Source organism: Perca flavescens, chromosome 18 (assembly GCF_004354835.1).
Source record: "Perca flavescens isolate YP-PL-M2 chromosome 18, PFLA_1.0, whole genome shotgun sequence".
Taxonomy (NCBI): Eukaryota; Metazoa; Chordata; class Actinopteri; order Perciformes; family Percidae; genus Perca; species Perca flavescens.
Window position 1 is genome coordinate 25,846,959 of NC_041348.1, and position 117,484 is coordinate 25,964,442.

General features: G+C 39.5%; 6 protein-coding genes across 8 annotated transcripts; 3 read left to right on the top strand and 3 right to left on the bottom strand.

The window, feature by feature from the left end:
• Window positions 1–7,506: 7,506 nt before the first annotated feature.
• Window positions 7,507–29,624, bottom strand: gnpat (glyceronephosphate O-acyltransferase). 2 transcript variants are annotated; one of them, XM_028605287.1, is made up of 17 exons: window positions 29,377–29,624; window positions 27,490–27,681; window positions 26,538–26,714; window positions 26,271–26,400; window positions 25,883–26,010; window positions 25,598–25,673; window positions 16,423–16,574; window positions 16,122–16,252; window positions 15,545–15,795; window positions 15,353–15,451; window positions 14,198–14,368; window positions 13,857–13,936; window positions 13,613–13,753; window positions 12,746–12,845; window positions 12,529–12,622; window positions 8,880–8,941; window positions 7,507–8,780 (listed from the first exon to the last, which is right to left on the bottom strand). In XM_028605287.1, the coding sequence occupies exons 1-17, from the start codon at window positions 29,398–29,400 to the stop codon at window positions 8,737–8,739; spliced, it is 2,052 nt and encodes a 683-aa protein (XP_028461088.1). In that variant the 5' UTR covers window positions 29,401–29,624; the 3' UTR covers window positions 7,507–8,736. The 2 variants fall into 2 exon arrangements, with proteins under 2 accessions (XP_028461088.1, XP_028461087.1); XM_028605286.1 differs by having other exon boundaries at window positions 14,198–14,371.
• Window positions 29,562–34,838, top strand: fsaf1 (40S small subunit processome assembly factor 1). Its single transcript, XM_028605288.1, has 9 exons — window positions 29,562–29,804; window positions 30,341–30,520; window positions 31,111–31,211; window positions 32,911–32,973; window positions 33,200–33,295; window positions 33,408–33,494; window positions 33,714–33,748; window positions 34,146–34,290; window positions 34,487–34,838. Exons 1-8 carry the CDS (start codon window positions 29,738–29,740, stop codon window positions 34,288–34,290), a joined length of 774 nt encoding a protein of 257 aa, XP_028461089.1. The 5' UTR covers window positions 29,562–29,737; the 3' UTR covers window positions 34,487–34,838.
• Window positions 34,839–39,288: 4,450 nt separating this feature from the next.
• trim67 (tripartite motif containing 67) lies at window positions 39,289–84,748 on the bottom strand. Its single transcript, XM_028606092.1, has 11 exons — window positions 83,939–84,748; window positions 65,191–65,286; window positions 61,295–61,417; window positions 56,096–56,206; window positions 52,621–52,774; window positions 47,878–48,041; window positions 47,325–47,463; window positions 45,503–45,627; window positions 44,162–44,340; window positions 40,261–40,423; window positions 39,289–39,990 (listed from the first exon to the last, which is right to left on the bottom strand). The coding sequence occupies exons 1-11, from the start codon at window positions 84,746–84,748 to the stop codon at window positions 39,943–39,945; spliced, it is 2,112 nt and encodes a 703-aa protein (XP_028461893.1). The 3' UTR covers window positions 39,289–39,942.
• A 7,433-nt stretch (window positions 84,749–92,181) lies between these two features.
• On the bottom strand, window positions 92,182–100,888 carry exoc8 (exocyst complex component 8). The gene is made up of 4 exons (XM_028605098.1): window positions 99,600–100,888; window positions 97,127–97,380; window positions 95,113–95,361; window positions 92,182–93,349 (listed from the first exon to the last, which is right to left on the bottom strand). Exons 1-4 carry the CDS (start codon window positions 100,747–100,749, stop codon window positions 92,942–92,944), a joined length of 2,061 nt encoding a protein of 686 aa, XP_028460899.1. The 5' UTR covers window positions 100,750–100,888; the 3' UTR covers window positions 92,182–92,941.
• Window positions 100,889–103,096: 2,208 nt separating this feature from the next.
• On the top strand, window positions 103,097–106,990 carry LOC114573569 (msx2-interacting protein). Of its 2 annotated transcripts, none has more exons than XM_028605840.1 (2): window positions 103,097–103,272; window positions 104,148–106,990. In XM_028605840.1, exon 2 carries the CDS (start codon window positions 104,167–104,169, stop codon window positions 106,525–106,527), a length of 2,361 nt encoding a protein of 786 aa, XP_028461641.1. In that variant the 5' UTR covers window positions 103,097–103,272; window positions 104,148–104,166; the 3' UTR covers window positions 106,528–106,990. The 2 variants fall into 2 exon arrangements, with proteins under 2 accessions (XP_028461641.1, XP_028461642.1); XM_028605841.1 differs by lacking the exon at window positions 103,097–103,272 and adding an exon at window positions 103,280–103,378.
• A 144-nt stretch (window positions 106,991–107,134) lies between these two features.
• sprtn (SprT-like N-terminal domain) lies at window positions 107,135–111,748 on the top strand. Its single transcript, XM_028605843.1, has 5 exons — window positions 107,135–107,788; window positions 108,567–108,666; window positions 109,183–109,311; window positions 109,428–109,737; window positions 110,166–111,748. The coding sequence occupies exons 1-5, from the start codon at window positions 107,457–107,459 to the stop codon at window positions 111,182–111,184; spliced, it is 1,890 nt and encodes a 629-aa protein (XP_028461644.1). The 5' UTR covers window positions 107,135–107,456; the 3' UTR covers window positions 111,185–111,748.
• Window positions 111,749–117,484: the final 5,736 nt, after the last annotated feature.

A 117,484-nucleotide genomic window follows, 5' to 3' on the forward strand; every position in this document is an offset into this window, starting at 1 on the left:
ACATACTATACTATGACTTTAATGACATGCTATACTATAACATTTTGATGACTTTTTTCAATATACTATACTATGACTTTTCATGACATACTATACTTTGACTTTTTTATGACATACTATAGTATGACTTTTTAATTGCTTTCTTATGACTATGACTTTCCTATAGTTTGACCTTTCATGGGATCAATGGTATGATCCAATAGCTCAGGCTGTTAGAATGTTGCTTGGAGACACTTGGCTCTGGGTTCAATGACTTTTTACGACATACTATACTATGACTTTTTATGACATACTATACTATGAAATGTTCATGCTTTTTTTTTATCACATACCATACTATGACTTTTTTATTACTTTATGGCATCCTATACTATGAATTTGGGTTTTTCAACATACTATGCTATGCCTTTTTTCAACATTTGATACTATGACTTTTTTATGACATACTATACTATGTCTTTTTTCAACATACTATGCTATGACTTTTTATAACATATTATGACTTTTTTCGACTATGACTTTTTTTGGCTTGTTTCGACGTGCTATCCATTGACTTTTTAATGACTTTACATTACATGTCATTTAGCTGACGCTTTTATCCAAAGCAACTTACAATTGCTATATATGTCAGAGGTCACACGCCTCTGGAGCAACTAGGGGTTAAGTGTCTTGCTCAGGGACACATTGGTTGATGTATGACTTTTTTTTAAAATACTATACTATGATTTTTTTATGGCTTTTTTTGACGTACTATCCATTGACTTTTTTATGACATACTATAGTATGACTTTTTAATTACTTTCTTATGACTATAACTTTCCTATAATTTGACCTTTCATGGGATAAATGGTGTGATATACAATATATATTGTTACCGTCTGGCTCAAGGCCGGCAACAAAAGGGAGGTCACACACAGATAGATTAACCAAAAAGTAGTTTATTTAACTAAATAGACTAATAACACAAATTAACTAAACATAAATGCAATAGTGGGGTGTGTAAATGTAGAAGACATCAGTCATGTTTGCCATGTGTGGATGAATGAATGAATGGTGTGATGTGTGTTGTAAGGTGCAACAAATCAAACAAAGAACAAAATGGTGGATGTCTTTTATGCCTTCTGTAAGCCACGCCCAGATGGCCAGGTACAGACGACCCTCCCAGCTCCACCTACCCGCCCACTCCCAGTACCTGCAGACAAAGGAACAGAACATGACAGACAGGCAGAGTGGGAAGGGTCGTCACAATATATACAGATATATATAGAGATATACAATAGCTTAGGCTGTTAGAATGTTGCTTGGAGACACTTGGCTCTGGGTTCAACTCCTGCCAGCGATAGTGAAGTTTGGTGTCGCTGTTAGGGGTAAAAGTTCCAGCAGAAGCATAGTAATGACAATTACTTTTTTATAACATACTATACTATGACTTTTTATGACTTTTATCGACATACTACACTATGACTTTTTATGATATACTATACTACGACTTTTTATGACTTTTTTCTACATACGTTTACTATGACTTTTTAATGACATACCACACAATGACTTTTTAAAAAAAAATTTCAACATACTATAGTATGACTTTTTATGACATACTATACCATGAATTTTTATTGACATAATATACTATGACTTTTTATAACATACTGTACTATGACTTTTTATGACATACTATACTGTGACTTTTTATGACTTTTTCAACACACTATACTATGACTTTTTTCGACATACTATACTATGATTTTTTTATGACTTCTTATTACATACTATACTATGATTCTTTTCAGTGTTTTTTTCTGACAAACCATACTTTGACTTTTTAAAAACTTTTCATGACATACTATGCTAGACTTTTCATGACATACTACTTTTTTATGACTTATTTCAACATACTACAGTATACAATGGCTTTTTATGACATACTATACTATGCCATTTTTATGACTTTTTATGACATACTATACTATGACTTTTTATGACAAACTATACTATGACATTGTTAAACATTTAAAATTACATTTTCTATAACATACACAAATATCCCAAAATTGACAAATATTATAAATCACCATTTTCACCTGTGATGCTTCACCTGGTGATTTATAAAGTTAAAAGTAAATCTCTAAAATAGATTTCCCTTCACTTTTTTTGCACTGTGCTGAAACAATAAACACAAACTAAACAGTGAATTACATTCACAAGTTGTTCTGCACTGTCCTCCTTATACCCTCTCCTGTAATAATGGCAAAGTCAATGATCAATTCACCCATAATTATGAAAGTTATTTTGACCCGAGAGAGCACTCACAATGTAGGGGGAGAGAGAGGAAGTTTACCCATCCTGTCATTTTAATTAGATCCAGATTTACCTTTCTCAATCTTAAAAAGCCCCACTGAGGAATGCAGAAGTTCATTTGGCTTTCAGTTTTGCTTCTGAGCCTCTGCCACAGCTTGCTAGCAGACAGGATGTTGGCTGGGAAACGCAGCTCGAGTACTGACTTTCCTACCTTATGTTTCTAAGCTTGCAGATGCTGTTGTGGATTTAAACTCCAAATATACAGTGCCGTATCAACAATACATCTCAGCTGCGTATTTTAGTGATTGATTTTATGATATTTATAATATTGTAACAACCTTTCTTGTCCTTTCAGTATCATAAGAGGCACATTTATTATTATTGATATGGTTACAGATATTGAGAAGTTTAAGAGGACTGTTAATATCATTCTAACTATTCTATCTAAGCTTCACTATAATAGAGAGCATTGTAAGCCAATACAAAATAAATCTTAATATCAGTGACTCTTTTAAAAGGTTTGTGGCAGCTTATTGTGGCTATCAGCAGAACTCTTTCCTGATTTACAAAGATCAGGATAAGCAATTTCCTCTTATGACTCACAACTCTTAAATACAGTGAATAAAAAAATAAATATCTTGAAATTAAAAGATTACACAACAATCCCAGTTGCTGTTCTTTTTCATAAATCCCTAATGCCTAAGCCCAAAATAGCCATGATTTGTATTTTTTTCTGTAATTTGAACTTGTTAAATTAGTCAAACGGAGGACAGGGTTTAGAGATTTCTCATCAGTGAAATCCACGCTTTATGCTAAGCTAAGCTTATTGCCTTCCCTGCCTTCATTGTTATCATACAGATATGAGAATGGTAGCAATCTTCTCATCTAATTCCCGGGAAGAAAAGTGAATATATGTATATCCCAAAATGTTGAACTATTAAGCCTTCTCCATTACTACACGATACATAGAAAGCAAGCATAAACACAGACAGTATCACCAGGATTCCAGTTAACAGCAAATTATTCAGAGAATATATTTCAAATATAAACAGAACAGAAAACACACCCGTCAGCTGTGTGTACTGAACCTGTGAATAAAAATATATTTGTGTACTCAAATAAACTTTGATTTACAAAGGACATTTCACTACCTACACACACACACACACACACACACACACACACACACACACACACACACACATTATTGCACACACACACACACACACACACGCACACATAAGCATACACTGTCGTGCCACTTCAATTAGATTCTATTGGATTTTATTAAATCTTCCTTGAGCTTTCACTTCACGGCAGCATCCATCAGACGATTATTATTTATCTTGCTGTCAAGAACTGGCAGCTCGTGGAGTCCCACAGAGACTGAGAGGAATAGCGTGTGTATGTGTGTGTGTGTGTGTGTGTGTTTTTTGTGTGTGTGTGTGTGTGTGTGTGTGTGTGTGTGTGTGTGTGTGTGTGTGTGTACGTTAAAGTTTAAAGTAACTGAGTTGCTCAGGAAGTGAAATCATATTCTGGCTAATTGCAGACATTAGCACAGAATATTAGATCCATGCGTGTCTGCATTATGCAAATATAGTTAAAAATGCAAATGTTTTCATTCAGCACTAATTGCTGATCTCTATAAAAGCTTATCTTTGATGTATTATAGAGTAGAAAAAGATGAATACATTTACAATATATATGGGAAATAAATGCAGGCTACTCATTCTGCATGAAATCGGTCCTATTATTAAATATCTATATTTGATTATTAACACTGATGAATCAATGTGTAAGCGGTTGTTGCTCTAGCTAATTTTAACTACTTTATATACAGTTTTGTAGTTTTCCAACCTAGGGGTCGGGCCACTCTAAAGGGTCAAAAAATAAATCTGAGGGGTCATGAGATGATGAATGGGAGAAGAAAGATGAAAAAACTAAATTCCAAACAAATTTGTATTCATATTTTGGACAACTCTCCTCCCTTCATTGACACACGACCTCACACTCTTCACTGGTACAAGCAGATCAATAATCAGAGATGACAATTGCAGCTCTCTCTACATAAAATATCCATTATGGGAAATAAAAACCATCTCATGGAAACATTTTGAGGCATCAAATTGTCCCGATGGCCGTAGCATTTCTCACCATTAGAGAGGAAGTGGTTACACTGGGGACTGAAGCGCTAAACAATGTGGGAACTGGGTGATCAGTACACCTGAGGAAAAGAAAAACAAAAGCTGAGTTTAAATCACTTTTTCATTTAATTGTGACAGGTGAGGGTATTTTAGGCTGAAAAGTGTAATTTGCTTCAAACTGCTGGGACACACAGTTGCATTATTGTTCAATGTATGGGTAATATTTCATTCCTGAGGTTTGAAAAGTTTTTTACCTGCGAGGATGTGCTCTCGGAGTACCTTTTCCTTCCCTAGCTTGTCAATAAAAAATGAGATAAGTGGTTTGAGGGGAGAATAATTGATAGCAGAGATGTTTTCATGATGAAATACTGTAGCTCAGCCGGTAGCCTTTCTATATCTGGTTTGATTGAGAAAACCGTTAAATGTGTAGTAATTGGGATCTCATGGACTCTCCTGAGGGATTCCTGCCAGGCCCTAAATTTGACGTTTGAGTGCTGCTTTCCCCTTCTGTATGTAAATGTCTCAGCCTCCAGCACAGCGCTGATAAACAGGATCTGCTGCAGCAAATGAGCTGAATCCATCAACCCACCGTTACCTAAGGTTAACTGCTGAAACATTATCCACCGGGGTCCCTTTTTCTTTCAATCAATTCCCTACATAGACCACCACAAACTCCTTCCGGGCACAACACCGTGCCAGTGTGCACTCAGTCACACCTATACACAAAAGGAAAAGAATTACACAGACCAGCTTTAAAGGAACAAAACTAAACACACTGCACTTCTGTCTCCTGCTTTTGTTTCCCAGCGGCTGCCACGGGTCACAAAGTAGTTTATTAGGGTGTTGCCCTCCTGCATGTGTGTATGTGAGTGCATGTGCCCCCTCTTCAATTCAGCTTGTCGTAATGCAGTAGATAAAGTGCTGATATGGCTATGGCTGACACTGTTATACACCAGCACCAGGGAGATGGATATGGATGGAGAGAAGGAGAAAGCAGCAGGATGGAGGAAATGGGTGTGGGGGGGGATGGATGGATGGATGGACTGGAGTGTGTATATAAGCAATTTGGTATGGCAACTTTAGATGAACCTATAATTTGTCAGAGACTGAGTGAGTGTGAAAGAATGGGCAATATGGATGGAAAGTGGTGGCTTTGCTGGCAGCAGTCTCTTACTCAGCAGCAGAGCCACAAAACATGATGAAAAATGCTGCTGTGATAGTGCGTGTGTGTGTGTGTGTGTGTGTGATTGTGTGTGTGTGTCAACAACCTGGCATAAACAAAGGGCTCAGAGAGGCAAGTCTGACACCTAGAGGTCTGTCAGATATAGTGGTTTCTCACCAGCTCTGTGAATGATGAAAATATATTATCCCGATTAATTATTTGCAGTTATGGACTGTAACTTACTACATTTACTCAAGTACAAATTCAAGCTACTTATACTTCAATTGAGTATTTCCATTTTATGCCACTTTATACTTCTACTCTACTACATCGAAGAGGCAATATTGTAATTTTTAATCGGACAGCTTTAGTTACTTTTCAGATGAGTTTTTCATCCCCTTCCTGTCCAGTGAAAATGTCTCTCCAGATGTGTTGATGTTGAATGTTTGTGATAAACTGAAGGATAAAGTGTTCCTTTATGTGTTGAGAAAATTCTCCTACTTCTAAAGCTAAATAAAGTCTTTAAAAAGCCTCTGGGATCAGCTGGAAAATGTGAAAATGTTTTTTTCTGACACCATGAAAAGTTAACGTTTTAGAGCTAGGCGGTTCTCGCGAGACAGCGACGCTACAAACATATGATCTTATAGAATATGATGCATCGCTGCAGATAAAACTACCCAACAGTATATACAGTACATGAGTTAAACACAACCTTAACCATCTACAGCAGTGAAATGCAACATACACATCAATGCAGCAGGAATATTAATCCAGATGCTGGACCAGAAAACTCAGATTTTCAGCATCAGCATGACTAAATATGATCACATCGTGTTTTAATCAATTAGGATCAAAACGTTTCTCTGAGCTGTCTGTCACATGAGGTTTGACTATCTAACAAACATTAGATGTAATAGAATGATGAAGTGAATTTTGATCAATCTGACCAACTCGACTCCAGTTCCTCTACAAAAGAGACTTGGCTGAAATATGTATTTCAAAACACTTTATTAACATGCTTTTGTATTTCATCAGCCTGTACAGTCAGTAATAAAAGGCCTCAACCAACACATACACACTTAAACGTATAAGTACACACACACACAAGTCAAATATTTAGACATTATACCGTATAAAAGCTGCTGTTGAAAAACCACAAATACACTGACACTGTAGACTTGAAACATTGAATACCTGAACACCTGGTAACAAAAGGGTATGCATGCTCTGATAAAATGCTTGTTTGACATGGCCAGAATAAACTGGTGAAATTGACATTAATCAACATTGTCCTGAAGATCTCTGTGTGTGTGTTCTACCTTTTTAGTTTGGGGTATTCAACAGTGGAACTTTAGCACCACATACAAATACTGGGAAGGCGCATCCTCTCAAATACCTAACTTCTACTGGAGACTTGCACTTTGGATGACACGCAGTGTGTGAGTTTTTATAGGCGCGTTCGGCTGGTTTCAAAATGGAAGATAATCAACTTAATATGGGCTACAATGACGTCAATGGATGGAGCATCTGAAAAAACATAGATAATGTCCCTTTATTTCAACGAGACCTGTTCATTGAATTATGGCCCAGGAACCAGAATTTTAACTATTTCCGTGCCAATGAGGTTGTTTTATTTAAACTGCTAACAGCAGTGGGATTTCAAGGTAACATTGCTATTTAACAACCAAATAAATAGCTTAAAATTAATGATTTTTAAACTAATTACACCCATCTGAACATGTCAGCTAAATAGGTCAACAAGTCTGTAAAAAGTTAAAAAAAAAAATATATATATATATATATATATATATATATATATATATATATATATATATATATATATATATATATATATATCAACAGGTTTTATATATATATATAAAACCTGTTGATCTGATACTTTAAAGCTCCTTGCGTGGCGTGACTGTTAATCCTCTGAGTTTCTGTGTTACAGCTCCCATTTTCCTTTATTTGGCTTTTTCTTTCTTTCCCTTGTAACAAAATTACATCAAGTAATTCCCTGCAACTATAGATACACTTTAATATATTCTCTAAATTTAAATCAGTAACTACAAAGCAACTTCACTAACTATTCTAGACTGGAGAACATGAGAAAGTATGTAAATGATCTCCAACAGTGAACCAAAATCTTGCTCCTTTGGTGTAGCTGGCAGTGCTTCAGTATAACTAACGGCAATTGTATTGGCAACTAACATTGGACTTGTAGCATTATCTCCACTGTGTAAACAAAGACGAATGACGCTCGGCGTGTTGGCAAAAGGCCTGAGGGTGGTTTTAAATCCAACAATGACACCGGGTACAAGCGCTTCTTGAAGTAGACCTAGGGTCTGTGGCAAGTTCAATAAATATATAAAACTCTTTTGTTCAAACCGTGCAAAAAAAAAAAAATGCACACAATTTTTACCAAAAGCTAAAATATGTAACCACCCAAATCTTCTTATCCACCAATTTGAGTAACTTTTGTTTCATGAAAAAAATAAAAAAGAGAAAACGGTATGTTAAAAGATTGTTAAGATATGGGTCCACACCACATTGAATACTACAATGAATAAATTCATTAAAGTGCTCAAAAATCAACAATATTAGCAGCTTATAAATAGAAAGACGTGAAAAAGCAGACTGAGAGTAACACAAAGATATGCCACGCGGAGTGTTAGAGAACACACATCAAATGCATTACTGGAGAATGGCCACTACTGAATGCTGAGTGGAGTTGGCACATTCAGAAGCTTTCACAACGCTGCTCATAGCAAAAGGTCAGCGTTTCAGAATGAGGCAAAGAGCTTTGAAGGCCTTACTCATCATCTGGCTTTATGAACATATATAAAAGGTTCTTAATAGAAAGATCGGAGAGGGAGAAAGAGAGAGAGAGAGAAAAAACAGGCTTATTGAAAAGAGACGTGGAGAAGATAGTGAAATTAAAGAAAACGAAAATAAATTGAGCTGTCACCAGATGGCAAGTCTTTTGTTTTGTTCCATCTCTCATAGAAAGCACTTTGGCCAAACCGCCTTTGGATGAGCCGACCGAGAAGAGCGGAGACGTCGTCGCATCAGGAAGGAGGTTTCGACCCGCCCCCCAGTCCCCGTTTGGCACTTGAGAGTGGGGCATTAGAGGCGAGCGACGGCCGCTTTTGGAGTGGGGAGTTTTCCTCCTAGACACAGAAACACATTTAAAGATTTGTTTGAAAGTTCTGGAGAAAGAAACACCGCTTATTCCTGCTGGGCGTTTTAACTGACAGCTTGTTTCTTACCTAAAGTGTCTTCCAAAGAGTTCACCATCACCTTGTTAACCTTTAACATCTCCTGCTCCACTCTGAAATAAAAACATTGAATGGTTGTTTTTTTAGCACAAAATAAAGCTGGAGTTCTTAGCGACTATTTCTTTGTTAGAAAGTAGTTCCAGCTGGGAAACCTGGAAAACCACCAAATCGATCATCAATAAACTACAAGTGTTCATAAACAACGGTCTCAGATACATACTGAGGATTTGGTGCCCAAAAAAGATATCAGATGTAGACCTGTGGAGAGACGCATGAACCAGGAGCAAATCCACATTGAAATTAAAATCCAGAAAGTGGGGAATGGATCGGTCATACACTTCGGAATGATCCGAGCAACATAGCAAGACGGGCTCTGGACTATAATCCCCAAGGCAAGAGGAAGCTAGGGAGACCTAAATCCAACTGGAGGCGGTCCACGCTGGACAAACTGTCCAAGATGGGGACCTCATGGCAAGAAGGTAAGACCTTAGCACAGAGGAGAGTGAGGTGGAGATCCATGGTGGACGCCCTATGCTCCCAAGGGGGCCGAGAGGACTAAGTAAAGTAAGTAAGTAAGTTACAGTGAACTTTATCAGTGCTTTCTGTGGATTATATAAATAAAACCCAAGATTACAAAAGTCTATGAATAAAACTAACATAAAAAAGTTAGTTAATACATTAAAAATAGTTTACAGGTTAGTACAAAAGCAATGTGTTAATCTATGGATAACAAAATGGAGGTGTTAGTAAGGAAAACACAAGATATCTAACATTCTATAGATAAAAGGAACATTTACTGAAAACACAATTAAAGGAGAATTCCGGCCAATTTTTACGTTAATCTTGATCGCTATAGCTACGCGAGTACTTTCGATAGAAAAACCCCCGACCCAAATCAGTGCAGGTAACACTGAGGAAGCTGCAGCTACGTACTACAAGCGTCCCCTGAGCTAAAACGGCAGTGCTCGGGGCAAGTTTTAGAGTGCCTTTGTGCCTCTTAACAGACACAAAATGCAATTAATATGTCTGTGCCACATGAACAGGGCCCTTACGTGTCAACAAGATGCGTTTTCAACTCAGACATTGTTTAAATTCACCTACCCTGGTCCCTGTCTCGATCCTGCCAGTAGCTAGCTTGCCCTGCTAGCTGATAGCCGTTAGCTGCTAGCTGTCTGGCTGTACACACTCACCGGAGGGCAGCTAGCAGCTAACAGCTACTACAGCACTATTGTTTTTTTTAGGGGGGAATACACTTCAAGACGTGACATGACCTGTCCTCTGGAGGACATAGCCACACCACCACCGCTCCGTGGATTGTTTTTGGGATGATTATCACAGAAGCCTGTCTGAATACACTCACCAAACGGCAGCTAACGGCTATCAGCTAGCAGGGCAAGCTAGCTACTGGCAGGATCGAGACAGGGACCAGGGTAGGTGAATTTAAACAATGTCTGAGTTGAAAACGCATCTTGTTGACACGTAAGGGCCCTGTTCATGTGGCACAGACATATTAATTGCATATTGTGTCTGTTAAGAGGCACAAAGGCACTCTAAAACTTGCCCCGAGCACTGCCGTTTTAGCTCAGGGGACGCTTGTAGTACGTAGCTGCAGCTTCTCCGTGTTACCTGCACTGATTTGGGTCGGGGTTTTTTCTATCGAAAGTACTCGCGTAGCTATAGCGATCAAGATTAACGTAAAAATTGGCCGGAATTCTCCTTTAAATAAAGATCTGCTGTGAATATGGTCAGTACAAGTACATTTATAAATGATACTACAATAAAATGAAGAGATGTTAATAGTAGGGATAATACAAGACAGCGATTAGTCTGTAAATAACATAAAACAGAACACAAAAAGGAGATGGTGGTGGTTGTGGTGGAATTTCCAGAAACACCATGTAGCGGTGTGATGAGACTAAAGGGAAAGCTTAGACATCAGGTCACCATCGGTCACAGGACAGGGGACGAGAGGATTCATTGGGTCTCGGTCATCCAAACCTGTTCTGTCCTCGCCTCCCTGTCTCAATCAGGGAGCCTATGTAGACAGCCGCATGATAAGGGAATGTTTGTTTCAGGACAATCTCCTTTTGGAGGTCAGCGTAAGCAGTGTAACACTGTGACATGGTTTCTTATGTACCTATAACTATGCTCAAGGTGACCATCTGTTCTTTGGCGCCATCGGTATCTTGAGATATCACATACTTGATAGCTGGGGCTAGGGATATAAGCAGCAGGAAAAGGCTCAGGAATAGGGCTGCACGATATGAGGAAAATGTCAAATTGCGATTATTTTTGACTGATTTGGCGATTGCGGTATGATTCATGATATTGGAGGGAATGATTTTTGATCTCATAATTTTCATCATTTTCATTGAAACACAAATAAAAATGTATTATAGTCATAGTGTGATTTTTGCAAGAATCTGTACCAAACAAAGATTTTTTTTTCTTTAGTCTGTAGGTCTGTACGATTTAGTATGTACGATTTGTAGGCCCAGGATGTCTCTGCAGCGCCACAATACTTAATTCTGAATGGTTTGACGCATATTTTGCCGTTAACAAATATTGCGCCCCCCTGAGATTGGAATATTGCACGAGTCCATATTGCGATTTCAATAAAATTGCGATTTGTTGTGAAGCCCTACTCAGGACCTCAGAGTTGGGGAGGACACTCCAGAATAGCACACCATGGTTAAACTGTACCATCTTCCTTTATCTCATCGATCGAGATCAATAAATGCTTGTGTGTAAGACGTCAAAGTCTCCCGAACCTTCATGTATCCTGAAGAAAGCTGCTACTGAGTTTTTCCTTAACAGTGGTCAATAGAAAAAGTACATGTACAACTAAAAAATGTCTATGTTTATATGTCCTGGTTGTTTCTTTTGTTGTGGCAGGAAGTGACATATTTAGCAGCCAACACTGCACTTTCTTTCTTTTCTCCCAGAATAAAAAGGTAATTCTCCCCCCCCACCTTTCTGTCAGACTTCGGAGAATTCCTCCCTTAATATTTACGTAGTTTTGACATTTTGTTAGAAAGTCTAATTATGTCTCTACAGCTCGCTCATCACAGTGACAGCACAGCCGGTCCTGTCTGTGTCGGCCAGAGTCTGGTCACTTAGTCTAAACATTGTCAATGTCTTTCTCAGGTTCCTATCAGTCCCTGTATCAGTCCCTGTGGTTATGTAGCCACAGTGCATCGTCTGTTCAGGGCCAAAGATGTTTCTAGTTTGTGTTGTGGGCATGTATATCATTCTAATAAGAGATACATTCTCTCTCCCTCTCTGTCTCTCTCTGTCTCTCTCTGTCTCTCTCTGTCTTTCTCTCTCTCTCTCTCACTCAGTGTCATTAAGGAGCGGGGAAAAACAATTTACAATTTAGCTTCCCAAAGTGCAGTGATGATAACCATCATGATATGCTGAAAAGTACCACTATGATCAGATAAAATCACAAAAATCACAAACACGGTGTGTGAAGTAGGTATGATGATATAGATACCTATGTGTTCTGGTAGTTTCCAGAGGATGTTTTACCTCATTGACATGCCCCATAACTGCCATTAACGAGTTGTGTTTTTAGCTTGGCTGTTGTTTCAGCCAATCCAATCAAGCAGGGACCCAAGGATGATCAAAGCAAACTTACCCTTTAATTTTCCTTACAGCTCCAAGTCTTAGCAAAGCTGCCAGAGAGTTCTTCTGGAGGTCAGATGACAACACCTCCATGTATCTTAGTCTACCTGGATAACACACACACACACACACACACACACACACAATTAGTGCATTTTGTAAAAGGCTGAGGTAAAAAAAAAAACACACACACTGGCAGAAATAATGTGACAAATGAAAAAGGTAGAAACCTGCTAGAAGATGTTTTTTGATGAACTTCCGGACTGCGGGAATAAACTGTTTTTCTATCAGAGTCTCAGTGGCCTCTTCACATAAGAACCGGCACACCACCTGAGAGAGAATACGATACACACACACACACACACACACACACACACACACACACACACACACACACACACACACACACACACACACACACACACACACACACACAGATTATGGGTTAACATCACCCTCTAGAGGACATCTGCAGTTCTACAACAGTACAACAAATAAACTATCAATATTAGATGCAAATTAGAAACAGCAAATGGGCTGTAACAAAACATGACATTACAACATTTCATTTCAGACATTTCATGTCTTTGTCAGGCCTGGTAAAATGTTAAAACTAATAAAAAAGTTGCATATTCAAATCTAATAAAGTTCAGGGGCTTTAATCCAATGCGCAGACGGTCTCTGCTTCTTCGGATGCTATAATGTACACAACCACCCTTCTGTAGACAAAACATGACAACCTAGGGCTGGGCAATAATTTAATATGATAATTTATCGTCTTTCAATGGAATCATATCGTGATGAAATCATATATCGAGATATTGTGATATACAATTACATTGTCTAAACTGATTGAACTACAAGCACATACTCAATTTAATCATTGTGATTAGTTTTTTTCTCTATAATTTCACTTGAATAGGTTTACCACATTATTGATGATTATTTATCTAAATCTCATTTTGAAAAATATTTTGTGAATGCACCAATTGTCAACCCAACAATATCGATATCGATGTATTTGGTCAAGAATATCGTGATATTTGATTTTCTTCATATCGACCATTACAAAGCTGTGCTGTGTGCGTTTCCTTCACCTGGTATCCTTGTAAGAAGGGATCCAACATACTGGAGAGGAAGGCCAGTGTCCGGTGTCCTCTTTCAGTTACCTGAACCTCCTGCTGGGTAAACTGCAACGCTCCGGTCTTCACCAGCAGGTAACAGGCCTCCTCAAAGTCCTACAGGACACACAAACATGGGTGAAATATGAAGCCATACAATCATTTATTCTCTTCATTTAGCCAGTTTTCAAGCACAAAGTGTGTAAATGTTGTTTCTCACCTGCACTGTAGCTCCAGGACAGAGGATGAACTCATTGGAGAACATGTTTCTTAAGAAGCTGAAACTGTTGAAGACCTCCTCTGGAAAACACATTCATGCAGGAGAACCAGCCAACATGCATTTTAACGCCTATATGATAGGTGTCTTTTTAAGTGTAAAAAAAGTGTAAGTAAGCGCACATAGAAAAGTCCTTGAAAGGCACGAAAATCTCTTGGAGGTTGTGGAATTTCTACAGTTTTTCCATGTGACACTGTGTGTGTGTGTGTGTGTGTGTGTGTGTGTGTGTGTGTGTGTGTGTGTGTGTGTGTGTGTGTGTGTGTGTGTGTGTGCGTCAGTCTTACGTTTCTGGTTGGAGGAGGCGGTGTGAATGGCTAAGGCCAGCAGAGCCGGGCGGACAAAGACGTGCAGCGCCTGGTTCCTGTAGGAGGCGCAGGAGAGTATGATGACTGCCTGGCTCAAGAGCTCCTCTTCTGGAGCGACGGAGCTGTGAGGCCCTGGCCCCGCTGGTCCTGCTGCTTAAATGACAACGTTTAAAGTCAGATAATGGAAGATAGATGAGAAGATAAATGGTATATAACACATTATGATGGAGTTGTAAGCTGACATGTAGTGTTTATTCATGCATTTGTCAACTACTATAACTCCTTATGTGGGAACCATAATTGTATAAACAGATAATGAATGACAACACAGTACTTCCATTAATAAAAACTTAGATATGTCATTATATCTGCTTCCAACTACATCATAGTGTGTTATAAACCATTAACTGTTGTCTTGTCTTTCTCTGAGTGTCTCTGAATAAAGACATTTACATGAAATAGCCATTTTAAAGTGGGCAGAAAGTATTTCACAAAGGCTAGGATAATGTTGTGCTTGCCCAATTTCTTTTTTTTCCCATCTTTGCCTCTGTTATATATACTTTTGATGTGAGTTTGTGTAAGGTACTTTATGTATTGTCTGTAACTAGGTTGTTTAAGAGTATAAACATACTGTAAACATTTTTTTTTTTTTAAAGCGGCCTGATATAAAAGTTTTGATGCAAATTTATAAATGAAAATTGCTGGCCTGTCAACCACAATGACTGAGTCGCTTTCCTGACTGAATTAGACATGACGTTAGGCTGTTAGACATGCAACAGTGTTAAAGTATAAAAAAAGTATAAATAAAGACCATTTAGCAAATAAACTTAAATCATAGATTTGTATTTCAAAAAGTCAGAAAGCATCTATTTTAAAAAGCTTTTTTGACTTTTACCAAGCACAAAATAGTTTCTTTTTTAAAGCACACTGTACTTACATTTTCAGTCTATGATCACAGGAAATTGGCTTTGTACGTATGTACTGGACTGGACTGTGCAAGTGACAGCTAGATCCCTTAAATGTATTCCATAAATTTACTTTGTAGACTTGCCCTGATGTTACATGGAATAAAAATGACAAGCATAAATAAAATACAGAAATCAAAGCAAGAAACACAAACAAAAAAATACAAACCTTGTTCCACTGCCAGCTGGACTTTTTCCTCACAAACCCTCACTAGACCCCGATGCAGGGTAAGACTAGAGGAAACTACCTCTGATGGAGGAATGTGGTCTGTAGTAGAGAAGAAAGAAATCGGAATAACCCACGTGAGCGCACACACAGAGCCAGCAGTAGGACTGTGAACACACTGGGTTAATACTGTACCGGGCCAGTGGAGGAAGGCTCCGTACTGCCGGGAAAGGTCCCTGAGCCACACAGCTTGTGCAGTCAGCTCGCCCAGTGCTATCCCCCGTTTCTGCCCCGCCGCCTGGTTTTGGTGGTGGTGCTGGAGCAGCAGGGAGGCCACGAGGACCCACGGCTTCAGGACCATGTTCTCCTCCTGGGCCCGCACCAGCCTGTAGGCCGAGTCATTCACAAAGCTGGCGATGTCCTCGCCGGGCCTCCTGGGTATGTGTCTGGAAATTAAACCTAAAAGTTAATCCATGGTTTTTATTTTTATTTTCAACTGCATCTTTAAAAAGAACACAGGTCTGGATTTACAGTAAAACAGCATTAAATCAAGGTGGAAGCGCAAATATATTAAAATATATAGTTTTGATAGTAACACATTTTTAGATATCCAGTCCGACTAGAATAAGGAGCAGGTTTACTGTCAGTTGTGCCAATTGTAGATTTTTTTTTTTAAACATGAACATTAAGGCAGGCACATAGACAGACGGACAATGCGAAACATAAAATGTGTTTTAGACCACACACAGAAGTTAATGTTGATCTATCGTACCTTGGTACCAGGTTGAACTGGCAGCGGTTAACTTTGCCCTGGGCTAAACTTCTGACAGACACAGGTTGACCAAAGTACACATGGATACTGCCGAAGTCTTCACTGAGGATCTTTCTGGCTTTGAACAGACCCTACAAAAGGAGAGATAAACAAGAGAAGCAGACGTTGTGACATGGCAGAATATGTGTACAGGATTTTGTTAGGCTGCGAAATATGACCTATACAGGTTTTGCATAACCATAAATAGTTTATATGTTTCCATTCATCGTTTATAGACAAGTCAGATGTGTAAATGACTCACTGAAGTGGATTCTTTGGGTTTGGGAATACCCAGCAGCTCTCTGGCATAAAGCGTCTCCTCCAAGACCCTCTCATAGCTGATGCTGACTGGGACCACATTAACGTCAAACACCTCCCCTTTAAGGAACGGATCCATGACTATATTCAACAACCCTGGAAGAGGACAGAAAGGTTACGGCCTATTGAATAAAATGGCTTGCATTAGTTGCACCACTGAAAAATTTGAATATTTGGAGAACTGTGTTGAAAATACACTTTGATATTTTGACTTTGCTAATTAATAATAATCAGGCTTTATACACCTTTTCCAATGTCAAATTCAAGCACTTTTCAAGCACTTTCAAGGTCCATTTTAAAGCTTTTTCCAGCAACTTACACCACCGTAGTATTTTTGTCACATTAAAAGACATAATGCTATAAACAGCCAAAATTGTGTGTTTGTAAGAGCAGAAGGATCAGATATTTAAGCGAAACAAGTTTTATTTTTCAAAATGTAGACTTTGCTTGCTATCTAACCTGCCTGAGTCAATGTAAAAACAATTACCCCAAACAAAATCACTCGACAGGTTCACTTCACTAACCCTGAATTATTACCTTCTCTTCATGGTTCCTAACGTAACATACAGCAAGACAGCTATGGAGAGGAGCACTGAGTGGGGGGGTCTGAGCCAAATGACATGCAGCTGGCTCTTTCTGGGTCAAAATCCAGGAAAACAGTTGGTGCACCCTCTTAGATTTTGCTCAAAGTTTATGCTACCCTTAATTTCAGTCTTTTCACACTTTTTTTCCAAATCTAGGACATGCCGTACAAACTTGTAATGGTTCAGTAATATTGACGTGTTTGTCTTCCACCCTACAAAGTTTGGGCTGCCTATGAATAAATGTCCAAATATTGCTTCCCAGATAATGTGATTTTCAGGCTGTAAAACTGAAGTAATTTCAAGGGCTAAAATATGAAGTAGGGCTGGGCGATATATCGATATTATATCGATATCGTGAGATGAGACTAGATATCGTCTTAGATTTTGGATATCGTAATATCGTGATATGACAGTGTGTCTTTTCCTGGTTTTAAAGGCTGCATTACAGTAAAGTGATGTCATTTTCTGAACTTATCAGACTGTTCTAGCTGTTAATTATTTGCCTTTACCCACTTAGTCATTATATCCACATTACTGATGATTATTTATCAAAAATCTAAGTGTGAAGATATTTTGTTAAAGCACCAATTGTCAACCCTAGAATATCGCTTCAATATCGATATCGAGGTATTTGGTCAAGAATATCGTGATTTTCTCCATATCACGCAGCCCTACCAATGACATACATATAATATTTGCTGATGTCTTAAAGTCAACGTAGGGCTGGGTGACATATCGATATAAAAAAATATATCAATATATTTTTAAATGAGATATGGAATTAGACCATATCGCATATATCAATATAGTTCAAATTTGATCCTTGCTCCAAGAAAGCTGCTGACTCCTTTTGGATTGGCCTCTTTTATTTTATAGGCTTTTTATTTAAGATATTTTTTTTATTTAAATGTGCACCTTATGGTGCTTTGATTAAAAAAAAGGTACTCCTGTTGTTATACAGTATTTATGTTTACATCATATTGTTATTTGAACAGCTGAGCATTTAATCATGAACAAGGTGAAGAAACCTGTTTATTATTTATTCATTTGATTTTGCAACTGTTCACTGAAATAGCCGGTTTCTATGAAACTACTTGTGACATGCCATATTTGGCTTTGACTTTGACTGAACTGCTCTCACTTTGCGGAAAAAAATATCGGGATATATATCGTATGTCGATATTCAGCCAAAATATATCGGGATATGACTTTTGGTCCATATCGCCCAGCCCTAATATGAAGACATAGGACTTGAACAGAAATATTTTACAGGCCTTGGTTTTTATTCATACACAAGACACACAATACCAACAAACTATCAGTCATGCCCTACAGCGCTGCTTTTCCCTCCCTGTCTCCAAACCTGCGCTCTCTTCCATAATCAGAAGAGCTCCAATGCTTGGCAGTGATCTCCAACAGTAGCAGGGAGGAGGTATGAAGAGTGAAGGAGAGATAACCTAAACAAAGGAAGGACATTCAGGAGGAGGAAGTGATGTTTAGTTTCAGAGTTGAACAAGCTGCACTTTCTCTTCATAAGTCTTGCCCTCTTCCTTCCTGTGTTTCCTTCTCCCACGTTTTTCTTCTCTTCCTCCATCACTCTTCTATTCTTGCCTCTCCTCTTCCATTTGTGTACTTTCTGTCTTGCATTTTTTCTCTCTCTCACTTGTTTTTGGTGCTTTTATTATTTAGCACCTGTCGACCATAGAACAGAAAACCTTGTCATGCAAACCACACATGCACGCACGTATTTATAATCTGATTCATCGGATTAATCAGATTATAAATATTAGTCCTTATAACCGCGACATATACTGTTTTTTTTTTAAACTGTCAACATTGCTTTAGAACAACAGATTTATCACAGAAAAATGAGAAATACTTGATGGACCCAGATTTTATAAAATATATACCATATCGGTAACAATTTCTACGACGCCCATGTCTATAATGCATTATAAAAACATACTTATAATGCATAATGCGCTTGAAGCACTGTATAAATATAGTTGTAAGCACTCGTAAATATCCATAATGTTTTATAACAATAATCATGACACATTAAAAAGCATTTTATAGTGACTTAAGGTCAAGCATTTTAATACTTAATTATTACTGGTCACTCACTGACATTTTTTTTCACGGATCATAGTGTATTACAATTCTCATAGTAATACATTTAGCTTATTATCTAAAATGTATTTAGTGTTTAGAGTGAGTAAAGTTTTTGGGGGAAATCACATTAATGAAATGTAAATGTCTATCATTCAGTAGTGTCAAATTGGAGTACCTCACCAGTACTATCCTATAACCCATTAATTATATTTATTATTAGCCAACATTTGAAGTGCAGTTTTATCTCACGTTTGGTCAACTTTGCACATTTAATAGGACTAGGCAAGGCAAGGCAAGGCAAGGCAGCTTTATTTGTATAGCACATTTCAGCAACAGGGCAATTCAAAGTGCTTTACATAAAACATTAAAGAGCAGTTAGAAGACAATTAAAAACAATTCAAATCCATGAATAAACAAATTAAAAACATTAAAAGACAAGAAAAAAATTGATAGTGCAGTATAAGAATAAAAGTTACAGTGCAGTATAAGAAATTAAAGTTAATAAAATAGATTATTTAAAGAAAAGCAACATCAAAAAGATAGGTCTTTAGCTTAGATTTAAAAGAAATGAGAGTTGCAGCCGACCTACAGGTTTCTGGGAGTTTGTTCCGAATATGTGGAGCATAAAAACTGAACGCTGCTTCCCCCTTTTTAGTTCTGACTCTGGGGACAACAAGTAGACCTGTCCCAGACCACCTGAGAGGTCTGGGTGGGTCATAGTGTAGCAGACCTGTCCCAGACGACCTGAGAGGTCTGGGTGGGTCATAGTGTAGTAGCAGATCAGAAATGTATTTTGGCCTTAAACCGTTTAGTGATTTATAAACCAGTAAAAGTATTTTGAAATCAATTCTTTGAGGAACTGGAAGCCAGTGTAGAGACTTCAGTACTGGAGTGATGTGATCCACTTTCTTGGTTTTAGTGAGGACTCGAGCAGCAGCGTTCTGAATCAGCTGCAGCTGTCTGATTGATTTTTTAGGGAGACCTGTAAAGACACCGTTACAGTAGTCAGGTCTACTGAAGATAAAAGCATGGACAAGTTTTTCCAGATCCTGCTGAGACATAAGTCCTTTAACCCTTAAAATATTTTTAAGGTGATAATAGGCTGATTTTTTAATTATGTTAATGTGGCTTTTAAAATTCAGGTCTGAGTCCATGACTACACCAAGATTTCTGGCTTTGTCTGTTGTTTTAAACATTGTCGTTTAAAGCTGAGCGCTGACTTTCAATTGTTCCTCTTTTGCTCCAAAAACAACCACCTCCGTTTTTTCTTCATTTAATTTAAGAAAGTTCTGGCACATCCAATCATTAATCTGTTCAATGCACATATTTAATTGTTGTATTGGGCTATAGTTCCCTGGCGATAAGGTTATGTAAATTTGTGTGTCATCCACATAACTATGGTAACTTATTTTGATGTTTTCCATAATCTGAGCCAGTGGACGCATGTAGATGTTGAACAGAAGAGGCCCCAGAACTGAGCCTTGGGGAACTCCGCACGTCATATTTGTATGCTCAGATGTATAATTAATTACTAGGATTCAAACCACTTTAGTACTGAGCCAGAAAGACCAACCCAGTTTTCCAAACGGTCAAGCAATATGTCATGGTCTACCGCAGGGGTCAGCAACTTTTTTGACATGAAGTGCCCTTTTCAAAATTTCTTGTTAATTAGTTTAATTAATTAGGACATCACATCAAAATGTAATATCCAGGGAATCTGTAATTTTATTCCATAGCAACATTTGATAACATTTATTTCTTATAATCAGGACCTTGTAATTATTATTATTATTATTATTATTGTATATTATTATTATGATTATGGAAACATGGTTTTAGTATGCAGCATCCTGATGGAAAATGGGCTGACAAAAATATCACTGTCAAAGAGCCTGAAGCAAAAAGTTGTGGAAAAGCCCAGCTTTAATGATGAATGGACTGATAAGCAGGTCCTGTATGCCTCATTTTCAATGAAACAATGCTGTGGCAAAATAATAATAACACAACCAGCATCATTATCAAGAATGAAAAACACAAACATAACGACTGCGTCATTCACGTGCATATTAAGTAGCCACATGTATTTGTGTTGGTCTTATAATGCGTCCATATTTACCTCTCCAGTGGAGAGGATGGTTCTTCAGCCAGCTTAAGTTTATAAGAATTTGTCCAAATTTCAAGATTCCCTGCAAACTAAGATAAACAGACTACAAACCTACAGCTTATGTTTTAGCTTGTTTTGTAAAAATTTGCTATTTGCAGAGTAGAGCTGTGTTTGCGTAAAACAGTGCAGCGGACAAGAGTGTACTGAGCAGACAGAGCAGATTGAAATATCGCTTTCTACATGTTGATGCCGGTCTACACAGGTGAGTGCATTGATAAGTATTGGCTTTTAACTCGCGAAAGGTTTTAATGTAGCCTACTTACAGTAACAAGACTAGCGTTAGTTCATCTGCCCCAGCGGCCGTTGGTAATCCTCTTTGTATTGTTCCCAGTCAGAGATATTATATATAGTCAATCAAACTACCGTAAATAACAGGTCACACAACTGTGAAATTTGTAATTTGGCATGCGGATGAGAGTGCTTCAGCATTTCAACCATGATTTCAATGCATCAATAACTCTCTTGCACACATATTGCCAGCGTGCCATTGGTTAAGATCCTGCGTGCCCATGGTGGCACGCGTGCCTAAGGTTGCCGACCCCTGGTCTACCGTATCAAATGCAGCACTGAGATCAAGTAATAGTAACACTGAAATTTTGCCACTATCTGTGTTTAAGTGGATGTCATTAAAGACTTTAACAAGAGCCATCTCAGTGCTGTGGTGTGGTCGAAAACCTGACTGTAAGGCATCAAAACTGTTGTTTAGCGATAAGAAAAGGTTGAGTTGTTGAAAAAACACTTTTTCTATGATTTTACTTAAAATGTCCCCAATCAAAGACAATACCTTAAGTACCTTACCCTCAATCATTAAAATATACATTTATAATTAGAAAGTTTCTTAGTAACTCATGAGTATTGTACTTTGATTGTTCTGATGCATTCTTTTGTTTATTCTTTGTGGATGTAGTAAAAACTTTGTCACCTTAATAATTTCTCTGCACTTCAAAGAGCTCCTTTCTTACGTCTGTTATTATTGCTGGCTGTTTGTATATCCTTACATAAAAATAAATGTTATGATTTTTTGTGATACATAAGCTTATGTCGGATTTACCAAACCTGCAGTTCATCGGGTAATCAGCGCCTTTTTCTGCCCACTACACCGTAAATTGTGCGCATTTAAAAGCGCAATTGAATGGGCCTCCTTCTCTCTTTCTAGCATGGATCAGCCACCAAGTCAGTCAAAACAAAGATTTAGCAATAACAAAGTTTATCTGCTTGCTTATGAGGTAACAGCTTGATGCGTGTTATTTCGGCATTAGTGGTGGGGAAATGTATGTATTGACTAGTGCGCTGCAGCACTGCTGATGCTATGAAATGATCCTGATGCCGATAATTGTAATGTAGCATTGGGAGTCAGAGGAGTGGACGAAGAAGACAAAACAGAAGATTCTGGATCTTGGATTGGTTCACCATCTTCCTCCAGACCAGGCTCCTCATTCAAATCTCCAGCCTGGGTGTGCTGGGTGCAATTGTTTTTGGAGCTTGAATTTGCAGGCACATGAGTATCAGTCTGAGGCTGAAACAGCACAAAGACCTTTTTCACTGCAGCATCAACAATAGTGTTCAGCACCTCTGCTGCAAAGCAGTTAAGCCCTCTCCACAGGACGTCTTGAGGGTACATCTGCCTAATAGTTTCCTGGATAGACAGGACCATGCTGTCTCTGATGGACCGGGAGAAGTTGACCCGATGGTGCACAGTGGACAAAGCAGTGGAGACCCGGTCCAAAACAAACTTTGTGATACCAACAGCCATTTCACTGAGCTGCTGGGAGGGCATGTTGAGGAAGGTGCTTGGAGGAGGTAACCAGAAGCCCTGCAAGACTTTTGGAAGCACCTCCATCACCACATCTCTTGGGCCAAGCAGTTTGGAGCTGGGGGCCGAATGCAGCTGCTGTGTCAGGCTCCTGCCGTACTCCTGAGCCAAATTAACAAGCTTTGGATGTTGAAAACAAAGAGGGATGTCTTCTGGCGACTTAAGTAGCCTTCTGGCTTCAAACTCAATGTCTCTCATTTTCATGCTGTTGATTACCTCCCAAACCAGCATGAGAAGAGGCTTGGCATCTTCCTCATCAAAGTCCTCCAATTCAAACTCCCAGAGCTGCACTCTCACTGTAGCTTTGCTTTGCTCTACCAGCAGGTCTGTCATATCTTCAACAGTCACCTTAGATGGGATACTACTATCCCGCTGAAGCCTCAAAAGTTCAATCACCAATGCAATATTGGTCTTGTAGGACTTCATATGCCAGCAGAGCTGCAAAGCGCGCTCATATATGGGCGTGTCGAACAACACCCTGATGGGTCTGTAGATGCCTCTGCTTCCTTCGACGAACTCCATTGGTATGTTGTTGTCGTCAGGTTGTAGGTTGTTGTCAAAGTGACAATGACAAATTTCCAACGATTTCTAACAATAGACTAGAGAGTACTCAAACACACAAATGAACAGTACGTGTTCAGGCTGAAGAGTGTATTAAGAATGATTCTGATTGAATCACTGGAATTGACTTGTTTTTAAATGTCAACACTACAAAATCAAAACATGGTAACATATAAACTTGAGTGTGTTAAAAATGATTCTGATTGAGTCACTGGAATTGACTTTTTAGAACTAAAGTCTTTTTTTTTTTTTTTTTTTTTTTTTTTTTTTTTTTTTTAAATTTCAACACTACAAAACTACTATCACCTAAATGCTCATCAACCATTTTCACAGAAACTATGACAGTTATCAATTATCCTGTGCTTTTACATTTATATGATATTGCATTACAACTCCAACAATAACACTGCGGTTTTCAATTATGACAGGGTTAATATTTCCAAACCATATTGGTGTTTTTTTGCAGTGTAAATATTGCATAAGGCCATCCTCAACCTACAGTAGGCTACTTGTATGACACTCCATCTGACACGATTTCTGTTCAGCAATCAACGATTGTTGATATGCACCCGACTAACGTTTGCAGGTTTTAATTTGCGGGTAGTAATGTTACAGTTATTGTGATGTAACTTTGGCTATGTTCATTGCATATTCCACAAATGAATGTGCCATGACGGACATACTACGGCAATACTAACCATTACATTATCACACCAAGTACTCTCAGTCACTTAGCCTGCAAATTCCTAGCTAGAAGTTACTAGCGTAAACAAATAGGCGCTAACTGGCGCTAACGTGTACAGCAGGCTACTTCAGATGGCTTACTTGAAACTTACTTCATGTGACTCGAGAGCGCAGACTTGCCCATTGTGAAAAGCTGCACGTCTTTTTTGCAGACTTTGTTTTGGTTTGTAGGGTTTGTCCCAGTTTAATCCATAATTTGTAATTTTCATCTTCCAGCCAACATTCATTGAAACGACGGCCTGCCAATATTACGAATCCCACTATGGCCACGACAAGATCCACCCATCAATAGCATTTATTGGCTTGTATAGTGTACAGTGTCCATGATGCTTACGCAAGGTAACATAACTCCATTTGTCCAGGTCCTATCCCTTGACCAATCGGCTATCCTAACCTCAACCACTCAGGGTTGAAATGCCTTACCCCAACCAATCGAGCTGCTTCCTAGGGCGGGTCTTGGCGTGGCGGCAGATTGCAGTCACAAATGCACAAGCAAGCAGCTTTAATGTTAGGCTCTCCAACATTTTATTTTTCAATTTAATAAACCAACTATTCAGTCAGATAGGTATTTGTTGTGAAAGAAATACAGTTACAATTTCAAGCATTTTATCCAAACTTCAAGCCCTTTTCAAACCTTGAAAAAACAACATCAAAATTCAAGCATTTTCAAGGATTTCAAGCAGCCATACGAACCCTGAATAATGCTGGGATTCCCTTAAAGTGTAACTCTCACCAAAATGCAACCTAGGGTCTTTTTGTGAATGTACCCGGTTTTGAACAACTCACTGTAGCTCTTGTTGTTTCTGGCTGCTACCACCTCGGCAGTCAAAACGAGTCGATATAAAAACAAGTAGCCACAGATTTAGTATATCCATTGCGCAGCGGTGTAGTTAAGGTGTAGAGCCCCTGGTTTGACTCGGGTACAATCACAAAAAGACCCTAGGTTGCATTTTGGCGAGAGCTACACTTTAATGTACATGTTCACTTTTTTGTGTCACATATATGTTATACACATAAAACAAAGGATCAGATTGTGGTCTCATCAAACATCTGACTGCAGATGTTTGACAGGGGGATTTAGAATTTATTTTTTTCCACGTGAAGCTCAGAGAGTTTATATTTGGTTTTTCTTGTAACTTACCCAACTTTGGAGTCAAAGACTTAGACGTTCGGCTTCTGGTCCCCTCTAGGAAAAATTCAACTGGTGCAAATCCATTCTGAAGTGAAGAAGAAAAAAAAAGTACAAAAAAAAAAAAAATCATTAAAAATCAACCAACAATAATAAAGTGTGAACTAATTAAAGAACAGGGCTTTCTTGTGACTTAAATAGCCCCACACAAAATGTCACTACTTCCCTACCTTACTACAAAAAAAGGGTCACTCCCTAACGACAAAAAGAATTTGGATATAAGAAAGTTGTCCTTACCTTGAGCATGGTCTTGACGTACTCTGAGAAGAGAGCCCAGTACAGCTTGTCCCCACCAAAAGACCTTCGAATGAAGAACGCTCCAGACATCCGCAGCATCTCTCCAACAAATTTCATCCCCATAAAGTCTGTAGGGAAAAACAAACTGTAGGTTTATATACAAATCATGATAGTTTTGGACTGCATTATATTGAGGAGGATTTATCATATTCATATCATATATTTGATTAAACAAAACATTAAAAAAATACCTTTAAACATACTGCAGTTTACAACAACAATACATATGTTACAGCTTCAAATAAATAGCATCTCTGACAGTGTCAACAAATGCTGAACATTGCGCTTGAAACACAATGTATACACTCTTGCTCTTTTCGTTGCTTACCCATGCCGGCAGCAATGACAGGCAGAGCCACGTCGTAGGTGTACAGGATGTATGACATCAGCAGGAAGTCCATGTAACTACGGTGACTGGGTAACAGGACTACCGGGTGCTCCTGAATGGCCTGTTGGAGCTAACAACAAAAGGGAAAATAACTGATCAAGGTGTGTATTTGTGTGCCCGTGTCAGTCATCTTCATGGTGTGTTTTTTTTTTTTTAAACTTTTCAATCACACTCTGTTCTAAGTGTCAAGTGTGTATTCTTTCTCACCCTCTGGATGCCGTCTTCGTTGACGCAGATGCTCCTGAACAAGGTTTTAAAGGCCTTGGTGAGCGTGAAGGCAAAGAAGCGAACCGTGCTGAGCTGCAGACACTGAGCCATCTCCTCCAAGATGGCCGACGCCTCCTCCTTGACGTCATCAGTCGCCTTGCCCGTCTCTTTGGAAACCTTGACAATTAAAAAAATTAATGATATCCCGTCCAGTAAAAACAATAAAAATATAATATAAAAATAAGTTGTAATTAGTTATAAAAAATGTGCATCTGTGTATCAACTTGAAATATGGTTTTATAATTAAACCTACCATTTATACAACGGTTGGAAATTGTTTCTCTGTAAGATGATAAAATAATCGTCTACATAAGAATAACAAAGAACTGTAGTTTACACAAAGCTGCTTTTCCTAACTCTTGTCTACTGCAACTAACGATTATTTTCATTATTGATTAATCTGCAGACTATAACGTATTCATAAATAAATCATTTTATCTATAAAATGTCAGAAGATTATAAAAGAAATTACGGTTTGGGTGGAGTTTGTCTGACCAACAGTACAAAACTTAAAAGATATTCAATTCACATTTAAATCAAACAGAGAAAAAAAAAACGAATTCTTCACATTTGAGAAGCTGAAATCAACTAGTTTTCTGATATTTTTGCGCAAAATAGCTGCCGATTTCTTCTGTCGATCAACTAATCGATTAATCGTTGCAGCTCTGGTCCGATGTATTTGTCGATACAAAAATCCTCATGGCTGGAAGAAGCAGTCAAGTCTCTGAGTCTATCAATTACAACAAAAAAAACGGAATAAAGACTGAAAAACTGCACAAAAAGGTACTTCTCTTAACTAACCTGCCAACATTTGAGCGTAATCGTGAGACCAGAACCATCAGGCACTGTATAACCCGAGTGACAACCTTCTGTCAGACAGTCTTTTATTTACCTGGTTGATGACGTAATGTAGCTGATCAGACTGAAGCACCATGCTCTTCAGCATGCTGGATGTACAGGGCGTCACACCTTTGTAAAGAACTGGAGTGTAACATCTGAGGGCGTATTTCAGGTCGCTGGAGTTCCTCCTCTCCTCCAAAATGTCCTCAAAGTCATCTCTCTTCTTCAGCATAGGGTCTCTATGCTATTAAAAAACAAAAACATCATAATACATTAGAATCAGACATATAAATCTGTATGTCTCCATTGTTTATTATTGTAACCATAAAGTTCTCAATATACTTTTTTGTTGACAAATTCACAGTATCAAGCAGTATTCATAACAGAAGCCTGCCTCTTTCCGACAGGAGGGATTTTTGCAGCTCATAGAACATAACGTTCCTAGAACCCTTTTTTTCCTCATGTTCCGACTGGAACAATTTGGGGATTATTAAGTTCCTCTGACCGCAGTTCCTGGAACTCTTTCAGCTCCTACTTCAGGGCAGGGTCTTTTTCCTTTTCCCATTTCCACATAGGAAGCCTTAGTGACCTAGCAAACGGTCTGAAATACAAACGGTACATATTCTTCACTGTCTGTTGCAATTTGCCTACGTATGCTAACTCATAAGACAAACATCACGCACTCAACCAGCTAATGTTTAATGCTAGTCGTTTACCCGTCGTTTCGTTTGCCTGTTGCGCTCTGCTCTTCTACCCCTTTCCGTCACATTAATTAGGATCATATTACACTGGAGCCTTCGTCTTCTGTGTTTCTCTGTTAAGTACTCCAGCCTAGTCTTTAAACGCCGCCAAACTCCGTTATGAGGATCCTATAAAGACGCTATAAAGACCGTTGCCGTGCTTGCGTCACTCCCTTACCCCTCCTATCAGTCCCTATGGCCACTTGGCCAGTGCGAAGGCAAATGGAAAAAATGGTTTTGGCGGAGAGTAGTTAGTAGAACTGTTTAGAAAGTTGACTGTTGACTGGAAAGAGGCTATACTGTATTAACATCATACCTCCAGCTATTTATTCTGCATATATTATTTACTTATACACTTACCTGCACTGCCTGCTGTGCATGTTCATTCTGTTCATACTGTGTTGTAGCATATTATATTTATTCTATATAGCCTATAGTCACTGTTTTATTAGCTTATTATGTAAACTGTATTTTTTTTTTGTCTCCGTGCCTTTAATCTTTGCAATGACAATCAAGTTAAATCTAATCTAAAAATAATTAAAAATAATAATAATATTGGGGGAAAGAGAGTGCAAAGCCCTGGTTTTCCTTCTGTGATACTATTAGATGAGATTTGACTACCAACAAAAAGTCTAACTGATGTACAGACAAATCTATGGTGTGTACACTGTAAGGCAACACTCTCTGCAACCACAGACCATTTATGTGGTATTTACATAGGGCCATAAAAAGTAAAGTAGCAATACCACAGTGTAAAAACACGAGTAAAAGTCCTGCATTCATTCCTGGAACTTGTGTGTAAGTACATTTAGAGCTATTTAAGACTGGAGTCAACTTCCTTGTATGTGTACACAACCTTGGACAACGAACCACAAATACAAAAACACTGAATACTGTAGTATAGCCTTAGTTACATAACAAAAAAAACTGGCATGCAGGTAACATGCATATAAAGTACCAACGTAAAGTGGCGATTGCTCAGCCTTTTGTAGTAACTTATTGAAAAATGTCGCAAAGTAAATCACTACACTGCCTAATTACATTTTAAATTGCATGTTTCTGTAACAACAACAACAAGACAGAACAGCCTGTTTGGATGAATTTTTTTGAATGAAATGTCAAATAGTGTTCACTGAGTTACAGCAGAGAGTTAGCTACGTTAGCTTAGCTCCCTGGCAGGCAAAGCAAAGCATACATACCGAATAAAGAGCGTTGACTGCCATACTTTGTCACCCTTTACACACAGTTAGACGCTGCATCCAGTGAAGTTGTACGTTCAGAGATGTTTGTACGGTTCCTGCCTCTTGATGCAATACTTGTGGTTGATAACAGCACTTGTAGAACTTTACATGGGCGTGTAAACCTAAACCTTGGACGTATTAAGATAACGTAAACTGGCATATCCGTGGCATTTCCGCAACTACGGCAGCCGGAAAGGAGTCGGAACCAACCTGGTTGTCCCACGTGCTTTTACAGTTTGTTGTCATCCGGCTGTTATCGTTGAGTCCCGATAAGTTAGCAACTGTTTTGCTTTTATTCTGCTTGTACAGTTAGCTTAAAATGAACGCAAAAGAAGACGAAGATTGTCTGTTTCTTGAGCACGTTTTGGATAAACTTTACGAGTTTGGTAAGTGCTGTTCGCTAGTTTCGTTAGCTTTACTAGCATACTTTAAAGGCTGGTGTTTTACTGTGGCTCCGCTGGCACGATGTAACTGTTTTAAAACAAGAATAATGTATCTGTTAATGTAATGTATCTGTTAATTATTGTGCGTTAACTCAGCTAAAACTATAGAACTGACGCTAATGTTAGCTAACCCCATTGCTAACGTCCAGCTTTAGCTGGTTGTCCCCAGTATGGGTCGTTTATAACGCATCCATGGTAACCAATCAATGACATGTACTTGTATTGCTTAGACTGTATATATGTATGTGTGCATGTGTAGCTATATGTATGTGTGCATGTGTAGCTATATGTATATGTATGTATGTATCAAATGAATGTGTAATTACAGAAACAAATGGTGGTATATCATATTCAGCTAGTTCCTCATGTTGAGAGGAAAGGATGGTAAGAGCAAGTTAATCTTGTTTGCAAAAGGAAAAAGTTGCAAGAACTAGAATTAGATGTTTGACTCCTGCTCATGTTGTTGACTGATGGTGCAGATGATGGACCAGCATCAAAAAAGCTCAAGTCTCAGAAGAAGAAAAAACGAAAAAGGCCGGAGGAGGAGGAAGAAGAACAGTTCTCTACAGTCAAGGATATCTGCAGTGACACTGAAGACAACAGAACAAGTTATGTTGGCACTGAACACCAGCCGCAACAACCAAAGACTGGGGAAACAGGTGGGAAGTATAGCAACACACTCACATGTGATACATATACCCCCCCCCACACACACACACACACACACACACACACACACACACAATCAATCCAAAGGTCTCCAGATAATGTGTAATATTGATGCTTTTAAAATGCTACTTTTAGCACCCAATTGCTGACATTAGGAGAAACTCATAAGAGGTAAAACAAGAGGGTATACATCAAAAGGGCAACACATCGGTGGTAGAAAGGTTTAAGGTTCTTGTTTGTACAGCATTTTGGTCAGCTTAAACTGTTTAAATGTGCTCTAGAAATAAACTTCACTTACTTACTTTACAAGAGACAGGGTTTAGAGAGCAATTCTCAACAAAGTAAACAGAAGTACATAACCCTTGTGTTGTCCTTCGGGTCACTGGGACCTGAAGGACAACACAAGGGTTAAACTGATCTATAATTAATGACTTAGCATATACGCATGTGCATAGCTGTCAATAAAAAATAAAATAAAAAAGCTTTCAAACTCTCCCCTCCTCTAGCCTCCCTCATCTTCCACCACTTATTTCTCCACTCCTCCTTTTCTTATTGGTTTAATGTATCATGTCTTCTTCAGGTCCAACCATCCGGCCAGTGAGCCAGGTGGAGGTCGTGACATTTCAGGACCCGAGAAAGAAACCGAAAACCAAGCAGATGCCAGCCCCTGACAAAATGCCTGTAAGTCTACGCTACTTTAACTCACTCTGTGTACATCATTTATAAAAGTTCAGCTTAGATTAATGACATGAAGGCCAAATCCTTTAATTCAGTTAACAATATGAGCTGTTCTCCGGGGCATTAACTGCATTCTCTGGCCCATTAATGGTAAAGAACTAAGAGTAGCATATTGAAAAATGTGCATCCATAATCATAAATTATGGACACATTACAAATTGTTATATTCAGGTTTACTGTAAAGATTTAGGCAGTGTCTGATTCCCATACCCTGTGTTTGTTAAAAACATCATTATATGGTATGCTCATATATAGGGCTACAACTAATGGTTATATTCATTATCAATTAGTGTGCCGTTATTTTATCAATGAATCAACTAATCGTCTGATCTATAAATTGTCAGATAATAGTGAAAAATGCCGTTATAATTTCTCATAGCCCAAGGTGATGTATTGTTATAGCTTGTTTTATTTGACCAAATTGACCAAAGATTAAAGTGTAGTGTCATAAATACCAAATATCATCATATAAGATAAGATAGACTTTATTAATCCCACACCGGGGAAATTCCTGTGTTACAGCAGCTCAAAAGAAAAAAGAAAAACAATGTACACACGTCAGAATAACACATATACACATTAAGTAGACATAGGAGAAAAAAACACCCTTAAATAAACAGACAGTGTATATATATACAGATATACAGATGAGTAACGTAGTGGAGAATATTGTCCAGAGATGGCTCATATTGCAGAAACAGCTAGCAGTGCTACATTATGATGTTGCATTAAAGAGTATGATTGCTGCTGGAATGGAGGACCTGCGGTAGCACTGAGGGTGCAGCAGTCTGCTGCTGAAGGAATAACATAAATAAAATCTTGACATTTGAGAAGCTGGAACCAGGAAATGTTGAAAAATAACAAACAATTGAAAGATTATAAAAATAACAGATTGTTGTTTTGCAGAGATCATGTGTTTTCATCCACCTCTACTGAAAAATTAACTGAATAAAAAGAAACGTGTTGCCATCTATACTCGGCCGTTTGCACTGCATTTTACATTGTGTGTCGCTCGTCAGATCTGGTGATGTATTTGCAGACTTGATAAACCGCAAAAAGGGAAGTTATGTTTGTTATTGCACAAAATATATATATATTGCATTCTGGCCAAAGAAAGAGTAGATAGTGGAAGGAGTGAAGTGACTTTTCTTTTGCAAGAGATGTAACAACATCCTCTTGCAACATGAACTAATCTGGGTGGTGGTGATGGCGCAGTGGATCTGTCACATGCCTTTGGTGCAGTAGACCCGGGTATGATTCCCACTGCGATACATCAACCAATGTGTCCCTGAGCAAGACGCTTAACTCCTAGTTGCTCCAGAGGTGTGTGACCTCTGATATGTAAGAATTGTAAGTCGCTTTGGATAAAAGCGTCAGCTAAATGGCATGTAATGAACTGAGTTATTTTACGTATTTTTTTTTTAAGCAAGCAATTGTATCACAGTTAATTTTACAACAAGTAATCTGTTTGTGCAAATGCTAAATGTTTTTCAACTTTGACATTTTAAAACCTAACCCCTTCCATGTTGCTATGTGACCTCTAGTCAACCCTCTCTGTTTATGTGCTTCTTGTCACCATCCATTCACGTTCCCTCTCTTCTTGTCTTTGTTGCCTCGGGTTATGTGATGTCCTCACTTCAAGGCCCTTCAGAAGACAACAGAGACCAAGGAAAGCGACCCGCTAGAAGAACTCAATTTGGAAAAGGTGACAGTTTTATCACAATTTACTGTAGATTTAAATGTTTTATTTTACATGATAAATTTGAACGTTCAGTATTGCGATGTGTGAATTGATTCTTCTCATTGCTTCATTTGGTCACTGCCTCGCTATGTAAAACATATTTTGTGACTCTGTAATTAATTACCTTACATTTAGCCCACTTTATCTCTGTGATGCGTTTGCATTCATACTGTATTTGTGTTCGCTTCAGGCTCGTCTTGAGGTCCATCGGTTTGGGATCACAGGCTATAGGAAGGAGCAGCAGCGTGTTTTTGAACAGGACAGAGCTGTCATGCTAGGAGCCAGAGTAAGGAAAACGTTCTTTTTTTAGTAAAAGTGCTGTACATATTTAAATAGCATCAAAACCTTTTTAATAGCCAAGTGACCAATTCACAACTTACGTATTGCATCTAAAACAGCCTCCTAAGAAGGACTACGTCAACTACAAGATGCTGCAGCAGCAGATCAAAGAGAAGAAGCAGAAAGCAAAGGAGGAGGTTCAGCCGGTAAGACTTGCACCAGTCACGCTCAGGTTGAATCCAAACCAAACTGCTCTAGCTTGACTTAAAACATAAGTACATTTATTTTAAATTAAAAGGGTGGTACATTTCCATTAAATCATTAACACATTTTGAAATTGATTAAAATAAACCCAATGGTAATTGGAAAAAAAAAGAATGCTATTATGCCTATTCTCCTTCTTATTCCGTGTCATTGCTCTGTAGGACCTGAAGAAAAAAAAGAAGCAGAGTAATCAAAGGTGGGTGAGAGAGACATTTCTGAATATACCTGCAAACATTCTCCCCTATGATTTGATACGTAAAGATCACAGGGCAGTAGGGTGGTGTAAAGAGAATTAAAACATTCATCTTGAAAGACACAGGCTGAAACCATCAAGCCAGCAAACATTTCCTTTTCACATTGCAAGTGTCTTTGAGTCTGTATTTTTTAAGTATTTTACATTATTATCTTTATCTAAGTCGTTCCTTGGCACAGAATGCATCCGCATAAATGAATCATAAAATATGGATAGAAAACACAGCACTAGTGTTTTCAATAAGCCTAACAAAAATGTAATTAACAGATATTTATACAGGCTGTCTTGTCGCATCTCAGTGGTTGAAACCTGTGTTTGCCTGTGCTGCCATCTCCACCAGGGACAAGAAGAGAAAGGTGTCCTCTGGCTCTGGCTCTGGCTCTGGCTCGGCCCTCTCGGGTCAGGTGGGCCGCTTCAAGAACGGCATGCTGATCCTCAGCTCCAAGGAGATCCAGAAAATCAAAGGCAACAAGAGGCGCAAATAGGTGAGCGTGTTCTTGTACTTCTAGCTAATGATCGAAGAGGAATTTAGAAATAACATTTCTCAAAGTCAGGACTACCACTGGTCTTCACTTGGGAGTTTAGAGTTTGAACCAGAGTAATTTAAGCGCAAGGTTAAACATCTAGTGACACAGTTAAAGGGGACTGAACGTGGTCATTGAGAGGTGTTTATGTTTTCAGGTGAGCGATTAAATCCCCCAGGATGGGAAAACCCATTCGGACCAGAGGAAGAACTGGCATCCAAAACACTGTCCGTGACTCAGCTTACTGCGGGACTGTTTGCAGTGGAAGTAGATGAGAGCCGAAATACAACGTGAGCTGTAAGGCTGATTTCCACAGGACTTGTCTGCAGTTAAATATAAGACGGTGTTAACGGAGACAGACGGCTGAGTCAGGAATCCAATTTACCGATGGACCCTGAATATACACAGTGGCAGGACGTTAATGCACAAAACTGGAGACTGTAAAATCATATTCCATCACAGTTTAATTTATTTTTGTTTTTATAAATGACCGAAAAACAAAAAAAAGACATTTGCTTTTCTCGTGTTTTACACTGTTAAGGTTTTTAAATTATGCAGTTACAATGCATTTCTCATATACAAACCATGAAGTTGTACAAAACATTTACATTTATATTTGTATTGGCAGAAACAGAGGGGATCATAACAGTACAGATGGGGGTAGTTATATAAAAAAAACAATGTACACAAAAGTAAAGTTCTGGCAGACATTTTCATAAAGAAACACACATGAGAAAGTAGTTTCTCTCCCTTTTATAAACCCTTACTGTATGTACATGACTTCTTCTTCGTGCTAGTTGTAAACATTACAGATATTTTACAGAGAAACAGTTTTTAATTTTGTTAAAGGGAAAACCTAAACAAAATGATGGCTTCTGAACAATGATGATGCGAAACAAGAGGTGTGATCTGGCAGTGTGCGGCTGGGTGAGGTCACAACTTCTCACACCGTTTTCTTGAAGCAGCTTTTGTTATTTATACATTTCAAAAAAGTAAGAGCATGAGGAAATATGAAGCCTATCTGCAGCACATTGTTTCAAGCTGTAAGCAAATCTAATGTGTGTGTGTGTGTGTGTGTGTGTGTGTGTGTGTGTGTGTGTGTGTGTGTGTGTGTGTGTGTGTGTGTGTGTGTGTGTGTGTGTGTGTGTGTGTGTGTGTGTGTGTGTGTGTGTGTGTGTGTGTGTGTGTGTGTGTGTGTGTGTGTGTGTGTGTGTGTGTGTGTGTGTGTGTGACCCAGCAACCCTTGGAAATCAATCAATTTGTGTGTGTATAAGTAGCCATTCACTCTTATACTTAACAACTTCAAGAGGGCAATATACAAAAGAAAATAAATATGTAATTAAATATATTTACATACTTTATAGAGTACATAAATCTGCCATTCTTTTAAGTTAAATAGCTAACAGCAATGACATGCTTTTCTCCCCAGCACCATATCTTGAAGTTAAATTAAATCTCACATTCATGGGTGTGTAAGGGTGGGGGTAAAGGGACATGCCATACAAGCATTCTTACAATACCATATCTAGACAGGAGTGACTACAATGTGACTCATTTTAAATGTGATTTCTGCCATATAAAGTATTGTTTTGATATTCATTTAAAAAAAAAAAAAAAAAAAAAAAAAAAGCGAAAGGATAACCTCATTTTACCCGATATGCTGTCTGAACCTCTGTCTGACTGTCTGAACCTCCACCTAACACCTTTAGCTTTTATCCCCTCCAGTCATGATTTCCTCTGCACCATTTTGACATCCACACAACCCACAGACATGTAACCCCAAATCATCCAGACTTTCAGACAAAGCCCCTCTGGTTATATGATAGATGTTGCTCGTGGCCTTAAAATCTATTCCTAGTAATGGCACAGTCAACTTCGGGGGCGGATTTTGTCCTCTGGTGTGGTAGGACGATCAGAGGGTAAGGCTGAGCAGAGCAGCCAAAAAGCCTCACATGATGCAAATGCAAACTTTAAGTGGAAAGCTGGAAGTCTGGACGTCAGGAGAAATTCCCCTTTGGCAGATTGTTAGATATTCGCTTTCTGGGTCGGGGGGGAAACTAGTTCACATCCTGACTTTGAGAATAATGCTGCATTCATGTCAAGCAGGAAGTATCGTAAACCTGGGTGCTAGTTTCAGCTGGTAGACCATACACAGAATGCCAAATGAAATATATAAAAAAAAAAAAGCTTTCTATTTGATTTCATGGCCTGAATAATTAGAAGCACTGAAATGCTTAATTAAACCTGCAACAATTTTTTTTTTGGCACTTTGGTAGCAACCGAAACAGCTGTAGTAACATTGACATCACCTTTTAAGTAAATATGGTAAACTTGTTAGCAAACCGTTGCTTATTTTTACACATCCAACAGACAAGGAGCAACATTAGCTTAAAATTTGAGTTGTGTTTTTGGCCAAAAAGACAAATCTAAGTACAATATTTGCTCTCCCTTTTAGCTCTGCTTTTGGTCCCCACCAACTACTCATAGATATCTGGTTCTTTAGCTGCTAAATGCTCCACTATGTTCACTAGCTAGTCGCTAAATGTGTCTGTCTGTCGGTTTATTGCTCGACAGGAAGCGTACAGTGGGAATGTTGGCCTGCTGCCTCTGAAAACAATGATATGAGACCATCAGAGTTAATCAAAACAGTCAAATTAAAAGCCAGAAAACCAAAACAATGAGCTGAAAGAGGCTAAAACGCTCCAAACTGCAGGGTTTGGTGATTATTATCTGGCTACATGATACGAGTGATTCACATTACAGTTAGTCATTAGATCCATGGTTAATAAAATATAAATGTAAAACAATCTTTACCACATATATTTGAATGCAGCTGTAAATGCAAAAAGCCAGTTAGAGCTTTTTGCAGACTTAAATAGGAGAATAATATACCTGCAGTTTGCTGTTCTCGGATGTACATTTTATAAATTATAAATATTGTAGGTAACAGCTTTGATTTAATAAATAAATGCATTAAGTAAAACATACTAAAATTGAAAGATATCTTATTATACTACTCTGATGCTCTACAGTTAAATATATTCTTTAAAAAAAAAAATACAGGCTAACACATTGTATAATGTCCCTGCTGTTGTATTGAAAGTAGACCTCACTAATTCAAGTAAGAAATACCTCCTTTAATTCATAGTGTTTCTGTCCAGTCACCTGGCATATTTAAAGTGTGTGTTGAACTGAGAATTTAAAAGAATACAGGTGTCGTAAGTAACATGTAATTGCTGCCTTCACTCATAATAATTTGTATACCTTCATAAAAACTTGTAAAAATGTAAATGACTGATATTTTATGTCCCTGATTAAATGTTTGAATATCATGAGATAGTTTATGATTCGACTTATAGTAAGAAATGTAACTCTCACACCTCGTCAGACAAAATGTTTGCTGACATTATTCAAAGTCAGCTGTTAGAGGTATGGCTGACATGAAGCAGGCTTAGTTCATGAATCCTGTTGTTGCCACCATCCACCAGCAGAGGGCGAGCTGTCGTAGCAGTTGGCTTTAACATGACTCCATTGCAAAGACACTAAGACAGTACACTATTTACAATACCAGCTTCAGATATTTTGTAAACTTGTTCGACGCTTAATCCATGCTTAATATCACACGTCATAATCATAACTCACATGTCAGTATTTACATTTGTTTGTGGATTTCCGTTCACACATGAACCCAATCTATGTATTGGCAGGTGTGTCTCATAACTTCTTTCTTTCTCACACAACATTATAGGGAATAGAGATATTTCAGATATTGTATTAAAGATGAAATTAATTCATTTAAAATCAATCTTCTCCATCCTCTGCTGCATTAGAGGTGAAATACACATGGGTAATGTAATTTAAAACCTCTTGTATCTGTAGTCACAGTGGTTTGGTTGGATTTTTGAAGCTACTGCTCTACAGGCTGCCGTATCCAATACCTGATGGGAAATGTTAACAGCAGACGTAGCTTTACCTGATGTGACTTTTCAAGATCGTTTTCAGTACGACACATTGAGGGTGCCTGAAAGAGATTCTACAGAGAGACTGAGTGATGAGCACAGAATGAAATTTCCATGAGACAACTGCACTTTTCTCATCTACTTTTGATGTATTCTAGTAGCTGTTGGGTCTTATGAAACAAAAACAGAAAAAAAGGCTTCGGCTCAGTTCCATTTCATTTTCTAAACTTTTTAACGCTCAAGGTGAAAACGTTTCCTCATGAGACAGGGTGAATCCAGAGCCTGGGAGAGGATGCAGGGAAAACATCAAGGCAGGAAATGCTCCTGCAGGCAATTAATCAACCGTGTTCCCTCCTCGCTTTGACTAATTCAACAGGACAAGGTGCAAACTGTTTGCACACTATTTTATAGTGTTGGCAACCACATTTACACAAGCCCCCCCCACATTGTATTAAACACTGCAGGCATATTTTAACCTCTAACCTCACTGGCATGCCGGTGGTTTAGGTATTACCAGCTTATGCTGCGCAGCCAAATCTTCATAAAGTTTACAGCTTAGGCTGAATGTTAGGAACTGTTTATAACATGAGGAACAAGTACATTTCTGAATGGTGCAGCTATAAAGACATGGAGTCGTGGGTTTGATTATTTTATCAAACCACTGACTGCACGCCATGAAATGCACCTCAATGAATTTACACACTTAATTACAAAATAAAGCCCTCACATGCCTTGCACATCCATCTCATTACTGAAAAAATGAAATGGAATCAAGCCCGATCCTGACCTCAGTGTGTAAACCTTAGTCAAAAGCACCAAATGATCTCTACACCACGTTGCATGCAATAGAGAAAAAAGGAAAATGGAGAATGCAGGGCTGTTGGAGCCACAACTGGGGAAAAAGTATAGCTTTTAAATATTCATGAGTGAAACATCCCACAGTGCCTATGCAACTCTGACAAAACACTTTCTTCATTTAGTCTTACCTCATGAGCTGTAAGGACACCTAAGAGAGAAGCAAAGCAACAATAAGCACTGCCGAATTGTTTTTCCCCTGGCCTCCCGAGATCACCTTGTTGTCGTGGACTTTGAAAACCGATTGCAATGTTGTTTTCTGACGGTAGATCTTAAATGTAGTCAATACAAGCTCTGAAAATCTCAAAATAGAGAAAAAGTATGACTGTTGATGATCGTTTTACTGCACAGTTTGGGAATCTTCATCGATTCTGTCGGAGTGAGAGGGTCAATTAGTTTAGTCTCAGGCCGCAAGGAGAACTTTCAGGCTGTATTTTTCCTTTTTGTTAAAATCACTGGGTGGCACACGCTGGAACAATAACATAAATGACGTTAGTATCCTGAAGTTCACGGGGATATGAAACAAGTGTGGCAATCCACAATAACTTCAGTCATCTCTGTTGTGACGTCCACACGCTTCAATCATTGTATTTATAGACAATTATAAGCCCGATTTTATTCCTTCGTCCCAAATGATAAGAGCAGGGTTTCACATTGAAGTGTATTCGAAACAAAGGGCACCTTGGGGAGGATGGGAGACGGGTAAATCCCGAATAAGGTGACCGGTAAAGTTCCACGCGGACTACTAATGACATCGATGGTTGCTATCCAGGGAACGCTCGGAGCAAGGAAGGTGTTCCTACTGTTTGGTATTCTTTGGCAACTCCAGGCCTGTCAGTAAGGTCGCCTGAAAGAGACAAACAGAGCAGATCATCAGTGAGTGAGACTGAGGACAGACTGTGAAGAGATCAAGGTACAAGAGAACGCAACGCTGCAACTTTTTTTTGCTTCAGTGCTCTTTGACGCTAAGACTAGTACCGTCGGCTCTGGTAACAACACACAGGTACATTCATCCCAGTTTGCTCATTAATGCAATCGCTATCGGAGGACGTACACACAGAAAATACACGCTGCAGAACACACATAACTACACACACACACAAACACACACACTGACCTGCACGTTTCTGTTGAGGCTGACGGCGGGAACAAAGACCCCCTCTAGGTTCTCGAAGGCAGTCGGTCCATGCTGCTGCTTGTTGACGTAGAAAGTCAGTGTGTGTTTGGTTAGATCCAGCAGGATGCCCACAGTCGAGCCCTTAGTGATGCCTCCCTCCGCCCTACACACACACACACACACACACACACACACACACACACACACACACATAGATAAAACATACTTTTGTGGTATATATATATAAAGTGAAATTGAGAAAGGGTAACTACAGTATATACACAAGCGACTGTTTTATATATTTTTCATGAAACTGATAGTCAAAATGATTTGTCAGTGGACAAGATGCATGAATATGAATACATTTTACTGTCTGCAACATTGACAATACAATAGAACATGTCTGGTAACATTGAAACAGGGAGACTGACTCACTGATTTCATGTAAATATTCAAGAAATCCTCTCTTCTCTTCTGTCTTTTTATTCTTCCATTCTTTCCCTGCAACTTGTTAAAAAGAAGCTTGAACTGCAGCTTGCATTCACAAGTGGATCAAACTCCACTCAAGATGTTTAAAATATTCATGTTTCATTCTACATATGCCAATAAGGTGGCATGTGCTTGAAAGATAAAGTAAAGCATTAAAAATTAAAATCCCAGTCAGTGATTTAGTTTTTTTTCATCATTTGTGTCATCAAGTCATCAAGTCTTGAGCTCCATTTGTTTTTACAAGGCAAGCCAGATTCATTTATAGAGCACAAAAAAACTGAATGTACTTTACATTATAAAACAAAACATTAAGCATATGCCAGAAAATAAAACCAATCAAGACAACTACAATTTTAATAAGCTCATCAAAACTCCTGCTCGGGAATTCAGACTACATCATCGCAGTCTAATCTATGTGGGTAAGGTGACAAAAATGGACACTTAATGTTTCTCTATCCTGAAAGAGAGATACGGTGCGACTGAAATTGTGTTTTTGCTTAGAAGCTAACATGAAAACACCTCTATACATGCGAGCAGCCACGTTTCAAGCCCATAATGCCCGTCTCAGGACCGGGCTGACAGAGTCGGTGCTCTGAGAGAGACGAAGAAATCAATATGCGGTAAATAACACCATGAAACACAGACATGAAATGATTAACGACATGAAAGCAAATGGCACAGTGAACAAATCTGTGGTCCGGATGGGCTGAGGAAGAGGAAGATGAGTAAAGTCAGAGGTTTTGCATTGTTACTGTGAGGAGTCACTGTTTTCTTGTGAAGAATAGACATTCTTTCTTGTAAATAAATGTTTAATGAGGGTTGGATAGTATCGTTGTGACACTGAGAGAGATGGTGCAGAGAGATGTTTTGACGTTTCCTGCAGGCTGCAGTCTTCTTCTTCTACTGCTCTCTGGTGTGTTTGTTAGTCAGTAATGTTACTATTGGATGAGCCCCGGGGGCCCTCTGTCATCCTGTGTATGTATCATTATCGTGTGTGGGTGGGTGTGTGTGTGTGTGTGTGCGTGCATGCATGTGTGCGTGCGTGCGCGCGCGTGTGTGTGTGTGAGATTCAACGCAGAACACATAATGATGAATGGAAGAAGAGTCTCTGCCTCCTTCTGTTCTTATTGACATACACATGCTGTTTATACATAAAGATGAGTACCACTTTCTAATAAGCCATACAAGTTTAAAAGTTGGAACCAACTGGCTAATTTACATGTAAATACATTATTTATTAAGTTTTAACACATCAATAAATACAACTTTTGAATTGCAAGGTTGTGGGGAAAAAAAACCTCAGCCAGACTTGATGAATTAATTTAGTGAGCTAACTCTTACGACTAATATTAATAACTGTAGCTTATTATAAAGCGAGTCAAATATGAATTAAGAAGTGTGCATTCAGCTCACTTAACAATAAATCTGCAGTCACAAATGTTAGAGTTATTAACAAAAGGGGGTATTCCACTTACTAAAAATGTATCCTGTTTCATTTAGAAATGTTTGTGTTTTGAATAAATTGATTTTGGTCTGACTTTTTCAAACTGGTAATTCAAAAAGTGTTGTTATAAATGGTTATTATTTGCATCATTGATTTATCATGGACAAAGCTCAGATTAAAAGTTTGTTCTTGACCTTCGAAATAACGTAATAAAACATTCTTAACACTCAGTAGCTGTTTTCGAGCTTTTAACTCCAAGACACACACACACACTCACATACACACACACAATTTCACATTATGAAGAACCTTTTAATCTCTGAAGACTAAATTATATTTGCATGATATCATTAATCCTTTCAGCACAGCTGTGAAAACATCTGACACACACACAGATAAAACGTACATTTGTGGTATATATATATATATACTGTATATATATATATATAAAGTGAAAGTGAGGAAGTGTAACTACAGTATATACATAAGCGACTCTTTTATATATTTTTCATGAAACTGATTTGTCAGTGGACAAGATGCATAAATATGAATACATTTTACTGTCCGTAACATTAACAATACAACATGTCTGGTAACATTGAAACAGGGAGACCGACTCACTGACTTCATGCAAATATTCAAGAAATCCTCTCTTCTCTTCTGTCTTTTTATTCTTCCATTCTTTCCCTGCAACTCGTTAAAAAGAAGTTTGAACTGCAGCTTGCATTCACAAGTGGATCAAACTCCACTCAAGATGTTTAAAATATTCATGTTTCATTCTACATATGCCAATAAGGTGGCATGTGCTTGAAAGATAAAGTACAGCATTAAAAATTGAAATCCCATAGTTGGTGATTTAGATTTTTTTCATCATTTGTGTTAATAAAGTCTTGAGCTCTATTTGTTTTTACAAGGCAAGGTATACACAATCTTAAACACAATCTTCCTCAGCCGATGGAGTTGTGCAAATGTAGATGTTTAACACTTTTTTTTATTTCTATTTCTTGCCTGTGTTGGCTTAAAAATTGAGATCCGAAAGATTTTAAGAGAGAACTCCTTAAAGTGCACAGATAAAACAAAATATGCAATTTCCAGAACAGGCGGACCTTTCCAACGTTCACATTGAGTATCTAGTTTTCCCTCAGAACCCCCTAAAAAGTATGCATTAATAGTAAGTCAAAATCAGCTACTCAGTGTTCTCCACCCATGATTGGAAGAACACACAAACTAAACACTTAAATAACAAAACTTTAAGTAATTGAACATTGACATACACTTAGGTTTTGGTTACTTCCATCCAAGTCACACCAATGGCCTTTAAGAACGCAAACAGTATCGTAGACTGATATAAGTATACAGTATAGCAGTGTTGGGAAAGTTCACTTTCTAAATGAACTAGTTCAAAGTTCAGTTCACAAATTTTAAAATGAACTAGTTCAGTTCATAGTTCATGCTTAAAAGTTTTGAACTAAGTTCACAGTTCCAAAAATGAACTAGTTCATAGTTCTTTTTTTCAGATTTTCTTTTTGAAAGCCGGCAAAGTTTGCAAAGAAATGTAAGATTTTTCCCATCCTCACCGACCTCACAATAAAACTTGTTTAAATGATCATACGACGCCTCCTTTCTGCTTCGTCGAGTCCACGCTGCTTTTTGTTTTGATGACGCATGCGGCGGTGCGACACTGGTGGCTGGGGTTGCCAGATTGGGTGTTTTTTCCGCTACATATTAAGGCCTGTTTAAGGTGTCTTTAAGCTGGGTTTTTGCCTGCAAGGCTCTATAGAAATCTGGTTAAACTGAGAGAGCGTGCCGTTCACAGACACCAGAATGAATGAGTTCCTAGTAACGTTCATCAGGCAGTAATACAGTACGTCCAGTTCACCTTCTCCCAAAATATGAACAAGTTCATGAACTATCGTTCAATGAACGCGTTTAGGCACAACACTGCAGTATAGTACTGTGTACACCTACCTGTTGGTGTGGGAGTTGTTGTGCATGAACCATGAGCGGTTGTTGTCCACATACATGGCCCACGCCTTGTCATCTTTCCCCAACATCATGTCCTTTATGGTGTTGATCCTCGCCACGCCAAACGCAGGGTCAGGGTGGTTGTCATAGCGATCAATTCGGACCTCCCAGTAGTGGATGCCCTGAGATTCAACAGGAAGTAGAATGAATGCTACTAATCGTGGTGTGGAAACTCACTTTGGTCACCCGTGCATCTCTTCTGACTCCATGCATGTTTGATATTATGAATACCAACTTTTTAGAGTCCCTTCCTTTAGATACAACAAGCTTAAGAACTCTTTTATACATCCGTCTATCCTGTTGCTAAACCAAAATCAGTTTTCTGCCAATTAAGATCTGGATCCGAGGATATCATGAAACGTGTTTCTTTGCCATGGCCGTGGACATGTCTTCATCTTTGTACTATATGTGTGATTGCTGTCTAGCTCTGTGTGTATTTTTATTTTAATTTCTTCTGTAACACTTTACTTGAAGGTATCTACATAAGAGTGACATGACAGTGTCATGAACACATGACACTGTCATGACACATGAACCCTAACCCTAACCCTAAAGGCCGTTTTATGGTCCTGCGGAGGCTCCACGCAGAGCTTTCGCCATAGTGGCCTGGTGTTTATACTTGTGCGCTGGTGTGTGCGTCAAGCCGGTATGTGTGTGTGTAGGGGGGGAGTGTGTGATAGAGGGAGAAGTGAGTGAGTGACGGCGATTAGCTTCGGTGCAAGTACCGACTCTAGAGTCCTACTGAGAGAAAAAAAGTGTGTCCCCTGTTCTTTCTGACCATGGTGACACATCTTTAGCAGGAAAAGTTAACCCTCTCCTTGATTTCATGTTGTTTATGGAGAAGGAGAACCAGGAAATGACCAGGGGGAAATGCAACGCTACCAAGCCACGGCCGAGCGACGTGTGTCGCTGCGACGTGTGGTTACATTTTTCGAGAGGTGCACGTCAGGCTACGGCGTAGGGTCCTGCGTAGACGCAGAGGGGTCTGCGGGGGAACGCTGTCGATTCTACACACAACCATAAAAAGGCCTTTACCCTAACTTGTCATGACAAAAACCGAATGACAATTAATGACAGAAGCGTTATGTCATAAACGTTTATGGCTTGTTTATAATGTTCATGACAAGGTCATGTCACTCTTATGTGAAGTGTAACCATTTCTTCTTTCGAGCGCAGCTGCTCGGGAACGCAAAATGAATTTCGGTGTGAACTGACCCAAAAGTTGTATCGTATGTTACATGAGAAATAAATCTATGTATAAAAAATCAATAAATGTGTGTTTACCTTGGAGAACGCAGCCGTTCCCAGCACCACGCGGTCATCGTAGCTGCTGCAGGACACGGTCTGGTTTTCATTGGTCAAAACAATGTCCCGATGAGCTGTGGTGGGGTCAAAGGTGAACCAAGCCACTGTAGGAAGGAAACAGCAGTCGGTCACGATGCCACATCCGCCTGCCAATCTTCATTTTTTTGAACCGAGTGTTATTAAGAAAGACAGAATAAGAAGTTCTGGAAGTCTGTGCCGCCATTCAGACAGCCAGTCACAAAACTACAAATCTACCCAAACCCTTGACCACAAGGAAACTGACCCTTACAAACTGGTTTCACACCTTTGTTTTCCAAAGGATACATTAATGTCATTTTACCAGCTCTGCATCATGTTGATGATGCTCATCAATCGTTTTTATACACATTCTGCTGCCACAGTGAGAAACAAAAAACCTGCTCAGTTTCTCATTATAAAAAGTATAACTCCCTGTTATGACATCTAATGTAATATTATAATAATAAAATATAATATTAACAACTGATTTTGCTATAAGAGATGTGTGTATATATAACAAGAAACATTCAAATGTTAAAATGAGAGAAATTATGACAAAAAGACAAATCAGCCAAAGCCTCCATAAACAGCAGATTCTACTATCCAAACACACACACACACACACACACACACACACACACACACACACACACACACACACACACACAGAAATGCGTCATGAATAAGTGGTGAAACATACACAAAAATAATTATACCATACATTTTAGAAATATACATCAATAACTATAGCTATAGGACGCTAGAGTCCTCGAGGAAAGAGAAGGAGGAGGCGATGAGGGGTGAGAGAAGAAAAAGAGGCGAGCTGGCAAAGAAAGACAGATGACAGAGAAAAAGAGGTAAGAGGGCGAGAGGGATGAACAGTTATCAGTCAGAAAACAGACCGCTCATTGTTGCTGTGGTTGGCAAAGTGAGACAGTGTCTCCCCCCTCCTCCCACTGTGGAAATGGAAGATTTTGTCATTGTCCCTGTTTTCTTTCCTTTTCATTTCTATGACTCCTTTCTCTTCCTTTCTTTTCTTTCTGTTCTTACATATTCTCCATTTTCCTTTCCTTCTCATTCTTTTCCCCTCCTACTTTTACTAATTTTCCTATTTTTCTTTTTTTTCTTATCCATTCTTTTCTCTTTGCTATACTTTTCTTTTCCATTCATTTCTTCCTTGTCCAATCCCTTTTTTCTGTTTCCTCTCTCTGTTCTGTCCTTTCATATCCCTTCCCTTCTCTTGTCTACTCCTCCCCTTTATTTTTATACTCTCTCCTTTCTCTTTCCTTCCCTTTACTTTACTCCCCTCTCCTTCCATTTTGTCTCCCTTTCTTTCCTTGCCCATTCTCTCTTTTCCATTATTTCTCCCTCATTTCCTTCTCTTTTTTTGCCCTCCTTTTCCATGTATTCCCTTACTTTTGCTATTTTTCTTTTCCTTCCATTTGCCTTAATCTCCTTTCCTTTCCCTCTTTCTCCCTTCCTTTCCTTCCTTTTACACACCACTATTCTCCTTTCTCCTCCTTACCTTTATGTTCTGCCATTCTCCTCCTCTCTCTTCAGTATCCTGTAGAAAGCACTATAGAGTTCTTATTCTTCTGCCTTTACCTTAAAAAACCCTCCAGATTCATCCCCTAATCTCTTGTCTCGTCAATTTTACACGCCACAAATTCATGTGTGATGAAACCTGTTTTATGAAGATCATCACAAACAAATAAAGAAAAAAAGAAAAACAAGGCCACCAAAGGACATTATTCTAAAGGAGACACAAATACACACTACCTACCGTCAGAGGTCTTGAGCACCACGGTCTTGCTGTACGGCCCCACACCGATGGCATTGTAGGCTTTCACCCTGGCATTGTACGAGCTGTTAAAATGAAGGCCGTCCACCGTACACACCGTCTCCTTCCCCACATACACCTCCTGAGGGGACACACACATTTCAGTAGCATCATTGCAAACGCAGATTAAGTGCATGTACATGTATGTTTGCTACTTAAACACATAAAACGTATACATGGACTAAAGGATTAGTAAAGACTCACACATTTAAAATGCATATTTACTCATGGCACACACACACACACACACACACACACACACACACACACACACACACACACACACACACACACACACACACACGACCATCTGGTTTTAGACAGTGTTGAGCAGCATGTGAATAATCAATAATAAAATAAAAGAGAAAGACGAGCTACAGAAGAGACATAATTTACTGCACTTCGGAATAGATTTCTGTCATAGTGTCAAGCCTTGTTCTCTGATTGACACACATTACATTATAACTCAGTGTGTGTGTTTTTGTGAGGCACCCACCCTGTACTGTCCTCCGTTGCCGTCGTCCAGCTCCAGGATGTAGCCCTCGATGGGGCTGACAGAGGGCGCAGCTACCCTCCAGGCCAGGGTGGCGCTGTTGTTCCTGGTGCAGCACTTCTCCAGCTGCAGGAGAGGAGCCGCCGGCACCGAGGGTCCAGACTCCACTGTGGGGAGACATAGATGGATGAGACGCAAAGATTGTAATTGGAGTGGGGGTGGGGGGAATAGGGGGGGGATAGGGGGAGAGATGGAGAACGGGTGGATGGATGAAGAGAAAAGGAAGACAAACATGGTGATGTCGTCAGCTGGCTGGTTTGCCTATAAACAAACTGATGGGAGAGAAAGAGGCGCTTTAAGAGGAGGAGCTTTAATTAATTAAATTTAAATAAAAAAATAAATAAAAAAGGTGAAAGAGCTCCGAGTTCATTTGCAGGGCAACAGCTGGGAATCAGCGGAGGCTTTAAGTAGGCCATGTGAGGACATTTAACACTTACAGAGGTGGCAGTGCTATTGGTGCATAGGGTTAGACCGATATAAGCTTCAAAGACTAATGCATATTGTGTAACTAAATCTTCCAGCAGCAATTATTTAAAGGTGCCCTGCCACATGTATTTCATTACTTTGTGGTAATGTCTGAAGTTCTACCATGGACTCTGTAAAAATTGTTGTGGAAAAAATGCCTTGGTTACCATGTTTTAAGCCATTCTGGCGTGGTATAGAAAGCCTGCAGGAAGACTCAGCTCGATTTGTGCCAGTTCTCATTAATATTTAACGAGCTAAGCGGCTTGACTCTTATTGGGTAACAGCTAGCCAATGAGAGCCTGGCTGTCAGCATCCTTTACCCATGATGACCCATTATGATGTCAGACTGACCAGCTTTTGTAATTGGCCTGATTTCTCTGCTTATTTCTTTTCAGTGGCTAGAGCTGACAGAGGAGGTAGCAGTTCATTTTCAAATTCACGACATAACACAAACACATATGGACCTAACATATTTCAAAAAATACAAATAAAAATGGTTTTGTGTGGCAGGGCACCTTTAAACACTATTTGGCTTATTTCTTACCTCCCAAAGGATATGTTTACATGTATTGAGATACTCCCAATTGAAAGACAGATTGATTCAAATTAGTTATAGTTTAAAGAAGAGCAGGATTCTCACATGGTTAAGAAAGCCAAGAAATGGAAGAACCAGCATATCAAATAAAACGTCTAATAAAAAGACATATCTGTCTAACCCTTGTGGTGATAAAACAAACTGCATTCCAAAAGGAGCTGAAAGAAACAACAGAAACACAGTAAAAAATAACCACTGAACACAGAAGTGGAGATGTCAGGCTTATTAAGTCTGTTTCATTCATCATTTCATCTGTTTCATTCATCGTTATCGGATCTTTCTAGACCAAAATAAGTAGGAGTAGCGAAGACACAGAGGAAAGGCAGCAGTCACAACAGAGGGAACAACATAGCAGGATCAACGTATAGTCAGTTTAACAATGTCTATATTTAAATTCATATTTTTCAAAGCATTTGTAGCCAAAGTAGTTCTTTGATTCATGCACAACCACAATATGATTGTGTTGTTAAATAAAGTATAACCTTTTTTTATTTTGAATTCATCTTGATACACTATATATATAATGTAATTTTATAATTTGTATTCATATTTGCAGCAGATTGTGTGTATGCTATGCTTGAAATCCATATATTACTAAAGATTTATTACATTACTTATATCTTAATGATTTATTTTATACAATAATTTAAATACAATAATCATTCTGACTTTTTCAGTTTGATATATTTTCTAAGTCAGGGGAAAAAAATGATGTTTAATACACATTTCCTCTGATTATATTTACATAAAAAGAATTTGGAACCAAATATAAGCACGGGAAACAGAGAAGTACTTTAGGCAACACATTTCTGTAACTTAATTGGAAACTTTGTGTTCCAGTGTTCCAGTGAAGGCAGCACTATTGTGCAGAGGTGCCATTCATTGGAAAGGAAAAACCATGCAGAGGTAAGAGCAGATAGACGCTGTGGGACAAAAAGACCAGCGAGTCTACAACCAGAATCGGGCGAGAGGGACGGGGAAGGAGTGACCAAATAAATTCAAGGAAGGGAAACAGAAGTTCACTGTGAAAAGTAGAGTCTCTGAAATACCTCCTGGGCTCTCTGTCTCCATTTCAGCCTCACCACTGCTTGCTGCTGCCTGCATTTGTTTCAATAACGGATTCTCCTGCACATCTGGAAATATGACGTTGGTTTGGATGTTTTAATACAAGAGCACATGGACAGAAGATGGCTTATAAAACAGCTGGAACTGGCAGTGAGACCAGTGGAGAGATTTAGATTGACTGCATTAGAAACATGACAAGAGGTCCAGATTCACTGAAGCAGTGAAGAGCGTGTGCTGTATTTCCATAAATCTCCACAGAACTGCGGGGAAAGATCTGGCTAGTCCACACAACAGAAAAACGTGCTCTGGTTTATTGGCATTTCTTTAAACCAATCACAATCGTCTTGGGCGGGGCTAAGCGCCAGACGAAGCGACCGTGCCTCTGCAAAATAGCCTCGGTAAGGAACTTGTTTTGGTGGAACATTTGCACGTAGGCAGGCGAGCTTTGGAATTAAAATGGCTTTTGAGTGTGTGATGAGAATTTAACTCAAAAAAAGATCATTTGATTGTCGGTTCTAGCTAGGAGGATGTTTCCCGAATCGACCAGAGTTAAGAATGCCAAAACAAAGAAAGCGGAAGGTGAGGGACACTTTCGGCCGAAAATGAGGGACATCCAGCGCCACCGGAACTATCCCGTAAATGAAACGCCATCGATAGAGACTAATGTATACTATTAAAACTAACTATTAAATCTGGTACTACTTACATGGGAAAAAGAGACAAACGTCTGAAGTGATTCTATTACAGTTTAGTTAGTTGAGTTTATAAGCAATTGTTGGTTTACAGAGGACACCAAGACTGATCCAGAGCAACTCCTTCAGTTCAGCAAATGATGGAGAATCATATGAATTCTTAACCAGAACACCTTCTACACTCTGTCGGATATCAAAGAATAAAACTTGAATAAATCAAATCAAATGGTGTATCTTGAAACTCTATCGCTCGATTCCGGATGATCAGTGGGATGTGAATGTGGGGAAAGTACAGATCGGTTTCATGTCGACAGCCTTAAAGAAATGTAAAGTGCAAAGAATAATGACATTATTTGGTATTTTAGCGAGGCTGAATCCACATCTGCAACCCTAACCTTAACACCTGATTTTTGCTGCCTCAGTGGAGCAGTATAAAAATAAAACATGCATAGTGCCGATTACATATTTAATGTACATAAACAACATCTGGGTAATCTCTGAGACTAACAGCGGAAAAGGACGCTGTGTTTACTCATGCACGCCAAGTGGTTGCTGGGTAGCAACAGCCAATGAATAGCTAATCAGTTGTGTACATTGTTGTACATCTTGAAGAAACCTCGGAAGGGAAGAGCGAAAAAAACAACTAAATGTGTTTATTGGTTGTAAAATATATAATTAAAAGGCTTTTGTTCTTGCTTCAGGTCAAGGATGTCTGTGTATGTTTATGCATGTCAAGTTGATTTATACATAGAGCCTGTTTAAAGGGCACTCCACTGATTTTACACATGAAGTATAGTTTACTCATCACGAGGAGTACTACTCCACCTCTGACAGCAGCTTTATTAAGTCTTCTGTGGCTCAGGAGGAAGCTGATAAAATATAACCCATGGATGTTTACAAAAACAATTACTTAATGACAAAAAAAATGTAATATAAACTATTATTGCATAATGGTCTAACCGCAATATTTTTTAAGTATTGCTGTTTAACCACAATTAATTGCCAATATTCGCTACTAAGATCCTAAGGGCTATGACTGATGGTACTTATCAGTTTTATGTTTGTTTAAGAAAAAATATGCAATGTTTTATGATAATAAAGAGGCGTGGTATACTTGTGTTATTACATTATCTGGATCACATAACAGTGATATAACCAAAAGATGTATCCTGAGATTCATTCAGAAGTTTAATTTGTCTGAAAAATATGTTTATGTTTATTATTTCTGAGACAACTAATTGTACGTTAAAATTTGGAATTGTTACAGCTCTTATATAGAGTCTATAAAATCCTATAGTCATGACTCAAATGTAGTTCTAAAAGGGGTCCTGAAAGCCGCCAATTGAATATAATGGCGTTTTTCCATTACATGGTACCTGCTCGACTCGCCTCGCCTCTACTCGCCTTGACTCGACGCACTGTGCGTCCGTTTTCCATTGCAGATTTTAGTACCGCCTCAGCGTGGCCGGTCATCATAGCAACGCTGCAGTAAACTGCCGTGACCTAACGCGACACACACACACACAGAACGTCGAAGGTGTGTTGTTGTTGCCACAGCCAGAAGGCAAATTTTGTTTCAAATGAAGCTGGAGGCAGCAAAAATTTAAAAAAAAACACAGCAGGCTAAACTGTTTTAAAATGGCGGGTTTGTTCAGGACACCTCCCTCTGTCGCTTTCACGTCACCTTTTGGTATCGCCTCAGCTCGCTTGGAACCTCGACTGAGGTGGTACTAAAAATAGTACCTGTTGGCAGGTACCAGGTACTTTTTTTCGTAATGGAAAACCAAAAAAGGCAAGTAGAGTCGAGGCGAGTCGAGCGGGTACCATGTAATGGAAAAGCGCCATAAGTGTGTGCTTTTGTGTGTCTACCTTTGCTCTGGCAGAAGTCCAGCTGCAGGATGGTCTGGAGCAGCGAGTCGGTGTTGAGGGTGAGGTCAAACTCAGGGCCTACTTTTGGCTCCAGGGCGCCTTTCACCCACTGGTCCTGAGACGATGTCACCCGCTTGATCAGTGCATCGGAGATCTGCACACACATACATAGACAAGTTAAAGGTGTAGAAAAGGTAAACACATACGTGGAATGAGAGCATACAGTATGTATTCAATATCTCCATTTATGCTCGCAGGGCTGTGACACCCACCCTGCATACAGAACAGCCTCACTGTTCTTGGATCAGTTCCACTAGCCTGGCTTTATTACATTATGTCTGACAAGCGAAAGGAGGCACACATTAGTGCCGTTCAAATATTTAAGGCTATGAATTAGACCCCTCTTCTGCTAGTAAAAGCTTCACTGCCTCAGGAAAAAAAAGCTAAGTGAATACATTACATTAAACTACACTGAACGGCGAAAAATGTGATGCTATCTTTTTGGAAACAGGAGCAGAGTATTTAGAAAATCATCCTCGAGCATTACAACGTAAATTGCTTTATCTGGCATGATTTTTTTAAATTCAGAGTACAAATGTTCCTAAACTCTGATATCCACCTCTGATTCCTTAAGAGACTCTATTTAGGATAAGGCATTGGCAACCATAAAGAACCACGTAATCAATACATCATAAAATATTCAGATGAAATGAAAACAGGGAAAGGGGGATGTCTGTGTGTGTGTGTGTGTGTGTGTGTGTGTGTGTGTGTGTGTGTGTGTGTGTGTGTGTGCGTGTGTGTGTGTGTCCCTAAGGAGTGTCTTTGATCTTTATTTCATCTCTCCCTCTCACCTTATTTTATTTCTCTCCTGCTATCTCTCTCGAGATAGAGAATTCATAACCAGAATCAGAGACATTAGAATTGCGTCTTTTATCATTCAATAGAAATCAGGACAGCCATAAATGTAGCTAAGGGGATGGAGAAGTTTAAAAGACAATCTGTTCTTCAGGTTTTTGCTTCCTGTATACTTCTTTATTTCTTCTTCTTTGCCATTTAACCCTTGGTATTGCCTGTTTGGGGTCCTACACAATAGTGTTGTCGAAATATATAGACTTTCAATACATGATACATACATTGAGTCTGAATTAGAGCTGCAACGATTAGTTGACATAAACATACTTGGCAACTATTTTGATAATCAATAAATCGTTAAAAGTAATTTTTCATCTAAAAATGGCAGAAAAGGCTATTTTTAGCCTCTTACACATTACGTTTTCCTGCTTTTCTCTGTTTTATAGGATATTAAACAGCCAAAACAAGACATTTAAAGACATCACCTCGGACCAAACGATTGATCGATTATCTAGAAAGCAATCGGCAGATTTAATGAAAATGTCCAAAATCCAGAGCAAGTAAAAATCATTTGTATTTAACCATGTTTTAAAGCTGACATGAAGCTGATAAAACAATGTTAAGTGTATTGCTTGACCCCAGGCACCAAACAGAACATTAAACCTACACTATAACTCTTACAAGCAGGTGCACATGTCACGTGTATTTGACCTTTCTCAGTTTGACCTAACATGCACAGATCAATAACTATTGATCAGCCATTGAGCATCTGAGCCTGCTGATAATGAAACATGTCGGGGCAATCGAAAACCGATCAGCTTCTGTATTAGTAAAGCGAATCAGATCCATCCTGTGTTGGTGTGTGTGTTTGTCCAGGACTGCATGTGTGTTGTTATTCTCTGACTGTGCAGTGTTTTTAGCTGCGCTGGCTTCACAAACATCAGAGGCTCCCTGTAAAGCTGATTTCTCGTCTTACGCTCAAAGGAACTAAGTTCCAGGCTTCCTTGTTCCTTTCAACTTTCAATTTCAATTTTTGGTGGTAAATACTTTAGAAATGTTTTTTTTTTTTTTTTTAAATGTACAGTAAGACCCCCTACTGTGTCCTGCCTCGTGTATGATCTCTGAAACTTAAGTCTTGAACTACTGAAGTAGTTTCAAAAGAGAAGACTGCTGTTTGTTTATATTTTTCATGATGATCAGCAATTCCCCTGAAGACACTAAAACCAAGAATGAATTTATTTTGCCACAACCTAATATGCCTCTGTTCCAGAACTCCAGTTATTGTTGTTTTATATCATTTTTTTAGATTTTAGTATCTTCAGGGACATTGTTAATAATAAACAGATAAAAACATCCTTATCCTTAAATAGCCTTTAATTTGAATTCTTGAAAGAACTGAAGGATTGAATGTTCCCTTTTGAGCTGAGAAAATTATCCAAAAACCTTGTGTTACACAATCTTTTTAACCCATTGGACTATCTGATGAATGGTTCGGCATAAAATGCAGTTATTAGATGGTCCAATGGGTTGAACAGATTTTAGCTTGTGAAAAGTTGACATTTTGGAGATGCATGTTTTGTACTTTGCTACTTAAAGCTATAGTGCGTTAGCCTAGAAATCTAGACGCACCCTAGCGGCAGCCAGGGGGGTCTAGGCACTTTCCATTGACTTGCGAGCTGGAAAAACCAAACTCTAGTCAGGCCAATCACATCGTGTATAGATTCGGTGGGCGGGGCTTATGGCTGCTGCTGCTGCTGGGAACAGCGGTCTTCTGGAAGACTTGGACTTAAGCTTTTCTTTGAGAAAAGAACAAAGAACGGCACAGAAATCATTCTTTAAAAAGGAAGATGTGTTCGGAGTTTTGCCGACCGGATACGGCAAAAGTTTAATCTATCAACTAGCTCCGCTACCTTCTTCGTTGCTCTGCCTGGTTGTAGCGCTATCCTATTACGTGCAGAGAGAATCTGAAAGACAACCGTTTATCCCGCCCCTCGGATCGAGCTCCGTCAATGGTGAGTTCCCAGACCCTACATCTGGATGTGGGTCTGGCTTGTCAGGCTAATAGTGCGTAGTTTCTGTCTCCCCCATGAGGAATTCTAAGTAATGACAACAACATTGTCGGCGTCCACATGATACAAGCCTTCCGTGACCGCGCACCACCACCACCTCCCCCCTCCTCCACGCAGTTGCTGGTAGCCAAGGAGGACACGGAGGATTAAAAAAACATGATGGACTCTTCAGAAGAGGTCATTATCTTCACTCGAGTTTCTGCGCAGGAAACTCACCGCCACAATCTTCTGAACGTAGCCATACTGAGAAATACAGAGAGAGTTGTGTGGAGCTGATAGTCTTAATTAGCTTTGTAGCAACTCATTTGGCAACGGCTTGAATATAACAAACGTTTATTAATTTCAAAAAGTTACACTCTAAAGCTTTAAGTATTGAAAGCTTCAAAACCTACGGGCAAAATGTGAAACCTAAATGACTAACTGAAATGATTTACTTTATCTGGATGCGATAACTTTCTTTTCTTTATCCAGTTGCTATGTGAGGAAAAACACTAAGATACGTACAACTCTTGATAAAATCTCATCAAGACATACACACACTGTAGGTCAGATACCTGGAGGAATCCACTGGGATCGTTCTCTTTGAGGACTTCCAGGCAGTACTCCATCATGCCAGTGGTCTGACGTAGCTTCATGGTGCAGTGTGTGATCTGGTCACGCACCACCTGAGACAAAGGCAGATCAGAGAAATGAGTTGTTAAAAGCTATGTTATAGAGCAGAACTTCTGTCATGTTGTCAATGCTTTTAAGCTTCAAAAAGCCAATTATGAGACTATGGACCCCTTTGGGACAACTTTGTTCATGTTGAACTTAAGTGCAGGGAGAGCAAAGGACTTGTAGAAAATTCAGCCGTTTTTCGAGCCACATTTTCTACAAACAAGCAGTCTTAATATATACTTCAAAACTACTCCTTGAACCCAGTGCCAGTCAGATCTGTTTGGCACTGGGTGGTTAATAAAATACCAAATGTGCCAACAGCAACTAATGAAAACATTTTATACACAGCTTGTCATGGCTGAATCCAAGTAGAAAAGGTTATCTGGTGTCGGGCTGCCAACACTTACAAGCTGTAAAGATATGAAATCAGAGTTTATCACAGCATCCCTACCACCAGCTGTTGTTTGATTATTAGCTGATCGAGATTCAACATCATACTGACCGCCATATATGTCGCCTGCACCCCATTTAACCTGGACTCACAGCCCTCGCCAAAAGGGCCGACCAAATGGAGCACAGCCAACAAAAAAAAGTAACTAAAGGGGCAGAAGCTAGTGGACTTACTGTCCAAAAGGCAGGCAGAGTTCAAAAAACTAAATGCAGGCAAAGGACTCAAACGCTATGGCTAGGATTGCTCAAAAGATGATGTGGAGGTGGAAATGGGTAATAAACTTGGAGCCCACGAAAACTGTCGGAAAAAGCCTTCCCAAGTAGGCTTGTAACAATTATTACATAATTGTCTAATCGCATTTTTTTTTTACATAATCACCGTTTCTTTGTTTAACCGCAATTAATTGCTAACATTAGCTAAAGTCGTAAGGGGTATGATTGTTGATGGTAATTGTCTGTTTTATGTTCATTTAAGAAAAAAATACATGTTTTATGATAATAACGAGGCGCAGTTTACTTCATAGGCTGTGTACCTGTGTTACTACATTATCTGAGTCACATAACAGTGATATAATTCATTCAAAACTTGAATTTGTTTGAAAAACTGAAAGAGACAATAATGTCGTTAATCGCAATTATTTCTGAGACAATAAATTGTACAGTAAAATTTGGAATTGTTACAGCTCTATTCCCAAGTTGTTCAGCAATAACACAAAGACAAAAGGATAAAAACGTCGAAAAATTAGGAAATTCAGTGTGCTAACATGTGACAAATGCAGGCTTCTAATAGCATTGAGAGAACACAGGACAAAAAGCTTGGACCGGCAGCATGTTGTTATATACTAGGAGTGTAATGGGGATCAGGTGTGCGGATGGGTGTGGATCAGGTGATGGGACCTGGCTGGAACAACAGGTGAGTTAGTGGCTGGCAGGCAAAACAGAAATTCAAAACGGTCTGCCAGCATGAATGTATATTTACCCATTTGGAAGACATCTTTCAAAATCCCATACTATTCCTGGCACACTATCACCGGTAGGTACCTTCTTTCAACATGTTTCACTTCAGAGATTTTACAGAAACACATTATCAGACAGCCATTACCAGATTAATATGACTTTTTTTCCCTCTCTCTAGCTCTTTGAAAGCTGCTCTCCTTTTTATTCTCACACACACAAACACACACACAGACAGACATCACATGGTATCTGCTGGCTGAACTCTGAGCAGCAGGGAAATGAGATTTGGACGGGTGTCACAGCCAGTCGTTTGAGGCTAATTGAAACTCAGCGAACAGTCACCGCCTTATTAGCCTTTTGTTTACATTTAATAATACCTGCACTAGATTTCAGCTGATCAGATAGCTTTGTCTGCTCAAAGCGCACCTAATACATGTATATAATATGTACTGTACATATATGTATATGCGTGTGACAGATACATCAACTTTTCAATAGTTATGCAAGAGATTAGACAGAAAATGTCTTTCTATGTTGGGTGAATCCTGGATAATTAATTACACCGTTAACCAATGGCCGTCTAAATGAATCAAAGAGTAAATTGGACTAAGTCTTGGAATTAAGCCCCTCCTTTATCCGATGGTTAATGAGATCACAGTTAATTATTCACCTGTCAACTGCTTTATAAAATGAAATATGAAGAGCATGAAGAGTCAACTGTAAGAGGATCAAAACAATCTACAATCTGAATATATGGAGGCTGACTGTTTGATGAAACAAAAGGCAGAAATATCAGATAAAAAGTAGTTTAAAACTTGTACAAACCCCCTAAACACATTGTTATGCCTGACATTTTATATTAATGTTCAGCTTCTTATATCACTGTGTGAAAAGCAGCTTCAAATTTGGCTTTTGTTTTGCTTTAATAGCTTCCGAGCCCAACAAAAGTGTGCTTTAATGTGTACAGGTTTCAATCAGAATATTAACAACTTGTGTATTGAATTAGTGAAGGTTATGTATGTATTTGGTTGTGTATGTGTGAAAAGGGTTGGTATGGAGCTTCGTGTTGGGATTTGTTCAAGGATTTAGGATTAGGAGGGTTCAATAATGAATCAGATGGTCAATAAAAGGTAATTGAAGGTAAAAGAATGTTAGGAATTGTGTACTTCTGTGGATATACACAACAATCCGCTGGAATTCACTACACACACACACTCAAATTATTTAACAGGAGAACATTTGCATTTCCATTCCTGTTGGCTAGCACCCCGCTCCTATCTCCTGTGTAAACAACATAAAGTGTGAAGCGTGAAGCCTAAGTGAATCTCAGATTTTTTTTTCAATTTCCTTCTTTCCTGCTGAGACGTGCCGTCAGCTCCCACACACTCCTGCAGGCCTGGATGAAGGGATTTTTCAATATGTTCCACATGCATCTGAAATGAATTTGAGGGTGCGACTGCGAATACTGAAACATGTTAATGCAAACCCAGATTTGAGATACCAGAAACACTGCCAACGTGACTCACAGCCTCTTCATCGCACTCGGAACCACGTGTCAGTTCAGGTTAGAGCAATATTTTGGGCCGATATTGTCCATTTCTGGTAGTTTTTGGAGCGCAGTCTTGTTCAGTCTATGTTGACATGGTGTTGCCATGATGCAGGGCTTTATATACAGTATTTAGTGTAGAAAAGATATGTTCTTACTGCACATTCTTTTGTATTTGTGTTTAATGCTTAAATAATGCTTAAATGTGCAGTTTGTGTTGTAGCTGCTATCTGTAAGTAAAGTGTTAAAGGTGATATCTCATTTTGCACTTTGCAAAATAATGCTAAAAATGTTTGTTTTTTTAAAGACAGAATTGGCTTCTGATTTCAATAACCGAGATCAGTTGAAGCCAAATCTCATTCATAGAAGGACTCAGACACACACTCATCTGTATGAGTTAGAGAGAAGTGAATATTAATCCATCAGCCTGGATTATGGCTAAAACTACAGTGTGTGTGTGTGGGTGTGTCAGTCAGTTAGTCAGTAACAACAACTTTAACAACTACTGGTTAAAATGAAGCCCTGTGACATCAAAAGTAATTATTGTTAATACTTACAAATGTAATTACAAAATATTTTCTGTACATTTGCTATACATTTTTATTAGAATTATAAATTTAAATAATAGTGAGTATTTCGGTCTGTTCTTTGAAAGAGGAAACAGAAATATGTTGCTTTTAAGGGATTTAGCTCTGGATTTGGTGATTCTTTTTTAGAAACATCTGCCTTTCTTGGTCTTTAGAATTTTTATTTTATTTTTTATAATTTGGCTTTGTGTCTGGCCAAGCTGTAATGTAATGTAAGGCTTCTAAGTGCTTTAAAAAAACAGTTGCGCTTTTTTGGTCTGAGTCACATTTTCTTTGATGTCGTCCAAGAGCAAACACAAGCTGCGTTCAGTTTCATAATTAATTCATGGAAAAGTTGTAAAGTGTTTTTTTTGAGTTCTTGTTGTGAAAAACTGCAACTAATGTGTGAAGATTCCTGGATTCCATTTATGTTTTTTTTTCTTTTGTTTTCTGTCAAATAATTAATTTCTTGGAAATCATAATTCATTTTGATACCTGATACATATCATATTTCAGAAATTCTGGTCATGGGCCCGAAGCATTCAAGCCACTGCTTGTCAAATTTCTTACATGAATAAGCGGTTGTAATTTTATCAGTTAGAGAGAAACAAGGTCCTAAATTTAGATGTATTCATGTGAAAACGTTTAATCAGCCATCTACAGCAGCTATTCTTCTCTTGTTCCAGCTTCAGCACAGCCTCCAGCTCTTTGTCCTCTGGCTAAATCTCAATCCCCAGTTTGCAGATAATGACAACAGCTGTCCTTGGGGCTTCCGTCCAAACACCCCCCCCCTCATCCCCTCCCCCGCCACCAGCCAGACGGTCAGTCGGTCGGTGGGCACGTTGAGGCTGGGCAGGCGTCCATGTGATACACTGAGACTTAGGAAAACCCCAGCGGTGGATTTACAGAGGAAAGTACAAAAAAAATGACACTGCTGGTTGGAAGGAGCTAAGACTGAAAACCTATTTTTCTGATCCACTTCTTACTATAAGCCATGATCTTTTTAAAATTAGAACAGAAATGATTATTTCACATGAGAGATTTTTGTATTTGTGTTCTGTCAATGCTTTTCTCACTAATTTATTTTGTTAGTGTTTGGGAGTTATTAATATATAACTAAGGATGCTTATTTCTAACTTGCTTGTTTCTTATTTATTTAATATAAATGTTAAAGAAAAATACTTTGTATTTCAAAACCTGCTTAGATTTTTTTTTCCAAAACCTACTGGACAATAACACATGGTTAATTCCAATGACAGATTAACAGCCAAGTTATTTTTTTAATAGTTTGAGTTTTTTTTTAATCTTCTCATGATTATGTCGCTGCATATATACTGGGATATACAGGAACAAGTGCTGGAATAGAAAGAGAGCAAAACAGGTATTGCACATCATTACAATTGTGGATGGTGGGAGCAAATAGTTAGACAGATAACCCCGATTATGCCGTTCGCTTAAGGCAGGATAAGAAAGGACTGATGAAGAGAGAGGAGAGATGTTTGCAGTATTGATAGCGTGTCTTTGGGTGGACATGCAGCTACACACTGACTTAAAACTAAAAGATCAACCAGTCCCACCTTTAGCTTGTACTCCTTCTCCTTGGTGACTTTGGTGAGGAGTTTGGCTTTCTGTCTTGTGAGCGCCTCGATCAGAGAGTCACACTGGGCCACGAGGCAAGCTTCGAACTCCACGCCGTTCTCCTGAAGCAACAACACACACACACACACACACACACACACACACACACACACACACACAATCAGAAGGGGCAAAAATATAGTTTGGGGCACTTCTGCCAAAATAAAGCTACTTCAAGGCATCCGAATGTCATTCTCATTATGGGCTCTCAATAAAAAATAATCAATAAATCAACAGTGGGACTAAAATAGATCTGTTGGTGTATTTTAGTAGTTTGTTACTGATATGTTAATTTACCAAAGAGATTGTGTTCTATTTTTGGTTCCACCACACAAACATGCAGACAAAGATGAATCACACAACATGTTTACCATCTGTTTGTACAACTGCCACCATTTCCACAAACCCCAATGATGCCCTACACCTATCTTAGTCATTTTTGTGGCCGAACTAACCAACCTTAACCGTAGAAGTGTCAGATCAGAAAACATACAGTACTGTAAGTCTGCATGCAGGAGCCACAGTAGTTGGCAGTTAATGCAAGAAGAATCCACTGGGGCACTTTTATCTCTGCATAGAGTCCACATGATGAGGAGATGAGGTCTTAGAGAGAAGTGCTTTCCAATCATGCTCTCCACTGTGGGACACAGTTCACATCTATAAGAGGATGAAAGCTGGAGATCATTATTCCTCTCGCTCACATCTTTCTTTCTCTTCATCCACTTATCTCGTTCTCTGGTTCTCAGACAGAGCAAAGTAGGGCTAAGAGTTTGTTTTATTTAAATGCAATTCACCATTTTGCAACAAGACTCTTAGGGCCCTATTTTAACAATCTAAGCGCACGGCGTGAAGCGCATGGCGCAAGTATGTTTAGGGCGTGCACAAATCTGCAAGTTTATCAGCGCAAAAAAGGGTCCGGGCGCATGGCTCAAAAGGGTTGTATTTAGTGTCTTCATTAATTCATAGGTGTGTTTTGGGCGTAACATGCAATAAACCAGGGGTCACCAACCTATTTGAAACTGAGAGCTACTTCATGGGTATTGAGTCATATGAAGGGCTACCAATTTGACACACTCTTCTGAAATAGCCTAACAAATATGCTCAGTTTGCCTTTCGTTATATATGATGATTAATGATACTCATCTATGTGAAGACACTGATCAAGTTAATGATTTCTCAATATAACTATCAACAATGACTTAACAAGGTGGGAAACAGATAATATCAATATTCAATTTTCATTTTTAGAACAGGCCTGAGGGCTACTCATGTGGTCCTTGGGGGCTACCTGGTGCCCGCGGGCACCGTGTTGGTGACCCCTGCAATAAACCAATCAGAGTGTCATCTCCCATTCGCTTTAAAAGCCAGGCGCATTTGTACCTTGGCGCATTGCTATTATGATGGTGGATTTGCACCGTAATATTTTTATTTGTAATCTTTTGTGTGCCGCTGCGCTTCCCTGTGTGTGTGTGTGTGTGTGTGTGTGTGTGTGTGTGTGTGTGTGTGTGTTTGTGTGTGTGTAACAAGCATAGTGTGCGCGCTGTTCATAAGCCTAGGCACATTTTACTAATGCGCTGTTAAAATAACAATGAAATGCTGCGTTATTGACTTTAGACCAGGATTTTGTTGGTCAATGGCGCGATCACTTCTTGCTGCCTCAAGATAGCAATACGCCAAAATTTCATCTGAACACACCTCCCTGTAAGACCAGCACGCCAATGGGCGCACAGATGGGCGCAGGAGCATTTGCTATTTAAACGACATGGGCGCTGGATGGTCTTAAAATAGCAAAGACACTTGCGTCTGGCTTTGCGCCGCGCCGGGTTAAAAGATAGGGTCCTTAATGTTCACAATGCCGTGGCTGACAAGATATGACAGTGTGTGTGTGTGTGTGTGTGTGTGTGTGTGTGTGTGTGTGTGTGTGTGTGTGTGTGCATGACTGGCAGATGCTGCGGGAGAGATCAGCTGCACAACAATCCTGTCTACAGGGTAAAACACACACACACACACACACACACACACACACACACACACACATATATACATACATATATACATATATATTATATGTGTTGAGATATATTCAGTACATATATAATAACTCTATACACACATTTGGCTGATATGGTTGTTTCAGTTTAGTGATTCAGTGGATTTACCTCCCTGCTGCAGTGTGAGGGGTCCAAATGTGTCTCTGTGACTGATTCATTTGGAGTGTATAACCCATTACCAGCACCCCCAAAGCAAAATGTATTTAGTCCAGAAAAACAGCAGTGCTGATGTAAATTATGTAAAGACCTACATGTGGAGGTAACTGATCAAACATGGATGTCGGTTCTGGTACAATCGTGCACAGCCAGACCTTCATGGAGATCTTCAGACCGTACATATCCTGATGCTTTGGAGCAACCACTTTCAGAAATGGCACCTAAGCAAAAGCAAGAGGTGTGTCCCAGTTCCACCTGCTAAACATCAGCATACTAACTCTATACAGTGTGTACTATATCATGTTTATAGTATACTGTTTTGCAGTTAGTTAAAAAAAATCAGCATGGTTAAATCCAAACAGGAAATTACATTCATAAAACAGTATTGTTTTGCTTCTAAGATCCTTCTGAAGCTGTTTCACCACACAAACACAAAAAAAATGTTTTTAGTATGCAGGATTTTTGAGTATACTTCAATATTATAGTGTGTAGTATAGAACTGGGACACAGCTAAATTCTCCCAAGTGTACATTTATTGTGTTAAAGTATAACAAAAGTCTATTGAGTTTTATGCACCTTTTGTGCTTCGGTTTCTTCAGAGCACCTTGAGCCAAAACTAACTGCCTATCTTGCACAGCGCAGCGCAAAGCCTGACGCAAGTGTCTTTGCTTGTTTGACACCGACACAGTTGTCACCTGCGCACATCTGTGCGCCCATGAGCGTGCTGGTCTTACAGGGAGGTGTCTTCAGGTGCATTCTTGGCGTATTGCTATCTTGAGGCAGTGGAAAGTGATTGCGCCATTGACCAACAAAAACCTGGTCTGGTTATTTTAACAGCACATTAGTAATATGCGCCTAGGCTCGTGCACAGCGTGGGCACAATATGCTTGTTACACACACACAGGGATGTGCAGCATCACACAAACATGCAAAAGATTAAAAGTAAAAATATTACAGTGAAATAGTATTATATGATCTGCTTGCACGCTTTTACTTTACGCACGAGCAGATCAGTTTCTTCTCCTGAAAATCTCTCTTTCCTGTTTAGCAAATCCTCCATCATAATAGCAATGTGCCAAGGTACAAACGCGCCTGGCTTTTACAGGGGATGGGAGATGACACGCTGATTGGTTTAATGCACATTACGCCCAAAACACACCAATGATTAATTAAGACTCTAAGTACAATCCTTTTGAACCAATGCACCTGGCGCACAGACCCTTTTTTCCACCGTTAAACTACCAAAAGTGGATTTGTAAACGCCCTAAACGCAACTGCACCAGGCGCTTCACGCCGTGCGCTTAGATCATTAAAATAGATCCCTGTGGTGGGCCAAAGCAAGAATATCTGCAGTGTTATGATAGACCACTCCCCTCACTTTTGTTTTGTAGCTGCACTGCATTCTTGGCTATTGAGGCTAATGTTACTGGAGAAATTGGCATCTGGCTCTTTTAAATTCCTCCCAGCGCACACATGATTTGTCGCGGATGATGTGAAGACAAAAACATCAACAACTATCTTGACATCCTATGACATCCAAACAACAGTTGTACAGATGGTAACAGACAAACAAATGTATAAATAATATATTTCACACAGTGTACATGTGTTATATACAGTGGCGTTACCTGTATCTGCTGAAGCATGTTCTTGAGCTGAACCAGGAACTCCTTGGCGTCTTTAGCCTTTTCGGAAACAGCGTTCAGGGCCTGGGAGATCTGGCACTGCAGAGACACACAGAACAAAATAAACATACACAAATAAAATACATTAAAAAAGTGAGTTTTTTTAGAGCAGCTTCAGCTGTCTTTAATACTTTGGCGAGTATTATTATTTACTTTTTAAAAACTACAAAAAGACAATACATTTTTGGTTACACTTTACTTGAAGGTATCTACATAAGAGTGACATGACACTGTCATGAACATGTCATAAGCATAAAGAAGTCATAAACGTTCATGACATAACGCTTCTTTTAGTGTCATTCGGTTTTTGTCGAGACAAGCTATGGTTAGGGTTAGAGTTAGGGTTTAGGGTTAGGGTTCATGTGTCATGACTGTGTCCTGACAGTGTCATGTGTTCATGACAGTGTCATGTCACTCTTATGTAGATACCTTCAAGTAAAGTGTTACCAAATTTTTTGTGTCCAATCAAATTTTAACAAAAAAATTAAATATGCTAGATTTTCCCAGATACAACTCTAAAAGCTCAAGACACTATTCAACCCTTCATTCAGTAAATAAAAGCTTAAAATGTGTCCCGACATCACACTACTGGCTCCATTTCTATTGACTTCAGGAAGATAGACATTACATGTAGAGAGGAAAGGGAAACCATCAATACGAAATCAAAAGCAAAAGAATTCAGAACTCGCCAATTTTTGTCGTTGGTGATTGCTGACATCACCTCTAAAAGATCTAATTTACACATCAGATTTGACTGTAACACTGTATGGATTCTCCTTCTAGGGCAAACTGTGCAACCAGCACAACCAGAGAAGCGCTGGTTCTTTGAGGCTGAATTTTTCAGTTATGTAATCATTTAACCCAACAGACCATTCCCCCTAGATGCTCAGATTACATCTAATCCTAGCCCAGAGCAAAATCATTGGGACCCCCTCGCATAGCTCAAGAGGCTGCATTGTTTTATAATCTAGATTAGGTTATGTCATAGATTATAAAGTAAATTCCCATCACTTGTTACTCTCTCTATAGCAACAGCAACACTTCAAGCCAAGGCAGAATTACACGAACTAGCAAGAATATAAAAACAAATCCTAAATCGCAGTAAAGAGCCACAAATCCATTAGAACATGTATACCAAAAGACGATTTATAAAAAGAAAATACCTTAAAATCGTAACATATTTTAAAAATACAAGTGTTACCATTTGCACAACAAACATGCCATCTTAATATAAACTATAAATTATCTTTAATACAAGACAGACATTTAGTCAGCAAGTGCTTTAATATGAGTAGTGACTAATGTGTTTGACACTCTCTATTATCTACTGTATATCACGATCAACAGCTGTTTAATACTGTTAGGATCATTTGCATGTTGAAAGATGAAAAGCAGCACAGAAAATGACAGCGGACATTTATCTAACAAACAATATATCTCGGTCCTGCAGCTACGAGCTCAGATAAAATACTGGTGGAGCCGATCACGCTGTAGCTGTGCAAACTATAAACATGAGTTAATAAATATGTTTAACCTCAGTAGTCCTTGTCTCCGCATATTTTTTGAAAAAGGCATTTCAAAATCTCCAATAAATAAAAGTCCAATAAAATAAAATGCTTCAGAATAAAAGTATTGCAACTGTGCTCTGACTACAGTCATAGTCAGCGAGAATCTGTGTGCATGTGTGTGTGTGTGTGTGTGTGTGTGTGTGTGTGTCAGTCACTGGTAAATAAGAAAGACAGGACAAAGGAAACACACATACTGTTACAGACAGGCCAAGCTGTGATGAATCTGCTACACTGTCGCCACACCCACATTTCCCACCTGCTCCTCTTTATCTCTACACACACAAGCATGCACGCACACACACACACAAACTGCCTCATTTTTTTGTTGTTTTGTAGAAAAAATTAATAACAGATGTATTTTCTACAAAGTACGATCATTACCCATTCTAAACTGAACTGAATCTAGATTTGAAACTCATAAGCGGGATTCTTTTAAAGGATCACATTAGAGAAACCAACAAGTCCTCCGTCTAAAAAAAAAATAATGGATAAAAAAGATTCCGTCATTACTTCTGTCATTAAGTAGTACTCAGTAAATGAAAAAAAATCATTAGATATCAGGCACTCCTTGTGTTTAGAAGAAATTGATGTAATGTACCAATTTCTATCCTACCTAATCTACCTTCCTTCCCTGCACACATCCATTGATCTCTATTACAAATTACAATTAAAACAAATATTTTATTATATATCAGTATATAACAATTTAAAAAAAGAATGGATTTTGTGAATGATTAAGCAATATAGGCTACACTTAACGTTTAAAAAATGTAGTAAATGTGCAAATGTAAATTAACAAACAATACTCAGTAAACCTTAAGTAATGATCATTCCACCACCATACATATATATACACACACACATATATATATATATATATATATATATATATATATATATATATATATATATATATATATATATATATATATAGTACAATGCACTGCATAATCCCATCTCCACAATAACCCCTCCACCCCCACCATACACTGATCTTATCCCTGTCCATCCCTCTTCTGTACACGTGCTGTCCGGAGTCAGGAGGAGGAATGTGTGGAGGTCATGGTTCCAGATCAGCCCAACCCTTCTGTGGAGCTTCTTACTGCTCCCTACAAGAGGCCATCTGGCCCAGCAAGCTGTCTGGCCTGAGTGTGTGTGTGTGTGTGTGTGTGTGTGTGTGTGTGTGTGTGTGGGTGCGTGTGAGTTTGCGTGCCAAAATGCTAACAAGGGGATGACGGATGTGCCATACGGGGGTTTTCCTGGACCATCCCCTCTTCTATTGCTTCTACTGTCGGGGTCTACATTTCTGCTGCTCATCAGGTCAAAGTTCTGCGCTGCATCCACCCACCTGCCTGTCTGCTCCTTCAGTTATTAAAGAGCTCTTTTAATCTCTCATTGATTTTCTTAACCAACTAGTTATTTCTCAGAGTGGTTGGGAGCTGCAGTCTGTCCCAGCATGGATTGCGTGGAAGGCAGGCTGCGAGGGGATTTTGTCAAAGTGGCCACAGTTTGCCTTTTTCTTTATCTAACCAGGTGACGTTTCATTGACATTAAAGTCTCTTTTCCAAAAGAGAACTGGACAAAACAAAAGCAGCATTAATAATATTGTTACAAATACGATACAAACAACAGGAACAGAATACAACAGTTTTTACACACCAACAGAGAAGCCCAAATTATCCCCAGTTAAGCTGCATATAAAAGCACAACCCTGTCACCTAGAAAATATGTTAATATAACTAATTTGCATTAGCAGACACGTTAAGAAGGAAACATAATAACATCAGAAATGAATTAGCAAGTTGCAGAAATGTTAACAGTGAACATACCAGTAAAATATTAAATATACTATCTACTATACTATCGCCATGTGCTTCAGATTTCCACCCAAGAAAATATGACCCATTGTTAGATAGCCTGTAAAAAGCTGAATATAATCACTTAACATTATTTGCAATTATTCAGTCTGTTCTGATGGTAAAATATGTCTTCACCAAGATACCAAACTGATCATGTGCTCTAATTAATTAGCTGCAATTGAGCAGCTGTTTGAATAGATTACAGCACTGACCATGATGCTGTAAGACATCAACAGATTGAATCTTTTTATTTGTTAATTTGTTAACCCTAAAGAGGCCAGGTCTTCATTATCTCACAGCTGCAGTACAATATATTTGCTTTCAAATTGTACCTCAATGGGTTTTTCTTGTTGTTGATGCAGATTTAGATTAAAGGGTCAAAATTCAACATAACTTGTTTTGGATTGCGTGCTATTCAACTTCAACAGATTTCTTCTATAAAATGCTAAAAAAAAAAAAAAAAGAGGAAAAGCCTTTTGTAAAAATCAAGATTTACAGGTTTTGAAATACCAGTTCAGAAGACAGTCCATAACCAGGTCTAAATTTGGCTACAGTCGCGATGCGTCAACCTACAGTAGACCCCAGTCAAATTGTGTATAGCAGTGTAGAAATGTGACAAGTCTGCCCTGCAGGAAGAGGATAAGCCAGTGAAGAGATTTGGAACAACAGAGAAAAACAGAAACATGGGAAAATCATGATTAGAAATAGAACTAATCTTAGCTAGGGTCAATGCACCTGCAGAACAAAACTGTCCATTCAGAAATCCTATTTATTCCCTCTTTTGTTTCTTTTGTTCTCCTCCACTTGACCTTTTACATCTTTTAGTTCTTCTCCAAACGGGAGTGTCACCTTTCTTTTTTCCCCGCTGTCAGCACCCTTCAGCAGTCCTCTCAGAGACAAGTGCTATTATCTCTTATTATCTTATTATTGGAGCGGATGGAGGACCATTTATTCAGTCTGTGACATTCAGAGAGACCAGGGACATTCATGGAGGCACAGCTGTGTTAGGATACAGTAGGTTGCAGATCAACATTTAGCAGGATGCAGGGGGAGCAGGCCGCCAAACTGATTCAGCAGGTGAACTGCTTATAGCGATGAAACGGCGGCTAACTGGAGAGCAGGAAGAGAGTTTGAACTTCAAAGAGTGTGACGGGGCATTCAGACCATGAGTCCTGTTGTTGTCAACACCCCAGACGGCACAAAACAATCCTATTTTGTTGATGAATCCATCTAAGTATTATGAATGTTTGAGGAACACATTTAACAGATATGAGCAGACTGGTTTTATTACACATTTTTTAAATCACAAAATCACAAAAATCTTAAAACCTCATCTATATATGTATATATATGTTGGAGGGACCTCAGGTTAAAGTTCCACATGTAGTAGACACTGAGGACTAGGGGTGTGCAAAAAAATCGATTCACATTCGTATCGCGATTCAAGCTCCACCGATTCAAATCGATTCATAGAATTCCAAAAATCAATACATATTTTTTGGGTGGGGGTTTGTTTTGCCGTAGTATACTATTGTCCTGAAATGAGTTTAGCTCGCCATTCCCATAGATGCCGCTGCGTCAAATTTACACTGACGCCTGGGCACTCTTGTCATAATCAGAAGAAGAAGGAGTGCAGCAGATGTAGTTTAGACAGCGCAAACAACTGCTCCATCCTCATTGAAGGTGAGAGTTTGTGCACATTTTGGCTTTTCTAACCTCAAGGGGAAGATGGAACTTGATAGGAACCATGCTATATGCAGGCTTTGCAAAGCGAAAGTTAAAGGACAATTCCGGCGCAAAACGAACCTAAAAAAAATGAGCGCCATGCAAATAATTCTGAGATTCAAATACTGTCTGTGGAGATTCCACGTTGCACGGCGTTTGACTAGTCATGACTGGTTTCCAAGATGGCTCCCGCAAGTAAACATGAATGCAACTGTCTTTATAATCTATCTTTTTAATAAACTATCTGTACACTTACAATGTTGTCAATACTTCGCTTCACATTTAGGGACCCTCATTATGCTAACGTTATGGTGTGGTGATATTTCTAGCCTTTTTAGTGGTATTAAATAACGATTTAATTTGAGTGTCCCTATGCCCCATATAATTAGCATTGTAAGCTAACCAGCGGTCCGCAGTAGCCTCGTCAAAGCTCCAAACTCATTCGATTAGCATGAAAACATGTCCCAGAGAGCGACAGAGTAGGTACACATCAGTTAATAACCCCTAGGTTCGTTTTGCGCCGGAATTGTCCTTTAAGTATTTTGGAAACACCACAAACTTGAGAACTCACATGGTACGCCATCACCCAGAGATTAACATTAAAGACGTAGACGAACAGCAACCTAAAGTACCTAACGTGCCAGTCAACCAACGCACTCTTTCAATGCTCTAAACTCCCTCCAAACTCTGAACAAAAAGCTCTTTTTATTTGACAGTTTTATTTTATACGAGAATTAAATGTATTTGAAAACTGGAAAGCTTGGCACTTTGTAGTTTTTAGTTACAAAAGTTTTTATTTTTGTATGAAGACATGACAAGACAATGTGTTGTGTTTCTTTTCTTTTAAATTGTTTGTCTACTGCAATCACATGGGAAAAGTAACTACATTTACATACTGTGAAATCGTTTTTTGAATCGAGAATCGTTTTTCAATCGAAAATCGATTTTGAATCGAACCTTGAGCCTAAAAATCTATATTGAATCAAACCGTGACATTTTCTGAATCGTGCACCTCTACTGAGGATGTGCAGAGACAGCTGATGGTTGCAGAAATAAGTTGAGTGGTTGTGGTTTTTACCTGGGCTGTTTTCAACCATCAGAGAAGCTTTTGACTGATGACTCTGAGCAAACAAAGTAGATAAAGTGAGAATGAGGAGTTACATTTTATTAAAACGTGTTCATATCTGAAAAAGGTATGCATTCGCTCTGTAAAAAACCCTGCATCGTCTAATGTGAATCAGGAACTCTTTTCATTGCATGTGTTAAAAAATAAATAAAAAAGCAAACTTAAATTTTCCGTTAATCACTTTTGGAAACGTTGTTAATGTTGTAGCAGAACAGTAATCTCAGAGGGACGATGGGGGTTAGTGTGACCCACAGGAGAACAATAGGCAGCTCTTATGTGTTGGAATGGTTGATGGTGGTGTTGACCTTGTCAGAATGATACCCAGGGGACGTGGAGAGGAGCACGCGGAGGAGGGGCTCAACCCCCTCATTTGCCTCCCAGATTTTATTTCTTTGCTTTTACGTCCTCCTCTATCTCGGTTTTCATTTACCATCAACCCACGCTCTCTTCCTCAATAGAACCTGGTTCTGATATTTTTCACCATTATTAAACCCAACCATCTCCCAAAGACGTTCTTAGTGGTGAATAGGGGTTCTACTTTTGTGAATCAATAGTTCACACGTTATTAAGTTTGGAAGGACCTAAACCAATCAAATCACCTCTCCTCCTTCCCTCATGAAGCTCTTACCACCATGGCACGCTGACAATGTTGTGATGAAGAAAGCAGCCTAGAAAAAAATCTCCCACTCCCAAAGGAAAAGTGTCTTCACTGTGTGGAAAAATAAGCACCTTAAATTAAATAGCACATTTGGTTAATGTGCTGCTCACGTACTTCAAGATCCATTGCCCAATGAAAGAGGGGAAGAAAAAAAACAACAACAGTTATGTGACATGGAGATCCAAAGAGAATCAGTGGCAGATTGCAGGGTGAATTTGGTTACAGCCGAGGGCCAGTTGCCGAAATCTCACAGAATATGAAGCTGCCTCCACAATCTCCACTCACTGTGTCTCATTGCACACTCAACTTGTTAGATGTCAAGCATTCACACTATGTCTTCTTGTTAAAATATTTTTTTTTTTTTTTACATTTTTAGTATTTCAAAAACTTAAATTACATGATCATGTATAAAAGGCATTATTATGCCTTTGAAAAGGGTCTGCCGGGCGCCTGGGTAGCTCACTGGTGGAGCGTGTGCCCATATATAGAGGTTAGCTCCTCGATGCTGCGGCCGCGGGTTCGGCTCTGACTTGCGGCCCTTTGCTGCATGTCATTCCCCCTCTCTCTCCCCTTTCATGTCTTCAGCTGTCCTATAAAGATAGGGGCCTAAAATGCCCACAACTAAATATATATATTTATTTATATACATATGTAAAAATGGGTCTGCCCATGTCTTCTGCATGTGCTGGTAAGAACCCAAAAATAGCACAGAACACAGGCTAGTGAAACACTGTGTGCACCATCATGGATAGTACAGCTCTCCTCCTGAACAAAGGAAGATGGTAACCATGTTCATAAATTGCTGTGTTGAATCTCACATTCGATTTTGTCATTAGAATCATTATAATTCAAAATGTAGTATTGACCAAATGTATATAAGATACTCTATGTAATCAATCAACTGTATCGTATTTACCAAATCCTAGGTAGTCTACAATGACCGTAACAGAACTAATTATTTTTTTGATTGGTCTAATCCATATTCACCCAACACCTGCGTGTATGTTTGACTTGCCAAAGCCGTAAAACTGATATATATATATATATATATATATATATATATATATATATATATATATATATATACACACATACACTGTATATACGGTTAAAATGTAACTTTATACATACAGTATATATCACTTAACTCCACCAGAACCACCAGTCTTTCCCTCCCTCAGTCTAGTCAGCCAGCTGTGTTACGGTATTAGTGTTTCACATCTGGTGGAGGTCAAAACCAATCTCCTTTCCCCTTCCTTCTCTTCATCCTCTCATCCACCATCACCCAGCCTCCCAATCCTCTGCTGCTCTGCTGAACAGCCATTTTGAAGCTAATATAATAAACTTGCCAATACCATATTTAGCTTCAGCCCAACCAAAACAAAAATAAGAATCGATCAGCTGAAGCAAAGTAAATAAAAAGAATTCCTAAATATCAGGAAAGAAAAATACACAATTAATGAACCAATATTTTAAGACTGCTCAGTATTGGTTGGTATAGGCTATAATTAGCGTAATAATAATTCTAAAAGCAAAGAAATGTGGTTTCGACGTAATATGAATTTCAAATGGTGATATGATTGGAGCAGGTCTAATACGTCGGAGGAGTACATTTCTATGTGTCATTTAAATACAAATAGACAAATCAGACTGACTGACCCACAGACCAACATTTGAGCACTAGCGGGACTAACAAACCAATTTGAAATTTTGCTAACCCAGAAAACCAAACTGCATACAGAGCAGAAAGCCTTGATACTTCAAAAAAACTGCTATATGAAGCTTTTTAACCATACGTATGTAAAGCATCAATATTTATAGCATTTAAGGTTCAGTGCTCACACATGTCCGGTGCAGCTGTTCAAAAGCCTACTTCATCTCCATGAGTCGTAACCTTTTGAACTGAGAGTGCCTGTGTTCATTATGAACCATAAAATGCATTACTAATACATTACTGTATAATGTGAATTTCAAGTTCAACTTTATGTTGCTTTTTCTTTTTTTATCAATCCATCTAAAGCAAGTCCCTCTAGAGAGAGAAAAAGCTACTTCAAATGCCACTTTTACTCACTATGATGAGACCTTTAACAGTTTGCCACCCAGCCAGAGCACAACACTGACACATTCTTCCCCGGGTCGTCTTAGATAAACCATAGCATGGATCAGTGGCTGCAGACACAACTGGTCTGAATGAGCTCCGGGAGGAAGGAGGAAGCATCGTTTTTATCACCCTGACTTTTCCTCGTGGGGGTTTGCTTCTGAGGAGAAAGCGGCGAGTCAACAAAAGGGCTGCAGAGCAAAGAAGAACGGCCACATCTAATAAATAATTGATCGGGGCATCTTCCATATTAATACATGCAGAGGGTAGGTAGATCGCCGAGGGCGTAACTGTCATAAAACGAGTGCAAATTAGGCTTGTTGGTAGATGATACGTATCTATTACGGACTATCATGGGACACTGTAGATTGTTCCGTGTTAAGATTTTAGAATGCTAATTCCTTCACTGTTACAGCAAACGTTACAGAAGCTGACAAATGCATAGAAACTGGCACAAGACTCAACCATTAGCGTATAATCTGCTGCCTAATTTATTGGGCTTCCTAATGAATAGGCAGCCGCTTGTAACCATGGTAACGAAGCTCACTGTTCCACTATAGGATGTCCACAGTCTCCACCGAGGTCTGGCATCAGCACTCATTTTGTTACAAGAAATAGATCGCAAAAACACTCTCTCTCTCAAAACACACACACACACACACACACACACACACACACACACACACACTTTCTGCAGAGTGTTACAGCCAGAAGAGAGGAAGTGTAGTAAAGTGTGCATTAACCTACATTCACCGCACAAGTCCAGCAGCAAAGCCTTGAGTCACTATCTGCCACAGTGTCCGTGTTTGACTGTGTGTATGTGTGTTTCTGTGTGTGTGTCTGTCTGTGTGTGTCTGTGTCTGTCTGTATGTGTGTGTGTGTGTGTGTGTGTGTGTGTGTGTGTGTGTGTGTGTGTGTGTGTGTGTGTGTGTGTGTGTCTGTGTGCGTTTGCGCGTGCATGGGTGCGTGCGCTATGTACTCATGACATTGTGAGGACAGAAATCTGTTAATACAGTCATATTGAAGTGAGTGAGCTCCGATGTGGGGACATAAATCCGGTCACCAGGGTTACGTTTGGAAATAAAATTAGGTTCCACATCCTGCATCCTCTTAAAATAGAACTTCACCTTTGATAACATTGTCGGACCTGCAATAGAAAGTTTTTTTTCTTCAAATGTGATTAAACAGAACCAAAGACATCCTCTTTTTTTCTCCAAGCATTCTTCCATGGGCCCTACATTACCCACAATGCAACTCAACTGCTGACAGTACGGTTGGAGATGCGGTGTGTTATGCTAGTAATGTAGCCTCCAGCCGCTAGCCTCAAGCAGAAATGACGACAGGGTCCACGTCTGGTAAGCTCCCTTCATTGTAACTCCACACCCCTCCGCACTATTCACATCAAAAAAAGTAGGGCTGCAACTAACTATTATTTTCATTATTGACTAATCTGTTGATTATTTTCTCGATTAATTGATTAGTAGTTTGGTCTTCAAAAATATCCACATTTAAGAAGCTGGAATCAGAGAATTTTTACTTTTTCTTCATGAAAAATGACTCAAACCGATCAATAGATTATCAAAAAAAGTTGCCGATTACTTTAGTATCTGACAACTAATCGATTAATCTTTGCAGCTCTAAAATAAATAATGGAAAATCTCCATATCTACAGCTACTAAGAGACTGTGAGAGGCTGAACATTTTTGGCCTTTTACTGAAAGTAAACAGAATGTCCTCATAAGTGCTGTGCTACATATTAGAGTGTTTCAGTGTGTGTTGCTGGGCCTGAGGTGACGGGCGAGGAAGGCTGACCTGTCACGCCACGGTCTGCGAGCTACCATCTGGAATGAGGTTAGTCAGGCGCAGCCAGTCGGCACAGTTCTGCGCTTGCTTTAAATGACCTCAGTAACAGCGTCTCAGAGAGATGAAAGCACCTATTCTTGCTGATAAAATTGTTGTCACTTCTTGTAATGCAGCCTGAGGCGCTGAGTTCAATTCAACAGGACATTATTAGGTATTAGACAGATGACACTCTGTGTCACTCTGAAATCAGAACAATGTTTTCATCTTGTGCTCTTATTGTGACATAAAATGAGATATGACACGTACAAGTCATCATTAAAACTCAACCATGTTCAGACTGTAACATAAAATGACCATAATAAACTGTATCGGTAGGAAATAAGAGCCCATGGGGATGGTTGTTACGGTAGCATGAGTCACTTTTCAAACTCGCATACTGAGCTGTGGTCCGACTGAGCTGTTTCTCTGCTTTCATATCACAACCTTCCTCCTACTGGGTCTTAAAAAAGAAAACAGCATGAGTAGATTCACAACTGTCAGGCTACCCACAAAAACACTACTCTTTTTCCCCAGTGATGGATTGAAACCATGTGATGCTGTGATCTTATACTCAAATGCATAGATTTTAGATCCGGCAAATATTCTATATGAAGTACGACTATAAAAGCGGTGAGTTTCCGATCCACATAAAAGCTTCATAAACAGAAATAAACCACACCACAGATCACAACAGACAGGTCGCCGGCGGCTCAGACGAACATGCTTGTCAAAATGTTTTGTCAGAGTCCCGGTGGATAAGAAAACAAGCGAGACAAAATGTTTGCTGTCAATGTTAAATGATGTAACATGAGAGGGAGGGACAATTCCGGCGAGGGAAAACTAAATCTGATTCAGTCATACACTAGAGATGCATCTTAAAGACACCAGTAAACAATTCATATCTGAAAACATGACGCATGTAAATGCCACTGTGGAAACAGGATACACAGTATTATTTTTGTCTTGATTATTTATAATCTTTCCTCATGACTGAAGGGAGAATTGTGTCACAAATCTCAAGTCAAGTGTGTTACCCAGGATAAACAATAGTTGGTGCAAACCAGCCCTCCTGCCACACCAACTGTGTCGATAGTGACTCGAGTTACTATACCGGAATAAATCTACATCATCTGCCCACTGACCATCTGGTTTTCTCTCTCTCTTTACCACACACTTGGTGGATGCCACATTAAAAATGAAGTTAAGTTCTACAAGTTAAATTCCATCTTTATTGGATATCTGTCTACATAAGATGCCATTTCTGTGAACTTGGCGTCAAATCTCACTAACAGGCTTTGCACTCTTTTTGCACAAATATATTATGAAACCATTCAAGAGTGCATCAAATGACATACAAAAATATTCTTGGACAGTTGAAAAGGAGCCAGAGGGCCAAAGATTTAGTTGTGAGCTCAACTTCCACTGTGAGATTTAAGTCAGGAAAACATCCGGCGAATCTACTGAGACAAGCACAAATCACTGTATGGGCAATAAGCAGTCAACTCACCATTTCCCAACTCCCAGATCTCATCAACAACTACTTAAAACAAGGCATGTTTAATGCAAATATGCATGCTTACCAACTTAATGGCGCATTTGTCCCCTGAAATTATTGGAATTTTTTTGGTGCTTTTGGTGGTGGGTAGTTTTGTCCAGAAGCGCCTCTGTGTTTTTCCCCGATTTATTAAAACCCAAAGCAAAATATCCAAGATTTCAATCCAAACAGGAAGTGAAAAGGTTCATGTTGAAGCAAAAGACAGCAATTATGTATCATCTCATTTGGTTAAAGGTCCCATGGCATGAAAATGTCACTTCATGAGGTTTTTTAACATTAATATGCGTTCCCCCAGCCTGCCTATGGTCCCCCAGTGGCTAGAAATGGCGATAGGTGTAAACCGAGCCCTGGGTATCCTGCTCTGCCTTTGAGAAAATATATATATATAAAAAGACACTTCAGATACAGTATTAGGGGGACCACTAAGTTCTATATAAAAAAGACTTCAGATACAGTATTAGGGGACCACTAAGGTCTATATAAAAAAGACTTCAGATACAGTATTAGGGGACCACTGAGGTCTATATAAAAGCATCCAAAGAGCACCATGTCATGGGACATTTAAAGATTGATCCGAAAAAATGGTTTTCAGCCTTTCAACGTCACTATTACTAATGACTAAAATGAAATTTGTGGACTGGAGTAAACCAGAAAGTAGACATGTTACATTCTGCAAGTCACAATGTGAGCTGAATGACACTAATCAACAGGCCCAAACTGAATCTGCAGTTTGGGTTTTTTTCAGCGGTCATTTAGAGGAGTGTTTTTTTTGCTTTTGATGGAGATGTGTTAACATTCTAAGCAATTCTAAGCTCATTTTAATTTATTTTAAAACTGAAGAAAATTCAGAGACAATTCTGCATCGGCAGACTGCGTGTGGCCCTGCTAATCAAGACAATCCTCGAACAATGATCCCATATATAAAGGATGAATTATCCAAAGAAAAATGAATCTGAATGACAAATTGAATATGAAGTGATGAAACATGATTTTCAGCAGGTGACTGAGGTGCAAACAGACTTGCACCTCAGAGCATGTGGAGGGACAAACCTCACGCTCATGTTTTAGAAATGAGAGAACTCACAACAACAGCAGCTTTGTTTCGCCGTGCAAAGTCAACTAAAAATGTTTAGAAACTTGAGAACAGATCCCAGCAGAGTCTAGAGATGCACCGATAGACCGGCCGGTGACCGGAATTGGCCGGTTTTCACGAGCTCGGCCATGACCGGCAACCGGCAGGTTAGTCTGACATATGCCAATTTAATAAGTGTAATCTATATAATTCTATTTTATAGTGATCCATTAACTGTTCAAAAATGTTTCTATGTTCTGAGCAAAATGTTCTATTAAAGAAAAGATAGCAAATAAATATTTGTGTGTGCTGTAAAGTGGTTAGAAAAAATAAAATCGGAATCGGCTAAAATCTGTATCGGCTGGCCTAACTCAAAGAAAATCGGAATCGGCCTAGAAAGTTGTAATCGGTGCATCTCTACAGCAGAGCAACATGAAGATAAAGCAGGTGACAGAAAGAAATGTGAGGAAAGACATGATTATAAGTGGCCTCCTGTCGGAGCAGCTCAAAATACCAAGGGAGCAATTACAGTACCGCACAGAAAACTGAAAACGCCACCACGGCAAAAGGAAAAGCTAGACTTAACGTCTTGGGGAAAAAAAGGATATATTTTGATCAACACTTATCTGCTAACATACAGAAAGACGAAAGCCTACACTTGCCCAAAATACTTATGTTGAATCATTTTGTTTAACCAGCCAAGTTGAAGGTGTTTGGAACCGAGAGAGCGCATGGATTTGTAGTTTCCAGGAGGAGGATGTAAAAGGTGTTCATGAGAGAGGGAGTGTTAGAGGGATCTAACACCTGTACACACAGGAGCAGATACTCTGCATACTAATTTATTTTGCCGGCTACATTTCGATGGAAACGTAATCTCTGCCTGGATTATGCTCCGATTTTTCCAATGCTGATAGTGCTACGTTTTTGTACCATGAACAATGAATAGGATGCTGCTAGGGGTGGATGGTGATTTAACCCTTTGGCTAAAGTTATGGAAAGATGGTGGTTTTGTTAAAATGTTAATGAAGTCAATAATGTCACTTTTGCTTGAGACGGTATTGCACTAATAGTTCAAGTACAACTCTGGTTGTGGGTACAGATTGTACAGTATACTGTTTGCATTGTAATTTGGAGTCTAATTGCTCTTTTTATAGTTTCTATTTTATGCTGTTCTTATGTTACTGTATATTCTAATCTCATTTTACCTTTCTCTTTGTATCTGTACTTACAGTCTTTTTGTCCTTGTGCTGCTGCAACACCAGAATTTTACATCTGGGGATCAATGAAGGCTTTTGTTAGCTCATCTTATCTTAAACATGCTGTGTCTCGTGCTTCTTATAACTTTTGACATTTTCAATATTTCCCCATGACCCCAATCTTTCCTTAATCTAAACCGACTGCTTTGAGTAACTTAACATAATAAAAAAAAAGCTTAATCATGCTTTGGTTGCAGCAAGAGGATACTGTATTACAAAAGCGAATTTTTAAGAAAACCAATTAAATCAAACGTAACTCCCAAAACATGTTTGCGGTTGCAGTATATAAAAGTAATTTCTAGTAGGTAAGAGTTGTGGAGAGGAAGACCCTTGAACCCAAAGCTGCGTTTAAAAGTCACCAAGGATGCAAAATGACAGGCTAGGAAAGTGTGAAGGTGGCGTTTCCCTCATATAAAAGAAAAGAAATCACAATGGTTGAACATTAGATCAGTTCCTTTCAAGCCCCCCACTCTGCAGTAATATGAGTTAACTGTCTTGGCAAATAACATAGCATATTAATGAATTAATTAATTAACATATATTAATATGACAAAAGTCAAATTGGTCACATTTCGAATCTAAAATGATCTTAAGATGACGGTGCACACACTGAAACACACAGCAGGAGAACCAGAAACTCTGCATTTGTGGTTTTAAATATTTAACTCAGAGCAGTGCCAGAGCTCTTCACTGGACTGAGCTAGGTCACACATATATACACACAATAAAATACACATGTGGACACTCATATGTGTGTATATGTGCATGCTTTAAATAGACAGTGTGTTTTCTGCTTGACTAATCAGTGTCTTTCTCTGCATTCCCTCAGCAAAAGCTCATCCGCTTCACTTATGCATATTTATGCCTTCTGAATGTGTGTGTGTGTTGATGCACGAGTGTGTGAGTGTGTGAGTGTGTGTGAGTGTATTTGAGTCCCTCTGAGGGATAGTCACCCCCGGGCAGCTCCATGTTTGATTTGCAACAAAATAAAATGATGATTCAAATGTCTTTTCTTGATATCACACACACACACACACACACACACACACACACACACAGACACATTAATGCCTAATCATATATTTAAACACAGCTAAACTACCAATGCATATGCAAAAAGCACAAATAAATACTCACACACTCATGCAACTGCTTCATGTTCACTTACCAAGGAGTTTGAAATAAACCGTAGCACTACTCACAGTATACAACCCCAGGTTACACACACACACACACACACACACACACACACACACACACACACACATACAAAAAACAATAAACACAACCTTCCTTTGCTGAGTCATGGCAGCCATTTCCTCAGTATGATTTGGCAGTAGCATTATTAATGTACAAGCTGTCTATAGTCAAATAAATTAATAAAAAAGGACATTTACAACAAAACAAACAATCACCCAGCAGTCTGTGCACAAACATTTCTCTTGAGCTAAAGTGGCCTAGAAGGGTCTTAAAACCCAGATGGTGGTGAATTTTTTCATTTAAAAGTACTGTCTACATATCTTGGTTTAAATATATCATATATGTCTTAAATATCAATATTAGCATCGGCCTCAAAAATTCTGCATCAGTCAGACTATTAATTGCATCTTTTGAATAATTTTTTCAATATGTGTAACTGTATCATGATGTGACCAACTTGGTTGTCTAGTGTCTCGTAAGCCTATACGTGCCTAGACAACGATAAATCAATTTTTTGTAGTGCAGGAAAGCTTTGCAAAAACTTCCAATATCTGGTCTTTCCTGAGAAAAGTCATTTTTGGTGCACAGAAGAAGAAGCATTCTGTTTTCAATCAAAAGAGAAAAAGAAGGAGGAAAGAAGGAATATGATGCTAACCAGATGCAAGCAATATAGACTAAAACAGAATGAAAAAACAAAGGAAGAGAGTGCCACCCACCAAAATAAAAAAATAAAAAACAGCTCTGAGTGACACTTCAAAAACTCCCAGCCATTTCAGCTCGTGATGCTTGGAGTATGTTCAAGTGCAGACCGAGAGGGAGGGAGACAGCCAGTCATCGATCCCCCTCAACTTGAAGGACACCATATTAACTAAGTGGTGGCCATCTCTTATTCATACGCTGCTCATTACTTATCAACACCCTCTCACTCCCGTACTCTGATGGGATTTTCACAGTCCATTTATGGGACAGGTTGATGGAGGGAGAGAAGGAACGACGGGCGGGAGTAGGTAAATGAGGGCGGGGGGGAAGGACAGTAAATAAGAGACAGGGATGGAGAGGGGAAGGGAGGCAGACATATACAGAAGATGAATGATGAGCTAAAGCCAAAGAAGAAGGCGAAAGAGGCTGAAACGTGTGACAGATAAATGACTGGAGGCTACCAATCCCACGGAAAACAAGAGAGACAGACAGAGAGATTATTCCCAATGACCCACTTAGCAGGAGAGCCACAGAAATGGCTTTTAATTCAAGTCTGGGTGTGATGATCATGATGATGATGGCCTTATGAAATGTCATAAAAACAGTAAGTAGTCTGATTAAGATAAAGAAAAAAGAAAAACCAACTACTGGTCCTGCAGCCTCTTACTGTAAATAGTAGTATTGATTTCCTTTTAAACCCTTTTGATTCCTGTGCCTGAGGCCTCATAATTAATGTGGTACTGATATTGTTGACATGTTCCACATATCACCCCTTGTGCAATTAAATCTGGGTTTTCAATTTCTTAAGTTTCAGATTTTAACAGCAGTCAGATCACACTGCAACCTGAGAGGAGTGAACTTGATCTTTTCTAACCATCTTTCTTAAAATTTGTGTAAAAGCTTTATTTTGATTCTTGTCTTCTGTCCTGATCCTGACTGAGGAAATACACCAAACACTTCTTCCCACACTATAGTCCACTAGTGACATCACACATGTGAGCCAGTAATGCACGAAATAGCAACACAACGCTGTGTGACCTAATCAAGAGATGAATCATATTGCGTGTGCACACACACACACACAGAGGGGGGTTTACGCCTACAGTAATTATTTCATTATGTGTGAATCAGTCAGGGTTCTCTAATTTACAATGCGCCCTACATTCAGTAAACTCAACACAGGATTGCATGTTGTTTTCCATTTTCTACCTCATAGTGTAGCATCCTCTCCCTCCATTTACAGTAAATTCACTTAAAACATGACAAATCAGTTACAGCACAATTTTAAATAACCAACACAAATATAAATGCATATAGGCTAATATGGGAAAGGATTTGGTTTGAAAACATGTACGATGATAGATAATACCTAGTATATATCACTTTAACACCATATCATTTTAACATGAAAACTATGATTGATGCCAACTATTCATGTCAGTGAGGGCACATCAGGTAATAAACAGTGTGTCTGAGAGCAGAGAGAGATGCAATAGTGTGTGTAAGCCATACAGCTCATTGGATTCAACATTAGCCTATATAGCTTTAAAGGGCATTTAGGTCTGTTAGGTTCACTCTGTATGATAATTGTGTATATAGGCCTGTGTGTGCCTGTGTGTGTGTGTGTGTGTGTGTGTGTGTGTGTGTGTGTGTGTGTGGGTGTGTGTGTGTGTGTGTGTGTGTGTGTGTGTGTGTGTGTGTGCGCGCGCGTGTGTGTGTTATCTTGTTTAACTATATTCGAGGGGTCCAAAGACCGGGGGTCCTGTATACTTGTGGGGTCCCGACAGCGTTGCGGGGCCCAAAATGCTGGACCCCACAAGTTTAAAGGGCTGTTTGAGTGTTAAGACTTGGTTTTAGGATTATGGCTAGAATTAGGTTAGGTTTAGGGGAAGGGTTAAGGTTAGGATAAGGGGCTAGGGAATGCATTATGTCAATGATGGGTCCCCACAAAGATAGTGCCACAAACCAGATGTGTGTGTGTGTGTGTGTGTGTGTGTGTGTGTGTGTGTGTGTGTGTGTGTGTGTTCGCTCACCTTGTGTTGTTTCCACATAACAGCCAGCGGTTTGACATCGTGTTTGGCGTGTTTCCCCTCCTCCAAACACTTCATACACACCGGAGTTTTGCAGCCGTAGCAGTACATGTTGAAGTTTTCCGCTTCATGATCCACGCAGGTGGCCGGTTTCCGCGCGGTAGCGGGCGGCAGCTGACCGCTGCTGCCTCCTCCCCTTGCCGCACCTACTCCTGCCGCGCGGTTCGGCTGCGGCGGCACCAGGCGGTGCTTGGCGAGCGGACCGCGGGACGGGTGACATCGCTGCTGGCAGGCGTTACAGTAGAAGACGTCGCACTGCTCGCACATCACCGCCGCGTCCACCGGGTTGCGGTCGCACAGCTGGCACTTCACCGCGGTAGAAGAAGAGGACGCGGATGCGCGGCGGTCCTGCTGGTACCGCGACACGATGGCCTCTAGCAGCCGGTTCCGAGGGAAACCCCGGAGACCCCGCTCGTCCAGGGAGACGCTCCGGTGGCACAGCGGGCAGGTGAGGGAGCAGTGTCGGGGTTGGTTGGCCGGCGGAAACACACGCACCCCGTTTGGAGACTTGAGCTGGCACGGCGTGTAGGAGCCGTATCCGCTGTCCGTCTCGCTGTACAGACTCATCTTGTCCATGTCCAGGTAGTCGTAGTCGGAGCTGCCCGAGGCTCGGCTCTGCACCGGGGTCTCTCCCTCCGGGGTCTGGACGGTGATGTTCCGAGCACAGGCCAGGCAGACATTGTGGGAGCACGGCAGCAGGATGGGGTCCTTGAAGAGAGAACCGCAAACGGGGCATTTTAACTCTTCCTCCATCGCTCCCGTCTGTTTCTGTGGACCGGGGGGGAGAGAAGCAGCTTCAGTGAAAACACTCCAGCACCGACTGACACGGACAGCTCCCTACGCGGCTCTGCGCAGGCGCAAAGGGGCGGGGGCTTGTGTTGATTGATCGAGTTAATTTAAAGGCTCTGAAACACCACAGATCCCCTGATTGTCATGTCATTTGCTCAGTATTTGTCTCTCTCTTTTTATATATAGTTATCAATGTTTTATCTTATATTGTTGTTGCATATTTTAGTTTTGTGTTAGGCTTTTTTAATTGTCTGATTTGGTTTGCCACATTGCGGTCCTGAAATGTTTTAATCCTGGTTCGAAAGCATTGTAACTTTGTTTTAGTAGTTACAGAAACGTACTGATTATACACAGAGATTTAACTATAGCCTATTCTATTTGTCATTTTCACTATTGATATTATTATTATTATTTATAACTGTATTTATTATTAATTCATTATATCAATTCATATTTAATCAACATTTTAGCTTCATATATGGTCAGGTGGAACTCATTTTAACTACTTTTTTGATGGTTTAATTTAATACAATGCATCATATTTTATAAACTGATCATATGTTTTGAATTGAAAAATATTATTTGCAAAGTAACTAGAAGTCAGATCAATCTGATGGAGTAAAAGGGTACCTGAAATAGTGGAGTAGGAGTATGAAGTAGTATGAAATTGAAATCAAGCAAAAAGAGAAGAAGTCCCTCAAAATTGTACTTTGGTGCAGTAGCCACCACTGCAAGTCTGTTTACAAATCCTATAGCATGGCCTATATATATCCTTAACTACTGTACGGCTGTTATGGTCAGCATTTCAAATAAAATAAAAAAAATAAAAACTCCCTTAATTTCTGTTAGTAAAAGAAAAAAGTCTTCTATCCTCCATCCTTAAGGTTGGTGCAGGGAACAGAAATGTTGTGATTGTCAATCATTATGTCAACAGTAAGGGTGGTTGTGATGATAATAATGATGATCATTTATCATGACTGCCTGAAACTCTGCATTTGTTCTGCCTGTCAGTCTGAGATAGATGATCATACCAAATAAAGATGAAACAAATAAACAAACATAAAACTCTGAGCACTCTGGATGGAGATTTGCAGTCAGTTCGATCCAGTAACCTTTGTGTTGTTTGACATTAGCTTTCTGTGTTAGCTAAACATTTAATGTGACCAGACAGCAGCCGTGACTGAAGTCCCTCAGGGTGCAGCATTAATTCCACCCACTGGGATAGGTCTTCCATTTATTAGCCCTGTTAGCATCCCATTACATGGAATTCAGATCTGTTCTGTGGTGACATGAGTGTGAACACCCACTTTAAAAAGGATATACACACACGCATGCAATTACTCTCATTGCCTGATTTAACCTTTAACACAATCTAAGAACTAAGTTTCTTCTTAAGGACATGCAGTGGCGGTTCCAAGGGGGGGGGGGGACAAGGGTGGCCAGTGCCCCCTTAAGCTGCTTACACATATAGCCGACGGCCGACCGTTGACAGAAAAGCCAGTCGAAATGATCAGTCTCCCCGTGTTGGTCCAAAAAGTGCCTCAGAACACACCAAAAAGACGAGACGAGACGAGACGTAATACATCTCTATAACAGCAGGCGGCGCTAATCTGTATTGTTGCCCAAGAAATGAAAACCGGCAGCTGATTGGACAAACGCGTCACATGGGTTTGTTTTCTCTGGAAATTCAAAGCCAGACTGTCATGGCGGCTGTTCAGAATACGATCTCATATCGTGAGATTATACTCATATTACTGAAACATGTTTCTGAAAACATTTTAAGTCAGAAATAGGCCATGCAGTTGCTGAATCTGTTTTCATTTCAGATCAACAAAGGTCAGTTTAAAAGATTTTCGTCAGATTTTGAGAGACTCTAGTCACCTCATTCTGCTCGCCATTTCCGGGTGGGTCCCGACTGCCCTGCCGGCGACTGAACACATCAGGTCGGTCGAACATACCGAAAAGACTCGAGTCACTGACCTCGCCAGACTGTCCAACGGCCGATAATCTCCTTGGTGTGTCAGCACCTTTAAAGGTCCCATGACATGCTGCTTTTTGGATGGTGGATGGTGGCCTTGACCAACTGCCACTTTGCTCATTTGACAAATAAACTAATTAAATAAATAAATAATGTCTCTCTTTCTCATGGGTGGGCCAAATTCTCTGGACGGGCAAAGCAGAGAAAGGGGAGGTAACCTTGCTCCTTATGACCTCATAAGGAGAAAATTCCAGATTGGTCCATCTGAGCTTTCATTTTCTCAAAGGCAGAGCAGGATACCCAGGGCTCGGTTTACACCTATCGCCATTTCTGGCCACTGGGGGACCATAGGCAGGCTGGGGGAATGCACATTAATGTTAAAAAACCTCATAAAGTGAAATTGTCCTGCCATGGGACCTTTGATATTAAGCCTCTGGCCCCTCTAACTGTGGCAAATATTTTCATAAATGTTTCACCCCACTTTTATCCCCAAAGAGGGGATATTATTCATATTGCAGTGATACATAAAATGTAGGTAAACGCTGAATGAGTATTCTTGTGTTTATTGTTATATGCGTATCGTCTTTTGTAGAACCAAACCTATGGAGGGCTTGTAGTATGTAACACTTATGCTTTTATTTGGTACCCCTCTAAGATCGCATGTGGCCCCAGCATGGCCCCTCCATTTCAAATGGTCTAGAACCGCCACTGAAGGGATGTACTCATAAAAATGTAAAGGCAGGGCTGCAAATCACTTTAAGACAGCTCAGTGTGATAGAGATGAAAGCTTGAGTTAAATTGTCATTTTGACAGTAATGCAGACGTCTAAATGGTTTTTGAAAGTATAGCAATCATTGTAAGATGCTCCTGGAGCAAATCCAAACTCCCAACAGCACTTTAAATTACAGTCAATTAAGAGTTATTTTTAGATTGCATTCATAGGAACTCAGGCTACATTTTCTGTAGCCATTTCATGTCAAAGGTGCTGTTTTTGAATTTACCCCCAGGGATCACTAAAGTCTAGACTAACTACAGATACCAAATAAATGAAATGGAGTAAAAGGAATCTGAATGAATGGATTGTGGAGTAAAAATATAAAGTAGCAGAAAATGGAAGCACTTTCTTAAAGCACAAGTACCTCAATCATGTACTAAATAGCTACAGTATTTGACTAAACGTAGGCCTAGTTAATTTCTACCACTGTTGTAAAATATATAAAAGTCATCAGTGGTGGTTTAATGGTGGGGCAACAACTAGTTATAACAACCAGATAACATAATGGACAATTTCACCATTTCCCACTTCCCACTTAATTTAAGACAGGAAATAATCTGATGAGCACAAAGGCCTACCGATCGTCAATTTGCTGTCATACTGCTCAATTCCCTGTTTATATGAGCCATCAGTTTTGGATAGCTATGTTTGTCCAATTTTACCTTGTTGTTCTGATGCTTTTGTGTTTGGTATTCCTCTAAGAAAAGATGCTTGAGTTCAGACTGATCTCATAAAGTGACGTATGTATGACATGTATGCCGTTTTTGCGTGTTATCAAGACGCATGATCGCTTTTTAGCGTGTTTAGCAACGCCGGTCAGCCGCCATTGACCTACATTACGTGTGAATTTTTGCCGTAGCGAGTAGAACCGGGTCCCGAGTGTGGCGTTTGTCACCCGTTTTTTAATTTTTTTAAGTCTTCCCCAATGTTTCTTTCCTAAACCCAACCATTTATTGTTTTCCTAAGCATGTGACATCGGTCACCGTCGTGTTTTTGCCGTTTTTTTGTGTTACTAAAGCCTTTCCCAATGTTCTTTTCCTAAACCCAACCTTTATTTATTTATTTTTTTACACGCGTGTGACGTTGTTCTCGCGATAGTACGGCACGTTCTCGCAATAAGCCACGTGATGGGTATGTTTACATCCGCTGTATACAGCGTAGACATACACGTAGAAAGCTCAAAATGCGTACAGATAACACGCCATTTGGCTTCATGAAAGTGGCGTGTATGTTTACGCAAAGTCATGACGCCATGTTGCAGAGTTCCTGAGAATCTGTTCTTGGTTTATCATAACAATATCTCGCGGCTGGTGAACACCGCGGTGTTTAACCTCAAGTTTTCCTTTAAAAGACAGACATGGTGTGGCGACATGGTTTACTATCTTCAAAGAAGAAATACAAACAGTCTGACAACTACGAGCAAATGACAGACAGACAAACGGTACTTCATTGGCAAACAGCTAATCAAAAGCGGGTGCAGCGGTCCAACAGCCAATCAGCGTTGGGCATGCGCATTGCTGTTTTCGCACATTCTGGGCACTTGACATTGTAAACAATTAAAAGACCAAACAACTATTATATTATATGACCAACTGACCTCAAATCATAGAATCATGATAAATAACAGCAGCATGTATTAATCCAGAATTGTATTCATTTCTATGTTACTCAGTGTCACTAAAACCACTTTTAGCATTGCATTAATGTGTACATCATGTTACATCTTGCAGTAAGGTAGGGGGCTCATTTTAACTAATTTATATAGGCCTACTGGAAAGTTGCTAGCTTGTGAATTTCACCCCAAAAAATGTTCTCAATCTATAATAATACATCACAATGTATGTGTTGCTATCATCTGAATCTGCAAAGTTCCTAGTAAATAAAGTTGAAATACTTGATAGAAGGGCAGTGCATTATAGTGAGGCGACGTTTTGTGGCTTACCAAAATAGCAGTCTAATGGAATTTGTATCCCACCAGAACTTTTAATAGTAACTTCTCCATATTCCCAAAGATTATTAGGCATGATCTAAAGTAATACAAAATAAAATACTTAATCATAAGGCAGATATTTTGCATTATATAGAGAATGAAGACACTGAGATGAAGTATTAAAGTACAGCAGCTTCACTACAATCTTAACCTTTGCTGTTGAAGAATCAAAATTACCTTTTATTCATCACGTGAAATATTCCCTGTATATTCCTCGCGTTGACTGAATGAATTCCTCTTGAATAATCCCACCAGTGACCAGCCTGATGCTTCTTCTCTGAAGATAAGCTGATAACTTCACCCGAGGTTTTCCTCGAGCCCTCGATCACACCAGTGCTTGTAATAAGACGAGCTGTGAAGTAGAGAGAACAATCGTGTTGAATCATGAACGGAGTCTAAAAATATCAGAGTCTGCCATCGTGGCATGCCGGGCCTGTCGCTGCTGGGAAACGTTTGACACAAAGAGAGGAGCAATTGTTTTCTTGTTGCAACAACACAATCCGATTTGGTTTAACTGGCTTTGACTGCAGGAACAACTGTGATATCTGGGAAATATCTGGAAATGAGATGGAGACTGAACAAATGCTGAGTACAATGAGTTCAGACTAATGCAGCTTTATTCACACAACAAACAAACATACTTTCATGGAAGAAAGAACAGTTGACATGCACCAAATGTATATGCCAAGGTTTCTCCTAGAAAGGAAGATAACCATGTGTACACCCTCCTAAGAGCATGTACCCATAGTGTCATCAGAATAACTCCTCCTTTATACTTTTTGTCCTCACATGCTTCAAGCTATCTATTTCAGTGCAACAGTTTACTCTTAAACTACACCTTTTATGGCACGTGCTCCTAATAGATTCCCACATTCCTGGCTCCAATTCCTCTGTGTAACAGTTGTACCCAAACTCATAATAGATTCTACACATTCTAAGCTGTTCCTGTGGGTGAAGGTTGTCCCCAGACTAACCTTCTTGTGTAGTACACTACATACAAGATATAAAATACATTTTAAACATGTAGGCTGAAATATCCAACCTATCAAACTGCAAAACAGGATGTTGAATGCACAGATTTCCCAAGAAATAGTAAAAAATAGTAAAAGAAACTAAAACATTACTGACATTATTATTAGCATTATTACTTATTTTTAGTGAAAAGATTATAAAAGGTCACCTTAACATCTACATAACTGAAATTAATGGTCATATTCAAAATGTCCTGATTTTGAGCTGCCACAAGAGGGCAACATAGCTATAAAACAAGGATAAGATTTTTTATTGTTTTTGGTATCTGAGCTGCAGTGCTTTCATTTTTGCACAGTCACAGAAACATGCTTTTTTTATATACATATGATGTGCTGTAATGTGCAGGTACAGCAGATGCTTCAGTCTTTCTCTGTATCCATTAAAGATTTTGGCTTTTAGTTCAAAAGTTCCTCGCGGACCTCCACCAAGTGAGTTAGATGGGCAGGGATTGGTTTATCCGGTAAAACGAACACACCTACATGTAGGATGATTTGTCTGCCAAATATTAATCTGAGGATTAGATTGATCAAATCCTTTGCAATACTGATTCTTCATTCATCAGTTCACAAGAGCAATCAAGTGCGATGGTAGAGCAAAATATGTGGAGTGTAACTCTAATTAGAGCCTTTTCACAGATATTTTGATTCAAAATAAAGAACAGGTGGAACTAATAACATTCATTGCTGCAATCCCTTCCAGCCATTACTGTTTAATAACCATAATTACCCATTATTAATGTTATTAATTCCACCTGTGCTTTCCCTGCTATGACACGTCAAAATGTTCTACCATGAAAAGGTCTAGAAAAGAAAACGAGTGCTTTGGTGCAGGTCAGAAAGATAAATTCAGATAGAAAAACAACATGTAAACATGCCAAATAGACTTTTGGCATGGAAGAAAGGATAAACTGGTGATCCTTTACAAACAAACGCATCAGTCATTATCATCATTATGGTTATCATCATTATTTAGGATATTATTCACCTTAAGGTGGCAATGTACTGTATATAAGTACTGACCCTTTTAGGTATGTAGGCATGTATGTATGTAGGTTAAGTATATGCATGCATATGCAAACACACTGTATGTATGCATGTATGTACAGTAGAAAGTTATCTGAGTAAGTGTATATGTTCTTTAGTTTTTTTTGTATAATTTATTTTATCTTTCTTGTCTTGTCAATATTTTCCTTGACAATTTGTTTGTTACTCTTAAAAATGTAAGGGGGGCTGATATAAGCTGAAGCTTTGGTTACGACCAATAAATAAATTAAATTATTGAATTCATTCATTCATTCATACTCTCCAGTTAACTGTCAATACAGCAGAGAGCCTTGTTTCTGTATGGGCAAGGTTTAACTTGCATTTTTTACAGAACAACAGAAATGATACATGTGGGAAAAGAAATTTCAGTTAATGTAAGTGATGTTATTTTAAAAAAAAAAATACTTCGTTTAGCTTTTAAAGGTGGGCTTGACAGAAACATTTTGGAAACCACAGCTCTTTTATATAGGAAATTCACTCTGAACACATTCTTTTACATAGCAGGAACACATCCTCAGCCAAAAGCTGCTTTGTTGTTAAGTGAACGTATATCGTTTTGGAAATACCAAAAAACACTGATTGTGCATGAAGATCTTTATTGAATTCCATGTGTTTTGTTAAACGCAAACTCTAATTTCACCAGTGCATTTACTTTTCAGTCATCCCTTTTAATCAGTCCTAGCAGCTGCAATACTATTTAGTGTCTAACAATGGTCCTGTGGCATGAAAATAAAAGCTTCCAACTTATGCATAAACATTAGCTTTTCATGTTGAGTACACACATATTCAATTAAGATCAGATATTGCCAATATCTGGAATCATTTGTGTAATGACAGTTCAGGAAAAAAAAAGAAACCAGGGACACACACGTGCACAAAACGGCATATAACCGGTTTGATCAGAAAATGAACATACATTTATCAGCTGTTTGTCTCAAATGTGTCCCGAAGAACCATATTCTCATTGCACGATTACACAGATTTGAGGAATGGCGCGCTTCTTGGTTAGCTTGGTTAGTCCTGCAGCGATAGGAATTTTTGAAAACAATACTAATATCAGATCATTTTTCATCAATATAAGCCAACATCAATATCAACCATCAATAGGCATTTTTGCGTGAGTTGGTAAAAATTCAGGTGCAAAGTAACTTTTTGCACATACCTATCTTGAGGTATCGTATTCTGCTGTTCTCCAAGATGCATCCTGTCAGTTCTTGTCCTGCAATCTCAAACCAACTGACAACTAGCCGTTATTTCTAAAATGGGAGTTGAAAATGCCAGGACAGTCGGTAAAAGAACATTTTAAAGTTTGATTTGCCCGTCCGCCTTTACTACGGTCTTAGACCACAGACGTGGTACTCTCTGGGTTGATTCGAACCGGCCTGGTGCTCTTCCTCAGGTCCTGCAGCTGTTTGGCCGGCTTGCCCACGCCCTCCTCGAACCTCCTCTCCACCACGGGCAGAACGGTATCGTGGAGGAAGGTGGCGTTCTGCATGATGAAGGCCTTCTTCTCCGGGTCCTGCTCACAGCGCAGGCTGTAGTCCACGTGCTGCACGGCCACCAGGATGATCTCCCTCAGGCTCTCCAGCAGCACCATGTGCAGCTCGGGGAAGTAGAGCTTCAGGCCTTCCTCCAAGAAGCTCATCATCTGCTTGGTGAAGGCCACGATGGTGTAGCTCAGGTTCACCCAGCAGTCGTCGCCCGTGTACTGCTCGAAGCCGCCAATGCCACAGCTGCGCATCTCGTCCTGCAAAGAAGAAAAAAATTTAAATTTATTGAAAAGAATTCTGGATATAGGATTATTATATAATTACAGGATATACTGTAAAATCCTCTATTCCTGACTCAAGCAACACAAAACAAATATATATATATATATATATATATATATATATAAATCATGCAATGAGAATTTGGTTCTTTGGGACACATTTGAGACAAACAGCTGATAAATGTATGTTCATTTTCTGATCAAACTGGTTATATGCTGTTTTTGTTCTTTCTGAAATGTCATTACACAATTGATTTCAGATATTGGCAATATCTGATCTTAATTGAATAGGGGGTGTGTGTGTGTGTATATATTTTCACAACATGTTTTCATAAAACACATTAATTTCATGATTGAAATTTTCTAACAATTCATAAATAAGTTACATAAATTACTGACAAGCTTGATAATTATACATTTACACCTTTTGACAGGCAAAATGCAGCCAAGCTATTCTTAAAAGAATTAACTGAAGGGGAACGCACAACTTCTTCTGGAAGCTGTGAAAAAAAAATTCTTTCTCTTTTCAGACCGGCATGTCCTAGGATAAAGTTTTAAAGAATTCCCTCGTGTCTCATACCTATTTTGAAAATTGAAAGATAGGCTCATCATATATTCCCTGTACAAGCTTATACGCCTGAATCATATCACCTCTGTATCTCCTAAATATGATATATGAATAAGATTCATATGGTAATGTAACATTGATTTTGCATATATATTGTATTCATGGAGGCTTAAACATGTGTTGTCATTAACACCAAGCATCGGGTACGTCTTTCCTCTGCGCACAGGTAAAAATCACAAGAAGTTTCAATTAGTGAACTGTACCGTCTGCAACAAAGATTATTTTCAGTAACCCACCCATTCATTTTTTTCTATTTGTCAATCAGTGGTAGTTTATAAAATTAGAGTGTTGAGTGAAAAAAAGCCCATCACCATTTCCCAGAGTCCAAAGGTACAGAAAAATACGTCGCACATCTATAATGTGAGACAGGCGCATCGGAGGGGGACAAGTAAGCCAAAAGTAGCAAAGAAACTCCTGCACGCTGTCTAACTTGCAAAAAATAATACATTTAATAGCAGGCAATGTTTCGGTACTAGACCGAGAGTCCAAAGGTAAAACTTCAAATGTCGCGTTTTGTCCGACCGACGATTTTAGGTCTACTTCCATCCTACCTTCTGACCTATGTCATTTTAAAGAGTATCGGGACTTACGATCTTCGTTCCCAGGACCTTTTCCTTCAGTCTGTTCCAAAGGTTAGAACTGAGCTGGGGGAAAAGGGTGTTTAAGTTTGCTGCTCCCTCTACATGGAACAAGTTCCAGAAATCCATGAAACGTAATGAGCTTCTCTCATTGGTCGCTTTCAAGAGGATGCTGATTGACCTGGAGGCAGCCACATCTGGCTGCAGATGTTTTGCCTGATGTGTTTAGGATTGTGGTTGCCTTTGAGGGATTTGCTGTTTCAGTCGGAGGGGGGGAGGGGGTTTATGATAAATTTTATGATTTATTTTTATATTTTTGAACACACAACATACAGAACAAACAAATACAATCAAACAGGAACCAACCAGTCTGTCTGTCTGTCTGATGAGCTGTATGGTGCAAGATGAATTCCTGAAAGGATCAATAAATGTCTATCTATCCTTAACACAGTGACTGACATCCAATCACCAACAGGCAAAATAAGAAAAAGACGAGACGGAACATGAAACGCAACGTAAAAGCCAAAACCCACCTTGAGTTTTGTCAGAGCCTCGGGAGTCATGAGATTCATCCTCCTCCACATCTCCTCCGAGTTTCGGTGCTTGGTGGCTTCCATGATGATGTCATTGTAGCTCTGCAGCGCCGCCTTGATGTCTTTGACCAGCAGGGACTGCAGGGTGAACGTCAGGTCCAGGCCGATCTCAGTCAGCTGCTGACAATGCTCCTTAGCCACTTTAACGCACTCGGCTGCTGTCGACAGGCTCTCCTTGCTGTCAAACACCTGATGAAGACGAAAAAAACTCACTTTATTGGGTTCATTTTTTTTGCTATTTCACAAGAACAAATACACTTTCACATGCTTTCGAAACATGTTACCTCCCATGCCAGTGTTTTCAACCTTCAATGTAACAGGTAAATAAGATGGGAAGGTTAGCAAGTTAACTAAGTAATAAAACAACAACATAATAATTAGTTTTTTACCAGACTTCTCTCCTCTTCTTCGAAGCAAACAGCCATATTTTTCCTTAGTTTTTTAATATTTTTTTTTTAGAAGTAATACACAGTAGGGCTGGGCGATATGGAGAAAATCAGATATCATGATATTCTCGACTAAATATAGGGCTGGGCGATATGGACCAAAACTCATATCCCGATATATTTTGGCTGAATATCGATATACGATATATATCACGATATTTTTTTCCGCAAAGTGAGAGCAGTTCAGTCAAAGTCAAAGCCAAATATGGCATGTCACAAGTAGTTTCATAGAAACCGAACAGTTGCAAAATCAAATGAATAAATAATAAACAGGTTTCTTCACCTTGTTCATGATTAAATGCTCAGCTGTTCAAATAACAATATGATGTAAACATAAATACTGTATAACAACAGGAGTACCTTTTTTTTTAATCAAAGCTCCATAAGGTGCACATTTAAATAAAAAAAATATCTTAAATAAAAAGCCTATAAAATAAAAGAGGCCAATCCAAAAGGAGTCAGCAGCTTTCTTGGAGCAAGGATCAAATTTGAACTATATTGATATATGCGATATGGTCTAATTCCATATCTCATTTAAAAATATATTGATATATTTTTTATATTGATATGTCACCCAGCCCTACGTTGACTTTAAGACATCAGCAAATATTATATGTATGTCATTGGTAGGGCTGGGTGATATGGAGAAAATCACGATATTCTTGACCAAATACCTCGATATCGATATTGAAGCGATATTCTAGGGTTGACAGTTGGTGCTTTAACAAAATATCTTCACACTTAGATTTTTGATAAATAATCATCAGTAATGTGGATATAATGACTAAGTGGGTAAAGGCAAATAATTAACAGCTAGAACAGTCTGATAAGTTCAGAAAATGACATCACTTTACTGTAATGCAGCCTTTAAAACCAGGAAAAGACACTTATGTCATATCACGATATTACGATATCCAAAATCTAAGACGATATCTAGTCTCATCTCACGATATCGATATAATATCGATATATCGCCCAGCCCTAACTAAATACCTCGATATTCTCGAATTGACAATTGGTGCTTTAAAAAAATATCTTCACGCTTAGATTTTAGATGAATAATCATCAGTAATGTGGTCATAATGTCTACGTGGGGAAAAGGCAAATAATAGAACAGCTAGAGTCAGTCTGGTAAGTTCAGAAAAGTACATCACTTTACTGTAATGCAGCCTTTAACACCAGTAAAAGACGACATTTATGTCATATCACAATATTACGATATCCAAAATCTAGTCTCATATCACGATATCGATATAATATCGATGTATTGCCCAGCCCTAATACACAGTATCCAAAGTTTATAGTCTAGGCTCAAACTCTACTTCTGAATTGCAGTCCACTTGCTCTTTTTATGATTCCAGATCAAACACTTTGGTCATGTTCTTTTTTTTTTTTTTTTTTTTTATATATATATCTATTTTTCTTTTTTTAAATCACAGGTATCAGTACTAAATCATCTTTTCCCATGTTTGACGGGCCGCTGCTTGTCTGTCTGATCCTCTTACTACCTGCTTGCTGAAGGCGTTCACAAACATCCTCATGGCTGATTTGGACCAGACCACGAAGGCGGAGTAGCAGCCTGTGTTCCCCGCAAAGTCCATCTCAAACTCCTTGGCCGTCTCCAGCAAGCTGGTGAAGAAGATGTTGCAGAGTTTGTGGATGTAGAGCAGCGTGGCTCCTTCTATGCGAAGCTGCCGTATGGCCGTCTGGACCGCCACGGCGCGGTTCTTCAGAAACAACTCACAGGCCTTGGTGGACTGGCCTGAAACAGAAAAAAAAAACTAAATTCAAATTGACTGCAAATATTTGATCTAATGTGAGACAGGGCCATTGTTGGGGCTTTACCATGTGTTATTTCATATAGACTATTACATTTCCAGAAAACATGCTATATCGTTATCAAGATATGAAATGACCTACAGTATAGAAGAGATACAGGATAGAAGATTTAGGCCATATCGCCCAGCCCTAATAACACATATCTAAAAACTATCAGAACCTAATCATTACTAAGGGATGATTAGTTTGAAGATAGAGAAACTATTCAAACGAATATAACATTGCTGCTTTTGTATGTCTTATGCAATAGTAGGGGTGGGGGAAAAAAAAAAAAAAAAAAAAATCGATTCACGTATGTATCGTGATTATTTTTCTATTCTCTTCCCTACAAATCGATATTTTTAATTACATTTTTTTACCAATGATTCATTATTTTCTGTTTATACGGTTTCCAGCAAAACACTAGCCTCGTGAGACCGTCCTGATCTCGCGAGCTCCAGTTTTCCACTCGCAGATCAGTCCGGCATCTTGAGGTAGAGAAAATTTGGAGCCGTTCGCCAAACGCCAGGGCCAATCAGCGTTGGTTTTGAGGTGGGTTAGGTGGTGATAGACCGATGGTTTATCCAATCAGCTAACCAGTATTTTCAGACAGCGGCCCTAATTCTGTTAGCCGTTCGGTAATGCTTTTTTTCTCTTGGATCCTTCTTTTGGAATATGGTCCGGGAACCTGAAATGGTGCCTTTTATTCCTAAATTCTGGTTACACAAACGGCAAATCTCCTTTACCGACATGTTGCTTGCATGCTGAGCTAACGAGCTATGCTTTACCTGCAGCAGCAGGGGCAGGCTTGTGGTTGTATTTTCATACGCTTCGTGGATCTGATTGGTTGATTGGCCCGTCTATCACCAACATAGGTGATAGACAGATGGGTCATCCAATCAGCTAACCAGTATTTCCGCCCCTTCCCAAAAGTTCTCCAACGGAAAGTTCCCAGATGGATATGCCAAGCAAATGTGAAGCAATCCATCTGGTGGAGTCAGGTTAGCAAAACACACCAAAAGCAGAAAATACATATTATGTACTTTATTATTATGTACTTCATAAAATGAAATAAATGTCTGACTGACTGACTGATATGTCAGTGTTTCCTCTATGTTGATTTTGTAGTGGCGGCCCACCATGGCAAAATTTCTGCCACCACGATATCAGAAATAGGGCTGTACAAAAAATGTAGTCGCGGTTGCCTTTTAAATTATCCTGCCGCTCACATTGCAATTTAACAACAAGCTAGGGCTGTGCAATTAATCAAAATTTAATCGCGATTATGATTTTGGCTCCCAATGATCACAAAAAACGAATAATCAAGAAAAACATTTATTTGGCTGATTACGTTTTGCAAGTAAACTCCTACTTTCTCTTGTGTTAGGAAAAGAATTAAGGCAAATTTTCACAGTTGTATGTGGTTTTTTTACTGTTGATTTAACTTTTCCACTGTTTTTTAAGTTCAATAATTGCAACATCTTTCCAGAAGTCAACGAGTAATCGTGTTAAATTATCGTGATTTCAATATTGACCGAAATAATCGTGATTATATTTCTTTCCATAATCGAGCAGCCCTACAACAAGCAGAACATTTTCCGAGGTTATTGGACCCGTCCAGTTTAACTCCACATACCGTTGTGTTGATGTAGTTTATCGTCAAAACGTTTCGCTTTCTTCCGAGTCGACTATTAAACAAACAGCTCCACCAAAAACGTCACCGCGGTGGGTCCGTTCTAAGTGTAGACCTGTTGTAGATGTTAAGTGCCCTATAGTTCCTCTGTTCAGACAGACCTGCCCCCACTGCTAAAAAAAGAAATCCTGAAGGAAACACTGTATGTGATGTGTATCTTGTATTTAGAAAACAATTAGTCTTTAGAATTGCCTCTAGAAGTGTATTATTCAACTTTTTTGTGTTAAAGGAAAAGAAAATTGCAATACTATCTAATTGAGAATCGCAATAAATGAAAATCGCAATACAAACGGAATCGGCACCCATGTATCGTGAAAGGATCGAATAGGGACAAAAGCATATCGTCCAATGCAATAGTAAACATATATATATATATATATATATATATATATATATATATATATATATATGTGTGTGTGTGTGTTGTGTGAGGTGCTACTGGTGAAAACCAAAAAAAACCAAAGCAGGACCTAGTCTGATCAGCTGGGACACGGCCCTGCGGGTGGCTTTAGGTCCGCCGCGTAGCGACCGATCGGGAGACAACTCGAACACCAGAACCTCCGTCAGCTGCCGAACACGCTCGTCCACCTTCAGCCTCAGCTCTTTGACCCTCTGGGTGACCGGCTGCTCTTTGAGATACTCGTTGAGCTTGTCCAGCAGGTCCACGGAGCCCTCGAAGTCTCTCTGGGCGATGCAGACGTCCAGATCCTCCGGCAGCTCCTGGATCCACTCCGGGCTGAGGTCCACGCTTTCTTCGGCGCCCGCTGGCTCGTCCTCGTCCTGCTCGAACGGATTGGTGGACGCCTCCACCCTCGCGGGAGACGTCGGGACCTCCTCCTCCTTCGTGTGCCTGTCCTTGGTGACTTTGCTCTTCTTGGTTTCGTCCAGGATCTCCAGCCACTCCTTCTTGATCTTGCTGTTCTCCGCCTGGAAGATGCGGCTGTCGGGGAACATGAGGATCTTGAACATGTCCTTCATGGGGGGGTTGTCCTTTACGTTGACCACGGCGAAGCTCTCCAGGTCGTACAGAGCGTTGTATTTGTACTTCACCGTTCCCCTGCGGTTCGGCAGCCAGGTGGCGATCAACAGGCAGTCGTTCATCAGGAAAGTGTGCACCTTCTGGATGGGGGACATGTTGTCAACGTCAAACTCTACTAGGTCGCCGTTGTAAACAAGGTGCCTGCCTGGGGTGTCCATGATGTTTTTACCCCCCTCCACCTTCTCCAGCAGCGAGGTCAACGTCCTCTGCTTCAGCTCCTCGGTCTCCTTGGGGAAGGCAGCCTGCATCTCTTTGGAGGTCTCGTCCTTGTCTGTGGACAACAAGGCCTGGGTGATGCTCTCCATGATGCTCTTCTGCTCGGTCAGGATGTGGCTCAGCTGGTACATCTCGCTCTCCAGGTAGGAAATCTCCTTGGCCGTTTCAATGAACTGTCTGTAGTTCTTGTAGACGTTTTTCTTCAGGTTCTGAGCCGTTTCGTCGGCCAAGTTTTGGATTTTCTGACGATGCTCCTGCAGATCTCTGTCGCCGTCGGACTGCTGCGAAAGCTGCTTGACGTAATTTTGCGGTTCAAAATTAGGCGATTCGAGTAGCTTTCGCAGTCGATTCCCCGTTTCCGACATCTTCTATCGTGTACGTGTGTGTTTACTTGAACAAAATGTTGACAAATGAAGGACAAATGTAGAAAGAGGAAGAGTTCATCTGTTCGTGTCCGCTTGCCTTGCAACCCAAACAGGAAGTTGACACCCTGAAACGTCACGGGATTCAGAAAATGAGATGGCCAACAAATCGCATCAAAACAAATATTTTTTATGTTAAATTTGGCCGTTCCTAAAAGTCAAGATCTTTCTACAATGACAGCATTTTAAATATAAACTATTTATAAGACTTGACATGTTGCTAATTGTCAATGATTCAATTAATAACACAACTAAACTACAACAGAAAAACCCCGAGTGCATTTTAGATTGGCCTGAAAACACCGAGGCAGAGCCTTTTTTTAATAAACTTTATTTCAAAAAACAATTAGAAATTCAATCATCGCAGTATGTAAACAAATAAGATACACAAACATATACACATAATATATGAGAGTAAAAAAGAAAGTAATAGTCTAAACAGAAGAAAAATAAAGGAAACAAAAAGGGACAGACTTTCAAGAATGTTAAAAATTAAAGACAGCAGGAGCACTTAAACAAAGAGATTTGAGTAGATATCAGATATTAATATAGCTTTCTTATTGGATACCAACTTAAGAGACTCAAAGTACATGTCAAATTCAACTTGGAAAAGTTTGAAGCACAGTGTTGAACTGGAAAATTATGCCTTGTGGATATGGAACTTATCTAATAAAATAAAGAGATTTACAATATTACACATCTTTCTATATTTACATTCAAAATAAGTAATAATATGATTCCCTTCAAGTGTGATTGTATGTTTTGTTTCAGATACCATATAATCTTCAAAGCTTTTCCAGAATGCAATACAGAATGAAGAACCATAAAAAGATGGGTTAACGACTCTTGTTCTGTTTTACAAAAACTACAATAGTTATCAACAGGCATGAATTTCGAGACAAATAGGTTTGTAGGGTATATATTATGTAATATTTTCAAATGTAATTCCCTAACTTTGTTCGTGATACAATATCTAAAGGGAACAAGCCACGCCCTATGCCAGTTAACATCAGTAAAATGAGAATTCCATTTTCTTTAAATTTATGTTCTTTTAATAATGTGCTTATTAGTACAATTCCTGCTCAAAATATCCATACCGTTTACATAAAGAGTCAAATTAAAACCAGTAACTTCATTTTGTTTTTTATAACTTTTCATTAATTCTATTATGCCATTAGATTTGAAAACTGAATTATATTCTTTGAACTTTATTGGGAATGATTTCTCTCTGAGAAAAGATTACACCGAGGCAGAGCCGTAGTGCACCATGCATTGACAGTATGAGTGCACCACCCATTTACTGTAAATAACAGTCTATGAGTGCACCAGAGGAAGACTGGAGCAAATGGCTCCAGATTGTGATGAAGATGTAGCAAAAGAAGCAGATGCAAATTAAGTTGACGTTGATGACCACATGGAGGAGGTGCCAAGTGAACACAATGATAATGAATCATCAGATGCCGTGGAAACGATCTCTCAAGCAGCTGGAGATGAAAATATATCTGTGGAACAACCATAGACTGTTAATATTAATAATATACAGTCTATGGGAACAACCCACAGTGGACGCAGCAGATGAGATTTTACCTGTAGAACAACTCTGTAGATGGTTGTAAACTATACCTGCAAACTATAGTCGCTTTTCGGCGAAAATTGCCGTTATGAATGGGAAAATGTCATCACGTGAATCGTGTAGATCAGAGTTACTTTAGAGTAACTCTGATATTTTGAAAGTCGACTTTCAAAAATGTAAATGTCTTAACATGAATCCAACATTCCAACACCAATATTATTAGCAAATAGAAATCAGCCTATTTGTAAAAAACTATACAAAAACACATTGATGATAGGCTTACTTGCCTGAGTCACTGAGGTAGCCATCCACAGATACAGTTCATCCTAAGGATTCACTGTGCCACATGTATTTTTAACATTAAAACATAATTTATAAAATCACGCCAACTAATATTTTAATATCTTTTTTTAAATCCTTTTTTAGGCTGCCCTAACACGTTGTTGTAAGCCCACTTTAATATAGGGAGTCCGTGCTCCGTCTCTCGCTCAGTTATAAGATCCCTGGTGTAGATCCGAAGGCGATATTACCATAGACAGTATATAACGAATCCCACTATGGCCACGCCAAGACCCGCCCTTCAATAGCATTCACACACTACAATTGGCCAGGCGTCCATGCTTACATGTACAGGTCCTATCCACTGACCAATCCCCTAACCCTAACCTTAACCACTCGAGGAGAAATGCCTAACCCCAACCAATCGAGCTGCTTTATAGGGTGTACCTTGGCGTGGCCATAGTGGGATTCGTAATTTTGCGATCCGAAGTTTTTCAATTTCCCATAAACGAGAGTTTCAAAAACCTACTGCGGTCTTCTTCGCAATAAAACATCTTTGGTGATACGTCACGCGAGTCATTTGGCCAATCACAATCATTGACATTAGTTTTGAGGTAAGTGCCGTTATCTGCTAACAATATAATTGTTTTCTCTAACGTTGTTAACATGTTTAACGTTGACGTTATAATGGAAAGCAAGCTAGTCGGCTTGTCAGCTAACGTAAGATCAGCGAATTGTGTTGTTAGCCTACACTGTTAGTTCAATGTGAAGGATTTTGGCAAGGCCTTCTTGCTAAATGCCTTCTTCACTTCTCTCCAATGCTCCGAAACGGACGTTAGAGGGAACCTAAACATCGCTGCACAGGACGCTAGTTAACACTACACTTGGCAGCAGGAAACGTTAGCCTACCGTTAGCTAGCAGGTTAAAATGCTGACAGCTAAACGGTGTAAAAGTGTGTCTGTATTTCACTGGAGAGGACTCCAACAACAGTCTGTAGCTGCCTTTGTCTGAAAAACAACACAGATGTAGCGTTCACTTGAAACTTGCCTCGCCAGCTTCGTGCTGCATTCATAGTTGTTGTAAAATACCCTTTTCCCATCCAGCGGTTCTTTTTGTGGTTTAACAGGAATTTACCGGTGAAATAAGTTATTATTACATTTTTAATAATTTTTTATTTTATTAATTTTATTTTTATTTATATTTTTTGCTGCTTTTAAATGTCTTATGTATCCCTGTAGGGTGTCCTTGAGTGACGAGAAAGGCTCCTTTAAATAAAATGTATTATTATTATTATTAAATTAATTTTGGCCCTGTGGCCTTAGCAATAAACAAGCCATTCTTTAATATCGCTAACTGACGTTTTGTGCTCCTTTTTCTTAAATCTTTTTAAAAGTACCGGTTCAGGCACCGGCACTGTTTTAAAAGTATTGTTTATATTGTATTATTTTATATTATATATATCGTTATAAAATGTGTCAACTTTTTCAGCCCTTCTGAGTTTGCAGGTATGATATCTGAAGAACAACCCACAGCGGAGACTGCTACTGGCAAAGTCACAGAAATGAACACAACTGCCACCAAAGCTGAGCATGAGGAGAAATCTGTTCGAGGCAGAAGGGCAGAAACAGCTGAGGATAAACGAGAGGCAGCAGCAGAACAGACTGAAGATCCTGTCGGCCCTGCTCCAGTCAGAGGAAGAAGAGGGAAGACAACTGAAGCTGCAGCACCACCTGCTGTGAAACAAACAAGAGGCAGAAATGCAAAGTCTCAAGAAGGCAGGGATGTTGAGCTCGCAGTGGAAAAAAGTGCGTCCCTGCCTCCCAAAGTTGCCTTTAAGCCTAGAAGAGGAAGAAATGCCAAAAAAGCTTCTGAATATCAACCTGCGATGGTCCAAGAGGTTGCCCCTGAAATTGAACCGAATCGACCTGTTGATGTTGATGTTGCTCAAGAAGCACGTGACAGTGCAGCACCCCTGGAGAAGGCTGTGTTGAAGCCCAAGCGAGGGAGAAAAACTAAACAGCCTAGTACTCACCGTGACGGTGTCCCCCAAGCTGACAAGGCTAATGATGCAAATGAGGTCTGCAGTGACCAGCTGGAGGTGGTGCTCAGTGGAAGTGATGAAAATCAAGAACAACCCACAGCGGAGACTGCTACTGGCAAAGTCACAGAAATGGACACAACTGCCACCGGAGCTGAGCACAAGAAGAAATCAGTTCGAGGCAGAAGGGCAGAAACAGCTGAGGGTAAACGAGAGGCAGCAGCAGAACAGACTGAAGATCCTGTCGGCCCTGCTCCAGTCAGAGGAAGAAGAGGGAAGACAACTGAAGCTGCAGCACCACCTGCTGTGAAACAAACAAGAGGCAGAAATGCAAAGTCTCAAGAAGGCAGGGATGTTGAGCTCGCAGTGGAAAAAACTGCGTCCCTGCCTCCCAAAGTTGCCCTTAAGCCTAGAAGAGGAAGAAATGCCAAAACAGCTTCTGATGATCAACCAGAGATGGGACCAGAGAAAGCTGTGGAAACAACAGTGGTGACTGAGATTTCAACTCAAGCTGTGAGTGACCGGACTCCAATAAAAGAAAATGATTCCGCCCCCCCTGCAGAGGAAGCTGTCCTGAAGCCCGTTAGAGGGAGAAAAACTAAACAAACTCCTGTTGGGCCACCTCAGCTGGAGCCAGAGAAAAATGAAGTTGGGATTAATGAGCCTCTCGCAGCGGATGCACAACCTCAAAAGTCCATTCCTAGTCTTGGAAAACCCAGGAGAGGGAGACCGACGAAGCCTGATGCTGTTGAACGGAACGAGGTGATGGAAGACACGGTTGTTGCTGTGGGGACCAAGCAGTGGTCTCAGCCTCCACTCAGGGCTAAAAGGGAAATAAATGCTAAACAGGATGAAGAAAAGCTAGAGTCTACTTCCGTTGGTACTGCTACATCGCAGGAGCCAGCTCAAAAACTGAGGAGAACCAGGAAGGCAGAGCAAGACGTAGAACCGAGAGAAGTCCAAGCCATTGAAATGGTCGTTCCAGAGAAGACTGAAGCTCCACTTGTTGCCGAGCCAGTGAAGATGGATGAACCGACCACAGTGGCCGCAAAACCCAGGAGAGGAGGGCGGAACGCAAAACAAGGCCCCGTGGAGTCCACCGAGGTCCAAGAGGCCCCTGCCGTCTGCTCCGCAGACAAACTCAAAAGGGGTAGGAGAGGAAAACCGGTTACTGAAGAGGTTGGAGTCGCCGCTGTAGTACCAGAGGAAAAACCTGACCACGAGCTGGAGGCTGAAGGGAAGAATATCGCTGAGCCAGACACTCCAGTCATTAAACCGAGCAGGGCAAGGGCGGCGAAAACATCCGTAATAAACGAGGTTTCACAAGCCATTCCAGCCAAGGGAGCCCGTCGAGGTGCAGCTCTTCCCCTTGATGAGTCCAATGCAGAATCCACAGAGCCTGCGCCAACTTCAGTAGAGCCCGCCACAAGAGGGAGACGGGCAGCGGCAGCAAAGCCCACAGCAGACGACGCCACAGTGACCGGAGAGCAGCCTAATAATGCTGTTGTGGGAGACACCAAAATGTCCAAAAGATCCGTGAGGTGGAAAGCAGCTGTGGAAGTCTTTGACATTTCAAGAGTCAGCCTAACACCGGTAAAGGCAGTTCGAGGTAGGAAACCAAAACGCGTGTCAGAGTCGGCACTGAAAGCACAAGTGTGTCAAAAGATTCTAACCAAACTGAAGAGAAGGATCTCTCAGACAAAGAGAGCCAGGCGAGGGGCAAAGGTCGCCGATGTAACCACCGATGAAGCGGAGTCCCCACGCAAGGTGAAAAGTGTTGAGGCTGAGACACAGCCAAAAACCCAAAGAGGAAGAATTGCTAAGAAATAAAAGCGTTTTGTATATATTCTTAATCCTAATCGCATTTTTCTTATCTTTTTGTAATTGTCGTTCTTAGATTGTATCGCAGTTTACAAAGTAATTTTATAAACTGAAAATCAAGCACTGTTTTTTTTTTTTTCTTTTTCAATACAGCAGGGAATTTTCTAACCAGTTATTTTCTTACAAGCTTTATGTTGTTCATTTCAGATTTTGCAAATTTGTATGGTGAAAAAGGTGACTCAATCTTTTAGTACTTTTTAGATTGGCCAACTACTTGAAATAAAGAACACAACAATTCCCAGAATTCCTTTGTTGTTGTTGGCACCCTGACCGTTTCAAACCATGAGAACTTTGAAACAAGCAAGTTTTGTCAAGTTTGCCAGCATTTTTCAAATCTAGAGCCGGAAATATATTTAATAAGAGCATAATTGGTTACAACGATTTAAAAGCAGTAGTGCTACAGAGAGACAAAGGATCTTACTTTGATTATTCAACATATATATTAAAAAACAAAACAAAAATGCTGTATTTGCCACACACCTCTTTTATAAAAATGGATGGACGCAGTTATTTTTTATTTTTTTCTCCAGAAATGTTATTTTGAAATCCTTAACGGATATACTTTGGTTGCATTGTGGGAGACTTGACGCAACTGTTGGCGTTAGCTTTGGACTGACAGTTAGCAGAAGCCTTCGTCCAACATGAAGATACAAATATTTTAATGAAATCATGACACAAATTCGAGCATTTTTACAGGTAGTATATTTGCCAGACTGTATTCTGGCCGTGTGATTGTGTCACTTGTTTGAGAACCCCGTACCAGCTACGTTAGCTAGTTAGCTTCAGCAAGCTAATATAAACATTGGCACGCTAACGTAGCTACGTGGCTGGCTAACGCTACCTCAGCTCACATCACCTTTTTTAGTGTTTCAAGTGGAATGGATGAGGATTTTCTTCTCGCAATTCGGCTTCAGGAGCAGTTTGACAATGAATACGAGACATCAGCGTATTCGTCAAACAGCTTTGAGGACAATGGCTTCGGACAAAGCAGTAAGAAACGGAAAGTGGAGGTAGCTGGAGGGGGCAGCGATGTTGCTCCCTACTGGAAGCCGACTGTCCGGCCCGACAGGCCGCTGTCCATCGTGGACGCGTCCTGGGAGACGCTGGACCCAAGTCCCGATGTCCGAGCCATGTTTCTGGAGTTCAATGACACATTCTTCTGGGGGAAACTCAGCGGTGTCGAGGTTAAGTGGAGCCCAAGAATGACACTGTAAGTCACTTATTAGGTTATGAATTCAAGATTTACTTTATTGTCATTATCATGTGTACTTCTGTACATACCTATAATGAAATATTGTTCCCCAAGCTAGTGTCAGTATAAAACAAGTAAATAAATAAGATTAAAAAAAACACACACACAATACAGCATATAGACATAGGCCTGTAGGAGGAGCTTGGGCACAGAGTATTAAAGTGTAGTGGAGAGTAGCAGCTTGTGCAGAATAGCAGCACAGTATGTAAAGTGCAGGTGCAATGCAGTCATATGTTTAGTCCTAATAAAGTGCAGTTCAGTCATGTAGGTGCATGGCAGTTGGAGGGGGCACAGTCCATGTAAAATCCTCCTTAGATTTATAGTGTTGTCAAAGGTCAAAACTACACTGACTTCACTAAAAATACAGTTGTCATATGTTTGTATGGAGTTTGGTGTGACCAAAGGAGAGAAGGTGCTGTCATTGTTTAAAGGGCCCATATCACGCTCATTTTCAGGTTCATACTTGTATTTTTGGATTCCTACTAAAACAGGTTAAATGGCTCTAAAAACACTACTATTACTATTCTCATACTATGCAATATACCTGCAGTTACCCTGTGTCTGAAACACACACTCGACCTGCTTCATAATCAAAAAAGACATGGAAATCTCACTTTTTTTACAATAAGGGACCTTAATTCTATACAGTAAACTAGTGCTGCTGGGCGCAAATGGAGTTCATTTAAGGGCTGTCTGTCTCTAACGTCTCTGTCGCTCCTTCTGTGCTTTCTTGTAGGTGTGCTGGTGTGTGTTCTTATGAGGGCCGAGGTGGTCTGTGTTCAATCAGACTCAGTGAGCCTCTGCTGAAGCTTAGGCCAAGAAAAGACCTGGTGGAGGTACGGTGGACATATTTGTTTCTGGGAGGCGATTTGAGTATTCAAATGTCTTTTTATTCAAAATATTTCAAATCAATTTGCAGTAAAGAGAATAACTTCACTTGTGTCGAAACAGCAAACTTATGTCAAAGAAAAAAGGATCAGAAAAACACTGAAATTAGACCATGCAACTGAATATACCATTTATTTTTTTTTTTTTTTTTTTAACAATGATCAAACAGCTTATTATAAGGCTTGAAAGGTATACAACCAATTTACTAAGAGTTGGATTAGACGGTTAAAAAGAATACATAAATAGGCAAAGAAAAGTATCGTTAAAGAGCTCGTTAAAAAATACAATTGCAACTCTTCCTCTAAAGTTGTCATGCCTGTCGAGACACATTTTGCCTTCAGCTCCCAAGTCCCAGCTGGACATGTGTCAGTGTATGAGATGGAGCTGGAGATGAAAAGAAAAAACACGTCCTTTCTAAAACCGATTTACCTTGATTCATAATTATATTTGTTTTGCTTTAACAGACTCTCCTCCATGAAATGATTCACGCGCTGCTGTTTGTGACCCAGAACAACAGAGACCGAGACGGTCATGGCCCTGAGTTCTGCAAACACATGAACCGGATCAACAGTGCCAGTGGGACGAAAATATCTGTAGGTGTATCTTCTATTACACATTTCACATATTTAGCTGATAGTTTCTTATCTTGTCACAGCCTTTTAACAGAGGTTGCAATAATAATGAAAAATAAACCTCGTCCACTTGTCAGGTCTACCACAGTTTCCATGATGAGGTCGATGTGTACCGGCAGCACTGGTGGAAATGCAACGGGCCCTGTCAAAACCGCAAGCCCTATTTTGGCTTTGTGAAGAGGGCCATGAACCGGGCTCCATCTGCTCAGGATCCCTGGTGGGAGGACCACAAGAGGACGTGTGGAGGGACCTACACCAAGGTCAAGGAGCCTGAAGGATACGGCAAAAAAGGCAAGAAGGATGGTAAAAAGGATGGGAGGACCTCCGAGAAGAAGGCCTCAGAGAAGAAGGACTCAGGAAATGGAAAGCCTTCAAGTACAACTACAGGTGAAGAGCATGTTCCTCTGCTGTATGTTCTGCTGTAAAAGGGCTGCACAATATATCGTTTTTTTAACATAATCGCAAAATCAACTGCCGCAATAAATGCATCACAAAAGAAAACGGCACCTTAAAATGTAACCTTTATTAGTGGTGCCTTTTTATATTCAATTCAGTGTTTAATTTGTTCAATTAAAGAATGTTGGAGATGATTTCCTTTCATTTATCGCACGTAATATTGTTATCTCAGTATTCAACAATATCCTCACATTGTGCGGACCTATGTTGTAATAACATGTTCTTATTTAGGGTAGCAGCTCTTTAAGTCGAGTGAATTTCACTCCATGTTCTGGAGAATCCTTTCAAAGCATAATTTAATAATGTATTTGTTCGGACATCTCAATATTTGCCTGATTTGTACATTTTCTCCCTCTCAGGTTCTGGCTCACAGGACATAAGGAACATGATCCCATTCAGTGGCAAAGGATTCCTACTCGGAGGCACGTCGCAGTCCTCCGCGTCTTCCTCCCCATCTCACGCACCAGAAGTGCCTTCCTCTCCAAAGAAACCCTTCACCCCTTCATCTCCGGCTAAAACTCTCCATTCTCCCGTTCGCTCAGGCCTTAATAACCGAGGAATCTCTAGCGCCTTTCCCTCCGTCAGACCAGCTACCTCCATGGGCCAGAAGCAACCTGCGAAGAGGTCCGTCGGTAACACAAGAGCTTTCGTCAACATCAACGGCTCGCCAGTGAGAATCCCCAAACCGCACAGCAGCAGCAGCCGTAGCCAAGAAGCAGATAAAACCAAGCAGAAGTCCATCGAAGAGCTCTTCAACAGCTTCAGCAGGGCAGCGAGTCAGTCCTCCACCTCAGACCCAGAAACTAAAAGAGATTCACGGACATCACCGAACAGGACGACGAGCGCTGCCGCTGCGTCTTCCGTCTTTCGGAAACCGCAAAATAACCACCCAGCCTCCTCTTCCTCGCCCAGAACATCTATGCCTAGTCCTAGTGAATCCAGCCATGCTGTGGTTTCAACAGGAACCAAAGGAAGCCCTGCTAAACCAACACTGTCCACGTATTTCGGTCATTCTAACAGTGACGGTACATCAGGAGCTGCCGGTGGGGGTCCGGTATCGAGGAAGAGGCCGTGGGACGACAGCAGCAGCTCGTCCAGCATCATTGACTTCTTCCAGAAGACATTAGGCAGCGATTCAGCAGCATCGAAGGGGTCGGTGGAGACAAAATTGCCCGCAATGCAGCAAAGGTACGCAGCTGCCACCGCCTCGTCTTTATCCTCCTCTTCATCCTCCCTCCATTCTTCAGCAGGGCTGAATAGTTTTACCCCCTCCTCTTCCTCGTCTTCCTCCTCGGCGCTGATGGTCAGCTGTCCTGCGTGCCAAGCAAAGGTGCAGGAGTCAAAGATCAATGAGCATCTTGATTCCTGCCTCTCCTGAATGAGGAGGAGCTGATTCTAGACACTGACAGGGATGTGGCAATGCAGCCCAACTTTAAAAATGTTCAGGGAGAGTTTGCTGTGTTGAGTTTTAGTGATTTGATCTGACGTTGGACCAGATCTCCCTTTTTTAAGTTTCTCAATTTTTAGATGTTGGATTTTAGGGAAATGACTCCACTTTTGATTTGAAAAGAATGGTTGGACACCGTTTTACCACCAGATTGGATTGACTACCTTACTGTAATAATGACAATTCTTCTCTCACTAGTGCCTGTCTGACAGTTTGTGCCCGAGTGTACCAGAGAACAGCAGGGTTTAACAGATAATGTAAGTCATTCCCTTTTTAGGCTTAAATTAATGATGTCTTTTTCATCGGGGCAAAACACTCAAAGATTCCAGTAAATCCTGTCTGGTGGCGAGGACAAGTCTGTGTATTGTACCAGTAACTGAAGCATTCTTGTTTTAACTTTTGTTGAATATTTTAAGGATGACATTAGAGCTGCAACGATTAATCGATTAGTTGTCAACTTTTAAATTAATCGCCAACTTTTTTGATAATCGATTAGTCGGTTTGAGTAATTCTTTTAAGACAAAAGTAAACATTCTTTGATTCCAGCTTCTTAAATGTGAATATGTTCTAGTGTCTTCTCTCCTCTGTGACCGTAAACTGAACATCTTTGAGTTGTGGACAAAACAAGACATTTTGAGGACGTCATTTGGGGCTTTTGGGAAACACTGATCCACATTTTTCACCATTTTCTGACATTTTATAGACCAAACAACTAATCGATTAATCGAGAAAATAATCAACAGATTAATCGACTCTGAAAATAATCGTTAGTTGCAGCCCTAGATGACATTCAGTTGTATCACTGTGTGTACAACGTGCATGTCTGGGGTCTCTGGGATCTGGTCTCCTTCACGTTAGACTTGCCTATATTTGAGGAGTTTGATCGAAATAATGTGAAAGCAGATCAGTTCTGGTTTGAATCCAAGAAGATAATGTGTTATGTGTAGAAAGGTTACTTTAGCCTCCTCTAGGGGCCGATGCGTTGGCCGGTTCCTGTAGTTCCTGATGGATCCTCCACCTCAAATCTGCATCCGTTGCCCTCCAGACAGCAGCAGGAGACACCGACTGACCTCCGCTGATCTGTGGGGATCAGATTTCAAGCTCGCCAGCGAATTTATTTTAGCAAGTCTTCACATTTGCACTGCAGTTTCGGGAAGTGCACGGGTATCTGATTGGGTCTAGTCATTCAATACTGATGTACTTCATCAATCAGATCTACAGTAGAGGAACTGAGGATGGTTTACACGCTTTCGTTGACATTACTGTATTTTTAGCTAAATGTTTTGAGTTCAAAATGCTAATTTTGCTGCTACAACATGAGAATCTTATATCTGTATGTTCCACCTTTTATATATTGTATGTTTTTTTTTAAGGAAATTGTTAAATATGTTTATATTGTGTTGCCAAATAAAACATTTGTACTGTTCTATTTACGTGAGTGTTTTTGTTTGGAGCATAATTCACACCCGTATCTTACCATTAATCATCTTATGATAAAAAACTCAAACTATTAAAATGAAAAATGACCACAAGTCAACTTTACTTAATGAGTCTGTGCATCTTCAGTTTTAAATACAGTGTCAGGGTTGCCTCCAGCAGTCTCATTATGTAGAAACTGGCAGAGTGCATTAAAAAAAAACAAGTCCACAGAGCACCCGAAACTGTAGTACTATAGTGAAAGGAGTTGATGAGATAGGGAGAGGCAGACAGAAAGTAGGTGTAACTGAGCTGGTGGGTGAGCAGAAAGAGGAGGGGGAGGGCAGAGGTCAGGTAGGGAGGGGGAAGCCAGCTGCTGATCAGGACTACGCCCTTCTGTCGCTGCAGGACAAACTGCAGGGACGCCAGCGGCAGGGACAAAGCACGTCAGCATACACCCATCCCATTTCAGTTACCACAGTCTGCTGCTGCACAGATCTCTGATTATCATCTGGCTGCACGTGCATCACTTTTTATAGTGAAGAATACATCTGGGTAAGAACGCGTGGGTTTTCTCTGATGTTTGAGGTACCAAAATGCGATGTTTAAAGAAGAAGGAAAAGGTGTTGTTATGTTATTTCCATCCTAGAGTGCTTGAATGAATAATGAGTCATATTTCTGACTTACGCACTTTTTTATAAGTAGCACTTGAAAGCAGAACGAGTCACATTTGAGTTAATGTTCACCTGATGAAGGCCTACAGACTGAAAGGTTGTTACCAAGGTGAGCACACGTGACCCAACAGTGGGCAGGATGTTCTGCTTCTCTCAGTCAAGAGTTTTTGTTCCCACATACAGTATCGAGAAAAACAAGTATGCTGAGTAGAACAAAAATGTTTTAAAAAATAAATAAACTCTATTACAAGTAAAATCCTACTTAAGTACAAAATTATTAGCAGCAAAATGTATAAAAAGTAAGAGCGCTGCTGAAAAGTGGCCCCTGTGACTGACATATATTAGTGAAGTATAGTGAAGTATAGTATATGCTAATGCACAATGCTAAACCTCAGTATTTTCATACAGTGGAGTGAATCACACTGCACTCGGAAGTTGCAGTTTACGAGGGGGAGCACTTGAAGGCAGCACAAACTCATTGTTTCCTGTCTTCAACGGAAGGAAGGGGCTGTTTTACCCATGTAGTGGCTCCAGAGCAGGCGAATGTAAGGTACATTTTGGTCACTACTGGACCTATTGGACCTGAATGCACCATTGATGTGTTTTTAGTTTATTTGTATTGTAGACATGGCTTGCACATATTGCTTTTGTGATTTTATACTATAAAACATAGCAGTATAAACCATTGTCACTACAATTACCATACCTCATGCTAATCCCGCCCCCTCCAGAGGCCCCTCCGCAGGGGAAAACTGATGTCAGTGACAGCAGCTGTTCTCACCGGACACTCCTCTTCCCTGACATGCTATACGCTGACGCACTATAGGAAGCTGACCTCCTCCAAACACACACCAACACACACCCTTACTCCTTCCCCTCAGACCTATTGTGTCTCTGACAATGATGCATCCCAGACAAGCTCCAAGTTCAATACAGTGTTGTTCTGTCGGCTAGATGGGACTGAGGCACACTTTGGGGTGATTATTTCTGGTAGAGGTGCCAGTTTTTTCTCTGCATAGATCATTTATCAGCATATTATGTTGCTATGGTGTTATGTTTTTTGTTTTGTTTAGTCTGCTTATGATGTAAAATATGTCAATTCACCAAACCACCAGTGTAGCGGGAGAATATATAAATTATAGCTTAAAAGTGACAGTTCATGTTCACTTTAATCCCACATTGTCTTTTAAACATGTATTTATCCAGTGTGTGTGTCCCTCAGTTGGAGAGAAAAATGGTTAATATACAACACAAAGCACGGCAACAGATTACAGTCGATACAAATCTGTGGATACCTGATTTTTCTCTTGATGTGAATCATTTTTAGATGATAGATAATTCATCTTAAGGCTGAGTGATGGCATTGTCATAATCTTGCCATGTTTAGTGGATGCCTGTGATTTCATCCATGATTTAGAGTGTGGTGATAACCCTCAAATGACTTATTTATTATGGAAAATGTTGAAGCTAATTGTCTATGCATGGTGGAGAATATTAGGCAGAGCATAATGACAGTATTTGCACCATAGGGCTGCAACTGATGATAACTTTAATCTTTAAATCTGTTTACTTTATTATGCTTCATATTTTCTTTTCAATTAATTGATTAATGAGTTTATTAAATGTCAGAAAATAGTTGAAAAGAAATGCCAGTCACAGTTCCACAGAGCCCAAGGTGACGTCTTTGTATTGTTCATTTTGTCTGAACAACAGCCTAAAACCCAAAGATTTCAACTCCTCACATTTGAGAAGCTGAAGTTGGCAAATAGGGCATTTTGGTTGAAAGATTACTTGAAATAACTGTCAAAATTGTCATTAAATCAACTGTTCATGCATGCATTGCATTGCATCTTTCATAAACAGAAATTCAGAATTTCTCATACAAAAACATTTTTAAAAAATGTAATGGGGGAGGTGATAGAATAAAATAAAATGAAGGCAGACAAACTAAAAGACAAGCAATCAGAGAATGTATTATTGGAGAAGTCTGGTGTCCTTTTGTGCTTGTGTGAGTACTTTCTGTATTTTCTTGGGCCCTTTAGTAAGATACATTGCTTTCCAGCAGAGACATTAGCGGATATATAGATCATTATTAGTCAGCCTAAGTGATGCAAACTCATTGTGCTTTTAGCAAGGCAGATTAACCCGAGCCTGCTACGGTTACACGCATCCCCGGGGGGTGCCATCATACACCTAATCCTTTGAGCTCAGGAGGCAGCGATGGTGACGTTGATGGTGGTGGTGGTGATGAAAGCTTATAGAGGAGTCCTTCTGCTCATAAAACCATCACATGAAACAGATTGTCCTTGATCAGTCTTTTTAAACTGTGCAGCTGTGGACTGTCGACTGATGGCTAATTGTTTCGAGTGCAGGATTAGGCCGCACAGCGGGGATGTGATGCTTTTCAAGGGCGAATATATAACATAATGATACTGTGTTGACTAGCATGGAATTAAAACCCGTTAAAAAAGTCACATTATCAGTTGATTATCCATCCCAGAACACACCTATTCAGCAGAAAATGTAGTTTTATTTTGTACGTCAACACTGAGCATTCGGTTAATTCTTATTTAAATACAATTTAAAACCACTAGGGAGCCTCAAAACTGACAAAATAGAGTCATATGCATAGAGGTGTAACTAAAAGTGTGTTTACTGTAACATCAGTGGAGCAAACAAGCTAACTAACTAACTAACCAGCTAGCTAACGGAAAACACTAATAGCTAACCCAATTATTTAACTAGATAACTATCCATCAAGCTAATTGTACTCATAAAACTACTCTAGCTAGTGCATGCAATGTTAATCATTCATATACTGCTGTAGCATTATAGTGGCTAAACATTTTAGCCAGTTAGCTAACGCTAACAAAGTTGTTAGTGGTTCAAAGACACCATGCCTCTCTCTTCATATTATTCACTTTATATATTTCTATAAATAATTTACATTTCTAACTTGTGCCATGACCTTTTACTTCATTTGGTCAGTTGTGTCTTTCAGACACAACATGCAGACTATACTTTTTTTTGCCAGAGACATGAGATCAATATTGAACTTCTCAACTCACTCCCAAGAAGGAAAGGAACTTTCAATCATTTTAAATATGTGACAGCTTTAGAAACCCATTTTTGACCAATAATTTGATTCATGGAAGCAAAGTACAGTAACATCAAATCATTATTTCTTTGAGCCATGTCTTTTCTGAAGCTCAAGACCTGTCTTGACCATCTGTAGGAAATGAGTCAGGTTAAATTCATTTCAGTGGAGTGGAAGGCTTCAGGCGTCATCAATCTGCCTGACTGTGTGTGTGTGTGTGTGTGTGTGTGTGTGTGTGTGTGTGTGTGTGTGTGTGTGTGTGTGTGTGTGTGTGTGTGTGTGTGTGTGGTACAACACATGCCCCTCTTTTGCAGAGGAGCATGTGTGATGCTTTTGTATGTTGATTTCAAGGTTATTGTTTGGGGGGGGGGGGGGGTAATGAAGCCCACCATCTGTCCTTTATACTCAAAACTATTGTCCTGCACACACACTCCTGTCATGACCTCAAACCTTCTCTCTGCACTCTGATGGGGGGCGGAATCTATCAATTAGTTTTATTGTAGGGACTCAAATGAACACAATATTCCATTAAACCAATAGGCAGACATTTAGTTTAATGCATAAAAAGTATTACATTACATTACATGTCATTTAGCTGACGCTTTTATTGTCAGAGAAAGAACAGATCATAATACAGGCTATCTAACAACAAAGAGTAATGCCTTCAAAAGAACATACATTATTTGGCTTAGTCAATAAACTTGAATAATTTATGATTAGACAGTATTTATTGATGACATTTGTAAATTTGCGTTTATAAACACACTAGTTTAATATTTGAAGTATAAGGAAGTCATTTTTATTTTTATTTAAATGTTTCAAGATGAATCTCAGAAGAAAGTGTGTATCAGTTGATCAGTATTGTAGATGTCATTCTAAAATGCAATTTATTTGTCTCATTTCTCATTATAAACATTTTTTCCGTGATCTTAGTCTCATCTCTTGTCTCATGTTTAAAATGAATTATATCTCTTTTTCATCTGTTCTGTTCTGGTGTTCAAATCATGTTGTATAATGTTGAATAAAACGTATACGTATAATATG

Bases quoted from the DNA above. Each gene is read 5' to 3' on its own strand.
- LOC114573569 (XM_028605840.1), top strand. From the start codon at position 104,167: ATGATATCTGAAGAACAACCCACAGCGGAGACTGCTACTGGCAAAGTC.
- trim67 (XM_028606092.1), bottom strand. From the start codon at position 84,748: ATGGAGGAAGAGTTAAAATGCCCCGTTTGCGGTTCTCTCTTCAAGGAC. The intron at 56,207-61,294 runs GTGGGACTGGTT...CCTTTGTCTCAG, and splicing joins AGAAGGAGTACAAGCTAAAG to GTGGTGCGTGACCAGATCAC. The intron at 45,628-47,324 runs GTAGGTAGTGTG...TCCTTCCTACAG, and splicing joins GGTGCTCAAGACCTCTGACG to TGGCTTGGTTCACCTTTGAC.
- fsaf1 (XM_028605288.1), top strand. From the start codon at position 29,738: ATGAACGCAAAAGAAGACGAAGATTGTCTGTTTCTTGAGCACGTTTTG. The intron at 32,974-33,199 runs GTGACAGTTTTA...TGTTCGCTTCAG, and splicing joins AAGAACTCAATTTGGAAAAG to GCTCGTCTTGAGGTCCATCG. The intron at 33,296-33,407 runs GTAAGGAAAACG...CATCTAAAACAG, and splicing joins CTGTCATGCTAGGAGCCAGA to CCTCCTAAGAAGGACTACGT.
- sprtn (XM_028605843.1), top strand. From the start codon at position 107,457: ATGGATGAGGATTTTCTTCTCGCAATTCGGCTTCAGGAGCAGTTTGAC. The intron at 107,789-108,566 runs GTAAGTCACTTA...GCTTTCTTGTAG, and splicing joins TGGAGCCCAAGAATGACACT to GTGTGCTGGTGTGTGTTCTT. The intron at 108,667-109,182 runs GTACGGTGGACA...TTGCTTTAACAG, and splicing joins CAAGAAAAGACCTGGTGGAG to ACTCTCCTCCATGAAATGAT.
- gnpat (XM_028605286.1), bottom strand. From the start codon at position 29,400: ATGGCAGTCAACGCTCTTTATTCG. The intron at 16,253-16,422 runs GTGAGTCATTTA...CTCCTTTTGTAG, and splicing joins AACCCAAAGAATCCACTTCA to GGTCTGTTCAAAGCCAGAAA. The intron at 15,796-16,121 runs GTACGATAGATC...TTTAATTTCCAG, and splicing joins CAGTTCAACCTGGTACCAAG to ACACATACCCAGGAGGCCCG.
- exoc8 (XM_028605098.1), bottom strand. From the start codon at position 100,749: ATGTCGGAAACGGGGAATCGACTGCGAAAGCTACTCGAATCGCCTAAT. The intron at 97,381-99,599 runs GTCCTGCTTTGG...TTTCTGTTTCAG, and splicing joins GTCCCAGCTGATCAGACTAG to GCCAGTCCACCAAGGCCTGT. The intron at 93,350-95,112 runs GTGGGTTTTGGC...TCTTCTTTGCAG, and splicing joins AGGCTCTGACAAAACTCAAG to GACGAGATGCGCAGCTGTGG.